This window comes from Phocoena sinus, chromosome 15, assembly GCF_008692025.1.
Source record: "Phocoena sinus isolate mPhoSin1 chromosome 15, mPhoSin1.pri, whole genome shotgun sequence".
NCBI classification, from domain to species: Eukaryota; Metazoa; Chordata; class Mammalia; order Artiodactyla; family Phocoenidae; genus Phocoena; species Phocoena sinus.
Window position 1 is genome coordinate 28,951,802 of NC_045777.1, and position 140,643 is coordinate 29,092,444.

Consider the following 140,643-nt stretch of genomic DNA (forward strand, 5'->3'; position numbering starts at 1 on the left):
ACAACCTAATCGAAAAATGAGAAGACCTAAATAGACATTTCTCTGAAGAAGAAGGCATTCAGATGGCCAACACACTCATGAAAAGATGCTCAACATCTCTAATTATTAGAGAAATGCAAATCAACACTAAAATGAGGTACCACCTTATACCGGTCAGAATGGCCATTATTAAAAAATCTACAAATAACAAATGCTGGAGAGGGTGAGGAGAAAAGGGAACCCTCCTACACTGTTGGTGGGAATGTAAATTGGTGCAGCCACAATGGAGAACAATATGGAGGTTCCTCAAAAAACTCAAAATAGAGTTGCCATATGATCCATCAATCCCACTCCTGGGCATATATCCAGACAAAACCATAATTCAAAAAGAGTCATGTACCAAAATGTTCATTGCAGCTCTATTTACAATAGCCAGGACATGGAAAAAACTTAAGTGTCCATCAACAGATGAATGGATAAAGAAGATGTGGCACAGGGCTTCCCTGGTGACGCAGTGGTTGTGAGTCCGCCTGCCGATGCAGGGGACGTGGGTTCGTGCCCCGGTCCGGGAGGATCCCACATGCCGCGGAGCAGCTGGGCCCGTGAGCCATGGCCGCTGAGCCTGTGCATCCGGAGCCTGTGCTCTGCAGCGGGAGAGGCCACAACAGTGAAAGGCCCACGTACTGCAGAAAAAAAAAAGAAGATATGGCACATATATACAATGGAATATTACTCAGCCATATAAAGGAACGAAACAGTTATTTGTAGTGAGGTGGATGGACCTAGAGTCTGTCATACAGAATGAAGTAAGTCAGAAAGAGAAAAACAAATACCATATGCTAACACATGTATATGGAATCTAAAAAAAAAAAAAAAAAACAGATGGTCAGAGGAGCCTGGGGGCAAGACGGGAATAAAGATGCAGACCTACTAGGGAATGGACTTGAGGATACGGGGAGGGGGAAGGGTAGGCTGGGACAAAGTGAGAGAGTGGCATGGACATACATACACTACCAAATGTAAAATAGATAGCTAGTGGGAAGCAGCCGCATAGCACAGGGAGATCAGCTCAGTGCTTTTTCACCACCTAGAGGGGTGGGATAGGGAGGGTGGGAGGGAGACGCAAGAGGAGGGGATATGGGGACATACGTATATGTATAACTGGCTCACTTTGTTATAAAGCAGAAACTAACACACCATTGTAAAACAATTATACTCTTAATAAAGATGTTTTTAAAAAACCCCAAATCCCCAAATGACACATGCACCCCTATGTTCATAACAGCACTGTTCACAATAGCCAAGACATGGAAACAACCTAAATGTCCATCAATAGATGAATGGATAAAGATGTGGTACATATATACAATGGAATACTACTCAGCCATAAAAAAGAATGAAATAATGCCATTTGCAGCCACATGGATGCAACTAGAGATTATCATACTAAGTGAAGTCAGAAAGACAAATACCATATGATATCACTTATATGTGGAATCTAAAATGTGACACAAATGAACCTATCTACAAAACAGAAACAGACTCACAGACATAGAGAACAGACTTGTGGTTGCCAAGAGGGAGGGAGGGGGAGGGGTGCATTGGGAGTTTGGGGTTAGCAGATGCAAACTATTATATATGGGATGGATAAGCAACAAGGTCCTGCTGTATAGCACAGGGAACTATATTCAATATCCTGTGATAAACAATAATGGAAAAGAATATAAAAAGAATGTATATATGTATATAACTGAATCACTTTGCTGTACAGTAGAAATTAACACAACATTGTGAATCCACTATACTTCAATAAAGTAAATTTTTTTAAAAAAAGAATTCAAGCCTTTCGCCCAGTTGCTCCTCTCCCTCAATCCCTTCAGAGCACCTTCCCAGCATTCTGCTCCCGCAGCATCAGCATGAGTATTGTTGCCTTCATCAGGCTCAGCGGGTGAAGGGACTTGCTACAATCCCACAAGAGAAGAAGACAGAAAATGCCTTGAGTTGTTCGGAGTAAAGCAAGATTATGTCTGGTCAAGAGATGGGGGGAGACTTTGTGAAAGCAGCACCTTAAATTTCATCAGTAAGAATCTGCCAATAAACATGTATGCATACCCACTCTGCCAGGCTCCATACCTCCCCTGAGATGCAAACAGGAAGGATGCAGACTTGGACCATTACCCTCCAGATCAGAGGAGGTGACAGACAAGAAACATTCAATAACAGTGTAGTGTGAGAGGCTCTGGAAGCCCAGAGGAGGGCTATTAAAGCTCAAGCCACGCATTCCAGGAAGGATTCCTGGAGGAGCTGGTGGTTGAGCTGACTTTTGAAGGGCAGGTTTGAATTAGCCAGGTAGAAAGGGGTGTGTGTGAGAGAGAGGGAGGTATTGATGCCATTACAGTGTTTTGTATGGTCCAAAGCTCTTATCCATCCATTATTTTATTCAGTGTTGATATGATACTGGTTGGGAAATTCACAGATGAGAGTTTTTTTGGACCTCCTGACCCCGAGGAACTAGAATGAGAGGCTACCCTCATCATTACAGTAGGAGAATCAGAGGCCCTTACTTGACAAATACACTGATTATGGAAGGAATCTTCTCTGGTGCTGGGACTCTATCCATGATCCCCCTCAGTCTCTCTAGTAACATGTGACATGGGTGGAATTTTCTCTACTTTATCAAGGAAGAAACCAAGGCTTAGAGAGCTTTTTCCATTGACACTTGTGTACTTAATGACTAAGCAAGGGCTCAGCATCTTTAAACACTTTCTGGATTAAGTTGAAGACTACATTAACAAATAGTCCTCCTGAAGCAGTGTTTTCATTTACCGCATCTGTCTGCTGTACACAGGAGGAATTATGATGATGCCAATGATGTACCTCACCCACTCCCTGTTTAATCCTGGTTGTTCAGCTACCATAACCCAGCAATATTAATGACAATGAGATTGTTTTAATTTGGCTATGAATAATTAAAATCATGCCATTTTTGTGAGCTTCTCCCATGATTACTTAACTCGTGTCACAGCAGAGCTGATGATGTCTAGAGCTTAAGCACAATGTCAGCTTGATCCTTCTAGTTGTACTTCAAACAATGATGCAGAGAGGTGGGCACAGAACTTTGCCAGAGCGCCCTAAGATTTCCAGGAAGTGCTAGTAGATTCCCAAACATACTGTAGCTCCCAGGTATAGGGGTCTATGTGTTCAGGATAATTTATTACCAGTGAATCACAGTAGAATGTGGAGATTGTGAAGGACATGTTGTAGTTCAGAATATTGTTTTGATAATCAGCTTTTAAAAAAATTAGATAGTTTTAAAAGTTCCCTTGTAACTAAAATAGAGGTTGCTCTTCTATGAGGAGAAAAACCATAGTCGCAAATTTTAGATGAATAGGAAAACTACCATTTAATTCTGGAGAGGGGAGGGAGACTTTATTTATTTATTTATTTATTAGAAATTAATGTGTAATTTACGTACAGTGCAATACACCTTTCTTAGTAAACATTTCCCCGAGCTTTGACAAGTGCCTATAGCCACATAACCACCACCACAATGCAGGTATAGAACAGTTCCGTCACCCCTCAGATTTTCTCCTGGCTCTTTATAGCCAAGCCCTCACACCACTCTTAGCCCCGACAACCACTGATCTGTTTTCTCTCCTTATAGTTTTTTTGTGTGTGTGTGTGGTTCTTTTTTTTTTTAACATCTTTATTGGATTATAATTGCTTTACCATGTTGTGTTAGTTTCTTCTGTTCAACAAAGTGAATCAGCTATATGTATACATTTATCCCTTCCCTCTTGAGCCTCCCTCCCACCCTCACCTTCCCACCCCTCTAGGTCATCACAAAGCACGGAGCTGATCTCCATGTGCTATGTAGCAGCTCCCTATAGTTTTGCCTTTTCTGTTATTCATCATAATGGGATTACACAGATGTAGCTTTTGAGGGACATTTCACTGCATACTTTTTCATATCTCGTTAATTTTTTACCATGTGTGTATATTACCTATTCAAAAAATAGATACTATTTTTGGAAGGTAAAAATCATATTTCTAAATAATTCATGTTAAAGAGGAAAGCCAAGGAAAATTATAAAATACTTAGGGCTGAATATATGAAAGTATTAATGAAAGCATTAATTAAATGGGTTTTTATATTATCACACACAATGGAAGTAATCAAAACACATGGATGCAACAAAAGTGATACCTGGAGAAAAATTCATAACCTTAAGTGCGCTCATTAGAAAACAAAAAAAAATTTTTTTTTAATATTTATTTTATTTATTTTGGCTGCATCGCATCTATGTGTGGCACATGGGACCTTCACTGTGGCATGCGGAATCTTTTCGTTGTGGTGCGGGGCTTCTCTCTAGCTGTGGTGCTCGGGCTCCAGAGCTCTAGAGCACGTGGTTTTAGTTGCTCCACAGCATGTGGGATCTTAGTTCCCCCACCAGGGATCGAACCTGCATCCCCTGCATTGGAAGGAAGATTTTTAACCACTGGACCACCAGGGAAGTCCCCCCAAAATTTTTTTAAAGAACCTAAACCTATTTTAAGAGCCAGAGGGAAAAAAAAGGTAAACCCAAAGAAACTAGAATATAAATAAGATAATTATTGAGTAATTAATGAGTAAAGACAAAAAAAATGGCAATAATAAAAACACATATGATTTGTATATTGATGCACAAACCAACTGAGGGTGGTGGAATGAACATTGGACTTAACACCTTTGAGCCTCAGTTTCCTCACTTCTCTGATGGAGATAGTAATACCAGCCTCTGCCCAGCAGTTGGTAGGACTTCCGTCAGTAAGGATTCATTTGGTCGTGATAGCACTTCCTTTTCCATGTGCATCGACATAAAAGACCATTGCAGTGATGATTGTCGCGTGCCATTAGGGAAGTTTCTCATCAAGATATTACATCTGTGTTCCCTTACCTGAATTTCTTTCTTCTCTCCTACCTCTTAAATCTTTCCTTTCCTCCTCTGTTATTGACCTATGCTAGCGAGGCACTCAGAAGAGGGACACTGGGGCCTCTGAACCCTCGGTCAGGCCAGTGGGAGCTCACACCCTGGATTCTGGACCCCCTGAGATACAAGCTAAAGCCCTGTATTCGGAGGCCAGGGTTTCCAACCACATCTACCTCCTTCTAGCTGTGTGGTCATAAGCTAACCTCTTAATCGCTTTGAGTTTTGTGTCTGTATCTATCAAACGGGATCATAGTAATGCCCATACTATAGAACTGTTATGAGAATCAAATGAGATGATACATGTGAAAGTATTCTATAAATTGCAAACTGCTATAAAAATGTCAGTTATTATGGCAATTATTGTTATTAAACTTGTTCACCAAGAGTATACCCCCAAAATACTTCCTCCATTCAAATATGACTTCTGTGCCTGTGACAGTTGGATTGGAATGGTAGTTCTTCAGAAGCCAGATTAGATGTCTGGCTTCCTGGGTTGGCTGGCCAGCCACCCAGCAATACTTCAGTGGATTTCCCAGCTTTTCAGGTATGTGGTTAAAGAGACTGCAATGGAAACTTTAGGGAAAGGGTTAAGGTAGAGAAAAGAAGGAGGAATTTTGTTGCTGTTGTCGTGAAGAAAGTTAATTACTCTCACCTTTATTTCCTAGGTTCTCAGATAGCCTGAACAAAGGAGCTTTTACTGAAAGGTTAACAACTCATATATAATTCTTTTTTGTTAATTTTTAAAGCTTTTTTCTTTTTTTACACAACATAGTGATTTGATATTTTTATACATTACAAAATAATCGCCATGATAAATCTAGTAGTTACCATCTCTCACCATGCAAGGTTACTATGATATTATTGACTAGATTCCCTGTGCTGTATGTTACATCCCTGTGGCATATTTATTTTATAGCTGGAAGGTTGTATCTCATAAGTTCTCTCACCTATTTTATTCATCTCCCCCAACCCTCCAATATATAATTCTTTTTCTAAAGCTTCTATAGACTAGATTGCAGTGCTGTTCAATAGAATTGTAATGCAAGCCACAAAGGAAAGCCATACATGGAATTTAAAGTTTTCCAGTAGCCATATTAAAAAAGAAACAAATGTGATTGATTTTAATAATATTTTATTTAACCCAGTGTATCCACACTATTATTGGTTGAACATTATTGGTTGAACAATATAAAAAAATTAGTAGTGAGATATTTTACAGTCTTCTTTCACACTAGTCCTTCAAAATTTGAGATTCATGTATAGCCCATCTATTTGGACCTGCCACATTTCAAGTGCTCAGTAATCACATGTGACTTGTGGCTGTCATATTGGACAGTGAAGACTAGAGCTTAGTTAGGCTTGAGGAAAGTAGCCTCACTTCTGAAGAGTAGAAAATATGGTAGGAATCTAAAAAGTTTCTTGTAGAGCACAGTCAGCGGAGAAAAACGCATAACAGATTTGGGTTCAATCAGTAATTCATTTATCGAGTATTTATTTATCTAGCACTTACTTTGTACCAAGCACTGTGGTCTTGGCTCTGCAGCCGATTCACTCAATGACTGTGGGCAAGTCATTTCTCTTCTCAGGGCCTTAGACTCCCTGTTCCACCTTTGAGAAAATTAAGATACCCATATAGGAAGGAGAGAAATGTTTGTACCAGCTGGAGGAAAATGCATCTGGAACTCATTACCTTACTTGAGCTAATGGTGGAGTTTTGAAAGGCCATCAGTACCAGTCACTTTCATTGCTTGTTTGATGAACCTCTCACAATCCCTTTATTATTAATGTCAAAACTTAATCGACCCCATAGGAATTTATGGGAGGACTTAATCATATAACTCTTATCCATGGAAATGGTGATTTGTCATGTTGATGGTGTCACCCAGGGCCCTGAATTCTTCACCAGTGTCTTATGGACCACACTTTTAAGGAGGTTCTAAGGAAGAACTAATAAAAACAAATCATAAACTCCTTTGTGACACGAAGTGCTTTAGAAATGCTAAGTAGAACGTGTCTGGGGGATGTTGCAAGTAGAACGTCTGTCTCAGAACCGTCATCAAGGCTTGGAAATAAAATCACATTCATTAGCTCGTAGGTGGCTATGACTTAGAATGACTGTAGCTTAAATAGAAAAAGGAAATAGAGCTACACTTTGTGGTAACAGGGTGGCATCAGCCAAACAGCTGGACTAGCAGGTGAAATCAGCTTTCAAATTCCGTGTTGGGAGAATGATCCTTGCACGTATTTAGAAGAAGAGAGAATGACTCAGAAAATACAAGTGTTGGAAAATTATTGAGGTAATGATCAGAAAATTAGGTTTTATCACTTGTGGTTGCAGCCCAAACCAGGATTGGTAGTCAGGAAGCATGGAGACAAGCAGGCATCACAAGGGCTACCACAAGTTCAGGTGGTAAGCATGGAAAAATAATACCTGACACATTGGTACCTGGCCTTTTAACTTTACAAAGTGCTTTCACAACATTGTCTCATTGGAGCATCACAACAGCTCTTCCTGGTAAGTTGAGGAGGCAGAGGCCCATGGTGAATGGCAAAGATGTCTCTAAGTGATGGGTTTTTGTTGTGTTTTTATGATCGCTACATCTTCCTAAGCTTCCCCAGAACAGAAAAGTGGCCTTGAATTCTTATACAACTTGGGGCATGTGAGGAGCTTCTTAGAAGACTGTGTGTCTAGAGAGATCCCAGCAGTTAAGCAGACTTTCAGCTAACTGAAGAGAACTGAAGCATAGAAGGCTGTCATCCTCTATTCTCTCATAAATGTGTTGACTTTTCACTTTGGATGGGATGGAAGGAAGGACAATAGCTGTTCTCATCTACTCTATTTCCAGTGGTGTCAGCCACAAAAGATGTAGGATCATTGCTAAGAAACACTTCCCTAGAACTGAACATAATGGACTTCATTAGAAAGGAAAAAATATTCTAGATCCCATCTTATATATAACAACCCCTTCTCTTTCCAACGTACTTTATAATTTATAAAACTTTTTCAGACATATCTCAACTCATACATGTAGCAATTCCACAAGTAGAGAAAGTTATTACTTCTTGCATACAGTGCTCTGTTGAGTTAATGAATAAATGAATCTCCAACTTACAGATGAGAAAGTTGAGGTCCAAAGAGTGGGGGACCCAAGACTGAATCCTTCTGAATTTTCTGAGTTCAAGTATGATCATGTTCCTCTGTGAGTTCTCCCTTGATATCTGGTTTCAGAACCTGCACTATGGCAAATCACTGGGGGAAACCGTCAGACTTTCCATGTTGTAAGGATGTGGGGCTATCTCAGGCCTCTCCAGTCATTCCTAACCATTATTCACTCTCTCTGGAAGAGCAGTAAAAACGTCAAATTGGCATTCTGCTTCCCAAACAGCCCAAGGTAGAGTGAAGATGGCAGTGAACAGAAGCCAAATTTCTAATCATTTCATCAGAAACCAAAACAGAGGAATCAATCCATGAGCCATCAATCACAAGTGTAAAATGATGCGAGCTTGGCAAAGAAAGTGGGGAAAATACACACACACACACACACACACACACACACACACATTTAACCCCACCCCCCCAGCCCAAGCAGCACCTGGCACCGAAATCCCAGTTTACGGGACAGACGTCTCAACAAGGAAGACTGTGCTTATTTATTCTCCAGGAATTTCAAAAGTGAAGAGAGAAATCTTAAAAGAAGTTGAGAGCTCCATGTGTTTATTAGTAGGCCTTAAACGAGGAATGATGGTCGGTGGTGAGGGAAAGGATGTGATTTCTATAAATCCAGAGGTTTTTGGAGAAATTATTTCTTTCAGGAAGGATTCAGGCACTACTGGACAACCTCTGCCCCAAAGGGCAAGCATCTTCTTCTCAGGAATTTTCTAGAATTCAAGTCTACACACTGAAAGGGCCCTTAAATTGACCATCTAGTGTAACCCCCTTGACCCCAGCTGGTCTGCCAACTGTCTCCAAAACATTTCTGTCGCGGTCATTGAGCCTCCACTTGTCCTGCAGTGGTGGACAAATCCAGCATCCTTTGAAGTACTATTTCTCTTGATCTGAGTTCTGGAAAGTGTGGCCCTTATGTTGAGCTAAACCTGCCACTCAGGTGCCTCTACTTTAGAGCTCATTCCACACAAAGCGAATCCCTCTTCAACGTGACAGCCTATCAGCTACTGAATACCTTAATCGTGATGCTTCTGTCTCATGCAGCTAAACATCTCTACACCAAGTAACTCCAGTCAGAGGGTAGTCCCTGAAAACATTCCAAGAAGAATTCGGTTTACAGACCCATTATCATCATGGCCATCCTCCTGGCCAAATTTCAGAATTGAGCTGGGCTCCAGAGATAGTCTGAACTGCAGAGGGCACTTCCTCTCGGACGGTTACCCAACACCTACCTTTGACCTCAGAAAAATGCCCACTGAGAGGGGAGGGAGTGCAGGATGGAAGGGTGGTCTCTGAGCTCAGGGAGCTTTAGAGCTTTAGAACTGGTAGGGTCCACGTCCTAGGACTGTTCTGGGTAATCATGGCAACAGGCAACATTGTGTCAATACCTCAGCGCTCTAGCCATCAGGGCCTGGCCCTGGCCTGTGCCTGTGGCTGTGGGCCCAGCACAGGGCAAGGGGCTGAGCTCTTGAGAGGGTCCCTCAGGGCAAGCTGGCTCTCCCTCCTGCAGCTCAGGCTGCAGCCCCATCAGGCCCATTCTTGCCCAGGCAAAGTAGTTGTAATTTAATTTATACTCTGCCAGGAGCACGGCCTGCCCATCCTGGACCTTGAGTCTCTCGAACATGGGTTCTATAACCTCAAGAGAGAAAACATGCCCAGTAAATGGCCAGGGATTAAATGGGTGAGGCCATAGAGCAGGGGAAGTGAGAGGTAGTAGGATGTCAGCTATGCTTTGCCCTTTGACTTGAAGCTCACTTCCATTGAACATCCACAGAGAAACATCACAAACTCAACCTCCTCCTTCTTGGATATGAGGAAACGGGCTCAGAGAGAGGGGAGGTGACCCCCCCACATCCCCACCCACCCAACAAGAAGGGCACGCAGAGCCAGAGAGGGAGAGTCTGAGAAAGGCCCAGTACCTGCTCCCTGGAGTCTGGAGCAGCTAGTCCTGTCTTTCTAAGGACCTACCTTGAAGGCTCCATAGCAGGAGGCACTGGATACAGTGCTCCCTTTTCTCCACCCAGTCCCCACAGATGGTGTGCAGGCTCACAAGCACTGCGTTTTGATTTCCCACCATGATAGCTTCAGTCTCACACTGCACATGAACTGTGGGCGGGGGCCCAGTGCTGGATCCCAGAGACGCGAGACCTCAGCCCCCTGGCCTCACTTTCTGCATGTAGCCTGGCCTGGATTAGTTAGTCACCAAGCTCTCTTTTCCAGCTCTAACTTTCTGTGATGGTTCTGTGGTCAGGCCAGGAATGTTTAGCTTACATTGCAGAGGGATTTCAACCACTGTTAGCAGAGTTAATAAGGAATCTCTATCTCTGCTTCTTTTACTGCCATGAGAGAAGGAAGGGTTTTACGGATGTGACTGGAGGTTCTAAGGCAGCCCCGCTGTTCCCGGTGGGTGTGGACCAGGAGCAGAGGCTCCAGCTTCCCGTGGGTGGTAGTGGCACCTCCCAGGAGCCCAGTCCCCTGAGCTGTTCAGCCTCCCAGGAAGGCTTCTCCAGGCCCCTGAGACTGGTTCAAGGGCAGTCCACGTGCTGCCACAGAGTAGCCAACACCACCACCACACTGCCGTGTGGCTGCCTCTCCACAGTGTCATGTTGACCCCAGCACCTGGCACCTGCTGGGTATTTGCCTCATTCCTAATGACTGATGAAACGGGCAGAGCCTCTCCATGGAGACAGGAAGGCAGGACAAGAGTGAGGTTGTGGGAGTACTGGGAATTACCCTGCCTCAGCCTGTTGTATTACCTGGGCAAGTCTCCTGCTTCCCTTTTTACAGTTAAAGGAGTCTGATTAGGTGAATATTTTCCAAAATGCTCCAAAAACACAGGTTTCTTTGTATTTTGCATGAAAATAAACAGTAATTTGGATGATGAGGCACACTACAGCTCCCTCTCAGAGGCTCATGTACACGTTAGAATATTAAAGGCTCTGAGACGTCCCAGAGTAAAGACATCAATTTGATTTTATTTAAACCAACTTTCTCCAAAATCTTCTGACCTCCTTCTCCTCCCTGAGGAACTGCTGTTGTGAGGCGCACAGCCTGGGAGATCCTGAACTAGATGATCTCCAAGGCCTCTTGTAATATATCCCATCCAGAGATGAGGTAGCCTGATGTAGGGAAAAGACCAGGGATTTTGGAGTCAGACAGACCTGGGTTTGAATCTCGGCCCTGTCTTTTCATAGCTGTGTGGCCTTAACCAAGTTACTTAACTTTCCAGACTTGGATTTCCTCATCTGTAAGATGAGCATGATAGCACCTACTTGTTAAGGTTGTAGGTTACTGAGAGAATTCAGTAAGATAACAGATATGGAGTATCTAGTACAGTGTGTTTCACATATAGGAGGCCCATAATAAATATCAGTTCCTTTGCCCCATTACTCCTGACACTCTTCTTCAATCTCTCAACCCCACATCCTTCAAACCCAGAGCCAACCACTGACAGGGCTGAGAATGTAGCAGGAGGTACGCCGAGTCTAAGTCCCCACATGACTCTGGCCATGTTCTCTCAGTTTCATAGAAGGACACACCCCAGCAGAGCCAAGGCGAAGGGACCCAGGGGGAGGTAGCAGAGAATCCTGACCTTCTTCACCAAGCACGTGTGTCCTCTCTGCCTTAGGCAACCAGATGCTGTTGGTGAAAAGAGAAGATTGAAGAATGCTGTCAAACTGTTCCAGAAGAAATGCCTACTGTCATAAATCCACTACCTAAAATACCACGCCCTGCTCAAGTCCCAACTTGAGGGCAAAGACTTGGCCTGTCTGCCTGGGCAAGAAGCTGAAACAAAAGCAGTGCTGAGTGATGGCAACAAAAAGGGCAGGATTCAGGATGGCTCCTAGGAGCCTTGACACCAGGACAGCCACAGCAGAATCTGCCCTTGGAGCAGAGCCACCGCTTGACAAACAAGTCAAGCACCGGGTTTGTGCCAGACACAGGGCTTGATCATGGCGGAGGAAGCCAGGAGTTTGCAGGGGAGGCAAGAATGGCCATGGTGCTTGGCTCTTCATAGGAACTGAACAGGATGGCTGGACCAAATGCGCTGACTCTGCAGAGGATCCTGTTTTTGTAGAGCTCCTTTCTTCCTCCCTTCCCACTGCAGGGCAGTGTTAGGAGAAATAGTGTAGGCCTTAGAAACAGAAGTGGCCTCAAGTCTTACTCTGCCTTTGCTAGTTTCGTGACCTTGAACAAGTTGCTTAACCCCTCTGAACCTTAATTTCCTCATGTGTAGGATGAGGACCATTAACCTTACCGCTGAGAGTAGCGGCAAAGACTGAATGAGCTAATCTAGATGTACCCTGAAGTGCGGCATGAGTAACTATGACATGGGGACAAATATTTTTTTAATTCTAATAGTTATATGTTTATTTAAATACGCATTAGAAAAATAACTAACATACCAAACCATTCTATAGATATTGATTGGTAGACTGCTAAAGTAGGTATATAAGTTAAAGAAAACAAGAGAGTTGATTTAAAGAAAACGAGAGAGAGGCATGGACATATATACACTACCAAACATAAAATAGATAGCTAGTGGGAAGCAGCCGCATAGCACAGGGAGATCAGCTCGGTGCTTTGTGACCACCTGGAGGGGTGGGATAGAGAGGGTGGGAGGGAGGGAGATGCAAGAGGGAGGAAATATGGGAACATATGTATATGTATAACTGATTCACTTTGTTATAAAGCAGAAACTAACACACCATTGTAAAGCAATTATACTCTAATAAAGATGTAAAAAAAAAAAAAGAAAACTACTAAGTAGATAATGGTACAGCTGGTGTGTAGACATGGTAAAACCCATGAACGTGCTATATGAGTGACTGAGGAGTGGGAAGCTGTACAGAACCCAACACAGTGGCTGGTACATGGCAGGCTTTGGAGGTCTTTTCTCCTTCTTTCTCTTCTACTCCCAAGAGATGAAGGAGAGTAGGGAAAGTAGGAGGAAAGAGGGAGGAAGCAAACCTACTTACTTATGTACCTACTTGACTTGTAAGTCTATTTCAGCCCCACCCTTCTTGTTCCCATGTTTCCCTTTATGTAGGAATTACCTCCTTACCTCTGTTTCCTCCCAGATGCAGCTCTTAGCTGTTCCACTAGAACATGATTTTTGCCTTAAGTCTTCTGATATGATCAGGTATTGGAAGCTCTAACCACCTATACTAAATCCTCACAGTTCAGTACGTCTTCCGGCGCTTTGCAGGAGATAAACGTTTTAATGGATGTGAGAGAGAAAGACAGAGAGATCATGAGAGAAGATGGGAGGAGAGGGAGCAGAATTCAGGAGGGGTTGGCTGTGGGGCTGCAGAGTCAGATCATGGCTCTTGAGTCTTTGGGACTCTCCGGAGTTGTCTTCCTGTTTCCTAAATGTTTTTGGTTTTGTTTTTTCTCTTGAGGAAGTGGAAATTCAGAGAGGGGAAGTGATTTGCTCAAGAAAGCAGCAACTTAAACCTGGATATCTCAATTCTTGGTCCTATTTCTTGCTTTCTGTCATAATGGGGGCTCTGGGCTTTACAATCCTAGGAGAACAAAAGCAGTTCTTAAAAATAAGCTCTGCTGTTCAAAACAAAACAAAAGCCAAAACACTGGGACGAAATATCTCTAAAACCCATACTCTCTCAGGTCAAGGCCCGGCTTTTACATAGCACAGATGAATGGGCGCTGGAGAAAGAATCCCTGCCTGGATGAAGCTTTCACCACATGGAGCTGGAGGGAGGGGCACATGATCCAAATATCACAGGCTCTCGCTCTTCCTACTGAGATTTAGTAGGTTTTCTTAAGTAAATGCATTTGCTGTACGGCTTTAGAATAATTTCCAGACTTTATATGATTTTTTAATGATTTTCACCAGTTAGATGTTTGTGTTGCTTGGGGGGAGTCCATTAAGTTCCCCACGCCACCAGTCACACAGTCTCTTCTCTCATGGTGACTGTTTTCTCCCCTGTTTCAAGCATTTTTGGTATGTATATGTATAAAGTACATATACATAAAATATATATGTATATATACATATATATACACATGTATATATGTATATATACATGTATATATACATTACATAAAATATATAATAAATATATATATATATATATTAAGACAATGCACATCTATCAGAATGACCCAGATCTAGAAAACTGACAACACCAAAGGCTGGAGAGATTGTGGAGCAATGGCAACTCTTATTCTTTGCTGATGGGAATGCAAGATGTCACAGCCACTTTGGAAGACAGTTTTGCCATTTCTTACAAAACTAAACATGCTCTTACACTGAGGAACTGAAAATTTATGTCCACACAAAAACCTGCACACAGTTGTTTATATCAGCTTTCTTCATAATTGCATCTTGGAACCAACCAAATGTCCTTCAGTAGGTAAATGGATAAATAAACCGTACCTGAAGAAAATGGGATATCATTGGCATTAAAAAGAAATGAGCTATTAAGTCATGAAAAGACATGGAGGAAATTTAAATGCATATCACTAATTTAATTTAATTACTAATCTAATTACTAATGCAACCTGAAAAGGCTAAACACTGTATGATTCCAACTACATGACACTCTGAAAATGACAAAACTATGGAGACAATAAAAAGATCAGTGGTTACCAGGGACTGGGGAGGGATGGGATGAATAGGCAGAGCACAGCGGATTTTTAGGGCAGTGAAGCTATTCCGTGTGATACTATAATGATGGCTACATGTCATTATACATTTGTCCAAACCCACAGAGTATATAACACCAGGAGTGAACCCCCATGTAAACTATGGACTTTCACTAATTGTGATGTGTCAATGTAAGTTCATCAGTTGTAACAATTGTACCCTCTGCTGGGGGATATTAATAGTGGGGGAGACTATACATGTGTGGTGGCTGAGGGTATATGAAAAATCTCTGTACCTTTCCCTCAATTTTGCTGTGAACCCAAAACTTCTCTAAAAAGACAAAGTCTTAATTTTAAAAAGACAACACATATATGACAGACACTACTAATTACAAAGCTCGTATCCTTTCTCTCCATTCTTACTAACAGAACCCCAGTTTTACATGAGGTGGCAATATGTCCCAGCCTCCCTTGCAGTCAGAAATGACAGAGCCACACAAGTTCTGAGCAATGAAATGTAAGCAGAAGTAAGCTGAGGAGGGTTACCAGACAGCTCTTTTAAGTGGTCATAATCAGCAGGAAATGCCCTTTGCCCTTTCACCTTCTTGCCTGAAACACAGGGGTCGTGCCCAGAGGTATAGCAGCCGTCTGTGAGCTTGCCGCCTGATGCAGGCCAGAATCTCAGGAAGGGGAACAGAGAGCTGGAAGGAGCCTGCGTCCTTAATAACATGGTACCAGCTCTGGACAGCCTGCCCCAGACTTCTTATTTAGTAAGAATAATAAAATCCCTTGTTTGCTTAAGTCACCGTTTCTCAGGTCTCTTTTACATGCAGTCAGTTGGCATTCCTAACTTAATATGTATCTGGTAAACGAATTCAATGAGGATACAGTGAAAAGTCAGTCTCTGTTTCTTTAGCCACCAGACTCTAGGTCTCTTCCTTAGAGAAAAACCACCATTAGCACCTTCTTTTAAATCTTTTCAGTTATTGTCTAAGCACACACAAGTATATGCAGGCATCATTGTGTGTGTGTCTATTTTTTTCAGTGCTCTTTTGATAATAATTTAAATCTAGAATCCTAAACCTTAAGACTTGGGGGTGTGAAACATACAAAGGTCATTTTGTTGAGATTCTCAGAGAAGGTCAGAGAATGGGCCACACTTGTTGACCATCACTGTGTCCAAAGAGGTGTTTTGGATGAGAGTGTGTAGAACGTGTGATGGTGTAGGGGCTGAAGAGAAGGTCTGACCTACTGACTGACACCAAACCCCGCATTTCCAAGGTCTCCAAGTAAATTAGTGAAGAGCCAGGACTAGCACTAAGTTTCCAGTTATCTAATTAACTGCTCAAATGTCACCCAAATATAATCATTAAGGACAGAGACTCTGAGCCGGAGGAAGTCCTCCTGGCTGTTTTGCTGCGGGGCAAAGCTGAAGAGAGGCCAAGTGTGTGGGGCCTGTTGGAAGCAGATAGTGGCTAGTAAATTCTTTAATTGGTCCTGTGTCTCGATTGACTTGAAATTCCATTTCCTCTCATGTTCCCTGTGCACAAGTCCTGTGAATATTGCCACCTCTCTGAGAGTCAGCCTACTTGGACTTTCCAGGACTTCATGCTCCAGAGCGGTGAACAGAGCCGTTTCCAGAACTTCTAGTGTCCTGACTCTCTTCCAGCAGATAGGGTTCTAGCATTGTTTGCCAGTCACTCTTCCGGTTTAAAGTCAGTAACTTCCTTGCTGTGAAGGGCCATGTTATGCCAGCACAAGCTTGAGCCCTCTGTAGTTTATAGCTTTCTTTATAGATGCATGAAACTAAGAGCTAAATCTGATGCGTGGGAAATCCCCACTTGTCCTTGAGAATTGAAGAACCTTTAGTATCAGATACATTCGGTGAAGACGAAAATTGCCAATCAAACCCAGCCAAGAACCAATAATTCAAACTGTAAAATAATTCACTCATAAGTCACCTAGCGCCAAATCTATGTTTCTTTCCCTCATCCAGTATATAACAAGATCAAAACAGGATGGAAAGTGCACCCTTTGCACTCATTCAGAGCAGGCTGTTTGAAAAGGTGTGGACAAACTTGATAACTAAGCATGATGGTTGGCTGGGAAAGGCGGGCAGCTTACAGAGAAGAGTTGATCATGTGTGATCAAGCCTCTTCTCTGCCTTTTCCCTGCTAAGAATGCCCATTCCTCCCATTTTTGTTTGTTCATATCTACCTTTTAAGGAGTGGCTCAAATGTCTTCCATGAATCTCTCCTTGAGTCCTCTTCACTGTGATTGTTCCCTTCTCATAGCAGGTAAGCCTGCAGAACGCTGCTGCAGTGTTGTCAGGTTTTCTCTTCTCATCTCCTTTGTTAAGACTGTTAGACTTAACTCTTTAGAGGCAGGGATTCTATTTTATTAATACTTTTTTTAGAAAAATAAAAAATTTCCTGTTACATAATTTTACTTTCCTGTTAATAATTTATGCATATTCATTCTAGACAGCAGACAATACAGCAAAGCAAAATCAGGGAATACAAATCATTTGCATTTTGTTGTACAACATTCTAAGCTTTTAAAATTCCTACATTTAATAACAAAACAGCAGACTCAGAGATATAGAGAGTAAACTAGTGGATACCAGTGGGGAGAGAGAAGGGGGAGGGGCAATATAGAGACGGGATTAAGAGTACAAATTATTAGGTATGAAATAAACTAAAAGAATATACTGTACAACACAGGGAATATAGCCAATATTTTATAATAACTATAAATGGAGTATAACCTGTAAAACTTGTGAATCACTATATTGTACACCTGTAACTTATATAATATTGTAAATCAGCTACACTTGAATTTTAAAAATTCCTACCTGGGCTTCCCTGGTGGCACAGTGGTTGAGAGTCCGCCTGCCAGTGCAGGGGACACGGGTTCATGCCCCGGTCTGGGAAGATCCCACATGCCACGGAGCCGCTAGACCCGTGAGCCATGGCCGCTGAGCCTGTGCGTCCGGAGCCTGTGCTCTGCAACAGGAGAGGCCACAACAGTGAGAGGCTCGCATACCACAAAAAAAAAAAAAAAGAAAAAAGAAAAAATTCCTACATTTAAAATTCTTACCTTTATAGGTGTATCAAAATTGGATTACCCTATAAAGTTTTTAAATCTTTTTTATGTTACTCTATATCATTAACATCAGTGAATATGACGTTATTTTTTTAATGGAAATGTGTTGTTTTTCTGATTTTTTAAAAATGAGAATATGTTGTTTTTCTGATTATAATAATATGTGATACGATTTATAAAAATTGAAAGAATACAGAATTGCATACGATATCAAGATTATCTTCTTTTTTAACATCTTTACTGGAGTATAATTGCTTTACATTGTTGTGTTAGTTGCTGCTGTATAACAAAGTGAATCAGCTATACGTATACATATGTCCCCATATCCCCTCCTCTTGCGTCTCCCTCCCACCCTCCCTATCCCACCCCTCTAGGTGGTCACAAAGCACCGAGCTCATCTCCCTGTGCTATGCGGCTGCTTCCCACTAGCTATCTACTTTACACTTGATACTATATATATGTCAACGCCACTCTCACTTTGTCCCAGCTTACCCTTACCCCTCCCCATGTCCTCAAGTTCATTCTCTACGTCTCCGTCTTTATTCCTGTCCTGACCCTAGGTTCATCAGAACCATTTTTTTTTTATTCCATATATGTGTGTTAGCATATGGTACTTGTTTTTCTCTTTCTGACTTCACTCTGTATGACAGACTCTAGGTCCATCCACCTCACTACAAATAACTCAATTTCATTTCTTTTTATGGCTGAGTAATATTCCATTGTATATATGTGCCACACAAGATTGTCTTTTAATCACACCACATAGACCACTATTTACACTCTCATATGTAGCCTTCTATATATTTGACATACTAGATTTTCTTCTGAGAGCAAGTGTATGTATATGTATCACACTCATATATATTAATACTTATTTAAATATGTTCATTCATACATACTTTTTTTTGGGTACGCAGGTCTCTCACATTGCCTCCGCTGTTGTGGAGCACAGGTTCTGGACATGCAGGCCCAGCGGCCATGGCTCATGGGCCCAGCCGCTCCGCGGCATGTGGGATCCCCCTGGACCGGGGCACGAACCTGTGTCCCCTGCATCGGTAGGCAGACTCTCAACCACTGCGCCACCAGGGAAGCCCCTACATACTTTTTTTTTAAACATGAACATCTTTCAGTGTCAAAGTCTTATGTATCTACATCATCCCTTTTAATACCTGCATAATGTAAGGATCTGCCACAATTTAATAAACTTCCTATTAGTGAACATTTACATTTTTTCCAAAGTATTTCCTTTTATTAACAAATTTATGGATCATTTTGTTATATGCACTGGTATATGTATACTTTTAAAGGTTTTGGTACAAATCGCCCTTCATGAAATGTGTTTATTTTTGACTTTTCCAAAATGTCTAAAGAGAGTCTTGCACATGGTGGACATAATAAATGTGAGGTGGATGAATGCATGGAATATAGAAAAATATTTGCCCCTCCCTTTAATCTTTCTTCTTGTCTTTTGAGACCTCTGTGGGAGATCTGTTGATTCTTCAGGCACCATGGGAAGGGCCCAGGTTAGAGGCAGTTCCTGTGTAAACTAACCACCTCAATTCTCTTAGCACTTTGGAGGCTGGGGAGATGGGCCCTGAGAGGGGATGTCTGGCTCTGAGCCCGCCTGTGGGTGAGCAGCAGGGCTGGGGCCAGACAGAGCCGCCTGAAGCTATGGACTCCCAGCCCAGCCCATGCCTTCCCCACTTCACTCCCCTGGACAGCCCTTCACCTCTTCCCAAACCTTTAGATTCTGCATAAATCACATTTATAGTCAAGTAACTTACGTTATGTCAGGTGGTAAAAATAAAGTGAAACGCTGTACATACAAGTTACTCTAAGCATCCAGCACGTGAGTGAGCTTAAACATCTTTTTTTCCATTTACTGTTGTTATTGTTTTTTTTAACATCTTTACTGGAGTATAATTGCTTTACATTGTTGTGTTAGTTGCTGCTGTATAACAAAGTGAATCAGCTATACGTATACATATGTCCCCATATCCCCTCCCTCTTGAGCCTCCCTCCGACCCTCCCTATCCCACCCCTCTAGGTGGTCACAAAGCACCGAGCTCATCTCCCTGTGCTATGCAGCTGCTTCCCACTAGCTATCTATTTTACATTTGATACTGTATATATGTCAATGCCACTCTCTCACTTTGTCCCAGCTTACCCTTCCCCGTCCCCATGTCCTCAAGTCCATTCTTCCGTTTTTTTTTTTTTTTTTTTTTTTTTGCGGTACGCGGGCCTCTCACTGTTGTGGCCTCTCCCGTTGCGGAGCACAGGCTCCAGACGCGCAGGCTCAGCGGCCATGGCTCACGGGCCCAGCCGCTCCGCAGCATGTGGGATCCTCCCGGACCGGGGCACGAACTCGTGTCCCCTGCATCGTCAGGCGGACTCTCAACCACTGCGCCACCAGGGAAGCCCAAGTCCATTCTTTATGTCTGCATCTTTATTCCTGTCCTGCCTCTAGGTTCTTCAGAACCTTTTTTTTAGATTCCATATATGTGTGTTAGCATACGGCATTTGTTTTTCTCTTTCTGACTTACTTCACTCTGTAGGACAGACTCTAGGTCCATCCACCTCACTACAAATAACTCAATTTCGTTTCTTTTTATGGATGAGTAATACTCCATTGTATATATGTGCCACATCTTCTTTGTCCATTCATCTGTCGATGGACACTTAGGTTGCTTCCATCTCCTGGCTATTGTAAATAGTGCTGCAGTGAACACTGTGGTACATGACTCTTTCTGAATTACGGTTATTTTCAGGGTATATGCCCAGTAGTGGGATTGCTGACTCATATGGTAATTCTATTTTTAGTTTTTTAAGGAACCTCCATACTGTTCTCCATAGTGGCTGTATCAATTTACATTCCCACCAACAGTGCAAGAGGGTTCCCTTTTCTCCACACCCTCTCCAGCATTTATTGTTTCTATATTTTTTGATGATGGCCATTCTGACTGGTGTGAGGTGATACCTCACTGTAGTTTTGAGTTGCATTTCTCTAATGATTAGTGATGTTGAGCATCCTTTCATGTGTTTGTTGGCAATCTGTATGTCTTCTTTGGAGAAATGTCTATTTAGGTCTTCTGCCCATTTTTGGATTGGGTTGTTTGGATTTTTAATATTAAGTTGCATGAGCTGCTTGTAAATTTTGGAGATTACTCCTTTGTCAGTTGCTTCATTTGCAAATATTTTCTCCCATTCTGAGGGTTGTCTTTTCGTCTTGTTTATGGTTTCCTTTGCTGTGCAAAAGCTTATAAGTTTCACTAGGTCCCATTTGTTTATTTTTGTTTTTATTGCCTTTTCTCTAGGAGGTAGGTCCAAAAGGATCTTGCTGTGATTTATGTCATAGAGTGTTCTGCCTATGTTTTCCTCTAAGAGTATTATAGTGTCTGGCCTTACATTTAGGTCTTTAAGCCATTTTGAGTTTATTTTTATGTATGGTGTTAGGGAGTATTCTAATTTCATACTTTTACATGTAGCTGTCCAGTTTTCCCAGCACCACTTATTGAAGAGGCTGTCTTTTCTCCATTGTATATTCTTGCCTCCTTTATCAAAGATAAGGTGACCATATGTGCGTGGGCTTATCTCTGGGCTCTCTATGCTGTTCCATTGATCTCTATTTCCTTTTTTGTGACAGTACCATACTGTCTTGATTACTGTAGCTTTGTAGTATACTCTGAAGTCAGGGAGTCTAGTTCCTACAGCTCTGTTTTTCTTTCCCAAGATTGCTTTGGCTATTCGGGGTCTTTTGTGTTTCCATACAAATTGTGAAATTTTTTCTTCTATTCTGTGAAAAATGCCAGTGGTAATTTGATAGGGATTGCATTGAATCTGTAGATTGCTTTGGGTAGTAGAGTCATTTTCACAATGTTGATTCTTCCAATTCAGGAACATGGTATATCTCTCCCTCTGTTGGCATCATCTTTAATTTCTTTCATCAGTGTCTTATAGTTTTCTGCATACAGGTCTTTTGTCTCCTTAGGTAGGTTTATTCCTAGGTATTATATTCTTTTTGTTGCAGTGGTAAATGGGAGTGTTTCCTTAATTCCTCCTTCAGAGTTTTCATCATTAGTGTATAGGAATGCAAGAGATATCTGTGCATTAATTTTGTATCCTGCTACTTTACCAAATTCATTAATTAGCTCTAATAGTTTTCTGGTAGCATCTTTAGGATTCTTTATGTATAGTGTCATGTCATCTGCAAACAGTGACAGGTTTACTTCTTCTTTTCCAATTTGGATTCCTTTTATTTCTTTTTTGTCTCTTATTGGTGTGGCTAAAACTTCCAAAACTATGTTGAATAATAGTGGTGAAAGTGGGCAACCTTGTCTTGCTCATGATCTTAGTGGAAATGGTTTCAGTTTTTCAACATTGAGAACAATGTTGGCTGTGGGTTTGTCATATATAGCCTTTATTATGTTGAGGTAAGTTCCCTCTATGGCTACTTTCTGGAGAGTTTTTATCATAAATGGGTTTTGGATTTTGTCAAAAGCTTTTTCTGCATCTACTGAGATTATCGTATGGTTTTTATCCTTCAGTTTGTTAATGTGGTGTATCACATTGATTGATTTGCGTATACTGAAGGATCCTTGCATTTCTGGGATAAACCCCACTTGATCATGGTGTATGATCCTTTTAATGTGCTGCTGGATTCTGTTTGCTCGTATTTTGCTGAGGATTTTTGCATCTATATTCATCAGTGATATTGGCCTGTAGCTTTCTTTTTTTATGACATCTCTGTCTTGTTTTGGTATCAGGGTGATGGTGACCTTGTAGAATGAGTTTGGGAGTGTTCCTCCCTCTGCTATATTTTGGAAGAGTTTGAGAAGGATAGGTGTTAGCTCTTCCCTAAGTGTTGGATAGAATTCGTCTGTGAATCCATCTGGTCCTGCGCTTTTGTTTGTTGGAAGATTTTTAATCACAGTTTCAATTTCAGTGCTTGTGATTGGTCTGTTTATATTTTCTATTTCTTCCTGGTTCAGTCTCAGAAGGTCGTGCCTTTCTAAGAATTTGTCCATATTAGCACTTGACATGAGGTGGAGAAGAAGGAGGATGAAATTAGGAGTCAAAGGTTTAGATTTGAGTCTGGCTTCTGCTAAGACACAGAATCTATCTGGGCCTCCATTCTCTTCCTTATAACATGGCAGTTGTACTAAAATCTGCTCCTAGGAGCCTGGTAAGGATCAGGGGAGATGGTGAATATAAAAGCAAATGTTGTGATAATTGTACAAATATTTAACAATGTTAATAATATTTGCTGCTATTGATAAGATTGAAAAATATTTCCTTAATCTTGCATACCCGACTCTTGAGGCCTTTCTAAGATGGGTTTCTTAACTGAAAAAAAGGAAGGGACCAAAATGGCAGCAGATAGAGCAGAGTGTGGCAAGCAGGGAAGCCCGCATCCTAGTTCCAGGTGTTGGGGCTCACTGTTCTCTTTGGTGGAAGGAAGAAGTGGGACAAATGACCTTCAATGCTCTTCCAGTTCTGAGCCCAGGCCAGTTTATCCTGTGACCTTAGGCAAATCATTTCTCCAAAGGCCTCAGTTCTCCCATATGTAAAAGGCAGGTTTGGGCTGAATAACCTTTCTGGGCCACTTCCTTTATGAGGACTTATGCAACTCCCCGGGGACCTGCCCTCTGTCCTTCTTGTTTCCTGGTGAGCAACCCCAGGGACCTACCCTCTGTGCTTCTTGTTTCCTGGCAGGCAAACCCCGGGACCTGCCCTCTGTGCTCTTGTTTCCTGGCAGGCAAACCCCGGGACCTGCCCTCTGTGCTCTTGTTCCCTGGCATGCTCTTGGTGCCTGTGCTCTTGTGCACACCGCCAGCCTTCTGGCGGTGGCTTCTTCTCTTCCTTGTTTGGTTTTCCAGCCACACACTCACAGGTGGCTGAGTGACAGCTTGACAGAGTGAACCAACCCTTCCGTCAAGAGGCGTCACAGATGCACTGAGCGGGGCTGCGTTCTGATGTCCCTTCCTCATGCCCCAGGATCGCGTCCTCAGCCTGTTTCGGGGCAGAGCTGGCCTCCCCCACCCTCTCCCACTGTCTTCGCGCTGGTGCTTCCCATAAACTCACGTGCAGTCTTTTCCTGAGAAGGCTACCTTCTCTCCTCTGCCTGGAATGGCTCTCTCTGGTCTTTTCCTGCCTCCCCCTCAATAAATAACTCTTTTTAATCTCCGCAATCGGTGGCCATCTCTTGTTCTGCAGCTCTTTCCAGCTCTTACGAGTTTCTGTTTTTAAAACAAGTTCAGCTTCTCCCTAAGCTGCTTCCTCTCTTCCTGAAGGCTTGGAGTCTCCAGTCCTGACCAGTTCCCACCCTCAGACAGACATTGCGTGAAATGAGCACTGACATGAACTGTGAGGAAATTTTACAAGTCTACTCTCCCTCCAAGGTTTTGCTTTATTGGTTTGTTTGGGTGGGAGTGGAAAATTTGGACATAAACACATTAAAGTCGAGGCTTTGATATTAGTTCCGAAGGGGCCCTTCCTTCTGTCCAGCCCTGAGTTAACATCATTGTCACCAGTATCAGTAACAACAATCTCCTGAAGGCAAGACCCAGAGACACCCTGGTGTCACTGAAATGGAGGATTCATCAGAGACAGGGTAACATAGATAGGCCTCTGCTGTCCAGCAGACCTGGGTTCAGATCCTGCTTTGCTACTTGTTAGCTGTGTACCCTTGTCAAGTTCCTTAGCTTCTCTAACTAAGCCTCTGGTTTCTTATTTATACAATGGAATTGTAATATCTCCCTGGGAGGATTGTTGCGAGGTTTAAAAGTCAACTGATGTGAAACTCTCGGCACAAGGCCTGGTGTCAGGAAACGGTGGCCAGCCATGCAGACTCACACACTCCCCTCCTGAAGAAACGTCACTAACAGAGTCAGATCGTGTATCGTTAGGTGCCTGATGTACGACACAGGACAAGTTCCAGAGGCTCACACGGAGAGAAGTCAATGCACCTTGTCATTTACAAAGAGCTTTTACGTGTATCATCACACGATTCTTCAGAACGCTCTGGAGGGTGAGCAGTGCTGGCATCATCATACCCATTTTTCAGAGGAGAAACCTTAGGCTCAGAGATGTTGAGTGATCTGCCCAAGGTCCATGTGATTATAAAGATATGTGCTCATGAAGTGTGTCTGGGGCTTAAACCTAGGTTTGCTTGTTTCATCACAAACCCTCTTTCCACAACATACTGGAATGACCAGGAGGAGAGGAGACACTTGCTTTGGGCCTTGGAAGTGATGAGACCTTGATACAGTAGGAATAGGGAAGGTGTTCCAGGCAGGGGCATTTTATAAACAGGTATAGAGGCAGGGACAATCATGTGGGGTTCCAGGAAAAATGATTAGACATGCTTTGCTGAATAAGAGAGTTCGTGTAAGAGTGGTAGAAAAAAACAGAACTAAGCTGGACATTCGCTGAAGTGAATGCCAGACTAAGGAACTTGAGCTGTGATAGGCAATGGGGAGCCACTGGGAGCCATCAAAGCTTTCAGAAGAGGGGTGTACATGATCTCATCAAGATGAGAGGCCTCTAAATCATGACTCACCAAGAATGGTTGGAGAGACGGATGTTTAACCTAGAGAAGAATAGACATTGGGAGAGATGGGGGTGTTTGCCAGACTTGGGGGAGAACACGATGGTTGTTGGGTGAAGAGGGGGATGGGGGACTCAGGTGGGATCAGTGAGGGGTGCGGAGAAGCAGCGAGGATCAATGGGCAGAAGCTCTAAGGAGACAGATTCTCAGTTCAAAGGAGAGGAACTTTCTGGTCCTTTCAATGCACTTTAAACCCCAGTTACTGAGAGCCCACAGTATGCTCTGGGCACAGTGATGCACTGGGGATGGCACAGTGATGGATCTGGAAAAAAGCTCCTGCCTTCACAGAACTCCTGTGAAATGGGGGAAGATATGCCTTAAACAGAATCATCCCAGAAATGGATGTTATAGCCAGAGCTGTCTGGTTCGTGTATGGGCTGCTTTGAGACTGTGAGTTCCCTGTCACCGGAGTTTTCAAGAGAAATGTGTCAGGAAAGGGGATTCTTACACTGGGAAAAAGGCTGAGTAGATGACTTCTCATAAGGTTTTGTACCTTTACACGTGTAGTGAAATCTTCAGCAACTCTAAATCCCTTAATTAGAGGGAGAAAAAAAGGCAAATGATCAAATAGCGTCTCCTTTTTTTTTAAAGCCCATATTTGCATGTTCCATCCTAATGGAGTCTGAGGTGCAGAAAGGGTGGCCAAGCAGGAATTTCATCATGCGTGTGGCTGGATGACTCCACCTGTGAATTGAAAATCATTAGCTGAAATTGTGACACAGCGTGCAAATTACAGCATTACCCCCGCCTGCAGGCTGGGGCTGTGGCTGCATCTGTGGCCGTGGTACAATCCTCCAGCAGCTAATGTGAAGTCAGCTCAGGGCAAGGAGGCAAAGCCCCACTGCTGGGCAGTTAGCAGGCTGCAGGGAGCCGGGCCAGAGCGGCAGGCAGGGTGGAGGGACGCCGGCACCACCCTTCTACAGGGGAGTGTCATATCTACGATTTCAGAGTTCTGAACCTCACAACAGCGCTGGGAGGTGTGTGCGTAGGCTGACGAGGAAACTGAGGCTCAGAGAAGGAAAAGGATTCTGCCAAAGTCACACAGTGGGCAAGCCCCAGAGCCCGGTGTTTAGTTGGGTTCCTCTGAATCCAACTTGGGCATCTTTCTACCACACCACCCTGGGGTCAAGACTGATCAGCTACAGATCTTTCCAAGGGGAAACCAAGGGGCCGGTGGGCAGGCACCACTGTCCACACTGTGGGTCCCATCGCGAAATCTATGACACTCGTTACTGCGGGGTGCTGTACGGGCAATGAGAATACCAATAGCATCAATGCTAACGTGTTATGCTGAGTGGTGCCAGACGTGATGGCGAGCACTTATATTCATGCTCTCCTTCGATCCTCGTGGGGCTTGTATCTCAGCTTTACTGATGAGGGAACGGAGGCCCCAAGAGTTGAGGTGATGGCACGGCCGAGTTTGGACCCAGGTCTGCGTGACTTCAGGATTCTTCAAGGGCAGCACTGCCTCCCTGTCCCCTTGTCAGTTTTTCCTGCCAGGTCACTGAAAGGGATGCCCAGGGTCCAATTCTTGGCTGCCAGGCCAACAACAACAGTAGTAATAATAAGCATTTCTTCATCCCTCGCTTGAGGGCTTGTGCCGCCCTTCACATCCGCTCATCCCCTTGGAATCACGCAGCTCTCAGGGTTTCTGGCAGTACTGACTCAGCATAGTGAGGGCCTTGCCCAGAGTCCCAGCCAGTGCCACGGCAGGGGCCTGGATGCATGCCACACACCCAGCTGCTGATGGGGCCAGCTCTCCCTGCCATTACCTCTCTACACTCTGCTCTCTTCTGAGTCATCTGCCGGGACCAACAGTGGCCACAGTCCATGGGGCCATGGGTGCAGAGCAGCCAGAGGCCTGGGAAAGGCTGAGGTCCCACGTCACTTAGGCGGCCAACCTCCAGGTTAAGCAGATGGGCTCTGGAGTCGCTCACATATGGGTGTGAATCTCCTGGTCACACAGACTTGTGTTAACCCATTTCTCCCTCCCGTAAGATAGCAAAAGTAATGGTACCCATGCCATAAGACTGATCTGAAGACAAGAAAAGGTAATACATGTGAAGCGTTTAGACAGTGCCTGCCCAGGGTGGGCTCTACATTGATGGTAATTATTTCCACCTTTACACTGATTGTTTGATCCACTCATTCAAAAATATGTGTGCTCCTGCCGTGTGACAAGCTTATGCTCTGTTCTGAGAAGATGTGGATAACACACAGCCTGGACCTTCAGAGAGTGAGTGATGGGGACAGACCTAACCAGATTTCCCCAGTGCAGGGAGATGCATTTGGTAAGAGAGGCCCTAAAATATACCAAGTGCTGTGGGAGCCCAGAGCACAGAGACACAATGCGGGTGCCTCTTTTCCCATTCGCCTGTCTATTCAGTCTCACTTTTCTCAAGATCCAGCATTCCCACCTTCTCCCTGACGACCTAACCATGTCATGGTGCTTCCCTCCCACTCCAAGTCTGGGGGAAGCCTTGAGAAGTCTCCACTCTGCCATGAACCCTTGGAGCATTATTGTTTTTTAACAGTCCCTTGTCTATCACAGGAAACCTTGGAACTTGTAAACAGCCACAATAGGATCTTTTGAAAAATATATCCCCTTAAAACAACAAACAAGCAAATAAAATACGTAGAATGAGAGTCTCCCTCTCCTTTATTTAACCAGTATAGAAGCTAGGCTCAGAGATGGTCCGTGACTTACCCTCCAGTGTTACAGAGAGTACATGGCAGAGCCAGAATGAAAGCATGCCACAGCTACAGGTTCAGGGGCTGTCCCCACTGCCTCATTAAAAAGAACAGTCCCGGGCTTCCCTGGTGGTGCAGTGGTTGAGAGTCCGCCTGCCGATGCAGGGGACACGGGTTCGTGCCCCGGTCCGGGAAGATCCCACATGCCGCGGAGCGGCTGGGCCCGTGAGCCATGGCCGCTGAGCCTGCGCGTCCGGAGCCTGTGCTCCGCAACGGGAGAGGCCACAACAGTGAGAGGCCCGCGTACCGCAAAAAAAAAAAAAAAAAAAAAAAAAAAAGAACAGTCCCCCCCCCCCCCCGCCCCTCCCCACATCTGAATCAAACTGACATTCGATTCCAGGTGACAACTGGATTTAATCCATTATGGTGCACATCCATGCACTTTCCACTCACATCACCTATTTGATTATTCCCCCACTTATCGAGTTGAGAAGGGTGGGCATGCCTCCACTCTAGTCAGACGAGGCTTCCAAGGTTTCAAGGTTTAGTGATAGCCCAGGACCCAGCCAGTATCGGAACTGAGTGCTTCTAACCCCAAATCAAATGCACTTTCTGGCACACTGCAACCTGAACAGTGAACCGTGATGAGCATCTCACGCCCCTCATGCAAGTGGAGACCATCAGCATGTGCAGATGGTGAGAAAGGACTAGGCAATTTTCTGCTCTGGATTCTGGGGAGACATTTCTTTGACCTCCCCAAGGGACTTCTCAGCATCAGCTCTGGACAAACTACTTCAAGAAAAGCATGACATCGGGCTTCCCTGGTGACGCAGTGGTTGAGAGTCTGCCTGCTGATGCAGGGGACACGGGTTCGTGCCCCAGTCCGGGAGGATCCCACATGCCACGGAGCGGCTGGGTCCATGAGCCATGGCCGCTGAGCCTGCACATCTGGAGCCTGTGCTCCGCAACGGGAGAGGCCACAACAGTGAGAGGCCCGCGTACCGTAAAAAAAAAAAAAAAGAAAAGCATGACATTATTTCCTAAACCCTACGATCCAGGAAGTTGTTCATCTTGAAAAAAAAATCATAAACTCAAACTCTACATGTTTTTTCTTATCTCCCCTCTTCTCCCCAAGCTGGTTTTGCACAAACAGCATGACCTTCCACTGGGTGACAAGTATGTGATTAGTGAAACGCTTACAGGTACTACAGGAAGGACCTGTAATGAGGTGGGTGCCTCACCCACCTTATTAGAACTCTCACTGGGGTGTGTAGGAGAAGCTTCTATAAATGGCAAGATGATCCCAGCAGCCAGTCTCCCCACACCATCTGTGCCATTCCCAGACGAACCCAGAGAGGAAGCAGAGGAAGGGGAAACATGTCTGGTGAGTACATGGAATCTTCTCTGCCAGCCCTCGCTGGACGCCCATGCTTCTGGGCCGACTGAGAGGCACGAGTGTCCAGCTCGGGACAGCTGCCTTGGGAACTCTGAAGGCTAGACCTTGATATTTTAGGGTTCTCTTTCTCAGTGGCTGCCTATTCCCTCTAGCATGGTCCCGGAGATAGAGCGTGTTTGGGATGGAGTCCTGAATAATGAACAGGATCTTCAGCGCAGCTGGAGGTCACGTCCCCTTAGACAGACAGACAAGCTTTGCCTTTTCAAGCCAGCTGGTACCTGCTTTCTGTGTTTCTCAGTGCGGTTTTACCAGCTGTCAGTCACTCTGGCAAAGAAAAGTGCGTCTCAGGGCTACAAGGGAGGGAGGGAGTGACAGCATGTGAGTTGATTTAAAAGAAACCATCGGCAGTGCCGGAATTCTCCTAAGTAAACTACACATCCGGAAGCACCAGCAAGCTCTTTAAAAGTGACTTGGTGAGCTGGAACTGCCAGGAGCAGAAGGGAGCAGGTGTGCCGAGGACAGTTCCTACCGCCGGCCCCTGGGAAGGGGGTGAAAAATCACTGCTGGGGAGCTCAGGTTCTCTGGCTCTGCGGTCACTTTGAGGACCGGGCTCGGCTTTGACGGCGCCCCTGCTAAGCAGCAGGCTAATTATTGCCTGTCATGGGTGCTCTGCCCAGTGGTTTGGCAGCTACACCAAATCCAAACAAGGCAAGAGTCAAACCGGTAAAATACTGTGAATGGTGGTTAGGTCTGCAGGAAGGTTTGCCCAAGAAACCGCTGAGCATGATGCAAACGGGCAATGCTGGTTCCTTCAGAAGTCACAAAGACCAGGACAGGGTGAGAGCAAAAAGGACCATTCGCTTATCCCCAGCTTCCTCCCGTGAGCATGCAGCAGTGCTGGGTTGCTAAGAAGGGGAGCTTTGGATCCTGTAGACTTTAGCAAGAGGGGATGCCAGCTGTCAGCCAGGCCATCTCCCTCCCTCTGGAGGAGATGGTGGCCCAGGAAGGTACAGACACTTACCGGGGTCCCACAGAAAGCTGATAGCAGGGCCCAGACTCGGTTCTAGTAGCGCCCTTTCCACTGTGTCCTACTATCAGAGCCGAGCTTATCCATGAGTGCGGGTGACATCTGCGACACAGGAAAGCAGTACTGAACCTGGTTCCTCATCTGAGCCTGAGCCTCTGCTGCCGCTGAGCCTCAGGCTCTCGATTCAAGACAAAGGGCTTAAAATGGATAGACTTCCAGGCTCCTTCCAGTACTGACAGCTCTCTCACCATGAAAGGGCACCCGGGACAGAGAGCAATGGGCCCCAGCAGAGGCTCACCCTCTGGGGGCGTGTGCACCCGCAGCAGCCTGCCCGCCGGGAGACCTGCATGACATCCTGAGGGGCCCAGCGTGTCAGCGCCTGTGACTCGTGGAATTGAGCTCTTAAGGCTCAACTTCTGGATCCACCAGATGTTCTAAGGTCACAGTGAAATGTGGACGATGGTCAGTTCAGAGAAAATCAAATTTTTAAAAAGATAGACAGGGAAACACCTTCACTCCTTTGAAGCTCTCACACCTGAGTTCCTGGCCCGTCCTGGTCAGTCAGCCAAGCAGGTTTCAGAAAATGGTTCCTGAATGAACGTGTTCGCTTACTGGACACCCAGGGAAAGAGCCACGAGGTGCAGTGGAGCACAGAGATCATGAGCTGCGGTCTCTGCCCTCGTGGAGCTTGAAGTGGATTGTCATTAGGCTGTGTTACAAATCCAAGCAAGAGCCAGGGGGCCCAGAGGAGGAGGGGATTAATCTTGGCCATGGTTTGGGATAAGAAAGACCCTGGGACCCAGGTGGCACTTGGTATGGACGATGAGTTGGACTCAGTCAGAAGTAGTTTTGTGGGGGCTTCCCTGGTGGTGCAGTGCTTAAGAATCCGCCTGCCAATGCAGGGGACACGGCTTCAATCCCTGGTCTGGGAAGATCCCACATGCCGCGGAGCAACTAAGCCTGTGTGACAAAACTACTGAGCCTGTGCTCTAGAGCCCACGAGCCACAACTACTGGGCCCACGTGACACAACTACTGAAGCCCGCGTACTTAGAGCCTGTGCTCCGCAACAAGAGAAGCCACCTCAATGAGAAGCCCACACACCGCAACGAAGAGTAGCCCGCGCTCGCCACAACGAGAGAAAGCCCGCGCGCAGCAATGAAGACCAAACGCAGCCAAAAAAACAAATCAATTAATTATTTTTTAAAAAGTAGTTTTGTGGAATGAGGAGTGTTCTGGGGAGAGGGAACAGGAAAAGAAACGTGGGTGGTTGGGCACGTGTGACCCAGGGGACTATCGGGGTCGCAGCGTGCTGGTCTGAGAGGGCTGCGTCTAGCTCCCAAGTTAAGGTTCGTGTTGGAATCCGGGGTGTGCGGTTACTCCGCCTCCCGGAGTGGGGGATGATGTGGTGGAGGAAGGCCTGGCAGCCTTCTGCACAGAGTGGTTGGGCACCATCTGCCTGCCAGGCACCGAGGCCAGAGCCCCACGCCAGACAGGAATGCAGGCTGTGGACACAGACGCTGGGCCCGGTGTGGAGGGGAAGCATTGTTCCCCATCCTTGAAGCCACTCGGAGGCCCTGGGTCAGAGGCAGGATCCCCAAGGTTCAAACCTGGATGCAGACCTCTGCCTGCAGGAGGCCAGAACCTCTGTGTTGGGGACTGACGCCCTGTCCCGCTGGGATGGTGCGCTTTCCCGCCAGCCGCTTTGCTGGGCAGAGCACTGGGTTCAGGACTTACACTCTCTGGCCTCAAGCCCCAGTCTGCAGAGGACCCGTGCCGTTCTGGGCTGTGGGTCTACACAGAAACCCTTTCCTGGGAGCTGGGATGCCAGAGGCTCTTTCCCCATTTCCAAGCCTCTGCGCTGTGTCCGTGCTGCTCTGTTCACCTCAGATAACTTCTCGGCTTAGCCTCCATCCTGCTGGGCTGCGCTCCACAGATGGAGCAATGGTTCCTTCCCCAGGGCCCACATGTTGGCCTGGGGTGTGAGCTGAAGTGAGGAAATGCTTTCCCCTATTGCTGAAGTAAGGAACAGGGCCTCAGGTCTCTGGTAGGGGCTGAGGGGGATTCCGAAGGAGTCTGCACTCATCTCTCTCAGCCTGTTTTCCTCCTTTGTAAACAGGAGATGGTGACTGCCCCATCTGCCTCCCTCCCAGAGCAGCTGTGTGGCTCAGGGGAAAGAATTCACTGAAAGGAGCTTTGATTAGTGTAAACGCTATGTAGGCCTAAGGCAGTGATTCTCAGTCCTGGCTCTGGCTCCGAATTAGAATCACCAGGAGAGTTTAAGGAAAAAAATCAACGCTGTCCCTAACGCAGAGATCGACATCCTGATTTCATGGGTCAGTGGTGGAGCTTAGGCTAATATGAATTCTCCAAATGATCCTTGTACTCAGTGAGGGTCTAAGAGATCCTAAACTCTCTCTGGAAGTGAAGGGGGCCCAGAATCCTTCTTCCTTCCTCTCCTCTCATGCTGACCATATAATATCGAGGCGGGGAGGAAGCTGTGGGTGGCCCTTTCTCTCTGACAGCTTCCTGGAACTGTGCCCAGGTCATGCCACCACCACGACCTCAGCTGGCTGCAGGGTGGCAGCGTGGAAATTGCGTGTGGTCAGGCCGCACCAGCTCCCAGTCTGGGCTCAGGCCAGGCTCTGCCTGAGCAAGTGATATTTGGCAAGTGACATCACCTGACTGGACTTCCAAATCACTCAGCTGTGAAATGAGAATGACAACATAGAAGGGTTTGTAACTATGAAAGGACACATGCTCACACATGCTTAGCGGTGTCTGCACATCTGAGGCCCTCAATGGCAGCCCATGAGAAAGCTCAAACCCTCCTCTATCCTGTGTTGCTGGTGCCATTATGTGTGGGATCCTAAGGCATTTGTATCCCCCTGCCAGAGGGCCAGGCCCTAGTGATGGGCACACGTGGGATCCCAACAAAAACCGTACAAGGGAGGAGGTTTGGTTTCACTGTCCCCTTCTACAGAGATGCTGAGACCTTACTCAAGGCTGCTCAGACCATCCGTTCAGGGCTCAGTCATCCCGGGATCCTCAGCAGCCCCTCATTCAGCCACCCAGGGAACCCCCATTTCCCCACGACCTGGGTGCCAAGAAATTGTACCACCCATGCTGCACAGGAATTGAAAATGTCTGAATGTGGGGGAAAGATGAAGGGAAGCAGCACAGGCTAGAGAGAGAGAAAGAAGAGAGTGGCAAGGGCTGGAGCAAGTGGGGGTCCTGCCAGGAGCTGGAAACATCCCGGTGCCTGGAGCTGAGGGGGGCATTGGGAATGACTCACAGCCCACCAGTGACCAAGATCTAAGACCTGGTTTCTGAGCCAAGCTCTGCCTCTAAACTACCCTGTGACCTCAGCAGATGGCTTCCCCTTCCAATGCCTCAGCTTTCTTACCTGTCATATGGGAATATTGGATCACATCACTGTTTTTCAAGCTGCCAGTTGTCACCCATTAGCAAGTTGTGAAATCAGTTTAGTGGATTGTGATCAGCAAATTAAAAAAGAAAAAGAGAAACTATCAGTGCATTGTACACAGTAAGGGTTAGTATTTTTTTGTGAAACTTTACGTCAATCATAGACCCATGTGTGTGAGCAGTGTACAAAATGTATTTCTGTATTAATGAAGTCTCTAACAAAAAGCTTGAAGACACTTGGCTAGATGACTTTTAATATATCTCTCAGCCCTAATTAACTCTAGAAATCTGTAAGATTAAAAAAAATCTTAGTCTAGAGAAGAGACCTAGGGAATAGGGTCTGGGCAGGTGGGGAAGATGCAGCCCCTAGAGTATCATTATGTGATGGGCACCTGCCAGCAGCTCTCTGTGGTCCTCCCGGAAACAGCAAGTGAAAACCCCAGTCCCACACCTGCAACCAAGTCATCCTCCCCACCTGCTGCAGGTGACTCGATTACAGAGCCCAGCTGATAAGGATGGAGACGGTTGCCTAGTGAGCCTGCTTTCACAATCTGGAATCTGTTCTGTGCTTCTCGTGTTACCCCTGCCAAAGGTGGACCACAGAAGAAGGGGAGGTTACATTATCAGGTATATGTAATTAGGTTTAGCTGAGAATGACAGTGAACCCCAAATAACAATGGCTTAGAGAAATAAACAAGACAGAAGTTTACTTCTTCCTTACACAATAGGCCTGGATGTAGGCCGTTCTGGTGGAGAGGACAGCTGCACAATCCCCAGGGGCCTGGGCTCTGTGCAGTTCCCCACTCTGATGTCCTGAGGGCATGCGTGGTCTAGAGTTGAGTCTACATCACACCCACACCCCGGGCAGTAGGTGGAAGAAGATGGAAGTGAGCAGGCTAAGGGCACTTGCCAACTTTTGAAAAAGAGGTTTCCTCAGAAGGATTGAAAACAGGTATTCAAACAAATACTTGCAAATGAATGTTCATAGCAGCACTATTTACAAGAGCCCAAAGGTAGAAACAACCCAAATATCCCTCAACTGATGAATGGATGAACAAAATACAGTATATAAACATAGTGGAATATTATTCAGCCATAAAGAAGGAATGAGCTACTGATAAATGTTACCACATGGATGAACCTTGAAAACCTTATGCTAAGTGAAAAACCAGACTCAAAGACTACATACATGTGTGACTCGATTGATATGAAATGACCAAAACAGGCAAATCCAGGGGAACAGAAAGTAGATTAATGGTTGCCAGGGGCTGCAGTTAGCGGGGAATGGGGCGTGACTGCAGATGAGTGGGGGATATATTTGGGGTTGATGAAAAAGTTCTGAAACTAGATAGTGGTGATGGTTGTACAACATTGTGAATGTACTAAATGCCACCAAATTGTATGCTTTAAATGGTTAAAACAGTGAATTTCACCTCAATCTAAGAAAAAGAGGTTTCCTAGAAGTTAATACACATCACTATACCTACAAGTCATTGCCCAGAACTCATTCACATGACCCCAGCTGCAGGGGAGCCTGGCCATTAACATGGAAGATTTTATTACCAAGAAAGAAGGAGCAAGTGAATACTGGGATAGACTTTTTTTTTTTTTTGCGGTACGCGGGCCTCTCACTGTTGTGGCCTCTCCCGTTGCGGAGCACAGGCTCCGTACGCGCAGGCTCAGCGGCCATGGCTCACGGGCGCAGCTGCTCCGCGGCACATGGGATCTTCCTGGACCTGGACACAAACCCGTGTCCCCTGCATCAGCAGGCGGACTCTCAACCACTGCAACACCAGGGAAGCCCTGAGATAGACATTTGTCCGTTGCTACCACATTAGTGTTGCTGGTGGCACTGATATTCTCAGGATAAAAAAATTGGGGAAATTGCCCCCAGCCTGACGGTAGAGTTAAGCAGTGACTCAAGGAGGCGGTGTGGGATTGTGAGACGGGCCCTGGATGAGAGTTCAGAAACATCCCACTGTGGGCAAACCACCTCCTGGGCCTCCACGTCCTCACAGCCAGAGTAAGGGTGTGGGGAGATGCTCGGTCTCCAAGGCTTCTCCCTCTGATGTTTTTGAGAGTCTGTGTTGATGAGTCAATTGTAAGGGCGAAGCCACTCTCCTTTCATCCCTGCCCTTCATCCAGGCAGGTGTAAAAAACAGCTCTGAGGCTCACAAACATCCATGAAGTTGTAAACTCAAGAAGAAACGTGGATGGTTGCGCACCTCCCCTACCCCCTGCCCTATCCTTTCTAGAACACTCTGGCTGTGATTAGTGCTATGCCAAGGGGTGGTGGGTGGGAGAACAAAGGCCCTGGATAATCCACAGACAGGATCATCAGATCCTTGATGTGGGGCTGGCAGAAACAATCCTAGGGCTCACACGTGGGGCGGTGACCGAGGGAGGCAGGAACCACCTGGGGGCTTTGGGTGCACTCAGCATGCTGTCCCCCTTGGGATTCAGGGATGCTCCTCTTCTACTCACCTCCCATGAAGAATGCCCTTTGGAACACATTTCCCCTTCCAGGTGCTCACTCTCTCCTCCGTGTCAGGATGCAAATGCCAGAAGGGAGGACAATGCACAGTGAGGGCTTCTCACCATCTGGGTCCCCCTCCCAGGTGGAGAACAGGGGACCATGGCAACAGGGAGGGTCAGTAAGACCTGGGTTCAGAATCCTGTCTCTGCCAATCATTAGGTATATGACCTCGAATAAGGTATCAGTTTCTTTCTTTTTTTTTTTTAGTTGAAGTATACTTGATCTACGATGTTCTGTTAGTTTCAGGCATACAGCAAAGTGATTCGGTTATACATATATATATATTCTTTTCCATTATAGGTTATTACAAGATATTGAATATAGTTCCCTGTGCTATACCGTAGGACCTTGTTGTTTATCTATTTTATATATAGTAGTGTGTATCTGCTAATCCCCCCCTCAGTTTGCAATTTCTGTAAGATTTCATCGATGACAGGTGTAAGGTGCTCTGTGTACTGTTCTGGGGTTTTTTTTTTAGCAATACAAAAGGTAAATATTTATTCAGAACAAAACTTTAAACAATCGATTTTACATTCTAAGCCACGAGGAAATCACAAAACATAAAGGAAAGACAAAAACTAAAAGAAAAGCAGTGTACTGTCTTTTCTACTTGAACTTGATAACACTTAGTAGACCCAATGCCCTCTAGCTTGGCCTATTTCCCAAGTACTTTTCAGAGTTAACAGCTCCCTTGGAATTCCGTCTTTCTCCGGAGAGTCCGGAGGTTGCAGATGAGCTCCAGTCGGCTGCTTCTCTGGGGACGCTAGCTATTGAGGCTAAGATGCAAACGCAAACCTTTACTCAGGAGCACCTCTATTTCTCACTGACGGCAATGAACGGGGAAGGGGAAGGCCACAAAGGAGCAGGGCCACTTTAATCCAGATATGGTACCCCAGGGGGCAATGAGTACACCCTGGATTATGTTCCTTTGTCCCTTCCGTATCTCCCAAGTATTCTGAAGCTCCTGCCAAATCTTCTCCTTCCTTCCCCAGATGATTTCTTAGCATTCCCCTGGGCTCATTATTCTGGAAAGAGCAGACTTTCTGGGCCCTCAAGTGTTGAGGAAAATGTTGTGAGGTGTGAGAGGTAGTGGAATGAGCACCGGGCTTGGGGTCAGGGAACTCTACTCTAGGCTAGCTCTGGCAACGGACAGCTATGTGATTTTTGACCCAGTCATTTAACCTCTCTGGTCCTGTTTCATCTGTTGGAAAACCAGTGGATTGGTCTAGACCAATTTTTAGGTCCTTTCCAGCAGGAAAATTCCAGATTCGATTCCATGATTCTGTGAAGAATGGCTTCTGAGCCACTGAAAGTGCTGTCACAAAGTCCATGCATTTTAATGCCATAAGGGAGGCCCTTGACCACCATTCAGATCCTATTGACTCAGGTTACATACACTTCTAACAACACTGGTTTCACAAATTCTCAGACCACGGAGATTAGAAGCAGCAAATTAAAAGGGGACGGGATGAGCTTCAAAAGATAGACACCCTGACAGAAGCCAGGGTCAACAATGTTCTCAATTCAACAAACATTGATCTTCAAAAATGATAAAAAATGGTTAAAAAAAAAAGGTTTGGCACTTAAGAGGGGTAAGCTGGCTGTGTGTTCACCCTGGCAGGCAGGCGGGTGTTCAGTGCCTGGCCACGCCGGTTAGCTGAGCTGCCACGGAATTGTGAACCACTTTGGGACGCGGGGCAAAAGCGTGTCCTCGTTTGCCACAAAGGTTACACACGATGCCCTTCCGGCAGTAAGGGCTCAGGTGCCCCTCCTCCCCGCACCCGAAGGGGTGCTCTGTGTACTGTTAAGAGCAGTTGACACATAGGAGACTGATGACAACTGTGTCATGCTCTTCCTCACCCTCCAGCTCAGAGAAGCTCTGCATGTCCCACGAGCACCCCATGAAGGAGCAAGACTCCTTCATGCCGGGGCTTATGCTGGGAAAGGCAGAGATGACCATCTCAGTCACCCCAGGGCTTCACCTAGTCCGCACAAAGTGCCCTTCGTCTCCTTTCGGTGTTTCTGCAGCCAAGGCACCCTGGAGCTCAGTCTTCTTCATCATTTTCCCTGCAGACAAGCCACTGCGTTCTGGCATGAAAGGGAGACATTGCTACTATTTTTCTGATAGTTAGAATTGTTTTATTTTTCAGGACTTAAGCAAGCCTTTGTAAACTGGCTGTGTGTACTTTTGCATGTTGATTCATCTTTTTGTCATATAGCAAACAGTGCATAACCCTTGGCACAGCAAAGAAGGAGGTGGGCCTGTTGGAGGGAAGGCAGAAGCTGGCTATAGATGGGAGTCGCTGCCACCCCTCTTTCCTCACCCCTGTGCTTGACTGAGGGCTGTCTGGGGACATAATTGCTGCTCTCAAAGAGTCCATGGTCAAGAATAATAAGCTTCTCCTGGGGAGAAGGCACATATCCTTTAGGGTTTGGGAGCGGGGAAGAATCTCCAGGGAGGCTTGTGTGACCTCAGACCACACATTTCTAAGAGCTCTTCTTTTTTTCTAAAATGAGACAATGAGTGAAGCTCTACCGAATCCCACGCACAGAAGGCAGTGAGCACAGCTCGTAAGAGGCAGGGGTTTAAAAGGTGGGGACGTTGCCCTAAAGAGTCCTAGCTTTTAGCAAACCAGCTCTCTGCAAGTCATGTAGAGCTTGATGTTTGCCAGAGGGTGCCTGAGATCTGAGCTGTTGGCATCTTCTGTCCCACCTTCTCTCCTTTTGCCTTGCCCTTCATTCAATAGATATTTTTGATTGCATGAATGTTTTAGTTTCCCTGAGTAAAAAAAACTTAATTTATTTTTTCTATAACCATTTGTTCAATGAATGAATGAACAAGTGGGCATTTGAATGAATGAATCTTTAGTACTCCAAGTGGAGGTGAGATCACCTCCTGAGCCCTGCTTCAGCAGCAGCCTTTGGCTCATCACCCGAGTTTGCGTCCCACTAAAGAGAGTGTCTCTTACGAGCCTCTGCCCATCTCCGGAGTTGCTTGGATGGGAGCCCCCAGCCCCAGGCCCGCCCTGGAGCTACGCCCTCCCTGCCTCCCCTTTCTCCTCTGTGCAAAGCCTCTGCTCTAGCCAAATGAGACACCTGCTCTCCTGGGCCTTGGGCCTCTCTGCCTGTTGTCTGGAACGCACCTGACAAAATTCTCTCTTCCTTCAAGGCCCAGCATTTTCAATGAATTTTTTCTGATCCCTATAACTGAAAGTGATTCTTACCTACATCTCCTAGACACCTTTTTGGGGGGAGATTGGATTTACCTCATTCCACCATTCATTCTGACATGTTGTCTTATGCACTCCTGAAGCTCTTTGAGGATTCAAACTACTTTTCATACATTTTCACACCCCCAACATTGTGCTTTACATAGTGTTCTATAAATAATATGTATTCTCTATATGTTTATTGAACAAACACCCCATATACACCTTTCCTTATAGACTAAATTTAGAGCTCTAGTCATGAGGGTCATTGCATGACATTAGTTTTATGTTTGTTTGCTCATTTATTCCCTCGGTTGTTTGTCTAACTGTCCTAATACAGTCAAGCAATGTGCTAGGCATCAGAATATAAAGTTCCAGAAGGCACATTCTGATGAACACAGACAGACACCTATAAACAAGAGCTGTGCCTGGTGCTGGGATGGGCTACTCCACTCCCATCATAGCCATGGCCACATCATAAAGACAGAGACCACTTTCATTTGCAGAAGAATGGGTGGTGAACGTCTCAAATGTAACTCAAAGGAATTAAATATCTCAAAAGGTTTAAATTGGCTAAACTCCTTATATCTCCTGGAATCTTTCTTCTCTGAAACCCTTCTCAGCTTAGCTCCCTCACCTCCACAATCACCTGAGAAGTTTGGGGGTGGATTTTGAGGTGTTAGTCCTCAGGGTCTTATCCAGGGATCTCACGGCCATAGACCACTCTTGCCAGTGAGCATTTGAAAGACCTTCCAGGCCAGTGATTGCCCAATCTCCAGCCTCGAAATGCTTGTCAGGGTTACACAGTCCTCCTCAGCATCAGATGCTCAGGCCAACACCGAGGTGTTGCACATATAAAGTACAGATGACACAGCTAAATGTTTGCTGGGTGTTGGAGTGATAGAAGACACCTGGTATCTGGGAAGACACAAAGGAAAAAGCAAGGAAGCCAAACCAGGGTGGTGGATTCGAGAGAAGTAGCCTCCTCCCAGTTCTACGTGAGCCCCCATCCACAAAGGAAGGAGGATAAAGTGGACAGAATTGGTTACTCATTTCTCCTGGCCAGTTGGGTGAAGCTACTTCTTTGAGAGCTGAGTGACAGTTGGCCAGGTGGAGGGGGAAGTGGGACTAGTGTGTGCAGAGCTTCAGCAGCCTGAAAAGGCAGATGGGAATAGGTTGTAAAGTGCTTGCTATGCTTGCATTTTCATGTGATTCTTCCTAGAATATTCTTCCCCAGCGAGCCCTGTCCAAAAGCAGTCTCTTTGGTAACTTACACTTTTCCCCCCACACCACCATCCCTTGCCTCTGAGGATCTCAAGTCTTCTTTTCTGTCTCACGGCTTTAGGACTCCAGAGTGTCGACTGGCAGATGAGCCTCAATGAGCAGGCACATCACACAGACAAGTTCTCCAGCCAGGAGCTTATCGTGCGGAGAGGCCAACTCTTCTACATGTCATTGACCGTACACCGATGTCTCGACTATAACAGAAGTGCGACATTCACAGCTTCCACAGGTACCTGCTCCCTGCTCTCCCAGCCAACACACATCTGAGTAGACCTTGGGGCTGTGCATCCAAGGGATGGTGGTGGTGGTGGCCCCGGGCTTTAGCCCAGCTCTACCATTGACTTAGTGTGACCTTGAGCAAGTTTCTGCCTGTCTCTGAGTCTGAGGGTCACAGTCTTCACATCAAGAGGGATTTGGCCCACGTGGTCTCTCCAGCTGCTTCCAGCGCCATAACACAATGCTTCATTGTATGATGTCTCCCAAAGGGTCCCGGCAGTTATATTGGAATCTGTTTTCTCCTCACAGTCTGGCCAACACTACTTGGTTTCCATTGTCCTATGCCTTCTTTTACAGGGCCTTACCCCTCAGAGTCGGCCAAGACAAAGGCTGTGTTTCCACTCTCCAACAGGATAAGTGGCACTGGCTGGGGTGCACAACTTCTGTGCGACGACAACAATGTTCTGAGCATCTCCATCCTCAGTCCTGCCAATGCACCCATAGGAAGATACACGCTGAGCATTGAGATCTCCTCTGAGGGCAATGACTCCACTACGAAACTTGGAACATTCATACTGCTCTTTAACCCCTGGTTGCAAGGTAGGCACCTAGCCACCCACACTCCCAGCCATCAGCTAAGTGATGCCCATGGAAAGGAGACGGGAGGGATGATTTTCATGGGCTCAGGTTTGATTAGGGAAAGTTTCTGGAATATGGAAACAGCACAGAAGCTAGAAGTCAGAAACCAGGGGTTTGAGTCCAGCTCTGCCACTTAACCAGCTTTGTGTGTCTGGCAGTCACTCTACCCTTCTAAGCATCAAATTCCTCACCATTAAGTGGACATCCTGCTATTTCTGGAGCTATTGCAGGGATCTCATGGGCTTTTGAAAACTGTATAGTACGGTGTAATGACCACAGCACAATTCTGCAGTGTGGAGATAGCTTGTGCCTGAAGAAGCAAGTGTTTCATTCCCAAGGGTCTCATTTTCAGATTCTCAGGTCATCCCAGCTTCTTTTTCAAGTTCATAGTTCCCATAATATGAGGTGGAAGCATTATAGCCCAAGGCTTCACTCCTCAGTGGTGGTTGGGTGAAGGGTTGCAGGTGGGGCTTGCTCCAGCCCCCAGGAGGATACTCAAGACTGAGAGGACGACTGGTCTCTATAGTCCTCTCTATAACCCCTAATATCTGCTTTTTGTGTCAAACAGCCGATAGTGTCTTTATGAGTAACCATGATGAGAGAGAGGAGTATGTTCAGGAAGATGCTGGCGTCATCTTCATGGGAAGAACAAATTACATTAGCGCGATTGGCTGGAACTATGGACAGGTAAAAAGATCATAAAGCCTGGTGGTAATGTCCCTATTATACCCAAGAAGCTCAGCCGCTGGCCCCACAAATAGGTGGAAGTTCCCAAATCTGTCCATTCCCCTGCCTTCTCTTCATTCATCCATTCAGAAGGCATTTACTGATGACCTAAGATGTGCCAGGCCCCAAGCTGCACACTACGGATACAGGAGATGGATAAGACAGATTTCCTGTCTTTGAGGAGGTCACAATCTAGTGGGCAAAACAGACACATAACTAAATTGATGCAATGAAGTGTTATTGGTACCATGATGCACAAATGAGGATAAGGCCCAGTAGAGACACTTGGGACAATAATGTAGTTTCTGTTCTTCATTCTAGGTAAGAATGTGAGGAATCTTCCTTGGTGTGTGCATTCGACCTTTCAAAGGTCCTTCATTAGTATGACATCTGAGTCCACAGAGTTCCCAGGTTTGCTCAGCCTAAAAAACATCCAGGGATTCCCTCCACCTTTTCTTTTCTCCAGTAGACAAATGAAGACATTACAATGAAGTGCCTTGGGTGGGGTACCTTGCATGTCCAGCAGGGGGTGGACAGGTGCATTCTCTGCCATGTCCAGACCCCATTCTGTAGTCAACCAGAACACATCTGCCGTATATTTTATATGTTGAGTTTTATATGTTGGGTTCTGTGTTAAATTTCATTCAAAAAGAAAGTGGGATGGGGTGGGTAAGGGCATAAGGTGCACCCGGGGATGGAAGGGAAGATATTTTTGAAGGGCGAGATCTGGGTAAGCCTCTCTTAGAAAAGAACTTTTGATCAGAAACCTGAAGGAGGCAAAGGGGCCAGATAGATCTCTCGGGGAAGAGCACTGGAGGTAGAAGGAACTGCACATGCAAAGACCCTAAGGCAAGAAAGAGCTTGGCCTTCTCCATTTGAGAAGCAATGACAAAAATAAGTCTTATTTTGTGAAAATGGCTTCAAATTCCAATTTAATGAGACATTTTATCTTTTTAATCAGTTCCCCCAAAGTCTGAGTAATATGCTCAAGATCAATGTCAGATCTAGATGGAAACTTTGAGATGAGCTCAGTCTGATCCCCTGTTATAAAGATGGACAAATTGAGGCCCAGACAGGCCAAGTGATTGCTCTCAAGTTCGTAACAGTGAGGGAGTGCCATTAACTTTAGGGGCCTCAGTTCAAGGCCTCGTGTATAGCGAGAGCTCTGGATGAGTTTGCAGGGTTAAAGCCCAAGTTGGGTGGTTGTTCCTCAGATTCTCTCAGCTCTGGAGGCTGTGGAGTAGAAGGATCTGGGCAGAGCCCATGGTTCTTACCAGTGTAGCCCCCGTGCCTTCAATAAGCTGATACTATTTGTCATTTCTTTCATCATAACATATGGTCCCATTTTGAACAGTTTGAAGAAGGCATTCTGAACATTTGCCTCTCTCTGCTGGATAATAGTCTGAATTTTCACCGTGACCCTGCTACTGATGTGGCCCGCAGAGACGATCCCCAGTATATTGGCCGGGTGCTGAGTGCAATGGTGAGTGATGAGAAAGCCATAATAACTAGTTATTCCTGTATATCAAACCCAGCTATGGGTTAGGCACAACCACTTATAGCGTTGGTTGACATCTCACAAAATATAGTTGTGGCTGTTACCATCCCCATTTCGCACGCGTGGAGCCTCTACCTTAAAGAACATTCCTGAGACACACGGTGAGTGAGTGGCAAAGGCAGAACTGGACCCAGGCTGCCTGGCTCCAAAGCCCTTTCCACTGTATTGCGAGGCTTTCCTCCAGTGACGAAGGATTTGGTCTGCCAGGACCAGAAGGAGGCAAAGCTGAGAATTTGCTCCATCCTTGGGGCTCCTGGGAAAGGGGGTAAGCTCCTGAGTGAGCCTGAAGCGTTAACCTCCTTTGCTCTGACACATCCCATCCTCAGCACAGAGGGCTCGAGTGCCAGTGGGGAGGGCAGAGGCCAACACAGTCATTGTCTAGATGCGGAAACTGATGCCAGGGGGCTGAAGTGACTCATTCACAGCCTCAGCCTGTGAGTCTGGCCAGAACAAGGCCTCCAACTGCCCGCCCAGGGCCTCCTTCACTTGTCCAGTCCCTCCACGTGAGAAACCTGTCCCCACTTCCCCAGACACATGTGCACGTGCACTCAGAGGCACACATAAGCTGGATGCTGGAGGAATGCACTGCTCTGTAGTCAGTGTGCAGAGCACCTCCATCAGAAAGCATCCAAACAAGGGATAGCCTGCTCAAAAGTTACAAAGGAAAAAGCTAAAAGTCGGAGAGTTCTTGAACTTTAACCCTCTGAAACTAAATGATTACTCAGGAGGGTCTTTACCTTTTTTTTTTTTTTTTGATTAATGGACTAGGCATTTCAAGTCTCTTTTGAGTTGGGAGAATATCCAAGCTAACAAGCTAGTTACATGGTTAGAAATTTGAATGACCTTCTGACTGCATGATAGATATCGGGGGTCATCAGACAGCACTTCTTAACCCAAACTTCACAGGACAGCTGTGGGGAGGCCCAGGCAATGTGGAGGTGCTGAGGAAATGGTGGGGACCAAGGCAGCCGGGAAGAGTGCAAAGGAGAGGGAGTGGGGCCTGGGCCCAACCTGGAAAACCAAGTGGCCAAGGAAGGGGTGGATTAAAGCCAACGCCAAGGTCAAGGGAAGCTGGATTCAGGCACTTTAGGAAGTTGAGCCTCCTCAGCTCAGGAGAGGGGAGGGGAGGCAGCTGGCTCCAGTAGCTGCTAACTCACCCCTGCCCTCCAGACAAACCACTTGATCTCAGAGCTGGGTGCCTCAGCGGTACCTCCCCACTCTCTCTCCAGCCCTCCTGGTTGGGCTGGGCCACGAGCGAATTATGGCCTGTGTGGGGCTTTGAAACCTCGGCTTTCAGTCAGAGATGACCCTGCTGATTACCACTTTGGAGGCTGATGCACCTGTGACTCAGGAGATGGGGATGGGCCATGCAATCTTCCATCTTGAAGGAGCCCCATCTGGCCCCATCCTGCTATTCCAGCCCAGAACATCCTGGAGGGGCTGTGGAGCTCACCCACCACACAGAGAGACCGCGGAGGGCTGGGTCAGCCTGTCCTGGGCAAGGATCCTTCCATTTCCAGACTGTTCGTCCTCATAGGCCTTGCCCTTGTGGCTCCCACAGAGAGAGGGAGCCGTTCTCACTGTAAGGTTGGGATAAATGCTAGTCAAAGTTTCATAAACTCTGAAAACTTGGCTGCTGGAAGACAGCTGAGGGAGTACTTGTTTCTAGAGTTCCCTGTGTTGGAAGGTGAAGAATGGAAGCCCAGAGAGGTGAATCGACTCCCGCACAAGCAGTCACCCAGCTGACAAGCAGCCAGGCTGGGCTTGCAACTCGGGTTTCTTCTTCTTCTTTTTTTTTTAATTTTTTATTGGAGTAGGGTTGCTTTACAATGTTATGTTAGTTTCTGCTGTACAGCAAAGTGAATCAGTTATGCGTATACATCTATCCTCTCTTTTTTAGATTTCCTTCCCATTTAGGTCACCACAGAGCATTGAGTAGATCTCCCTGTGCTATACAGTAGGTTCTCATTAGTTATCTATTATTTTACTTTATTTAAAATTTTTTTTTAAATTGGGGTATAGTTGTTTTACAGTGTTGTGTTAGTTTCTACTGTACAGCAAAGTGGAGTTCCCTGTGCTATACAGCAGGTTCTTATTAGTTATCTGTTTTATACATAGTAGTGTATATATGTGAATCCCAATCTCCCAATTCATCCCACCACCCCCTTTCCCCCTTGGTAACCATATATTCGTTCTGTACATCTGTGTGTCTAGTTCTGCTTTGCAAATACGTTCATCTGTACCATTTTTCTAGATTGCATATATAAGCAATAATATACGATATTTGTTTTTCTCTCAGGTTTCTCCTTTTATCATTCTCTTTTAACTTTTTATCATGGAAAAGTTCAGACTTTCACTAAAGTAGAGGAAAAAGTAAAATGAACTCTTACGTACCCATCACCGGCTTCAGCCATTACCCACTCAAGGCCATTCTTGTTTCATCTCTGTCCCTTCCTCCACAGATTGTTTGATAAATCCCAGACATTATATCATTTCATCCCTAAATATTTCAATATGAGCCTATAAAAGACTAGGACTAAGAAACTCAGATCTTTTTTTTTTTTTTTTTTTTTTTTTCGGTACGCGGGCCTCTCTCACTGTTGTGGCCTCTCCCGTTGCGGAGCACAGGCTCCGGTCGCGCAGGCTCAGCGGCCATGGCTCACAGGCCCAGCCGCTCTGTGGCATGTGGGATCCTCCCAGACCGGGGCACGAACCCGTGTCCCCTGCATCGGCAGGCAGACTTTCAACCACTGTGCCACCAGGGAAGCCCAGAAACTCAGATCTTTTGATCGCTAGCCCAGTGCTCTTTTCATACTGCATCGTGGTTGTGTTACTTATACAAGAATCATGCCTTAAGTTGAGGGAATGAATAAATGAATGAATGAATGAAAAGCAACAGTCCATCTTTATTCTTTCCAAGAAGAAGTTAGTTGCTAAAGTTCTCAGGTGATCTTTTTAGAAGACCAGGACACCAAAAGAGAGCTTCAAACCACGGACTCTCAAGTCAGGCAACAGCAGCTGCCCATGAGTTCTGGCCAGAAATTGCCTGCAGGCTGATTTTCTGCCCGTCCCTCACCACTGACAAGCCCCGGAGCCTCAGTTTTCCCTGTGAGCTGGGAATGATATGTGAATTAGGGGCAAACATGGCCTGTTAAGGAAAGCACTGTTAAATTCATATACCGCTTGATACCCCTAGGGGGATCATTATCACAATTATCATCCAAATCACCCAGAAAGACAGAAAATCCACTTGAAGGAGGCTCCCTTCCGTGTCTCCTTATCTTGTCCCCTGAACTCTGCATGTCATTCTCTGTGCTGAATTCTTTGGGGTTTTTTTCCTGCCCAGATCAATGCCAATGATGACTATGGTGTGGTTTCTGGGAACTGGAGTGGTAACTACGTAGGTGGCCAGGACCCAAGGAACTGGAATGGCAGCGTGGAGATCCTCAAGCAGTGGCAAATTTCTGGCTTCAGGCCAGTCCGATACGGCCAGTGCTGGGTCTTCGCTGGGACCCTCAACACAGGTACTCTGGGTGTGATGTGCCTTTCCTGGGTGGGCAGCAGTGGGGTACCCCAAGATACCATCTCCACTGCACCCCAAGTCCTCAGACTGCCCTTGACTTGCAGTGCTGCGGTCTTTGGGGATTCCCTCCCGAGTTATCACCAACTTCAACTCAGCTCATGACACAGACAAAAACCTCAGCGTGGATGTGTACTATGACCCCAGAGGATGGCCCATGGACAAAGGCAGTGACAGCGTATGGTGAGTGTCTGACCCTTTCTGAGCACCACATCTGAGCAGCTTCTCCCTAGCTCTCCCCAGCTCCTGGGACCCAGCTGCAAACAGGAGTTAGGAGGCAAGTACCATGTCAACATATGGTTTAGAGTGGAAATGCTATCACTTCTTGACCTTTTGGCTAAGATCAAGTGTAAAATGAAAATGCTGAATCTAGCAAGAATCTAGCAAGACCCGAAACAGCTCTTCTCAGAGTTCTGCAAATTCTGATGGTCTACTTTATCTGGCCGCCAGATGAAGGCTGTTATACCAGTGAAAGATATGATTCCTGGGCTCTTCCCTGAATTTGTAGCGCCCACTAGACCCTATGCTACTTTAGAAGATAAACACTGAAACTATTGATTTTCTAGTAATAAATATAGACTTATGTCACTTCAGGCAACCCATATGACTTTTGGGTTTTCTTAGAGACAAGCGACACATTTTCTCTTATGGATATATACTTGCTGTGTATCGTGGTTGATAGAATAACATGTTAGCTTATTCTGGATTCCAACTGAACAAAAAGAAGCTTTATATGTAACTGGGCATATATATTTCTAACCATAAATATGCTATGTGCACACGAATCTATCCACACACATATGTATGTAATATATAATAAATGCCAACTGGAAGTAAGTTATCTAAAACTTATAGACATATATTCATAACTTTGTATAGCTGCATATATACATAAAATAGATATTGTTACAGCTATTTAAGATTAAACCATATGCCAAGTTATTACCAGATGGCAACTGAAAATAACTATGTCTATATCTGTATATACACATAGATATCTATGTGTCTATGTATATAAAGTACTACATGCATATGTCAATAATCCATTGTTTGAATTCATTTTAAAGGCTATACACACACATAATCCCTCACATACATATACTTGTCTAGATAACCTGATAACAGATGCCATCTTATTTCCAGATGTTCAACTTTGAAATGGTCTATAAAAAAATTCTTTATTACTTATTATTCCCAGAATAAGTAGATCCAACTTTACTGAAATGTACTCAGGGTAACGAATAAAGTCAAAGCAATATTAACATTAACAGAAAAAGCTTTTAAAACAAATAAACAACACCCCACACCAATAATGGCACTGGGTAGTGTAAGCAGACCCTCCCCTCTGAAGGGAGGGAGGAGTATGAATTCACTCAAGGTCACATGGATTCTAGGGTTTAATGGGGCAGAGAAAGCTTATTTCAGAGGTTCTTTCTTAACCTGCCCGTACACAACGTTTCTCTCTAGTGGCACGGCTACTTACAGAGAGGTTTTTTTTCCAGCTTCTCATAAATGAAGGTCTTTTCTTCTCCCTGTTTTTTTCTTTTGTTACTGTGTCCAAAATCCCATTGTAACCTGTTCTGATCCTTGGGGCAATGACAGTCCTGACTTTGGCTTCCTTCACAAAAGGAGATGCTTGGTTCAACAAACGACTGATTTGGGGAAGGGGAGGCCCCCTTTGGCGTAACCCTTCTGTAATCACCCTGCACACTAGCAACTGCAGAGAGACCAGGATGCTTAAGGCTCAGTCCCTCCACTGAGAGCATATCTGGTGCTGCTAGGAGATAAGGAGTGGGGAGGCCATTAGTAGAAGCTATTTAGCAATGTGGGATGGTGTGGGGTATGCCAGGTGTGTGATTCAGAGAGTAAGCACTGTGGGAACTCAGGGAGGGAGCCATCAAGGAAGACTTCCTAGGAACAGGAAGGTGGGGCCTTTAAGCTGAATTTGTAATTAGTCCTGAGATCTCTTGGCTCCTGGTTCATGCTACCACTCCACATTAGCTTCATAATTCATTCCAAATATAATCACCTTGGGGCAAGTCTGGGCCTGTGGAGACATTCCAGGGTGTCTCCAATGTCATTTCTGTTGGCCTCATTGCAGGGTATGGGGCCCTAAAGCTGTGATTTCTCCTGGGAGTCTCATCCCCCCTCATCAGAACCGTCCTCAGAAAGCAGTGAGAGCTGTGAGACCCTCCCCACCCTCCTCCCTACCAGTTGTGGGTGGGGAACCTGCTCTGGGTGGTGTGCAGACAGGGAATCCTGAGCCCTAGTTCCAGCCCCACTACCATCTGGCTCCAGAACTTGTGAAAGCCACTTCATGTTTCTGGTCCCCAGTTTCCCCAGCAGTGAAATATAAAGGTTGGCCTGAAACTAGATGTTCACTTAAGTCTTTTTAATTATTTTATTCTCTGCAGCTTCAGTTTGCCCCACTTTTTATGTAAGAGCTACCCCTCCCAAGGGAGCTATTGCATCCCTTCAACATGGTTCCCACCAGGGGGTAGTGGGGGAGCTATCCCACGAGTCATTGTCTGCACAGAGTGGGATTACTAACCTATTATTAAAAGGACAGTTTGGGTTTGAACAGAAATCCTTCCAACTGAATCTTTGTATGTTGTAAATGTTAAAAATTTTTAGAACCTTGTCCAGATTTGCTTAAAGTAATAGAATGTAAGGATCAAGTGAGGTTACGCATCTGAAAGTGCTTAATAATAATAACAGCAGCAACTAATAATTTGCTGAGCAATTGTTGTATTCCAGGTAATGTTCTGAGTGCTTGCATGTACTCTTCAGAAACAATGAAGTAGGCACTATTATGAACACCGCATTTTACAGTTGAGGAACCGGACACACAGAGTCATTCACCCAAGGGCAGGTAACTAGAAAATGGTGGAGCTGGGATTTGAACCCAGGCGGCTTTGTAAACTATGAAGCACCAGAGAGATGCCAAAGAATGTTATCACTATTCCTGACTGATATTTGAGAATTCAGACCGCTTACTTTGAGATTTTCCAGAAAAGGAGTGGCTGGACACCAACCAGGTGGAAAAGCTGGGTTCTTAGGTTCACACTTAGGCAGCAAATGCAACTTTTCTATGATACTAGATGCTGTCTCAGCAGCTCAGTGGGGAGAAACAATTTGCACAAAGTCAAACTGAAATAGCATCCAAGTTGGAGGTGGACCTAGGTGTCTGTCAACATGACTCTCCCCAGTCAAAGAACATTAGAGCTGGAAGGGATCTTAGAGAGAGACCTACTCATTTCATAAATGAGAAAACAGAGGCCCAGGGGGAAGCACCAGTAAACAGCTGGAGACATTCGGACGCTCTAAGTAAATGCCTAACTTTACGTAAATTCCTTAACTTTTCTGTACCTTATTTTCCCATCTGTAAAATGAAGGGCTAGGTCGGGGACCTCAAAAATTTCTTCTAGATCTTTCTTTGAATCACATTACAGGATCCAGTGGGGTCCATTTTCTTCTAAACCATTCTGCTCATGACAGTGGTTGGGCTTAAAAGGCACAAGGCTCTGGAGTTTTCACTTCTTCGGAGTCAGGACACTCTGGGGGAAGCTTCTTTAATATGGTTCCCTTCTACACCACTATAAAGGAGGTTTCTGAGACCTGCAACCAAATGATTTGGAACAGTTCGGCCAAGGTTATCTTTATCTTGGCATTTCTGGCTCATTTTCTTATTTCATTCAACTTGATTCCCCAGTTTCTCGAGTCACAGACTTGACTCTATTTGTAGCCTTTTATAGAGCTCCGAGGTGGAAGGCAGATGGAGATTTCCCGGCCCTGTGGTCAGGGAGGTGGAGTCGGTCAGTTCTGGAGAAGAGCTGTCAGAACCCATACCCCCCACTCGAGCCCTGGCTCCTAATGCATCTCTCCATGGCCACCAGCCTCCACTAATACTTAGCTAGTCCCCAACGTACCTGGAGTGGCTTGCTCAGACCCACAGCAAGGAAACCAAGGCTGCAAGAGTGTCCAGGTTCCACAACAATTCAATTCAGTGAGCATGATGTAAGTACTGCACGCCAGACCCTGCACTGGGCACAGGGCACCAAGAGGAGTGAGATACAGGAATCTCGCTAGAGGAGTTCCTAGCTGCATGAGAAGCTGGGTGATTACTGAGCAGAAGTCAAATAACTGAATCATGCAAGATGCAGGGATAGCACAGAGGTAAGGTTGGCACCCTCTGAGTATGTTAGGAAAAGATTTTCTGAAGGAGGTGGTATCTGAACTGCATTTGGAAGGACAAATAGGCAGAATGGGTAGGGATTTGGGTCACTTTCTAGAGAGGGTCTCCTGACCCCGTGAATTCAAAGGTAAGCATAACTCAGTTGCTGTCTCTAGGGGCGGTGGTTTATAAACTTCAAAGGTCGCATTAGAACTGATATGAGTGGAGGGAGCTGGGAAGGCAGGGAATCTGCATCTTTTTAAATAAATGCCTCAGTCTCTCCTTTTCCTAAACTCCTACTCCTGAAACACTCAAGACAGGAGCAGAGCCCAAGGTTGGGAGGTGGGAAAGAATGTGGCACACAACCAGAAACAAACCCGATGGTGCATTTGAAAGGCACATACATCCCAAGTAGCTGTGAGCAAAGTGCTGGCTTTCAAATGATGGAGGGACCAGGATGAACTTGTTATCTGCTTTGTCTTAAATTCCTGCCTTGCAAATAAGTATTCAAACATAGCTACTTACCAATCTATCTTAACCAACCCGCCCTTCTCTGGGGCTCTCTGCCAGGAATGAGATGAATGTGAAACGTGGTGTTCTCCCTGTTTCCTCATCCTCTCTTTCTCTTTTCACCCTTCTAGGGTCATCTTCCCACACTCCTACCTTCCTGGGTGAATTCTAACTGATCTTAAGGACCCATTCAAAAAGGCATTTTGTGGGGCTGCCTGGAGATAATTTTTGTGATGACTTTTTTTTCACAATTATAGGAAATCTCAGAAATATGTAAAGTAGTTTTCTATCCAATCTTTTCTTTATTAGTTGTTGTTTTTATAGAATTGGGATCATACATTTTACAAAGGCACGGGTAAATACGGAGCATATGATAGACACATCCTACTTTTCTCCACACCTGGAAACCAACCACTTCATAGTTTTAAATCGTGTGCTTTTGACTAAACATGATATTATGAACATTTTCACAATGTCATTAAATAATCTTCAAAAAATAAGATTTTAAAAGTATCATATTCCATTGAATGGTTAAACCATTATCTCTTTTCCTGCTATAAACTATCTCCTATTCCCTATGTTACCTATCCCCATTTTTTCCTACTGTAAATAACACAGTAACGAGCATTGTTATATGTAAATCTTGAGCATGTCTGTGATTAGTCCCATAAGAAAGATTCCTAGTAATGGTATATCCTGGGTTAAAGGGAAAGGACATTTTAAAATCATCTAGTGCTGTAGCCTTCCAGAAATTTTGTAATGACCTATGTTTCTTTTTTTTTTTAATTTTATTTTATTTAACTTTTTATACAGCAGGTTCTTATTAGTTATCTATTTTATACATGTTAGTGTATATATGTCAATCCCAATCTCCCAGTTCATCCCCCCCACCCCACCCCCTGCTAAAGACACACTAAACATTCTTTGTTTTTCACACACACACACTGTATTTTATTTTTATAAGAGATAAATAAACTGACACTAAGCATTGTAAATGGATGACCATAACAAAAGCAACAATGATTGCAATTACCAAACACGAAACACACTCACACTATGTCATACTATTGACATTCAGTCCAGTAATCCTCCACTGTAACAGCTCCTTTACTTTGCAGTGAAAATTGATTTGTATATTTTTTGCCTCTGAGTCCTTGTGGGATTTTTTTTTTATTCAAACAGAAAGTCACAAAAATTATAATCATCCTCATCAGTTCACTCAGTCCCACGTAATTAATTTTTTTTCATCTTGATCTTTTGTTAGCACTTTTATGAATTCCTCAGTTTTCCATTAGGGTTCTGAAAATGCTTATTCATTCAGTTCAGCAGTATAGTCAGTTACCAGAAACCTGTACTTGTCAAAGTCTTTTCCATGAATGCCTTGAAGATGAAACCCTTTTATAGGAACATTTTTGCAAAAGCATCAGAGTACACCCAGAACTGTCTGCAAATGACAAAAGACTTAAAAATAACCACAGTTAAACATTTGATGAAAGTTAATAATAATGCAATTGACAAGGAAATTTAGTTATTTCTGAGATATACATTTTAAAGCAATAACTAGAATTATGACTTATAACATTATACCAGAACATATAAGATTTATAGAAATTTCATGTAATGTCTGAAACATTTACGTTAACACATTTCCATACAAATAACCCAAAGAAAGTTTAGTATTAGTTCGTTTCTTTTTCTTTCTTTCTTTGTTTTTTTATACTGCACGTTCTTATTAGTCATCAATTTTATACACATCAGTGTATACATGTCAATCCTAATCGCCCAATTCAGCACACCACCATCCCCGCCCCACTGCGATTTTCCCCCCTTGGTGTCCATACGTTTGTTCTCTACATCTATGTCTCAACTTCTGCCCTGCAAACCAGTTCATCTGTACCATTTTTCTAGATTCAACATACATGCATTAATATACGATATTTGTTTTTCTCTTTCTGACTTACTTCATTCTGTATGACAGTCTCTAGATCCATCCACGCCTCAACAAATGACTCAATTTCGTTCCTTTATATGGCTGAGAAATATTCCATTGTATATACGTACCACATCTTCTTTATCTATTCATCTGTCGATGGGCATTTAGCTTGCTTCCATGGCCTGGCTATTGTAAATAGTGCTGCAATGAACATTGGTGTGCATGTGTCTTTTGGAATTATGGTTTTCTCTGGGTATATGCCCAGTAGTGGGATTGCTGGATCACATGGTAATCCTATTTTTAGTTTTTTAAGGAACCTTCATACTGTTCTCCAAAGTGGCTGTATCAATTTATATTCCCACCAACAGTGCAAGAGGCTTCCCTTTTCTCCACACCCTCTCCAGCATTTGTTGTTTGTAGATTTTCTGATGATGCCCATTCTAACTGGTGTGAGGTGATACCTCATTGTAGTTTTGATTTGCATTTCTCTAATAATTAGTGATGGTGAGCAGCTTTTCATGTGCTTCTGGACCATCTGTATGTCTTCTTTGGAGAAATGTCTATTTAGGTCTTCTGCCCATTTTTGGATTGGGTTGTTTGTGTCTTTAATATTGAGCTGCCCGAGCTGTTTATATATTTTGGAGATTAATCCTTTGTCCGTTGATTCGTTTGCAAATATATTCTCCCATTCTGAGGGTTGTCTTTTCGTCATGTTTATGGTTTCCTTTGCTGTACAAAAGCTTTGAAGTTTCATTAGGTCCCATTTGTTTATTTTTGTTTTTATTTCCATTACCCTAGGAGGTGGATCAAAAAAGATCTTGCTGTGATTTATGTCAAAGAATGTTCTTCCTACGTTTTCCTCTAAGAGTTTTATAGCGTCCGGTCTTACATTTAGGTCTCGAATCCATTTTGAGTTTATTTTTGTGTATGGTGTTAGGGAGGGTTCTAATTTCAGTCTTTTACATGTAGCTGCCCAGTTTTCCCAGCACCACTTATTGAAGAGACTGTCTTTTCTCCATTTTATATCTTTGCCTCATTTGTCATAGATTAGTTGACCATAGGTGCATGGGTTTATCTGTGGGCTTTCTATCTTGTTCCATTGATCTGTGTTTCTGTTTTTGTGCCAGTACTATATTGTCTTGATTACTGTAGCTTTTTAGTATAGTCTGAAGTGAGGGAGTCTGATTCCTCCAGCTCCGTTTTTTTCCCTCAAGACTGCTTTGGCTACTTGGGGTCTTTTGTGTCTCCATATAAATTTTAAGATGATTTGTCCTAGTTCCGTAAAAAATGCCATTGGTAATTTGATAGGGATTGCATTAAATCTGTAGATTACTTTGGGTAGTATAGTCATTCTCACAGTATTGATTCTTCCAATCCAAGAACATGGTATATCTCTCCATCTGTTGGCATCATCTTTAATTTCTTTCATCAGGGTCTTATAGTTTTCTACATACAGGTCTTTTGTCTCCCTAGGAAGGTTTACTCCTAGGTATTTTATTCTTTTATTTGCAATGGTAAATGGGAGTGATTCCTTAATTTCTCTTTCAGATATTTCATCATTAGTGTATAGGAATGCAAGAGATTTCTGTGCATTAATTTTGTATCCTTCAACTTTACCAAATTCATTGATTAGCTCTAGTAGTTTTCTGGTGGCATTTTTAGGATTCTCTATGTATAGTATCATGTCATCTGCAAACAGGGACAATTTTACTTCTTCTTTTCCAAATTGTATTCCTTTTATTTCTTTTCCTTCTCTGATTGCCGTGGCTAGGATTTCCAAAACTGTGTTGAATAATAGTGGTGAGAGTGGACATCCTTGTCTTGTTCCTGATCTTAGAAGAAATGCTTTCAGTTTTTCACCATTGAGAATCATGTTTGCTGTGGGTTTGTCATATATGGCCTTTATTATGTTGAGGTAGGTTCCCTCTATGCCCACTTTCTGGAGAGTTTTTATCATAAATGGGTGTTGAATTTTGTCAAAAGCTTTTTCTGCATCTATTGAGATGATCATATGGTTTTTCCTCTTCAACTTATTAATATGGTGTATCACATTGATTGATTTGCATATATTGAAGAATCCTTGCATCCCTGAGATAAATACCACTTGATCGTGATGTATGATCCTTTTAATGGGCTGTTGGATTCTGTTTGCTAGTATTTTGTTGAGGATTTTTGCATCTATATTCATCACTGATATTGGTCTGTAATTTTCTTTTTTTGTAGTATCTTTGTGTGCTTTTGGTACCAGGTGAAGGTGGCCTCATAGAATGGGTTTGGGAGTGTTCCTTCCCCTGCAATTTTTTGGAAGACTTTGAGAAGGATGCATGTTAGCTCTTCTCTAAATGTTTGATAGAATTCACCTGTGAAGCCACCTGGTCCTGGACTTTTGTTTGTTGGAAGATTTTTAATCACAGTTTCAATTTCATTACTTGTGATTGGTCTGTTCATATTTTCTGTTTTTTCCTGGTTCAGTCTTGGAAAGTTATACCTTTCTAAGAATTTGTCCATTTCTTCCAGGTTGTCAATTTTATTGGCATAGAGTTGTTTGTAGTAGTCTCTTAGGATGTGTTGTATTTCTGCTGTGTGTTGTAACTTCTCCTTTTTCATTTCTAATTTTATTGATTTCAGTCCTCTCCCTCTTTTTCTTGATGAGTCTGGCTAATGGATTATCAGTTTTGTTTATCTTCTCAAAGAGCCAGCTTTTAGTTTTAAAGATCTTTGCTATTGTTTTCTTTGTGTCTATTTCATTTATTTCTGCTCTGATCTTTATGATTTCTTTCCTTCTGCTAATTTTGGGTTTTGTTTGTTCTTCTTTCTCTTGTTCCTTTAGGTGTAAGATTAGATTGTTTGAGATTTTTCTTGTTTCTTGAGGTAGGCTTGTATAGCTATAAACTTCCCTCTTAGAACTGCTTTTGCTGCATTCCATAGGTTTTGGATCGTCGTGTTCTCCTTGTTATTCGTCTCTAGGTATTTTTTTATTTCCTCTTTTATTTCTTCTGTGATATCTTGGTTATTTAGTAATGTATTGTTTAACCTCCATGTGTGTTTGTGTTTTTTACATTTTCTTCCCTGTAATTCATTTCTGATCTCATAGCGTTGTGGTCATAAATATGCTTGATATGACTTTAATTTTCTTAAATTTACTGAGACTTGATTTGTGACCCATGATGTGATCTATCCTGGAGAATATTTTGTGCGGACTTGAGAAGAAAGTGTAACCTGCTGTTTTTGGATGGAATGTCCCATAAATATCAATTAAATCTATCTGGTCTCTTGTGTCATTTAAAGATTCTGTTTCCTTATTTATTTTCATGTTGGTTGATCTGTCCATTGGTGTAAGTGAGGTGTTAAAGTCCCCCACTATTATTGTGTCACTGTCGATTTTCTCTTTTATAACTGTTAGTAGTTGCCTTATGTATTGAGGTGCTCCTATGTTGGGTGCATATACATTTATAATTGTTATATCTTCTTCTTGAATTGATCCCTTGATCATTATGTAGTGTCCTTCCTTGTCTCTTGTAACATTCTTTATTTTAAAATCTGTTTTATCTGATATGAGTATAGCTACTCCAGCTTTCTTTTGATTTCCATTTGCATGGAATATCTTTTTCCATCCCCTCACTTTCAGTCTATATGTGTCCCTAGGTCTGAAGTGGGTCTCTTGTAGACAGCATATATATGGGTCTTGTTTTTGTATCCATTCAGCAAGCCTGTGTCTTTTGGTTGGAGCATTTAATCCATTCACATTTAAGGTAATTATCGATATGTATGTTCCTGTGACCATTTTCTTAATTGTTATGGGTTTGTTTTTGTAGGTCTTTTTCTTCTCTTGTGTTTCCCACTTAGAGAAGTTCCTTTAGCATTTGTTGTAGAGCTGGTTTGGTGATGCTGAATTCTCTTAGCTTTTGCTTGTCTGTAAAGCTTTTGATTTCTCCATCGAATCTGAATGAGATCCTTGTTGGGGACAGTAATCTTTGTTGTAGGTTCTTCCCTTTCATCACTTTAAGTATATCATGCCACTCCCTTCTGGCTTGTAGAGTTCCTGCTGAGAAATCAGTTGTTAACCTTATGGGAGTTCCCTTGTATGTTTTATGTCATTTTTCCCTTGTTGCTTTCAATAATTTTTCTTTGTCTTTAATTTTTGCCAATTTGATTACTATGTGTCTCAGTGTGTTTCTCCTTGGGTTTATACTGTATGGGACTCGCTGAGCATCCTTGACTTGGGTGGCTATTTCCTTTCCCATGTTAGGGAAGTTTTCCATTATAATCTCTTCAAATATTTTCTCTGGTCCTTTCTCTCTCTCTTCTCCTTCTGGGACCCCTATAATGCGAATGTTGTTGCTTTTAATATTGGCCCAGAGGTCTTTTAGGCTGTCTTCATTTCTTTTCATTCTTTTTTCTTTATTCTGTTCCACAGCAGTGAATTCCACCATTGTCTTCCAGGTCACCTATCCGTTCTTCTGCCTCAGTTATTCTGCTATTGATTCCTTCTAGTGTAGTTTTCATTTCAGTTATTGTATTGTTCATCTCTGTTTGTTTGTTCTTTAATTCTTCTAGGTCTTTGCTAACATTTATTGCATCTTCTCCATCTGTGCCTCCATTGTTTTTCCAAGGTCCTGTTTCATCTTCACTATCATTATTCTGAATTCTTTTTCTGGAAGTTTGCCTATCTCTACCTCATTGAGTTGTTTTTCTGGGGTTTTATCTTGTTCCTTCATCTGGTATATAGTCCTCTGCTTTTTCATCTTGTCTATCTCTCTGTGAATGTGGTTTTTGTTCCACAGGCTGCAGGACTGTGGTTCTTCTTGCTTCTGCTATCTGCCCTGTGGTGGATGAGGCTATCTAAGAGGCTTGATGGGAGGGACTGGTGGTGGGTAGAGCTGACTGTTTCTCTGGTGGGCACAGCTCAGTAAAACTTTAATCCACTTGACTGTTGATGGGTGGGGCTGGGTTGCCTCCCTGTTGGTTGTTTGGTCTGAGGCCACCCAACACTGGAGCTTACCTGGGCTCTTTGATGGGGCTAATGACAGACTCTGAGAGGGCTCACGCCAAGGAGTACTTCCCAGAACTTCTGCTGCCAGTGTCCTGCATTGTGGTTTCACTTGTCCCCATGGTGAAACAGAGCTACCCCCTGCCTCTGCAGGGGACCCTCCAACACTAGCAGGTAGGTCTGGTTCAGTCTCCCCTGGGGTCACTGCTCCTTCCCCTGGGTCCCGATATGCACACTACTTTGTGTGTGCCCTCCAAGAGTGGAGTCTCTGTTTCCCCCAGTCCTGTTGAAGTCCTGCAATCAATTCCCACTCGTCTTCAAAGTCTGATGCTCTAGGAATTCCTCCTCCCGTTGCCGGACCCCCAGGTTAGGAAGCCTGACGTGGGGCTCAGAACCTTCACTTCAGTGGGTGGACTTCTGTGCTATAAGTGTTCACCAGTCTGTGAGTCACCCACCCACCAGTTATGGGATTTGATTTTACTGTGATTGTGCCCCTCCTACCATTTCATTGTGGCTTCTCCTTTGTCTTTGGATGTGGGGTGTCTTTTTTGGTGAGTTCCAGTGTCTTCCTGTCAATGATTGTCCAGCAGCTAGTTGTGATTCTGGTGTTCTGGCAAGAGGGAGTTTGACCTGTGTTTCTTTACAGTACTGAGAGTATGTGCTCTTCCTACTCATATCATTGGTTGGTATTATTTATCATTGTCTGTTTTTTTACCTCTTATGGCCTTATTCCTTCTGTCTTGTTTTGGAGCTGACTTTGTAACTCTCCCCTTGTTCTCTGAAGGATGTAGCAGGGTCACAGTGCACCTGATCAGTACTTAGGGAGCACTTCTAATCCTTCTGACAACTGTATAGTGTAGAACTCCCAATCTGGTCCCCATAGGAAGCCTTGCAGGTTTCATTTTACAACATGCAAAACAAAAACAATATTTTCCTGATTATAAGACACTAAAAAAATAATTAGTGAGAGTAATAGTAATATAGCTACCCAAAGAAAACCACTAACAACATTTTGAGATAGAGCCTTCCAGACATTTCATTCTGTTTTTGTGCATTGAGTGTTAATTACCCAAATGAGACCAAGTTAAATAGTCTATTTCATAATTTTTATTATCTTTCTTGTCAATAAATTAAAATTTAGAGGGACAGTATAGTTTAGTAGTTAAAAGCATGGACCCTGCAGCCCTCTGCCTGGGTTAAAATCCCACTCTGCCTATTTACTCACTTTGAGACCTTGAAAAAGTCACTTAACTTCTTCTCTGTGCCTCAGTTTCTAGAACTGTCAAAAGGAGATAATAATTATTCCTATCTTATATGAGCATTGTGAAGATTAAATGAGCTACTATATAAGACAGAAAACTTAATAATATTCTGTGTTGACACAACTGTATTAGCTATTAGTGTTTATATAATATACATATTTTTAAATATCTATTTATTTTGTAAATATAGAATTACAGAAGTAATAAGTAATTTTCATTATAGATTATGAAAACACTACAGAAATAAATAACGTGCAACTTAGTTCATATGCACCAAAATCTGTCCATGTGCACAATATATACACCAAACCATTATTTAAACTGTGGTTATCTAAGATAATAGAATTATGGGTGACTAACTTTCACTGCTTTTTTTAATGTATAATTTTCTAAATCGGAATAGTTTCATCATATTAATATGTTTTTTATAAGCTTATACATATACACACTATTTTGTAATTTTTTTTCTTACTTGGTCATATAAGTTAGGCATCTTCCATGTCAGTGCTAGATTAATTTTCCTCATTCTTTTGGACAACTGCACGATATTCTCCTGCATGGCTGTGCCACAATTTATCTGACCAATTCCTTACTGATAAATTTTTCCTCCGTTATTTTTGCTATTACAAACAATGCTTCAGTGAACATCTTTCCATGTACATCTATGTGCACTAATGTGAGGGTTTTTATAGGAGAAATTCCTAGAAGTGGAACTACTGGCTCAGTGAGTATATAGTTTTTAAAGGTATTTCAAACTCATTGCCAAATTGCCCTTCACAAATGTCATACCAATTTAAACTCCCACCAGCAGTGTATAACACTGCTTGTTTTCCCACACAATGATGAGTATCATACAACAATGTGTATCATCCTATGCTTTCATCTTTGTCAGACTAATAAGTGTAATGGTATTTCTTTGTCATTTTAATTTTCTTTCTTTTTTTTTTAAACATCTTTATTGGGGTATAATTGCTTTACAATGGTGTGTTAGTTTCTGCTTTATAACAAAGTGAATCAGCTATACATATACATATGTTCCCATATGTCTTCCCTCTTGCGTCTCCCTCCCTCCCACTCTCCCCATCCCACCTTTCCAGGCTGTCACAAAGCACCGAGCTAATATCCCTGTGCCTTGCGGCTGCTTCCCCCCAGCTATCTACCTTACTACGTTTGTTAGTGTGTATATGTCCATGACTCTCTCTCGCCCTGTCAAAACTCACCCCTCCCCCTCCCCATACCCTCAAGTCCGTTCTCCAGTAGGTCTGCGCCTTTATTCCTATCTTACCCCTAGGTTCTTCATGACATTTTTTTCCCCTTAAATTCCATATATATGTGTTAGCATACGGTATTTGTCTTTTTCTTTCTGACTTACTTCACTCTGTATGACAGACTCTAGGTCTATCCATCTCATTACAAATAGCTCAATTTCATTTCTTTTTAAGGCTGAGTAATATTCCATTGTGTATATGTGCCACATCTTCTTTATCCATTCATCCGATGATGGGCGCTTAGGTTGTTTCCATGTCCTGGCTATTGTAAATAGAGCTGCAATGAACATTTTGGTACATGACTCTTTTTGAATTTTGGTTTTCTCAGGGTATATGCCAAGTAGTGGGATTCCTGGGTCATATGGTAATTCTATTTGTAGTTTTTTAAGGAACCTCCATACTGTTCTCCACAGTGGCTGAACCAATTCACATTCCCACCAGCAGTGCAAGAGTGTCCCCTTTTCTCCACACCCTCTCCAGCATTTATTGTTTCTAGATTTTTTGATGATGGCCATTCTGACTGGTGTGAGATGATATCTCATTGTAGTTTTGATTTGCATTTCTCTAATGATTAATGATGTTGAGCATTCTTTCATGTGTTTGTTGGCATTCTGTATATCTTCTTTGGAGAAATGTCTATTTAGGTCTTCTGCCCATTTTTGGATTGGGTTGTTTGTTTTTTTGTTGTTGAGCTGCATGAGCTGCTTGTAAATTTTGGAGATTAATCCTTTGTCAGTTGCTTCATTTGCAAATGTTTTCTCCCATTCTTAGGGTTGTCTTTTGGTCTTGGTTATGGTTTCCTTTGCTGTGCAAAAGCTTCGAAGTTTCATTAGGTCCCATTTGTTTATTTTTGTTTTTATTTCCATTACTCTAGGAGGTGGGTCAGAAAGGATCTTGCTGTGATTTATGTCATAGAGTGTTCTTCCTATGTTTTCTTCTAAGAGTTTGATAGTTTCTGGCCTTACATTTAGGTCTTTAATCCATTTTGAGCTTATTTTTGTGTATGGTGTTAGGGAGTGATCTAATCTCATACTTTTACATGTACCTGTCCAGTTTTCCCAGCACCATTTATTGAAGAGGCTGTCCTTTCTCCACTGTACATTCCTGCCTCCTTTATCAAAGATAAGGTGTCCATATGTGCGTGGGTTTATCTCTGGGCTTTCTATCCTGTTCCACTGATCTATCTTTCTGTTTTTGTGCCAGTACCATACTGTCTTGATTACTGTTGCTTTGTAATATAGTCTAAAGTCAGGGAGCCTTATTCCTCCAGCTCCTTTTTTCGTTCTCAAGATTGCTTTGGCTATTCGGGGTCTTTTGTGTTTCCATACAAATTGCAAAATTTTTTGTTCTAGTTCTGTGAAAAATGCCAGTGGTAGTTTGATAGGGATTGCATTGAATCTGTAGATTGCTTTGGGTAGTAGAGTCATTTTCACAATGTTGATTCTTCCCATCCAAGAACATGGTATATCTCTCCATCTATTTGTATCATCTTTAATTTCTTTCATCAGTGTCTTATAATTTTCTGCATACAGGTCTTTCGTATCCTTAGGTAGGTTTATTCCTAGATATTTTATTCTTTTTGTTGCAATGGTAAATGGGAGTGTTTTCTTGATTTCACTTTCAGATTTTTCATCATTAGTATATAGGAATGCCAGAGATTTCTGTGCATTAATTTTGTATCCTGCTACTTTACCAAATTCATTGATTAGCTCTAGTAGTTTTCTGGTAGCATCTTTAGGATTCTCTATGTATAGTATCATGTCATCTGCAAACAGTGACAGCTTTACTTCTTCTTTTCTGATTTGGATTCCTTTTATTTCCTTTTCTTCTCTGATTGCTGTGGCTAAAACTTCCAAAACTATGTTGAATAAGAGTGGTGAGAGTGGGCAACCTTGTCTTGTTCCTGATCTTAGTGGAAATGCTTTCAGTTTTTCACCATTGAGGATGATGTTTGCTGTGGGCTTGTCATATATGGCTTTTATTATGTTTAGGAAAGTTCCCTCTATGCCTACTTTCTGGAGGGTTTTTATCATAAATGGGTGTTGAATTTTGTCGAAAGCTTTCTCTGCATCTATTGAGATGATCATATGGTTTTTCTCCTTCAATTTGTTAATATGGTTTATCACATTGATAGATTTGCGTATATTGAAGAATCCTTGCATTCCTGGAATAAACCCCACTTGATCATGGTGTATGATCCTTTTAATGTGCTGTTGGATTCTGTTTGCTAGTATTTTGTTGAGGATTTTTGCATCTATGTTCATCAGTGATATTGGCCTGTAGTTTTCTTTCTTTGTGACATCCTTGTCTGGTTTTGGTATCAAGGTGATGGTGGCTTCGTAGAAGGAATTTGGGAGTGTTCCTCCCTCTGCTATATTTTGGAAGAGTTTGAGAAGGATAGGTGTTAGCTCTTCTCTAAACGTTTGATAGAATTCACCTGTGAAGCCATCTGGTCCTGGGCTTTTGTTTGTTGGAAGGTTTTTAATCACAGTTTCAATTTCAGTGCTTGTGATTGGTCTGTTCATATTTTCTATTTCTTCCTGATTCAGTCTTGGCAGGTTGTGCATTTCTAAGAATTTGTCCATTTCTTCCAGATTGTCCATTTTATTGGCATAGAGTTGCTTGTAGTAATCTCTCATGATTTTTTTTATTTCTGCAGTGTCAGTTGTTACTTCTCCTTTTTCATTTCTAATTCTATTGATTTGAGTCTTCTCCCTTTTTTTCTTGATGAGTCTGGCTAGTGGTTTATCTATTTTGTTTATCTTCTCAAAGAACCAGCTTTTAGTTTTATTGATCTTTGCTATTGTTTCCTTCATTTCTTTTTCATTTATTTCTGATCTGATTTTTATGATTTCTTTCCTTCTGCTAGCTTTGGGGTTTTTTTGTTCTTCTTTCTCTAATTGCTTGAGGTGCAAGGTTAGGTTGTTTATTCGAGATGTTTCCTGCTTCTTAAGGTGGGCTTGTATTGCTATAAACTTCCCCCTTAGAACTGCTTTTGCTGCATCCCATAGGTTTTGGGTCGTTGTGTCTCCATTGTCATTTGTTTCTAGGTATTTTTTTATTTCCTCTTTGATTTCTTCAGTGATCACTTCATTATTAAGTAGTGTATTGTTTAGCCTCCATGTGTTTGTATTTTTTAAAGATCTTTTCCTGTAATTGATATCTAGTCTCATGGCGTTGTGGTCGGAAAAGATACTTGATACAATTTCAGTTTTCTTAAATTTACCAAGGCTTGATTTGTGACCCAAGATATGATCTATCCTGGAGAATGTTCCATGAGCACTTGAGAAAAATGTGTATTCTGTTGTTTTTGGATGGAGTGTCCTATAAATATCAATTAAGTCCATCTTGTTTAATGTATCATTTAAAGCTTGTGTTTCCTTATTTATTTTCATTTTGGATGATCTGTCCATGGGTGAAAGTGGGGTGTTAAAGTCCCCTACTATGAATGTGTTACTGTTGATCTCCCCTTTTATGGTTGTTAGTATTTGCCTTATGTATTGAGGTGCTCCTATGTTGGGTGCATAAATATTTACAATTGTTATATCTTCTTCTTGGATCGATCCCTTGATCATTATGTAGTGTCCTTCTTTGTCCCTTTTAATAGTCCTTATTTTAAAGTCTATTTTGTCTGATATGAGAATTGCTACTCCAGCTTTCTTTTGGTTTCCATTTGCATGGAATATCTTTTTCCATCCCCTTACTTTCAGTCTGTATGGGTCTCTAGTTCTGAAGTGGGTCTCTTGTAGACAGCATATATAAGGGTCTTGTTTTTGTATCCATTCAGCCAATCTGTGTCTTTTGGTGGGAGCATTTAGTCCATTTACATTTAAGGTAATTATCGATATGTATGTTCCTATTTCCATTTTATATATTGTTTTGGGTTCGCTACTATAGGTCATTTCCTTCTCTTGTGTTTCGTGTCTAGAGAAGTTCCTTTAGCATTTGTTGTAAAGTTGGTTTGGTGGTGCTGAACTCTCTCAGCTTTTGCTTGTCTGTAAAGGTTTTAATTTCTCCATCAAATGTGAATGAGATCCTTGCTGGGTAGAGTAGTCTTGGTTGCAGGCTATTCTCCTTCAGCACTTTCAGTATGTCCTGCCACTCCCTTCTGGCTTGTAGGGTTTCTGCTGAGAGATCAGCTGTTAACCTTATGGGGATTCCCTTGTGTGTTATTTGTTGTTTTTCCCTTGCTGCTTTTAATATGCTTTCTTTGTATTTAATTTTTGACAGTTTGATTAGTATGTGTCTTGGCGTGTTTCTCCTTGTATTTATCCTGTATGGGACCCTCTGTGCTTCCTGGACTTGATTAACTATTTCCTTTCCCATATTAGGGAAGTTTTCAACTATAATCTCTTCAAATATTTTCTCAGTCCCTTTCTTTCTTTCTTCTTCTTCTGGAACCCCTATAATTCGAATGTTGGTGCGTTTCATGTTGTCCCAGAGGTCTCTGAGACTGTCCTCAGTTCTTTTCATTCTTTTTTCTTTATTCTGCTCTGCAGTAGTTATTTCCACTACTTTATCTTCCAGGTCACTTATCCGTTCTTCTGCCTCAGTTATTCTGCTATTGATCCTATCTAGAGTGATTTTAATTTCATTTATTGCATTGTTCATTGTTGCTTGTTTCATCTTTAGTTCTTGTAGGTCCTTGTTAACTGTTTCTTGCATTTTGTCCATTCTACTTCCAAGATTTCGGATCATCCTTACTATCATTATTCTGAATTCTTTTTCAGGTAGATTGCCTATTTCCTCTTCATTTGTTAGGTCTGGTGGGTTTTTATCTTGCTCCTTTATCTGCTGTGTGTTTTTCTGTCTTCTCATTTTGCTTATCTTACTGTGTTTGGGGTCTCCTTTTTGCAGGCTGCACTTTCGTAGTTCCCGTTGTTTTTGATGTCTGTCTCCAGTGGCTAAGGTTGTTTCAGTGGGTTGTGTAGGCTTCCTGGTGGAGGGGACTAGTGCCTGTGTTGTGCTGGATGAGGCTGGATCTTGTCTCTCTAGTGGGCAGGTTCACGTCTGGTGGTGTGTTTTGGGGTGTCTGTGGCCTTATTATGATTTTAGGCAGCCTCTCTGCTAATGGGTGGGGTTGTGTTCCTGTTTTGCTAGTTGTTTGGCATAGGTTGTCCAGCACTGTGGCTTGCTGGTCGTTGAGTGAAGCTGGGTGCTGGTGTTAAGATGGAGGTCTCTGGGTTATTTCCACCGTTTAATATTATGTGGAGCTGGGAGGTCTCTTGTTGACCAGTGTCCTGAAGTTGGCTCTCCTACCTCAGAGGCAGAGCCCTGACTCCTGGCTGGAGCACCAAGAGCCTTTCATCCACACAGCTCAGAATAAAAGGGAGAAAAAGTAGGGAGAATTAGTAGAAGTATGAGTAAAGAAAGAAGGAAAGGAGGAAAGGAAGGAAGGAAGAAAGAAGCAAAGAAGGAAAGAAAGGAGGGAGGGAGGGAGGGAGGGAGGAAGGAAGGAAGGAGGGAAAGAAGGAAAAAAGACAGAAAGAAAGATGATACAGTAAAAATAAAATAAAGTATAATATAGTTATTGAATTAAAAAATATTTAGAAAAAAAAAAAAAAGGGACGGATAGAACCTTAGGACAAATGTTGGAAGCAAAGCTATACAGAGAAAATCTTACACAGAAGCATACACATACACCTTCACAAAAAGAGGTAAAGGGGGAAAAATCATAAATCCTGCTCCCTGAGACCACCTCCTCAATTTGGGGTGATTCGTTGTCTAAAGGAGGGAAGGAAGGAAGGAAAGAAAGAAAGAACGAAGGTAAAGTATAATAAAGTTATTACAATTAAACTTAATTATTAAGAAAAAGAATTTTTAAAAAAAAAGTCATGGACGGATAGAGCCCTAGGACAAATGGTGGAAGCAAGAGTATACAGACAGGATCTCACACAGAAGCATACACGTACACATTCACAAAAAGAGGAAAAGGGAAAAAAATCATAGATCTCGCTCCTAAATTCCACCTCTTCAATTTGGGATCATTCCTTGTCTATTCAGGTATTCCACAGATGCAGGGTATATCAAGTTGATTGTGGAGCTTTAATCCGCTGCTTCTGTGGCTGCTGGGAGAGATTTCCCTTTCTCTTCTTTGTTCTCACAGCTCACAGGAGCTCAGCTTTGGATTTGGCCCTGCCTCTGCGTGTAGGTCGCTGGAGGGCGTCTGTTTTTTCGCTCAGACAGGACGGGGTTAAAGGAGCAGCTGATTCGGGGCCTCCGGCTCACTCAGGCCGGGGGTTGGGGGATGGGGGAAGGAGGGGCCCTGCGTGCGGGGCGGGCCTGCGGCGGCAGAGGCGGTGTGACGTTGCGGCAGAGGCCGGCGTGATGTTGCACCAGCCTGAGACCCGCCGTGCGTACTCCCGGGGAAGTTGTCCCTGGATCCCGGGAACCTGGCAGTGGCGGGCTGCACAGGCTCCGCGGAAGAGGGGTGTGGAGAGTGACCTGTGCTCGCACACAGGCCCCTCGGTGGCGGCAGCAGCAGCCTTAGCGTCTCCCGCCCGTCTCTGGGGTCCGCGGTTTTAGCCGCGGCTCGCGCCCGTCTCTGGGGTTTGCGCTTTCAGCCGCGGCTCGCGCCCGTCTCGGGGGCTCGCGCCCTCAGCCGCGGCTCGCGCCCGTCTCTGGGGTTCGCGCTTTTAGCCGCGGCTCGCGCCCGTCTCTGGAGTTCCTTTAAGCAGCGCTCTTAAACCCCTCTCCTCGCGCACCAGGAAACAAAGAGGGAAGAAAAAGTCTCTTGCCTCTTCGGCCGGTGCAGGCTTTTCCCCGAACTCCCTCCCGGCTAGTCGTGGTGCACTAACCCCTTCAGGCTATGTTCAAGCCGCCAACCCCAGTCCTCTCCCTGAGCTCCGTCCAAAACCAAAACCCGAGCCTCAGCTCGCAGCCCCGCCCGCCCCGGTGGGTGAGCAGCAAGCCTCTCGGGTTGGTGAGTGCCGGTTGGCACCGATCGTCTGTGCAGGAATCTCCCCGCTTTGCCCTCCGCACCCGTCGCTGTGCACTACTCCGCGGTCCCGAAACTCCCCCCTCTGCCTCCCGCAGTCTCCGCCAGCGGAGGGGCTTCCTAGTGTGTGGAAACTTTTCCTCCTTCACAGCTCCCTCCCACTGGTGCAGGTGCCGTCCTTATTCTTTTGTCTCTGTTTTTTCTTTTGCCCTACCCAGTTACGTGGGGAGTTTCTTGCCTTTTGGGAGGTCTGAGGTCTTCTGCCAGCCTTCAGTAGGAGTTCTGTAGGAGTTGTTCCACGTGTGGATGTATTTCTGGTGTATCCGTGGGGAGGAAGGCGATCTCCGCGTCTTACTCTTCCGCCATCTTCAAGGTCCCCCCTCCTAATTTTCTTTTAATGGTGGTGAAGTTAAAACTATTTTCATATGTTCAGTGATCATTTGTGTTGCTTATGAAAATTGCCTGTTCATTGTCGATTATTGACATGTTTGACCTCCTTTTTTTTTGTCTTTTTCTTTAACCTCTTTATTGGGGTATAACTGCTTTACAATGGTGTCTTAGTTTCTGCTTTACAACAAAGTGAATCAACTATACATGGACATATATCCCCATATCTCCTCCCTCTTGCATCTCCCTCCCACCTTCCCTATCCCACCCCTCTAGGTGATCTTTTGTGTCTTATTGATTTGTAAGTACTTTATAATATTCATTATAGTAAATCTCTGTCTAGTATACATGTTGCATATATTTTCCCTGCTTAATGGATTTTTTTTCAACCTTTTTTCTCTCTTCTACAAATTGGATAATTTCTACTGATCTGTCTTCAAGTTTGCTGACTCTTCCCTCTGTTTTCTCTATTCTGCTAGTAAGCCATCCATTGAATTATTTAATTTCAGATATTGGTCTTTTTCCCAGTTAAAATTTTCCATTTGGTTCATTTTTTCATATTTTCTATTTTGCTGCTAAGAGGCCCCCTCTTTTCATTTGTTATGATCATATTTTCCGTTATTACACTGAGAATAGTTATCATAACAGCTTTAAAGTCTTTATCCAATAATTCCAACACCTGGATTATCTAAGGGTTAGTCCCTGTTGATTGTCTTTTACCTTGAGGACAAGCTATATTTTTCTGGTTCTTTGTATGTTGAGTAAATTTGGATTGTATCCTGGACATTGGATTCTTCTTGATTCTACATTTTGTCTTAGCAGTCTACCTGAGGTAGACTCAAACTGCAAATTCTATCTCACCTATGGTGGGCAGCAGCCCAAGTTTCAGTTCATTTTTTAAATTTTTAGCTGGACTACTTGTAGTTTGCCTCATATATGCCTAGCTAAGGTCACCCAGAAGCTTAGGCAGAGTTTATATACAAATCTGGGTCACCCTTTCTGATTCTTTCCTTTCTAAGACTTCCCCTTCACTCTCTAGCAACCCTGGTTAACCCAGGCTCAGTTTCTTATCTCCCCAGGTCAGAAAGATGTAGGCTGTCTGTTGGAGTTTTTAGGGCCCTGCACTTTACCTCAACTGCAACCTGTCCTTAGGGGCAAGGGCACCAAAGTACAACTTGCCCCATGCTGGCCCCTTCCTAAAAGTTTTGGCACCCTCCCAAAATCCTCCTGCTTTGTTTACTCTCAGCTGTCTTTTGTATTTTTTCCCCAGTTTATTGTTTTCTACAGAAAGGACTGTCTATTATGAGCTTATTCCCATGCTGGAAACAGAACTATAGTTTGTTTCTTTGTTTATTTGGTATATGCGAGTTTAATATTTTTACCTAGTCACATTTATCATTCAGAAGTTGGTTCTCTGCTTAAAACTATCTTCTCCAACTCATGAGTATAACAAAATTTTTTTTCAAGTTGGATAGAACTTGAACTTATGTCAGACTTACTTACTTTTTCTTCTAAGTTGGACTCAAAACTGCCAAACCAATGTTTATGTAGTTGCTGTGGGATTGGAGAAGGGGAGGGTAGAAGGCAGAATCAAGAATGCATAAAGCTTTGGCTAACTGGTTATACCTGCTGAGGGACGGGACAAATGACTGAGACATATAGATTGGGAGACAAGGGGCTGCCATTGATGAAGAACATTTTAAGACTGGTATATGTCATTCTTCAATCCGGACCTCAGCCCAAGGGCTTTGTGGCTCTTAGCCAGACCTGGCACTCTTGCTGCAGCCCCATTCATTTTCATCCCACACGAAATACAGTAGTGTACCCCAACAGGTTGCATAGGAGAAAGCTGTGTGGGTTTGCTTGCTGGATTCTGGCTCTAACCTAGACCTGTTCTGCTCCTCAGAAAGGCAGTAGAACATGGTGGTCAAGGACCTAGGTTTTGGAGTTAGGCATACCTGGGTCCAAACTTTGACTCTGCCATTGTTAGCTGCTTAACTTCTCTGAGCCTCAGTTTCCTCTCTTAAGAAATGTGCATAAAAATAGTACCCATTTAACAGTGCTGTGAGAATTTAAGTGCGATAATTCTTGCCAAGGTCTAGCACAATATCTGGCACAGAGTGAACTCGCTTGATGAGTATCAGGGTGCTGCACTGTCAGATCAGAGGTGTGGTGTTTTGCCACTCCTCTGTTGTGTGGCCTTGGCCAAACTCTGTGGTCTGTGGTTCTGTCTGCAGGAATTTCCACGTCTGGAATGAAGGCTGGTTTGCACGGACTGACCTAAGCCCATCATACAGTGGATGGCAGGTTCTGGACGCCACCCCCCAGGAAAGGAGCCATGGTAACCAACCCTCTGACGGCCCCCTTCTCTGGGTTTGGCTCTAAGTCATGACCTCTCGATTCTTTATAGTGGTGAACAGCGGCACAGCAAGGTCACCCAAATCCTCTCTACCTCCAGAGGGAAAGGAGGGATTAAAACAAAAATATTTTGAAAGTAGATTTCCCTCCTAACTTTCTTGGTTCAGGCTGCTATTAAAATGACTGCCATACCTGCACTTACATGGCTGCTGCAGAGGCCCTGGCACATGCCCTGCAGCAAGGGAAAGGAGCCGTCCCCTGCCAACCATGATTCTCCTGCACCACCTCTGGTAGCCCATCCCTCCCAGCACAGAAAGCTTCCAGTTCCCCATTGCCTTGGGACTTAACCCAAATTCCCTGGCTCAGTTCCAGACCTCCATGATCACGGCCCCCATCACCTCTCTCACCTTCACATGTGTCCCCTGCCAGACCGAGCTCTCCTTCACGCAGGCTGGCCCGGCCCCATCCTTGTGCTCCCACCTCTGGCCACTCTCCCATCAGAGCTTGGGTCTCAGGCTCTCCAGGAACCTTTCCCCTTCCCTCTCCTGACCTCCAGAGCATTCTTGTCCGTTACCCTCATTTTCGGTTGATCCTTTCAAACTTAAAAAAAAAATCATAAAGGTCATATAGGCACATGGTTTAAAAAAAATTCAAATCATTCTAGAAGGACTTACAATGAAAATGAAGTCTTACTCCCTTCCCCAACTGCAGCGTCTCTACCAGAAGCAAGGAACGTTAGATTTGGGGAACTTGGGTGTGAGGAGGGTAACCTTCCAGATATTTTCTAGGCCACTATTCAACCTTTTCACTGCAACCCATTAGCAGCTATAAAATCAAGTTAATGGGTTGTGACCATCATTTTAAGAAATGAAATAGAATATCATGGAAAGGGGTGGGGAAAAGGAAAAGAAAAGAAAATATCAGGGTGCATTGGACATTAAGAATAAGAATTGTCCTGTGGAATTTTTGTTTCAGGGTCATATACGTGCCATGATGAATGATTTGCAGAGTAGAAAAGAGGCAGCCCTGAGCACAAGACAGCAAGACTTTCCCCTTTAGTAAACAGACTGAGGGCAGTGGGTCAGCACAAATTATGCACCCACAGAATATAGGATTGGGCCGTCTTCTGTGGAGGTGGAGTCTCACCAGAGCACTATTGCAGAAGATAACAATAGCCCCGGAGTGTCTTGCTGAGTGCCCCAAGAAGGGGGCAGACTGTTGGGGTTGAAGGAGTTTGGCGGGGTAGAGGCAGGGGAGTTGGGTGGTCATGGGTGGCCCCCAGAGGAGCAGGCCATGGGGTGTACTGTTGCAGATGGGCCTGGGTTTGGCATGTATCCAACCTCTGCACCCTGGCCCCCAGGGGTGTTCCAGTGCGGCCCTGCTTCAGTCGTCGCTCTCCGAGAGGGTAATGTGGACTGGGACTACGACATGCCCTTCATCTTTGCTGAGGTTAATGCCGACCGCACCACATGGATCTACGATGCCTGGACCGGCGGCCTGAAGAAGAGTTCCTCAAACACTCACACCATCGGCAAAGATATCAGTACCAAGGCGGTGGGCAGCAACTCTCGCATGGATGTCACCGAAAAGTACAAGTACCCAGAAGGTAGGAGGGGGTGTGGATGGGCTGTGCCACCCAGGGCTTAGTGGTGGGAAGACAGCTCTGAGGTGGAGAAGGAAGAATTGCTCATACTCCTTCCGCATTGTCAGCCAATTCTGCCTGAATGGTAGGACTGCTCCCCGGCATCTAATGCCCAGCTCCCCAGACTGTTTCCCGTGGGAACAGAACCGTCATGAAAAGACGCTGTACCACTGGGAATTTGCCATAGGACTCAGGCAGCTGCCACCCCTTATAACCGTGCAACCTCAAGCAGGATGCTTAGCCTCTCTGATCCCTCGTTTTCTCACCTGTAAAATGAGAAGAGCAAGGCCTATCTTCCGTGGGATTTAAATGAGCTAGTGTACAGAAAGTGCCGAGGACAGTGCCCGGCACATAGTGAGGACTTAATAAATAGTGATGATTTTTGTCAACTTGAACATCTGCAACCTCATTGGAATGACCTCCCAGAGGGACTTCTGAAGTGCACTGCTTACACGGTTGTGTGATTCTGTGGGGTTCCTTACCTGACTGTCACACCTTCATTCTGCTTCTTGGGGGCTCTGGCTGTCCCAGCCAAACCTCCTGAGAAATGGGAAGGGGCCACGGCCAGGTTGTGGGATCCCTGCAGGACCCCTGGTGATGACCTAGCCCCTATGTGACAGCAGGGCTGATCACACCGCCTGCTGTTGACCAGTCCTCCTTACCTAATGATTCCAGCTTGTGTCTGATGGCCCCAGGGAGGAAAAGCTCATAAAATGGGCTGCTAAGCATTGGCGCAACAGCAACACCAAGGGAGAAAACAGTAGCAGGAAGCTTGGTCTTGGGTAAGCCTGGCAGGTGACCTATGTAGCTATGTAGGCTCTGAGCCTCATTGTGCATAACACACCTGCTTCGAGGTTCTGGGCACAGAGGCTCAGCTCCCTGCACAGCCATCAGACCTGGGTGTGGACTTACAGCTCAGCTAGAGAATGGGAATGCACCAAAAGGAACCCAGCCCACCAGGAGCCATCAGCCTGGGTAACTGGGCTGCCTGTCTCCTTTTCAGTAAGGTGTGCGGGAAGAACTACTAGACGCAGGTCTAGATTTCTGGGGACTGGCCTTCTTTCTGCCCCTAATTCCCAGATTACCAGTCCCTTGGACTAGTCGCTCCTCCTCTTAGGGCCTTAACTCTAATGGTTGGCCTCTGGGGTCTCTGCCAGTTGTTACATGTAACTTATGGGAAAGACCTCACTAAATTGTAAAGTGCTTCTAATAAGTCATCTGATGCCTTAAAATTTCACAGGTTGGTTGGGGAAGTTAGGGGGCGGAGGCAAAAGTATGATCATTCTTTGTGTATCTTTGTCTGTGTTTCTGGAAGGACAATACCTTCTCCTTGATAGTGGGTCTATCTTCAGGTCAGGCAGGGAGCCTTATGTGCACTGTGTGGTCTACCCTGGCTCAGAGGCTTGGAGTTGGCCCTTAGCACCCCAAGAGCCGTGATTTTTAGGCCATGATCTTGGCCATTCTCCAGGGACTGTTTATAGCATCACATTCAGCAGCATCCATGACCCAAGTCAGAATCAGAAACCCAACCTGTGGTTCAAACTTTGTGTTTATGAAACCTGAACTCTCTCGACAATTTAAACTAGTCATAACCTGGAACCACAACAACTGTGGGAAGTTCTCGTCAACTGACATGGACAAAAGTTCCACTCTTCAATTCTCAAAGCATCTTTAGAAACAAAGCAGAATAACATGGTAAACTGGTTGGAAATTTTTTTCAATGAAGTTAATTCTAAATCATAACCATTTTTTCACTTATGAACTTATTGTAATCTTTTATAGCTCAGTTTTTGTTATTTTTAAATTATCTGTTTTTTCTTTGTCTCACAAAGGACCATTTATCAAAAGAAAGAAAGAAGGAAGAGAGGAAGAGAGGAAGGAAGGAAGGGAGAGATCTAGCCTAATTAGCCTAAGCAAAATATCAAGCCATAAAGTAATTTTATGCACCTTTCCCTACATCTCCATGGAAATTTAGAGCTGATTGGAACAGGTGGGATGTGAGCCTCGTATTAAGGAGGATGAAATGGAGACCTGCAGAAGTCAGCCGCTTGCTTGAATCAGAATCGTTGGGCAAGCAGCAGAACCAGTGTTAGTTCCAGGCCACCCTTCCAAGCAGGACGCTGTCCTTTGTCCAGGTTGCCACCGCATCCCTGAGGTGCTTCTCTCTTTTCCCACCACACAGGTTCCAGCCAGGAAAGGCAAGTGTTTGAAAAGGCTTTGAGGAAACTTCAACCCTCCATGTCATTTCGCGCAACATCTACAAGAACCTTTAGGGAGGAACGGGAGCCCAGCATCTCCGGGAAGTTCAAGATCACTGACATACTGACAGTGGGCAAAGAAGTCAACATGGCCCTGATGCTCAAAAACCTAACGGGTGATCCGAAGACAGTGATGGTGAACATGACAGCCTGGACCATCGTCTACAATGGCACACTTGTACACGAGGTGTGGAAGGAGTCCGTCAGCCTATCCCTGAGTCCCAATGAAGGTAACTCATCCTGTAGGTTGCTGGAGTACCATGCACCCAAGGTAGCTGGTATTCTCTTGGGATTGGAGAGTTCCTGTCGGAACCGAGTCAATTGATTAAGGAAGGAACAGCACGTGGCCTCTGTGGTCAAGCCTGGGGTTTTGAAGTTTTGGAGGCTGCTATTACGGTATAGTGCAATTCAGTGTGGTGCTAACCAAAATCCTTTTATGCCCTGGGGGAAGAAGGCGGGAGGCTTTGGCAGTTAAGAGACACACTGCAAATACCCCTTACAGGTACATACCACATTGCCCAGTGGGCAGAGTATTTCCTTATATATTCGTATGTACTATCACATTTGACCTTCTAAAAGGACAGATTTCAGTATTCCCTTTTACAGAGGTAGAAACTGAGGCTTGGAGAGATTGTGACTTGCTTAAGAGATTGTGTCATAGCTAGCAGGTGGCAATGCCAAGTCTTGGTCCTAGATTTCCTAATGCTAAATCCAGTGCCACCACCCATTTTCTAGGTTTTATTGCTGCCACCCCTCTCCCATACCAGCTGCCACCCTACCCCACCCCTCCCCACCACACAATGAATCACTATCTGAGTTTGACCCTAGAAGGGTTGCAATATACCACAAGGTCTTGAACCCTCTCCAATGTTCCCCCACAGCTGCTAATGCGTAGGTGGAATTTCTTGATTCCCAGCGACAGTGATAGGTTTTCTCGGAGGTCTGAGCCTCTGGGAGGAACCATGACTTTGTACTCCTGGGTAGCATAGACAGGAGGGGACCAAAGTAGAGGAGAGAGAGTCTGGGGCTGTGGAAGGATTAGAATGCAGGTGTGCCCACAGTGGCAAAATCCTTCAAGCTGTTATGAAAAGTCTGGACTTATACAAAGCAGATTGACACGGGTGGGGTGGCTATTTGCTTCACATAAGGAACTAATAAAAACTGATTAATTACACAGCCCATCTTGAAAGAATTCTGTCTGCAGAGAAACTGCAATACCTCTGTATTACACCCGTCAGAAGGCAGCATCCCTAGAAACCTCTCTTCTGGCAGAATTTAGCAGAAATCTTCCCCATACCAAGAGCAACTGCCTGGCTCTTATTTACCTTCAAAGCTCAAGGGAAGAGCTATTTCTGTAGAGCAAAAATAATTTACGTGAGGTAAATGGTTTCTAAAAATCCATACTTCTGCCAGAGGCAGCAGAGTGAAATGGGAAGGAGAGGAAGGAAGCAAGTGAAGTGGTTCTGGAGGCCTGACATCATCACCTACTTTCTGGGTTAAGTCCCCCTCTTTTGCTGAGCCTCAGCGTTCACTGTCCAAGAAGGCAGGACCAGCTGATGCAAGGGCCTGTGTCTCCACATTTGGGGCAGGCTAGGTAAGTCCCTCCAGTGCTAAAAGCAGAGACAGCTCCTTCCTCACAGACTTTCCTCAAGGGGTGTATGATGCTGTGGATGCAGGGCCCCCCCAGACCACCCAACATGACTGCCTAAGGGAGGGGGGAGTGCCCTGCACCCATTGGAAGGGGAGGACCCTCGCTGCCTGCCCTGTGAGTCAGAGAGGGGCCTTGAAGCTTAGGGAGGAGCCAGATAAAGGGAGGAAAGCTGGGGAAGGCCTTTCCATCTGAGGGGACCTTGTGAGTCAAAGCTTGGAGGTGATAAGGTACCTATTTTGTCAAAAGGACAATGAGAAGCATGGGAGGGAACGTTCTTTTGAGGGGGAGAGTCATGAAGGGCCATACTGAGGGGTCTGAACTTTACTCCTGAGGCAGCGAGGGGCCATGGAAGATTTTTGAAGTGACATGGAAGAAGAGTGACATGATTTGGGGGTGGGGGGGAAGTGCTTCTAAAGCCTATCTTCTGGTATGTGTGAGTGTCTTGGAAGCAGCGGAGACTAGAAGTGGGGAGGTGGTCCAGATGCTGTTGCCATAGAATCCCAGGCTACTGGATGACCAGGGAGGACCCAAGCACTTATTTAGCCCTGGCTTCCCTTGCTAGTTATTATTGTGTTGTCATCATTACTGTTTTCGTCATTGGGCAATGAGTTAGTACTCGTATTCTTCCCCTGCCCCTTAGAAGGAAACTTGCCCTCCGATATTTTCCAGGACAGGGAGGAGTCTTCAGCCCCTATGAGCCCATCCAGCCAGAGTCCTGGGCTACCCCTGGCCCCTGCTCTGCAACCTGCACAGAGCAGACAGATGCTTCCCACGGGGCCTGGCAGGGAGGGCTCAGGCAAGCCTGGGCTGCAGATGATCCCAGCCAACTCACATCGACCTGGCTTGGCATCGGCTTTTAAGGTTTCGACCCCACTCCCTCTCACTCTGCTCCCTGGTTTCTCCTTCCAGAAATACAGCATCCTGTAAAGATCGCCTATGCACTGTACGAGAAGCACCTGAAGGCAGACAACATGATCCGGGCCACAGCCGTGTGTGAGATCAGTGACGAGACCGAGGTGGTGGTGGAGAGGGACGTCATCCTGGACAACCCCACCCTGACCCTGGAGGTAAAGGGGTGCTGAAGGGGTGCCTCTCCAGCCAGCCCAGCCCTCCCAGACTACAGAGAAGGCCCTCCCCTGCTGACGGGCCCAGCTCAGCTCGAGCCTCTGCCAAATGGATCAGTCAAGAGTTCCAATCAGAGTAGCGCCCTTGGGACCTCCCTAGCGGTCCAGTGGTTAGGACTCAGAGCTTTTACTGCAGGGGGCACGGGTTCAATCCCTGGTCAGGGAACTAAGATCCTGCAAGCTGTGGGACGGGGCAAAAAAAAAAAAAAGTAGCCTCCTTGCTCCCTGTCTGACAATATCCACAGGCACGTTGCCCTATGGCTTCTTTGGTTGCAGCTCTAGACCCGCTGGGGATGCCATTTGAGGATGGCCAGAGGGGCTCTTCAGCTCACTTGCTCTGGACATCTGCTGTGTCCTGGGCTGTGCCAGGCTTAGGAATCACAGGGGGCCACAAGGGGTGGGTCCTGACTGCAAGAAACCCACAGCCCAGCCCCTGGACACATTTGTAGAGCAAATCAGCAATGGTCATAACTCGTGCATCTCCCAACTCTAGACCCCAGAGTTACAGAATTGTGGACTCTTGGAGACCTAGTCTCAAGCTCCCATGTCCTGCCATTTCACATATCAGTAAACTGAGGCCCAGAGAGGAGAAGGGAATTTCCAATTACTGCCAGAGCCAGGGCTAGACCTCAGGCCCTTTCCAGGGCATCCATCACACCCACAGCCAGCAACAGCATCTTCCCAGTGGTTGAGAATGAGGATGTCTCATTTTTTGGCTGCAGGCTCTGCTCCCAGGCTCCCTCTCAGGAGCCCAGGCATCTGGGGGCTTGCAGGTTGGCGTGAGGCACTTGAGGCCATTCTGCTCCTTCCTCAGCACTGGGGCTGGAAGTATTTGGCTGACTCCAAACCTGTCCCTGACCACGCCAACCCCAGCCCAGTGTGGAGGCTGCCAGAATATGGCACCGTTTATGTACCCTTGTGTCCCAAAGGCATAAAATTATGCTTCACTCTTCAAATCATGTCATACACTTAAATGAGTTCCATGGGAGAAATTATGGTATAGATCATGGTCTCTAAAATGTTTCAGTTATGCACAAATTATTAGCAGGCATTGCAGGGTCTAGCAAGAAGAGCAAATGGCTCTGGAACCAGAAAGGCCTCGGTTATTGAATCAACCTGAACTGCAGATTTGTTACTGTAAAATGATTGCAGTGAGAATTGGTGGCAAGAAAAAAAAAAACAAAAAAAAAAACGAATGAACAAAAAGCAGCGGCCTCTAACAGAGAAAAGAAATCCACCGGTCACCCAGTTTTGGTTTCTGTTTCCCAAAACGCTTTCTTCTGCATCCATGATCTCATTTGGTCCCTTGTAGCCCAGGGAGGGAGGAGGGGAGGGATCAGCCCTATTTACCAGGGTGAGAGTCAAGGCCCAGGGAGATGACGTATCTGCCCAGGCTTGGCAGCTTTTCAGCAGGAGCATAAGGTTTCATCTTTGGGAGCAAATAGTCCAGGGTGCTCCTCTGACCAGAAACCTAGGTTTCTCCAGCCCCTGATCAAGGACCCTGCACAGACCACATGTGGCACGTCCTCGGAAGTGGTGGCTGCCCTTCCTGAGATGAACTAAGAAAGGGCCTGTGAACCTGGCTGGGAATTCAAGCCCTCTCAGCTGCTGCGATGTGCTGCTTCTCTCCTCCACGCCTGGGTGTCCTGTCTGTATCCTGGGGATGACAGCAATTTCCTAGGAACCCCCTGCATGGATATCACTGGAACTTAGGAGGAATAAACCTCCTAAGGATCGTTATCCTCCCTACCTTTGTCCTCAGCAACATCCTCCCCATCACCAAGCCTCCGGCGCAGCCCCGTCGGCTCTCATCAAGGGCAGATGAAATGAACAGCCCAGCACTGACTCTGTCAACCCCTCTCCCCACAGGTGCTGGACCAGGCCCACGTGCAAAAGCCTGTGACTGTGCAGATTCTCTTCTCCAACCCGCTGGATGAGCTGGTGAAGGACTGCAAGCTGATAGCAGAGGGGAGCGGCCTGATGCTGGGCACCCTCGAGATCGAGTGAGTCCCAGGCTGAGGGTCCAGAGTGTGGGATGGTGGGAGCGGGGGCAGAGGGGCTCTCCCCAGAGCCCGGGACAGGGCAGACAGAACTCCTCTAGCCTCTGAACCTGGGAATCTGCACATAGGGATACACGTTTGCATTTGGTTTGGGGGTTCACCAAACTTGAACTCAAGGGAAGTCCACGTCACCAGAGCTTGGAGCTGGTCCTCATATTTGGGAGATCATGGGATCCACCCACTGCCCCTTCCCCTGCTGAGGGGTCCCAGAGCTGAAGGGGTTTGATGACCCAGGGTAGCAGCTAGAGGGAGTTGAAGCAGCAGTGACCCTGACCAGAGCAGAACTTGAGGCCTCACGCTGACTCCTGCCTTTCCCCATCAGCATGCCAAACCTGCGCCCCAGGGAGCAGTCCCAAGTGGATTTTGAGATCCTGCCCACCCGGAGTGGCACCAAGCAGCTCCTCATCAACTTCTCCTGCGACAAGTTCTCCGCGATCAAGGGCATGCTGCCCATCAAAGTGGTCGAGTGAAGGGCCCAGGTGGCTCCATAAAAACTTGGGAACACGGAGCAGGCAGGGATCACCTGTGGAGTGAGCCCCCTGCCCACACACACTGTCCAGCCTGGGAAACTCACTCCATCCCCCAAGGTGGCCTGGACTCGGACCTCCAGGCTCCAGCACACACCCCTCCCTTGCTCCCAAGATGGACTGGTTTCACCCTGACCCGCAGCTTGATCACTTTTGCACGTTCCCCAAGCTTCTCCTCAACACTGCCCACTCTGTGAGCTCCATGACCCTGCTTAGCCCTTATACCCTCAATGCTGTGGGCATGGAGTGGCACCTGACCCGGCGGCTCTCCAAATGGATACAGGGGGAGAAGATGGTCTGGACTGTTTGCTGATCCCCAGCCTGCAGTTGGCACATTCCTGCTCCTCTCTTAGGCCACTATGGAGGTGGGGGGATGATGGTTAGCCATGTGTTGTAACACTCACAACCGCACCCTCAAAATAAATATTAAAAAGAGCGCGATCACACAGCACTGACTTTACAGGACTGCTTCTTCAACTCAGGTGGTGGAGAAGGAGCGAGGGGGGCTGGGGCCATGTCCTTCTGGAGAACAGATGGCCTTGGGGAGGCCGTGCTCTCTATGTTCCAGTGTCCAAGAAGAGTGGGCTTGTTCTGTGTGGCTCCAAGTGCAAAACTGGGGAGACGTTTCAAATCAGTTTAGGAAACCTCTCTAAGATGATGTCCAAAAAGAGATTGGCTGCCTTGGAGCAGGCAGGGAGCGCCTTGGAGGGAGCGCCTTGTCCAGGCAGGCTTCGGGCACTCTCTGTGTAGCCAGGCAAACTCTTCCAGGGTCTCTACAGGCGTCAGAGTGAGAAGGGACCTCAAAATCTTCACTGGAACCCTTTCACAGAGCAGGTGTGGGTGGTGGCCCAACCTCTGCTCACACTGCACTCGCCCCAACTTGTGCCACACTCCTCCTCTTGCAGCCAGAGCCCTGCTAACTCCACCAGAACCTTCTCTGCCTTCACACATGCTCTCAGCGTTCCTCAGTCTTTGCCCCTTGAAATAACCCCAAGCAGATCCCAGAGCTTTCCGTCACTGGTGCTGACTAACCCCATTTTGGCAATTATGCCTCCCTGTTTGGATATAAGGGACCAGTCCAACCTACACAGAAGCTTCAGCCTCACATCCAGTTCAAAGCTTCTGCCCTATGCTCAGCTCAGGCCTGACCTGGGCTTGCAGAAGGAGGCACTGTGCATGCCCCCTCTTCCTTCCTCCTTCCCTTCTTGTTGCCTGATCCATCAGAGTTGGAGAAGGGAGAGAGGAAATTAGGAGAAAAATGACAAAGTTCTATTTCACTGGTGTTGATGCAGCCTGGCCACAGGAGCCCGCCACGTGGCTGGCATGTAAGTGCAGGCTTTCTGCATTGCATGTCTCCAATGTGGTCAACATGCCCCTCAGACTCAGCCTCTGGAGGTTCTCCCCTACCGCTAACTGCTCTGGAAGTAGTGGTCCTATTGTGATGGTTTGAGCCCAGTTCCCTTTCATGGGCTCCACTGCCCTGCTGCAGCCACCTCCTCTCCCGCTTCTGCATCTCAAGCTGGTCCAGCGTCAGCTTCCCACCTCCAAGTGCCCCAGGTGGGCAGTCAGCACCAGAACGTGTGTCCATACTTGCTCCTGGTGTCAAGGAGCTCTCACCAGGGTCCAGTTCTGGTGTCTGAACACAGCTGGGCCTCCCAGTCTCTGCAGGACACCAGGCTCCCAGCTGCGGAGGGGGAAGCTCGTCTCTCCTCTTGGAGCCTTGCCACTCTTTCAAATGCCCCTCGATTTGGCCTGGAGATAGACACCAGTCCCCAGTGAGCGGGGGCAGGGTGAAATAGTCAGACTTCTGCCCTGGTTTCTATTAGAAAAAAGGAAATCCAGAGGTTTCCATTTCCTCCCATCCATATGAGGCCTGCCCCAGACTTTAAATCCCTCAAGCATCAGCCCTGTCAGCAAGCGTCCCCTGAGTGCCTGCTTTCTGCCAGGCTCTGTCCAGAGAGATTAAAAACCAACAAGAGCATGATCCCTGCCTTTGGGTTTCCATCCTCAAGGGAGTCTCCTAAGGTGTGTCATTAAAAATCCATGGGGAGTTTGTAACCAACCCCAAGTACATGTGTCTTAGGGCTATGTCTATACACCCCTCCCCCCCACTTGGGTTCCGAAGGATTTTAGCAATAAGACAAAGAAATAGCAGGCAGAAGCCACAGCGCCATATTTATTTCTGGTAGAAGAGAAGTTAGAGGTTGTAGCAAAGTGTGAGATGCAGTCGGCCTGCTGGCTGAACCCCAGAATTAGGTGACCTTACTCTATTGGTTAGGATATATGCTCAGCAGCCATAGCAGGGAAACCCAAACTGCCAGGGTCCTAAACAGAATGGGCATTAATTTCTCTCATATAAGAGCCAAGGGAAGTATCTCAGGGACACAGGCTTCCTTGTCCTACAATGCTGTCATCCTCCACACATAGCTTCCACCTATCGATTCCAGGTGGTTCTTCCAGCTCAAGGCAAAAGCCCACAGGCCATCCAGCAGGAAGAAAGAAAAGGGGAATAGATGGGCACCCTCCTTCCCAATCTGAAAGTCAAAAGTTGAAATTATGCATTTCACTTCTGCAAACATCCCATTGGCCAATGACTCTAAAAGTGGGTTGTTTGAAATGAATAACACTGATATATCTCTAGCCAAACCGATTGGGAAAAAATAAAAAATACACAAATTACAAATATCAGGAATGAATGCACCTGCAGCTATTTAAAGGGAGTAAAGGAGTATTATGAACAATGTTATGCCAATAAATCAGACAACTTAGATCAAATGAATTCCTTGAAAGACACAGACTATCAAAATTCATTCAAGAAAAGTAGATATTCCCCATATCTGTTAAAGAAATTGAATTTGGAGTGAAAACCAGCAGAAACTGTCCAGGAGCCTAACAAGCCACAGAGCGGCTGGTTGTTTTGTCACTGTGTTTTCCTGTGGTTTGTTATACAGCAAAGGAACCATTTTTCTCCATTTCCATGCATACATCCTTGCCCTTTCCAGTGAAATGTCCCCTCTTCTGAGAAACCTTCTCCGCATCCCTCCTCCCCTTGCTGCACCCATACACAGTTGGTCCCTCCTTCATCTAAAATTCCCTTCACTGTGCACATGTCTTTTTAGACCACTTTGGCTTAAAGTCATCTGGGCCTTTGTACATCCCTCTCCCCATCTTAGACTATGTACTTGTCATGGGCAAGAACCAGGTTTCCCTTAGCCCTCCACACTTAGCAGTGTCTGGTGTAGATTAAGTACCCATAGATATTCATTAAAGACCAAAGAGGTGAATGAGATTGTAGTTGAACAAACAAATGAATGAATGAAGTGACTAATTGGAAGTACTAAAAAATTATAATATCTAACATTCGTTGAGAGTGTAAAATCTGTAAGTCACTGTTCTAAGGATTTTTAAAAATTTATTGAGTGCCTACTATGTGCCAGATATTGTGCTCAATGTTTCATGTCCATTATCTTACTGAATCCTATATAGCATTCTTGAGTGGCAATCATTGTTATTCTTATTTTTGTCCTTTTAACTTTCTTTATAAATGGACTTTATTTTTTAGAGTAGTTTTAGATTCACGGCAAAATTGAACAGAAGGCACAGATATTTCTCATATATCCCCTGCCGCCACATACGCATAGCCTCCCCCATTATCAATATCCCTACTAGAATAGTATACTTGTTACAATTGATGAGCCTATATTGACACATCATTATCACCCAAAGTTCATAGTTTTACATTAGGGTTCACTCTTGGTGTTGTACATTCTATGGGTTTGGATAACTTTATAATAACATGTATCCACCATTATAGTACCCTCCTTCTCCTCTAACACCTGGCAACCACTGATCCTCTTCCTGTCTCCATAGTTTTGCCTTTTCCAGAATACCACATAGTTGAAATCATACAGTAAGTAGTTTTGTCAGCCAGACTTCTTTCACATAGTAATATGCATTTAAGTTTCCTCTAAGTCTTTTCATGACTTGATAGTTTATTTCTGGATAATATTCCTTTGTCTAGATGTGCCACAGTTTGTTTATCCATTCATCCACTGAAGGACACCTTGGATGCTTCCAAATTATGGCAATTATCAGTAGAGTTTCTATAAACATCCATGGGCAGAGTTTTGTGTGGACATAAGTTTTCAACTCCTTTGAGCAAATATCAAGGAGCCCAACTGCTGGATCATGCAATAACAGTATACTTCGTTTTATAAGAGACTGCCAAATTCTCTTCCAAAGTAGCATTATGCATTTCCGCCAGCAATGAACAAGAGTTCCTATTGCTCCACACCCACATCAGCATTTGGTATTGGTAGTGTTCTGGATTTTGGCCTTTCTGATAGATATGTAATGGTATCTCATTGTTTTAATTTGCATTTCCCTGATGACATATGAAGTCCAGCATCTTTTCATACGCATATTTGTCATCTATATATCTTCTCTAGTGAGGTGTCTGCTAAATGTATTTAGCCTTTATTTTAATCAGGTTATTTGTTTTCTTATTGTTGAGCTTCAAGAGTTCTTTGTATATTTTGGATAACAGTCCTTTATTAGATATGTCATTTGCAAATATTTTCTACTAGTTTGTAGCTGTCTTCTCATTCTCTTGACAGTGTCTTTTGTAGGTGAGAAATTATTAATTTTGATCAAGTCCAGCTTATTAATTCTTTCATGAATCATGCCTTTGGTGTTGTATTTAAAAAGTCATTGCCAGGGACTTCCCTGGCGGTCCGTGCTTCCACTGCAGCACTGCAGGGGCCCTAGGTTCAATTCCTGGTGGGGAAACTAAGATCCTGCATCTTGCTCAGTGCAGCCAAAAAAAAATTTTTTTAAGTAAAAATAAATAAAGTCATTGCCAAACCCAGGGTCATCTAGATTTTCCCTTATGTTATCTTCTAGGAGTTTTAGAGTTTTGCATCTTACATTTAGGTCTGTGATTCATTTTGAGTTAATTTTTGTGAATGGTATAAAGTCTGTGTCTAGATTCATTTTTTTTGCATGTAGATGTCCAGTTGTTTCAGAATCCTTTGTTGAAAAGATGATCTTTTCTCCATTGTATTGTCTTTGCTCCTTCATCAAAGATCAGTTGACTATATTTATGTGGCTCTATTTCTGGGCTCTCTATTCCATTCCACTGATCTATTTGTCTATTCTTTCACCAATACCGCATTGTGTTGATAACTGTAGCTTTATAGCAAATCTTGAAGTTGAGTAGTGTCAGTCCTTTGATGTTGCTCTTCTCCTTCAATGCTGTGCTGGCTATTCTGGGTCTTTTGCCTCTCCATATAAACTTTAGAATCATTTTGCTGATATCCACAAAATAACTCAATGAGATTTTAATTGGGATTGCTTTGAATCTACAGATCGAGTTAGGAAGAACTGACATCTTGTCAATATTAAATCTTCTTATCCATAAACATGGAATATCTGTCCTATATTTAGTACTTTGATTTCTTCATTAGAGTTTTGTAGTTTTCCTTGTATAGATCTTGTATGTATTTTCTTAGCATTTTATCTATTTTATTTTGGAGGGTGTTAAATTAAATAATATTATGGTTTTTTAATTTTCAAATTCCACTTTTCATTGTTGGTATATAGGAAAATGATTGGTTTTTTTTATATTAGCCTTAAATCCTGCAATCTTGCTATAATAGCTTCTTAGTCCCAGGAGTTTGCTGCTGTTGTGGCTGATTCTTTCAGATTTTCTGCATAAATAATAATGTCATTTATGAACAAAGATAGCTTTATTTCTTCCTTCACAATCTGTACACCTTTCATTTCCTTTTCTTATTGCATTAGATAGAACATCCAATATTGAAAAAAAGTGGTGAGAGGAAACATCCTTGCCTTGTTCCTGCTCTTAGTGAGAAACCTTCTAGTATGATGCTAGCTATTTTGTAGATGTTCTTTATCAAATTGAAAAGATCCCCCCTATTCCTGGTTTACTGAAGGTTTGAAATGAGTGTTGCATTTTGGCAAATGTCTTTTCTGCATCTATTGATGTGACATGTGATTTTCTTCTTTAGCCTATTGATGTAATGGGTTACAGTAATTGATTACTATTTTTTTTTTTTTTGAGTTGCACAGATTTTTTTTTAACATCTTTTTTAGAGTACAATTGCTCCATAATGGTGTGACAGTTTCTGCTCTACAACAAAGTGATTCAACCATACACACACATAAATACCCACATCTCCCCACTCTGCATCTCTCCCCCCACCCTCCCCATCCCATCCCTCTAGGTGGTCACAAAGCAACGAGCTAATCTCCCTGTGCTATGCGGCTGCTTCCCACTAGCTATCTATTTTACATTTGGTAGAATTTATAAGTCCATGCCACTCTCTCACTTCATCCCAGTTACACTTACCCTTCCCTTTGTCCTTGAGGGCATTCTCTACGTCTGTGTCTTTATTCCTGTCCTGCCCCTAGGTTCTTCAGAAATTTTGTTGTTGTTGTTGTTTTCAGATTCCATATATATGTGTTAGCATACGCTATTTGTTTTTCTCTTTCTGACTTACTTCACTCTGTATGACAGACTCTATGTCCATCCATCTCACTACAAATAACTCAATTTCATTTCTTTTTATGGCTGAGTAATATTCCATTGTATATATGTGCCACATCTTCTTTATCCATTCATCTGTCAATGGACACTTAAGTTGCTTCCATGTCCTGGCTATTGTAAATAGAGCTGCAATGAACATTGTGGTACATGACTCTTTTTGAATTATGGTTTTCTCAGGGTATATGCTCAGTAGTGGGATTGCTGGGTCATATAGTAGTTCTATTTTTAGTTTTTTAAGGAACCTCCATACTGTTCTCCATAGTGGCTCTGTCAATTTACATTTCCACCAACAGTGCAAAAGGCTTCCCTTTTCTCCACACCCTCTCCAGCATTTATTGTTTTGTAGATTTTTTGATGATGGCCATTCTTACTAGTGTGAGGTGATACCTCATTGTAGTTTTGATTTGCATTTCTCTAATGATTAGTGATGTTGAGCATTCTTTCATGTGTTTGCTGGCAATCTGTATATCTTCTTTGGAGAAATGTCTATTTAGGTCTTCTGCCCATTTCTGGATTGGATTATTTGTTTTTTTGATACTGAGTTGCATGAACTGCTTGTAAATATTGGAGGTTAATCCTTTGTCAGTTACTTCATTTGCAAGTATTTTCTCCCACTGTGAGGGTTGTCTTTTGTCTTGTTTATGGTTTCCTTAGGTGTGCAAAAGCTTTTAAGTTTCATTATGTCCCTTTGGCTTATTTTTTTAATTTCCTTTTCTCTAGGAGGTGGTTCAAAAAGGATCTTGCTGTGATTTATGTCATAGAGTGTCCTGCCTGTTTTCCTCTAAGAGTTTTATAGTGTCTGGCCTTACCTTTAGGTTTTTAATCCATTTTGAGTTTATTTCTGTGTATGGTGTTAGGGAGTGTTCTAACTTCATTCTTTTACATGTAGCTGTCCAGTTTTCCCAGCACCACTTATTAAAGAGGCTGTCTTTTCTCCATTGTATATTCTTGCCTCCTTTATCAAAAATAAGGTGACCATATGTGCATGGGTTTAACTCTGGCCATTCTATCCTGTTCCGTTGATCTATAATTCAGTTTTTGTGCCAGTACCATACTGTCTTAATTATTATAGCTTTGTAGTATAGTCTGAGGTCTGGGAACCTGATCCCTCCAGCTCCTTTTTTCTTTCTCAAGATTGCTTTGGCTATTTGGGGTCTTTTGTGTTTCCATACAAATTGTAAAATTTTTTGTTCTAGTTCTGTGAAAAATGCCAGTGGTAGTTTTATAGGGATTGCATTGAATCTGTAGATTGCTTTGGGTAGTAGAGTCATTTTCACAATGTTGATTCTTCCAATCCAAGAACATGGTATATCTCTCCATCTGTTGGTATCATCTTTAATTTCTTTCAGCAGTGTCTTATAGTTTTCGGCATATAGGTCTTTTGTCTCCCTCAGTAGGTTTATTCCTAGGTATTTTATTCTTTTTGTTGCAATGGTAAATGGGAGTGTTTCCTTAATTTCTCTTTCAGAGTTTTCATCATTAGTGTATAGGAATGCAAGAGATTTCTGTGCATTAATTTTGTAACCTGCTACTTTACCAAATTCATTGATTAGCTCTAGTAGCTTTCTGGTGGCATCTTTAGGATTCTCTATGTATAGTGTCATGTCATCTGCAAACAGTGACCGTTTTACTTCTTTTCCGATTTGCATTCCTTTTATTTCTTTTTCATCTCTGATTGCTGTGACTAAAACTTCCAAAACAATGTTGAATAACAGACGTGAGAGTGGACAACCTTGTCTTGTTCCTGATCTTAGTGGAAAAGGTTTCAGTTTTCCACCTTTGAGAATGATGTTGGCTGTAGGTTTGTCATATATGGCCTTTATCATGTTGAGGTAAGTTCCCTCTATGCCTACTTTCTGGAGGATTTTTATCATAGATGGGTGTTGAATTTTGTCAAAAGCTTTTTCTGCCTCTATTGAGAAGATCACATGGTTTTTCTTCTTCAATCTGTTAATATGGTTTGTCACATTGATTGATTTGCATATATTGAAGAATCCTTGCATTCTTGGGATAAACCCCACTTGATCATGGTGTATGATCCTTTCAGTGTACTGTTGGATTCCGTTTGCAATATTTTGTTGAGGATTTTTGCATCTATGTTCATCAGTGATATTGGCCTGTAGTTTTCTTTCTTTGTGCCATCTTTGTCTGCTTTTGGTATCAGGGTGATGGTGGTCTCGTAGAATGAGTTTGGGAGTGTTCCTCCCTCTGCTATATTTTGGAAGAGTTTGAGAAGGATAGGTGTTAGCTCTTCTCTAAATGTTTGATAGAATTCACCTGTGAAGCCATCTGGTCCTGGACTTTTGTTTGTTGGAAGATTTTTAATCACAGTTTCAATTTCATTACTTTTGATTGGTCTGTTTATATTTTCTATTTCTTTCTGGTTCAATCTTGGAATGTTGTGCTTTTCTAAGAATTTGTCCATTTCTTTCAGGTTGCCCATTTTATTGGCATACAGTTGCTTGTAGCAATCTCTCATCTTCCTTTGTATTTCTGCAGTGTCAGTTGTTACTTCTCCTTTTTCATTTCTAGTTCTATTGATTTGAGTCTTCTCACTTTTTTTCTTGATGAGTCTGGCTAATGGTTTATCAATTTTGTTTATCTTCTCAAAGAATCAGCTTTTAGTTTTATTTATCTTTGCTATTGTTTCCTTATTTCTTTTTCATTTATTTCTGATCTATCTTTATGATTTCTTTCCTCCTGCTTACTTTGGGGTTTTGTTGTTTGTTTGCTCTTCTTTCTGTAATTGCTTTAGGTGTAAGTTTAGGTTGTTTACTTGAGATGTTTCTTGTTTCTTGAGGTAGGATTGTATTGCTATAAACTTCCCCCTTAGAACTGCTTTTGCTGCATCCCATAGGTTTTGGGTTGTTTTGTTTTCATTGTCATTTGTTTCTAGGTACTTTTTGATTTCCTCTTTGATTTCTTCAGTGATCTCTTGGTTATTAAGTAGTGTACTGTTTAGCCTCCATGTGTTTGTGGGTTTTACAGATGTTTTCCTGTAATTGATATCTAGTCTCATAGCATTGTGGTTGGAAAAGATACTTGATACAATTTCAATTTTCTTAAATTTACCAAGACTTGATTTGTGACCCAAGATATGATCTATCCTGGAGAATGTTCCATGAGCACTTGAGAAGAAAGTGTATTTTGTTGTTTTTGGATGGAATGTCCTATCAATATCAATTAAGTCCATCTTGTTTAGTGTATCATTTAAAGCTTGTGTTTCCTTATTTAGTTTCATTTTGGATGATCCGTCCATGAGTGAAAGTGGGGTGTTAAAGTCCCCTACTATGAATGTGTTACTGTCAATTTCCCCTTTTATGGCTGTTAGTATTTGCCTTATGTATTGAGGTGCTCCTATGTTGGGTGCATATATATTTATAATTGTTTTTTCTTCTCCTTGGAATGATCCCTTGATCATTATGTAGTGTCTATTTAAAGTCTATTTTGTCTGATATGAGAATTGCTACTCCAGCTTTCTTTTGATTTCCCTTTGCATAGAATATCTTCTTCCATCCCCTTACTTTCAGTCTGTATGTGTCCCTAGGTCTGAAGTGGGTGTCTTGTAGACAGCATATATACGTGTTTTGTTTTTGTATCCATTCAGCCAGTCTATGTCTTTTGGCTGGAGCATTTAATCTAGTTACATTTAAGGTAATTATCAATACGTGTGTTCCTATTGCCATTTTCTTAATAGTTTTGGGTTTTTTTTTTAGGTCTTTTCCTTCTCTTGTGTTTCCTGCCTAGAGAAGTTCCTTTAGCATTTGTTGTAAAGCTGGTTTGGTGGTGCTGAATTCTCTTAGCTTTTGCTTGTCTGTTAAGGTTTTAATTTCTCTGTCAAGGATCTCTGAATGAGATCCTTGCTGGGTAGAGTAATCTTGGTTGTAGGTTTTTCCCTTTCATCACTTTAAATATGTCCTGTCACTCTCTTCTGGCTTGCAGAGTTTCTGCTAAAAGATCAGCTGTTACCCTTATGGGGATTCCCTCGTATGTTATTTGTTGTTTTTCCCTTGCTGCTTTTAATATTTTTTCTTTGTGTTTAATTTTTGATAGTTTAATTGATATGTGTCTTGGCATGCTTCTCCTTGGATTTATCCTGTATGGGACTCTCTGCATTTCCTGGACTTGATTGACTATTTCCTTTCCCATATTAGGGAAGTTTTCAACTATAATCTCTTCAAATATTTTCTCAGTCCCTTTCTTTTTGTCTTCTTCTTCCAGGACCCCTGTAATTTGAATGTTGGTGCATTTTATGTTGTCCCAGAGGTCTTTGAGAATTTCTTCCCTTCTTTCATTCTTTTGTCTTTATTCTTCTCTGTGATAATTATTTCTACTATTTCATCTTCCAGGTCACTTATCTGTTCTTCTGCCTCAGTTATTCTGCTATTGATTCCTTCCAGAGAATTTTTAATTTCATTTATTGTGTTGCTCATCATTGTTTGTTTGCTGTTTAGTTCTTCTAGGTCCTTGTTAAACGTTTCTTGTATTTTCTCCATTCTGTTTACAAGATTCTGGATCATCTTTCCTATCATTATTCTGAATTATTTTTCCAGTGGACTGCCTATTTTCTCTTCATTTGTTTGGTCTGGTGGGTTTTTACCTTGCTCATTCATCTGCTGTGTGTTTCCCTGTCTTCTCATTTTGCTTCACTTACTGTGTTTGGGGTCTCCTTTTCACAGGATGCAGGTTCATAGTTCCCGTTGTTTCTGGTGTCTGCCCCCAGTGGCTAAAGTTGGTTCAGTGTTTATGTAGGCTTCCTGGTGGAGGGTACTAGTACCTGTGTTCTGGTGGATGAGGCTGGATCTTGTCTTTCTGGTGGGATAGGACCGTGTCCAGTGGTGTGTTTTTGGGTGTTTGTGACCTTATTATGATTTTAAGCAGCCTTTCTGCTAATAGGTGGGGTTGTGTTCCTGTCTTGCTTGTTGTTTGGCATAGGGAGTACAGCACTGTAGCTTGCTGGTCGTTGAGTGGAGCTGTGTCTTAACGTTGAGATGGAGATATCTGGGAGAGCCTTTCACCGTTTGATGTTACATGGAGCTGGGAGGTCTCTGGTGGACCAGTGTCCTGAGCTCAGCTCTCCCACTTCAGAGGCACAGGCCTGGCACCTGGCTGAAGCACCAAGACCCTGTCAGGCCACACAGCTCAGAAGAAAAGGGAGAAAAGAAAGAAAGAAAGAAAGAAAGAAAGAAAGAAAGAAAGAAAGAAAGAAAGAAAGAAAGAAAGGAAGGAAGGAAGGAAGGAAGGAAGGAAGGAAGGAAAGAAGGAAGGAAGGAAGAAAGAAAGAAAGAAAGAAAGAGAGGGGGCTTTCTTGGTGGTGCAGTGGTTAAGAGTCTGCCTGCCAATACGGGGGACACAGGTTCATGCCCCAGTCCGGGAAGATGCCACGTGCCGTCGAGCGGCTAGGCCCACGAGCCACAGCTGCTGAGCCTGCGCGTCCGGAGCCTGTGCTCCACAGCGGGAGAGGCCACAGCAGTGAGAGGCCCGCATACTGCAAAAAAAAAAAAAAAAGAGAGAGAGAAAGTTATTAAAGTGAAAAATAATTATTAAAAATAAAAAACATTAAAAAGTAATTTTTAAAAAAGTAAAAAACAAAAAGAAGAGAGCAACCAAACCAAAAAACAAATCCACCAATGATAACAAGTGCTAAAAACTATACCCAAAAAATGGACAGACAAAACCCTAGGACAAATGGTAAAAGCAAAGCTATATAGACAAAATCACACAAAGAAGCATACACGTACACACTCACAAAAGGAAAAAAAAATATTTTTTTTTAAAAAAGGAAGAGAGCAACCAAATCAATAAACAAATCTAGCAATGATAATAAACTAAATACTAAACTAAGATAAACATAAAGCCAGGAACAAATTAGATGCAGAAAGCAAACCCCAAGTCTGTAGTTGCTCCCAAAGTCCACCACCTGAATTTTAGGATGATTCGTTGTCTATTCAGGTATTCCACAGATGCAGGGTACATCAAGTTGATTGTGGAGATTTAATCCATTGCTCCTGAGGCTGCTGGGAGAAATTTCTCTTTCTCTTCTTTCTTCGCACAGCTCCTGGGGTTCAGCTTTGGATTTGGCCCCGCCTCTGTGTGTAGGTCACCTGAGGACGTCTGTTCTTCACTCAGACAGGATAGGGTTAAAGGAGCTGATTCGGGGGCTCTGGCTCACTCAGGCCGGGGGGAGGGAGGGGTACGTATGCAGGGCGAGCCTGCGGTGGCAGAGGCCAACGTGACATTGCAACAGCCTGAGGTGCGCTGTGTGTTCTCCCGGGGAAGTTGTCCCTGGATCACACTGGCGGGCTGCACAGGCTCCCGGGAGGGGAGGTGTGGGTAGTGACCTGTGCTTGCACACAGGCTTCTTGGTGGCTGCAGCAGCAGCCTTAGTGTTTCATGCCTGTCTCTGGAGTCTGCACTGATAGCTGTGGCTCGCACGGTTCTCTGGAGCTCGTTTAGGCGGTGCTCTGAATCCCCTCTCCTCGTGCACCCCAAAACAGTGGTTTCTTGCCTCTTAGGCAGTTCCAGACTTTTTCCCAGACTCCCTCCCGGCTAGTTGTGGCGTACTAGCCCCATTCAGTCTGTGTTCACACAGCCAACCCCAGTCCACTCCCTGGGATCTGACCTCTGAAGCCTGAGCCTCAGCTCCCAGCCCACACCCGCCCCGGCAGGTGAGCAGACAAGCCTCTCAGGCTGGTGAGTGCTGGTTGACACCAATCCTCTGTGTGGGAATCTCTCTGCTTTGCTCTCTGCACCCCTTTTGCTGCACTCTTCTCCATGGCTCTGAAGCTTCCCTCCCGCCCAGCCCCCATCTCCGCCAGTAAAGGGGCTTCCTAGTGTGTGGAAAGTTTTCCTCCTTCACAGCTCCCTCCCACTGGTGCACGTCCCATTCCTATTCTTTTGTCTCTGTTTATTCTGTTTTCTTTTGCCCTACCCAGGTACATGGGGAGTTTCTTGCCTTTGGGGAAGTCTGAGGTCTTCTACCAGCATTCAGTTGGTGTTCTGTAGGAGTTGTTCCACATGTAGATTTATTTCCGATGTATTTGTGGGGAGGAAGGTGATCTCCATGTCTTACTCCTCAACCGCCTTGAAGGTCTCCTCCAGTAATTGATTTTTGAATGCAGAACCAGCCTTGCAAATCTGGGATAAATCCCACTTGATTCTGGTACATAAGTCTTTTTACACAATGTTTTACACAGTATTTTGTTGAGGATTTTTGCATTATGTTCATGAGAGATAGTGGTCTGTCATATCCTTTTCCTATAATGTCTTTGTCTGGTTTTGGTATTTGGCCTTATTGAATGGGTTAAGAAGTATTCTCTCTGCTTCCAGTCTCCAAAAGAGATCGTAGAGAATTGGTGTAATTTCTTCCTTAAACTTTTGGTAAAATTCACCATTGAACCCATCTGGGCTGGTTCTTCTTGTTTTGTACTGATTCAATTTCTTTGATAGAAATTAAATACATATAGGTCTTTTCAGATTCTTCTGTGAGTTTTGTCAGATTGTGTCTTCAAGGAATTTGTACATTTCATCTAGGTTACAAAATTTGTGGGCATAGAATTATTCATACCATTTCTCTATTATCCTTTTAATGCTCATGGATCTGCAGTGATGTCCCCTCTTTCATTTTTGATATTAATAATTTGTGTCTTCTCTATATTTTCTTATTTAGCTTGCCTAGATGCTTATTGATTTTATTGATCTTTTCAAAGAATTAGTTTTTGGTTTCGTTGATTTTCTCTTTTGATTTCTTGTTTTTCATTGATTCTGCTTTATTTTTAAGTTTTATTTTCCTTATTTTGCTTACTTTGGATTTAATTTGCTTTTCTTTTGCTAGTTTCCTAAAGTGGAAACTGATTATTGATTTTAGATCTTCTTTTCTAATATATGCATTCAGTGCTATAAACTTCCACCTAAGCACTGGTTTGGTGCATCCTAAACATTTTTTTTTTTTGCGGTACGCGGGCCTCTCACTGTTGTGGCCTCTGACATTGCAGAGCACAGGCTCCGGACGCGCAGGCTCAGCGGCCATGGCTCACGGGCTGAGCCGTTCCGCGGCATGTGGGATCTTCCCGGACCGGGGCACGAACCCGTGTCCCCTGCATCGGCAGGCAGACTCCCAACCACTGCGCCACCAGAGAAGCCCCATCCTAAACATTTTAAGTTATATTTTCATTTAGCTCAAAATATTTTAAAATTTCCCTTGAAATTTCTTCTTTGACCCCTGTGTTATTTAGAATTGTGTTGTTTAATCTCCATTTATCTCGGGATTTTCCAGCTATCCTTTTGCTGTTAATTTCTAGTTTAATTCTAGTGTGGTCTAAGCGCACACATTTCACAATTTCTATTCCTTTAATTTGTTAGGGTGTGTTTTGTGGCCTAGAATGTGGTCAATCTTGGTGAATATTCCATGTGAGCTTGAGAAAATATGTATTCTGTTTTGGGGTGTATTAGTTTATAGATGTCTATTATATCCAGTTGACTGATGGCATTGTTGAATTCAACTATGTCCTTACTGATTTTCTGCTTGCTGGATCTACACATTTGTGATAATGATATGTTGGAATCTCCAACTGTAATAGTGGATTTATCTATTTCTCCTTTCAGTTCTATCAATCTTTATCCTACATATTTTGATGCTTTGTTGTCAGGCACACACGTTAAGGATTGTTATGTTTCCTTGGAGAACTGACCCCTTTATCATTATGTAACACCCTCCTTATCTCTGATAACTTTCCTTGTTCTGAAATCTGTTGTCAGAAAATAATATAGGCTACTCCCACGTTTTTTTGATTAGTGTTAACATGGTGCAACTCTCTCCATTCATTTACTTTTAATCTATATATGCCTTTATATTTAAAGTGGATTTCTTCTAGACAAAATATATTTAGGTCTTGTTTTTTGATCCACTCTTTCAATCTCTGTCTTTTAATTGGTGTATTTAGATCATTGACATTCAAAGTAACTGGATATAGTTGGGTTAATATCTACATTTATTACTGTTTTCTATTTGTTGCTTTGTTCCTAGTTTTGTCTCTCACTATTTTTCTGCCTTTGTGCTTTTAATTGATCATTTTATATTATTCCATTTTTTCTCCTTGCTTAGCATATCTTTTGCTCTTTTTTTTAGTGCAAGTACCTTATAATAATAATCCAAATTCTTTTCTCCTGTCCCTTATATCACTGCTTTCCTTCATTTTACTTCTTATTATGTAAGCATACATATATACACCATATATATGAAATATATAAATACACAATCAAATATATTACTATTTGAACAAACTATTATTATTTGAACAAAATAATATCTTTTAGATCAATTATTATTTTGAACAAACTATTATCTTTTAGATCAATTAACAATAAGAAAAACAAAGAAAACATGAGGGGAATTTTCTCCGATCTTCACCAAGAAAACCTGGTAAGGTTTCTGGAGGGAAAACCCACAGAGATGTTGGGGACCCTCTATGACTGGGTCCCCTTGGAGTTTTTAACTCTCAGACTTGTCCACAATGAGCCTCCATCAATCACCAATTTCTTTAGAGTAATCCTGTAAAAACTGACCTTGTTTAAGATGAGTTATTTTAAAAATCTTAATAAAGTATAAAACAGAACAAAAAAGTCACTTCAGTTCAGGTTTTCCTGCCCCAACACTGGTTCCCACAGAGGTTGCTGCTCAAGGGTTTCTCTGTATTCACAAATCTCTCCAGTTTGGGGGACAGCAGTTTGCCTTGGGACCTCACTTCTCTTATGGATCTAAGAAGAGTTGTTGATTTTTCAGTTTGTTCAGATTTTTACTTGTTGTTAGTACAGAGTGGTGACTTCCAAGCTTCTTACATGTCAGACTGGGAAGCCAGAAGTCTGTTCTAAGCATTTTATAGGTACTTGTTTATTTAAGCTTTCCAACAAAACTTTGAGGAAAGGACTAACATTATCTTCACCTCACAGACAAGGGAACTGAGACTTCAAGACTTAATTGGGTCACAGGAGAGTTAGTAAGTGGCAGTGGTGGTACCTGGGTAGACTGGCTATAGTGCCTAACCTCTATGTTATGTTGTACTACCTACACAAATTCTGAAAAGGTATCCAGTGATAAATGCCATCACAGATTTACAAAGAAACAAGAAGGTAAATGATGCAGAAAGTCAAGGAAGTGTGTCTCTGCCATGGCACCCAGCCCTGGAGAGGCATTCTTGGATGCCTCCTCCCAGACTACTTTCCTGCAACTACTTGGTTATTGGCTCTCTCCTTCCCACACTAAGTACCATCAATAGGAGAGCTATGAGTCCCTCTTCCCAGAAACAGCCTCCTTACCCGTCCTACCTTTGGCTCTAGGCCACTCCTCCCAACCTTGATCACACCTGCCTTAGAAGCCAGCCTCAAACAGCTGAATTCAACCAGCATCTCCTGGAGCCTGCCGCATAGTCGGGGGTCTTCCTGCCATGTGTCATTTCCCCTCCCTGCAACCTTCAAAGGCAGACATTATTTACTTCCCTTGTACCAGTGGGGAAGCAGAGGTTTAGAGCAAGTTCTCTCCATTCTTTGCTCTCATACTAACCTTCACATACCTTTATGATCATCTTTATTGCAATCATTTGTTTATCTGTCAATAGTTGCCAATATACAAGGTAGAAACATAGGCAAATGTGCATAAAATGAGTTATTGATATCACCTTATTAATGGCCAACCCGTAGTAAATTAGCTTTCTCTTTTGTAAAATAAAAATGTTTAACATATACAGATACATTTATTAAAATATTTTATACAAATATAGTTACAGTATAAAAATCCCTTAAATACATGAGCAAAATAGAGACTGAAAAACAGACAGTTCTCTTTCCCACCCCTCTTCTACTCTTTTTTCCAGAGAACACACAAGTTGTCAATTTGGAGTGTGCCCTTTCCAACTTCTGGGCCTTTGAGGGAGGAGAGAGGGGGGTCTCCTACTGTTCCATGGTGAGAATTACAGGCTTTTGTAAAATCATCTGATGGTCAGTGCTTCAGACTGAAGGTCCAGCCTTCTGTTTAAACTTGATATCCCTGTGGAGACTGGAGGCATAACTCTACAGGAAGATTTTGGTGTTTTTGTATATGACATTGACAATCCAACTCACCTGATGTGAGCGACCTCCTAGGGTCACCAAGCCATTAAATTCCAAGATTTCTTGAATCACAGATGATTCATGAACCCCTACCGTGACCAGATTCTAGGGATTCAGCACAGATGATCTTTGTTTTCTAGAAGTTTTCTGGCATGGGGAAACAGATGTATAGAAGTGGATGTGGGAAGATAGATAATAAAATGAGTAATCAAATAAATACAAAATATATCTTCAAATAATTATTGTACACTGATGAATAAAAGTCAGGATGGGGATATGTGTTGAGGAGGGACTGGGCAGGGCAGCCCTCTGACAGGTGATATTTACTAGAAACAGAAAATGAACTATGAAGGAAAGCCATGTGAAGATCTAAAGGAGTGAGTTCCAGGAACAACAGAGCAAAGCCCTGAGGTGGGAGTATCCCTGGTGTGTAATCAGAACATAAGGAAGCAATGTTCTTGTAGAGGAGAAGTGAGGGTGAGAGTAATCGGAATGAAAGCAGAGTGGTGGGGTGGGGGGCACAGATCCCATCGGGCCTTGGAGACCACTGTAAGGACTTTGGCTTCTATCCTGGATGAGATGGGGCGTCCAGGAGGGTTTTGAGCAGAGAAGTGACAGGATCTCACTTGTGTTTTAAAAGAAGCCCTCTGGCTGATGCAGGGGGTCCAGTGAGGAGGCTACTGTAACCATCCAGGTAAGAGGTGATGGTAGCTCAAACCAGCGTGGGTAGCAAAGGCTGGATGAAGAAGTGGTGGAGAAGGCAGAACCCACTAGACATCCCAAGAGATTAGATGTGGAATGTGAAGAAAGGAGGCTTGTAACTGACACCAACATCTACTAGCGTGAGCAATACAGTGATTCCAGGGCCCACCGAGCACTGCACTTTTGCTTTTCCTCCACTAGGTGAGCCCTGGGGGACTGCAAAATGGAAGCTCTTTACCTCTCCCTCCAGACTTACTCTGGCCCCCCATTGGCCACCTCTCTGTGTCTAACCCTCTAACCCCTGTGCTGGGACCCTGGCCTAGGCCCAGGAAACATCTTCTTTGGTCAATGTCCCAGGTGTTCAGAGCTCCACACCAGTCTTGGAAGGAGGAGCAGGTTTCAGAGGGAAAAGAAGACTTGAGGTCCAGCTGGGAGGCTAGGGCAATCAAGGAGAACGTCTCAGATGAGTTGACCTTGAAAGATGTTAGGACATTCTTATATTCAGGCAGGGGACATTGGATCCGGGTGAGGGGGGTGCATGAGAAAGGAAGATCTGTTGCTAAACATGAGGAATGTGAGGCTGGATAGGTAAGTGGATGAGGACTGGGAAAAGCCTGACCCTGACTGGCCAGAGTTCATTTCAATTTGGTGGGGCAGAGTGGGGGAGGGGCTGTACGGCAGATTATATTTTCCAAACATGGCCACAATCCTATTTCCAAATGCTCTTCCAGACTCAATCAAAAGGTAAAGTCTAATCTCCCCACTTCTCAAAGGTTTCCCTTTGAAACTGCCTTGATGAACAATGCAGCCGAAGTGATGCTATGGGACTTCTGATAAATCATAAAAGACAACATGGCTTCTTCCTGGCTCGCTCTCGTTCTTGCTCTCTCTCTCTCTCTCTCTCAGCACTCACATTTGGAACCCAGCCTCTATGTTGTGAGGAAGCCCACAGCACATGGAGAGGCTTCATGTAAGTATGCCAGCTGAAAATCCAGCTAAGGTTCCCACCACCAGCCAGAATCAACTGCCAACCGTGTGAGTAAACGAAACTTCAGTAGCTTCAGCCCCAGGTATTGAGTTACACTCAGCCCTCAAGTCTTCAAGCCAAGGCTCTGAACTTCATGGAACACAGGCAAGCCATCCCCACCATGCCATGTCTGAAATCCTCACTCATGAGAACAATAAATAAATGTTTTACACCACGAAGTTTGGGGGTAGTTTGTTATGCATCAGTTAATTGACACAAGCTTCAGTGCATGTCAGCCTCTTGAATAATTTCCCAGTGTCATTAATGAGTCCCTATTATTTCCAGGGTTATCAGTGTCTAAGTAGGCATTATGCACAGACATTAAAGCATTTAATCTAAATATTATCTTATTATTGTTCCCCTTTGTGCTTGGCTGGTGCCTGTTTGTTGAGGAGGCAGGAACACTCCCCATCCAGGACAGGAGCAACCCTTGTGGTTCTGTTTAAGAATAGGGTTCTCTCTTCATGATGCTGTCTTGTAAAAATGATGTGCCTGCTCGTCATGGATGAAGAGAACCGGGAGACTCTGGAGTAAGGAATGTGACCTAAGGTAAAGGGCTTATCTGCTCATCTGATGCTTCCCAGGTCAGCCCTGTCTCAAAACAAGCCTCTTTAACCATCCATGCATCCATCAGTCATCTATGCATCTACTCAATCACAGCCATCTTAAATATTTACTCTGTGTCAGGCACTGCACACATGAGAATAGAGTGGTCCATGAACTCATGATTTTTTTTTCATTTATTTTATTATTTATTTATTTTTGGCTGTGTTGGTCTTTGTTGCTGTGCACGGGCTTTCTCTAGTTGCGGTGAACGGGGGCTACTCTTCATTACGGTGTACGGGCTTCTCATCGTGGTGGCTTCACTTGTTACAGAGCACGGACTCTAGGCACGGGCTTCAGTACTTGTGGCACACGGGCTCAATAGTTGTGGCTCACAGGCTCTAGAGTGCAGGCTCAGTAGTTGTGGCACATGGATTTAGTTGCTCCGTGGCATGTGGGATCCTCCTGGACCAGGGCTCGAACCCGTGTCCCCTGCATTGGCAGGTGGATTCTTAACCACTGTGCCACCAGGGAAGGCCCCAACTCATGAAGTTTACATCCTAATGGAGAATCAGACAGAAGCAGGTAAACCAGCAAATAAAATACTGACAGTTTGTTATAAGTGTAATGAAGGAAAAACACAGGTGTTGTCCTGGGGAATAACAGGCTACCTCCCCTGTGGCTGGAGGAGGCCTCTCTGAGGAGTTGTTTTGGCTGAGACCTGAAAAAACCAAGCACGATAGACCTGTCTGCAAGCAAAGGAAACTGACTCTGGCCGGATCAAGGAGAGGAGAAAATATTGAAAGGACACAAGGTACTCACACTAAGGAGAGAAGATGGAGAACAAGGTTTAGAAAATGAGCAGGAGCAAAGGATGGCCACACGATTGGCATCACAGTCAAAACTGAACCACAGGAAAAGCGTTCAAGATGGTGACATAAGAAGATCCTGTGGTCACCTCCTCCCATGGACACACCAAATTTACAACTACATATAGAACAGTTCTCTCAAAAAAGACCAGAAGACTGGCAGAACAGCTCTTCCACAACAAAAGACAAAGGACGGGGGGAAGGCACATCAAGATGGGTAAGAGAGGTGACTAATGAGCAGGAGGGAGCTCCTCCCTCAGGAGCAAGGGGTTCAGCCCCACATTTGACACTCCAGCCTGTGAAACCTGAACCAGAAATGTGAACCCCTGGAATGACTGGCTTTGAAATCCAGCAGAGCTTATTCTGAGAGAGCTGAAGGGCTGTATAAAACAGAAACTCCACTCTTGCAGGGCCTACACACTGGCTCCAAGTTCCAACTTAGAAGCCACAGCTTGAGAAGCACTTGAGGAGGGAGATTTGCTGACTAGTCTTAGGATGTATATGGAGAGTAAGGGTCTTTTGGAGACCTCTCCAGGGATAGAGATGCTGGCAGGGGCCATTTTTCTTACTCTCCTTCTGCCTCATTAGCCTGGGGCTAGCAGGCATCATTTTTGGCACTCTCAATCTCACTCACTAGCACAGCTCACACAGCCTGCTGATCACCCACAACAGCCCTCACCTCACCAGACCCAGAGTGTGACCTCACCTCAGTCCAGCACTCATCCAGCACAGTCCCTGCACTGCCAGATCCAGCAGATGGGCTTGCCCCATCCTAGCTCTCATCCACAGCTGTCCCGCCCCACTAGATATAGAAGGTGCATGCACCCCACATAGGGGATGACACTTGAACACCTGGTGCTGGTGGCCAGGAGGGCTTGTGTTTCTGGGCCCCATGGGACTGAAACAAGCAGAGAGACAGATCTTGGCAGGCTAGCACCTCCAGAGTACTGCACAGACAACAGAACAAAACACACCTCCAGTCTTCCAGTGACCACTCCTTCAAGAACCAGGAGAGAGAGCTGATTTGCCTAATACATAGAAATAAACGCAAAGAGTCAGGCAAAATGAGGAGACAGAGGAATATATTCCAAAGAAAAGAGCAAGACAAAACCTCAGAAAGAAAGACAGTAATGAAACAGAGATAAGCAACCTACCTGATACAGAGTTCAAAGTAATGATAATAAAGATGCTCACCAGACTCAGGAGAAGAATAGCTGAACACAGTGGGATCTTCAACAAAGAGTGAGAAAATATAAGAAAGTTCCAAACAAGCTACAGAGCTGAAGAATTCAATAACCAAACTGAAAAATACACTAGATAAATGAACTAAAAAATACAACAGCAGACTGGATGAAGCAGAAGAATGAATCAGTGAGATGAAAAACAATGGAAATCACCCAGATAGAGCAGCAAAAAAAAAAAAAAAAAAAAAAAAGAATAAAAAAAAATGAAGATTTCTTAAGGGACCTCTGGGACAACACCAAGCAGAATAACATTTACATTAAAGGGTCCCAGAAAAAGAAGAGAGAGAGAAGGGACCAGAAAATGTATTTGAAGAAATAATGGCTGAAAACTTACCTAATCTGGGGAAGGAAAGAGAGTTCCAAATAAAATGAACCCAAAGAGATCCACACCAATACGTGTTATAGTAAAGTGGTAAAAGTTAAAGAGAGGATTTTAAAAGCAGCAAGAGAAAAACAACTTCTTACATATAAGAGAAACCCCATAAGGCTAGCAGCAGATTTTTCAACAGAAAATTTGCAAGCCAGAAGAGGGTGGCAAAACACATTCAAAGTGCTGAAAAGAAAAAACTTTCAACCAAGAATTCTGTACCCACAAGTTTATCATTCAGAGTTAAAGGAGAGCTCAAGAGTTTTCCAGGTAAGAAAAGTTGAAGTTCATCACCAGTAAATCAACCTTACAAGAAATGTTAAAGGGACTTCTCTGAGCTTAAAAGCAATGGCACTCATTAATAACAAGAAAACATATGAAAGTAAAAATCTCACTGGAAAAGGTAAGTATATAGTAAAGGTAGTGAATCAATTAGTTATAAAGCAAGTGTGAAGGTTGAAAGATGAAAATAGTAAAAATTAACTAAAATTACAATAATTAGTTCAGGGACGCACAAAATAAAAAGATGTAAAATGAGACATCAAAGATACAAAAAATAGGAGAGGGAGTAAAAATGTGTTTTGGAATGTGTTCAAATTGAAGTTGCTATCAACTTAAAACAAACTATTATATACATATAGGGTTTTATATATGAATCTCACAACAACTACAAAGTGAACACTCATAGTAAATACACAAAAGAAAAAGTAAATACACAAAAGAAAAGAATCCAAACTTAACACTAAAGAAAGTCACCAAACCACAAAGGAAGAGAACAAGAACAAGAAAGGAACAGAGAAGAACTATGAAAAAGACACAGAAAACAATTAGCAAAATGGCAATAAGTCCATACCTATCAATAATTATTTCAAATGTAAATGGACTAAACTCTTCAATCAAAAGACATAGAGTGGGTGAGTGGATTAAAAAACAAGACACAATTATGTTTCCCACAAGAGACTAACTTCAGAAGTAAGGACACACACAGACTATAAGTGAAGGTATGGAGAAAGAAATTACATGCAAACAGAAATGAAAGGAAAACTGGTGTAGCTATACTCATATCAGACAAAATAGACTTTAAAACAAAGGCTGTAATAAAATACAAAATGGGCATCACATAATGATAAAGGATCAATCCAGCAAGAATATATAACGTTTATAAATATACATGCACCCAACATAGGAGCAACAAATATATAAAGCAAATATTAACCAGACCTAAAGGGAGAAATTGACAGCAATAAAATAATAGTAAGAGACTTTAACACTTCACTTACAACAACAGGTTGATCAGGCAGAAAATAAATAAGGAAACACAGAGATTGGTTCAAGATGACAGAGTAGAAGGACGTGCTCTCACTCCCTCTTGCAAGAACACCAGAATCACAACTAACTGCTGGACAATCATCGACAGGAAGACAGTGGAACTCACCAAAACAGATACCCCAGACCTAAAGACAAAGGAGAAACCACAATGAGTTGGTAGGAGGGGTGCAATCACAATAAAATCAAATCCCATAACTGCTGGGTGGGTGACTCACAAACTGCAGAACACTTGTACCACAGAAGTCCACCCACTGGAGTGAACGTTCTGAGCCTCACATAAGGCTTTTCAACCTAGGGGTCCAGCAACGGGAGGAGGAATTCCTAGAGAATCAGACTTTGAAGGCTAGTGGGATTTGATTGTAGGACTTTGACAGGACTGGACGAGACAGAGACTCCACTCTTGGAGGGTACACACAAAGTAGTGTGCGCATCAGGACCCAGGGGGAAGAAGCAGTGACCCCATAGGAGACTGAACCAGGCCTACCTGCTAGTGTTGGAGGGTCTCCTACAGAGGCGGGGGGGGGGCTATGGCTCACCGCAGGGACAAGGAAACTGACAGCAGAAGTTCTGGGAAGTACTCCTTGGCATGAGCCCACCCAGAGTCTGCCATTAGCCCCACCAAAGAGCCAAGTAGGCACCAGTATTGGGTTGCCTCAGGCCAAATAACCAATAGGGAGGGAACCCAGCTCTACCCATTAGCAGACAAGCGGATTAAAGTTTTACTGAGCTCTGCCCACCAGAGCAACTCCCAGCTCTACCACCACCAGGCACGCCCATCAGGAAACTTCCAGAAGCCTCTTACATAGCTTCATCCACCAGAGGGCAGACATCAGAAGCAAGAAAAACTACAATCCTGCAGCCTGTGAAACAAAAACCACATTCACTGAAAGATAAACAAGATGAAAAGGCAGAGAGCTATATATCAGATGATGGAACAAGATAAAACCCCAGAAAAACAACTAAATGAAACGGAGATGGCCAACCTTCCAGAAAAAGAATTCAGAATAATGATAGTGAAGATGATCCAGGACCTCAGAAAAAGAATGAAGGCAAAGATCGAGAAGATGCAAGAGGTGCCTTAAAAAGTCTAGAAGGGGCCTCCCTGGTAGGGCAGTGGTTGAGAGTCCACCTACCGATGCAGGAAGTCCAGGAAGATCCCACATGCCGCAGAGTGGCTAGGCCCATGAGCCATGGCCGCTGAGCCTGCGCGCCCAGACGGGAGAGGTCACAATACTGAGAGACCTGCATACCACACAAAAAAAAAAGTCCTAGAAGAATTAAATAACAAACAAACAGTGAGGAACAATACAATACCTGAAATGAAAAATACATGAGAAGGAATCAATAGCAGAATAACTGAGACAGAAGAACGGATAAGTGACCTGGAAGACAGAATGGTGGAGTACACTGCCGGGGAAAAGAATAAAGAAAAAAGAATGAAAAGAAATGAAGACAGCCTAAGAGAACTCTGGGACAACATTAAACACAACAACATTCCCATTATAGAGGTCCCAGAAGGAGAAGAGAAAGAGAAACGACCCGAAAAAATATTTGAAGAGATTATAGTCGAAAACGTCCCTAACATGGGAAAAGAAATAGCCACTCAAGACCAGGAATCACAGAGAGACCCAGGCAGGATAAACGAAAAGAGAAACACGCCGAGACACATAGTAATCAAATTGACAAAAATTAAAGACAAAGAAAACTTAATGAAAGCAGCAAGGGAAAAACGACAAACAACAACAAGGGAACTCCCATAAGGTTAACAGCTGATTTCTCAGCAGAAACTCTACAAACCAGAAGGGAGTGGCACGATATACTTAAAGTGAGGAAATGAAGAACCCACAACCAAGATTACTCTACCCGACAAAGATCTCATTCAGATTCGACAGAGAAATCAAAAGCTTTACAGACATGCAAAAGCTAAGAGAAGTCAGCACCACCAAACCAGCTCTACAACAAATGCTAAAGGAACTTCTCTAAGTGGGAAACACAAGAGAAGAAAAGGACCTCCAAAAACAAACACAAAACAATTAAGAAAATGGTCATAGGAACATACATATCGATAATTACCATAAATGTGAATAGATTAAATGTCCAACCAAAAGACACAGGCTCGCTGAATGGATACAAAAACAAGACCCATATATATGCTGTCTACAAGAGACCCACGTCAGACTTACGGACACATATAGACTGAAAATGAGGGGATAGTAAAAGATATTCCATGTAAATGAAACTCAAAAGAAAGCTGGAGTACCTATACACATATCAGATAAAATAGAGTTTAAAACAAAAAATGACAAAAGACAAAAGGAAGGACACTATGTAATGATCAAGGGATCAACCCAGGAAGAAGATAAAACAATTATAAATATATATGCACCCAACATAGGAGCACTTCAGTACATAAGGCAACTGTTAACAGCTATAAAAGGGGAAACTGACAGTAACACAATAATAGTGGGGAACTTTAACACCTCACTTACACCAATGGACAGATCATCCAAAATGAAAATAAATAAGGAAACACAAGCTTTAAATGACACAATAGACCAGATAGATTTAATTGATATTCATAGGAAATTCCATCCAAAAACAGCAGATTACACTTTCTTCTCAAGTGCACATGGAAAATTCTCCAGGATAGATCACATTTTCGGTCACAAATCACGCCTCAGTAAATTTAAGAAAATTGAAATCATATCAAGCATCTTTTCTGACCACAACGCTATGAGATTAGAAATCAATTACAGGGGAAAAAAACATAAAAAACACAAACACATGGAGGCTAAACAATATGTTACTAAATAGCAAAGAGATCACTGAAGAAATGAAAGAGGAAATCAAAAAATACTTAGAGAAGAATGACAATGAAAACACGATGATCGAAAACCTATGGGATGCAGCAAAAGCAGTTCTAAGAAGGAAGTTTATAGGAATACAAGCCTACCTCAAGAAACAAGAAAAATCTAAATATCAATCTAACCTTACAGCTACAGGGACTAGAGAAAAAAGAACAAACAAAACCCAAAGTTACTAGAAGGATAGAAATCATAAAGATCAGAGCAGAAATAAATGACATAGATACATAGAAAACAATAACAAAGATCAATAAAACTAAAAGCTGATTCTTTCCGAAGATAAAAAAAATTGATAAACCATTAGCCAGACTCATCAAGCAAAAGAGGCAGAGGACTGAAATAAATAAAATTAGAAGTGAAAAAGGAGAAGTTACAACAGACACTGCAGAAATAAAAAGCATCCTAAGAGACTAATACAAGCAACTCTATGCCAATAAAATGGACAACCTGGAAGAAATGGACAAATTCTTAGAAATGTATAACCTTCCAGGACTGAATCAGGAACAAATAGAAAATATGAACATACAAATCACAAATGATGAAATTGAAACTGTGATTAAAAATCTTCCAACAAGCAAAGTCCAGAACCAGATGGCTTCACAGGTGAATTCTATCAAACATTTAGAGATGATCTAACACCCATCTTTCTCAAACTCTTCCAAAATATTGCAGAGGAAGGAACACTCCCAAACTCATTCTATGAGGCTACCATCACCCTGATACCCAAACCAGACGAAGAAACTACAAAAAAAGAAAATTACAGGGGGGACTTCCCTGGTGGTGCAGTGGTTGAGAGTCCGCCTGCCGATGCAGGGGACACGGGTTCATGCCCCTGTCTGGGAAGATCCCACATGCTGCGGAGCGGCTGGACCCATGAGCCATGGACGCTGAGCCTGCACTTCCAGAGCCTGTGCTCCGCAACGGGAGAGGACACAACAGTGAGAGGCCCCCATATCGCAAAAAAAAAAAAAAAAGAAAATTGCAGACCAATATCACTGATGAATATACATGGAAAAATCTGCGACAACATACTAGCAAATAGAATCCAACAATACATTAAAGGATCATACACCATGATCAAGTGGGATTTATCCCAGGGATGCAAGGATTTTCAATATATTCAAATCAATCAGTGTGATACACAATATTAACAAATTGAAGAATAAAAATCCATATGATCATTTCAATAGAGGCAGGAAAAGCTTTTGACAAAATTCAACACCAATTTATGATTAAAAAAATCTCCAGAAAGTGGGCACAAAGGGAACCTACCTCAACATAATAAAGGCCATATATGACAAACCCACAACAAACACCATTCTCAATGGTGAAAAACTGAAAGCATTTCCTCTAAGATCAGGAACAAGAAAAGGATGTCCACTCTTTCCACTATTATTGAACATAGTTTTGGAAGTCCTAGCCATGTCAAACAGAGAAGAAAAAGAAATAAAAGGAATACAAATTGGAAAAGAAGTAAAACTGTCATGGTTTGCAGATGACATGATAGTATACAGAGAATCCTAAAGCTGCCACCAGAAAACTACTACAGCTAATCAATGAATTTGGTAAAGTTGAAGGATACAAAATTAATGCACAGAAATCTCTTGCAATCCTATAATGACGAAAAATCTGAAAGAGAAATTAAGGAAACACTCCCATTTACCATTGCAACAAAAAGAATAAAATACCTAGGAATAAACTTACCTAGGGAGACAAAAGACCTGTATGCAGAAAACTATAAGACACTGATGAAAGAAAGTAAAGATGATACAAACAGATGAAGAGATATACCATGTTCTTGGATTGGAAGAACCAATATTGTGGAAATGACTATACCACCCAAAGCAATCTACAGATTCAATGCAATCCTTATCAAATTACCAATGGCATTTTTCACAAAATTAGAACAAAAAATTTAAAAATTTGTATGGAGACACAAAAGACCCCGATTAGCCAAAGCAGTCTTGAGAAAGAAAAACGGAGCTGAAGGAATCAGGCTCCCTGACTTCAGACTATACTACAAAGCTACAGTAATCATGACAATATGATACTGGCACACACAAAAAAATATAGATCAATGGAATAGGATAGAAAGCCCAGAGATAAACACACGGACATATTGTCACCTAATCTATGACAAAGGAGGCAAGAACATACAATGGAGAAAAGACAGTCTTTTCAATAAGTGGTGCTGGGAAAACTGGACAGCTACGTGTAAAAGAATGAAATTAGAACATTCCCTAACACCGTACATAAAAATAAACTGAAAATGGATTAAAGACCTAAATGTAAGGCCAGACACTATAAAACTCAGAGGAAAGCATAGGAAGAACACTCCATGACATAAATCACAGCAAGATCCTTTTTGACCCACATCGTAGAGGAATGGGAATAAAAACAAAAATAAACAAAAGGGACCTAATGAAACATAAAAGCTTTTGCACAGCAAAGGAAAAAGGATTAATCTCCTAAATATACAAGCAGCTCATGCAGTTCAATGTCAAAAAAAACAAACAACCCAATTAAAAACTGGGTAGAAAACCTAAATAGACATTTCACCAAAGAAGACATACAGATGACCAAGAGGCACATGAAAAGATGCTCAACATCACTAACTATTTGAGAAATGCAATTCAAAACTACAATGAAGTATCACATCACACTGGTCAGAATGGCCATCACCAAAATATCTACAAACAATAAATGCTGGAGAGAGTGTGGAGAAAAGGGAACCCTCTTGCACTGCTGGTGGAAATATAAATTGATACAACCACTATGGAGAACAGTATGGAGGTTCCTTAAAAAACTAAAAATAGGGGCTTCCTTGGTGGCGCAGTGGTTGGGAGTCCACCTGCCAATGCAGGGGATGCAGGTTCGTGCCCCGGTCCTGGAGGATCCCGTGTGCCATGGATTGGCTGGGCCCGTGAGCCGTGGCCATTGGGCCTGTGTGTCCAGAGCCTGTGCTCTGCGACAGGAGTGGCTGCAGCAGTGAGAGGCCTGCATACCACAAAGAAACCTAAAAATCGAACTACCATATGACCCAGCAATCCCACTACTGGGCATATACCCTGAGAAAACCATAATTCAAAACAAGACATGTACCACAATATTCATTGCAGCACTGTTTACAATAGCCAGGATATGGAAGTCGCCTAAATGTCCATCTACAGATGAATGGATAAAGAAGACGTGGCACATATATACAATGGAATATTACTCAGCCATAAAAAGGAATGAAATTGGGTCATTTGTAGAGATGTGGATGGACCTAGAGTCTGTCATACCGAGTGAAGTAAGTCAGCAAGAGAAAAACAAGGACCGTATGCTAACGTATATATATGGAATCTAAAAATAAGAAAAAGAAAGAAAAAAATGGTACTGATGAACCTAATGGCAGGGTAAGAATAAAGACGTAGACATAGAGAATGGACTTGAAGACATAGATGGGGAGGGGAAGCTGGGGCAAAGTGAGAGTATCATCGACATACATACACTACCAAATGTAAAATATATAGCTAGTGGGAAGCAACAGTATAGCACAGGGAGATCAGCTCAGTGCTTTGTGATGACATAGAGAGGTGGAGTAGGGAGGGTGGGAGGGAGGCTCAGGAGGGAGAGGATATGAAGATATATGTATGCATATGGCTGGTTCACTTTCTTGTACAACAGAAACTAACACAGCACTGTGAAGCAATTATACCCCAATAAAGATGTATTTTTTAAAAAAAAAAGAACTACCATATGACTTAGCAGTCCAACTACTGGGCATATACCCTGAGAAAACCATAATTCAACAAGACACTTGTACCCCAATGTTCATTGCAGCACTTTTTACAATAGCCAGGACATGAAAACAACCTAAATATCTATTGACAGATGAATGGATAAAGAAGATGTGGCACATATATACAATGGAATATTACTCAGCCATAAAAAGAAACGAAATTGAGCTATTTGTAATGAGATGGATAGACCTAGAGTCTGTCATACAGAGTGAAGTAAGTCAGAAAGAGAGAGACAAATACTGTATGCTAACACATATATATGGAATTTAAGGGAAAAAAATTGTCATGAAGAACCTAGGGGTAAGACAGGAATAAAGACACAGACCTACTAGAGAATGGACTTGAGGATATGGGGAGGGGGAAGGGTGAGCTGTGACAAAGCGAGAGAGAGGCATGGACATATATACATTACCAAACGTAAGGTAGAGAGCTAGTGGGAAGCAACCGCATAGCACAGGGAGATCAGCTCGGTGCTTTGTGATCACCTGGAGGGGTGGGATAGGGAGGGTGGGAGGGAGGGAGATGCAAGAGGGAAGAGATATCGAACATGCATATATATATAACTGATTCATTCTGTTGTAAAGCAGAAGCTAACACACCATTGTAAAGCAATTATACTCCAATAAAGATGTTAAAAAAAAAAGAAGATGTGGTACATATATACAATGGAATATTACTCAGCCATAAAAACAAACGAAATTGGGTCATTTGTAGAGATGTGAGTGTACCTAGAATCTGTCATACAGAGTGAAGTAAGTCAGAAAGAAAAAAACAAATATTGTATATTAACACATATATGTGGAATTTATATGCATTAAAAATTGTACAGATGAACCTCTTTTCAGGTCAAGAATAGAGACACAGATGTAGAAAATAGATGTGTGCACACAGGGGGCAAAGGGGGGGTGGTGGGACAAATTGAGAGATTGGGATTGACATATACATACTACCATGCGTAAAATTGATAGCTAGTGGGAACCTGCTGTATAGCACAAGGAGCTCAGCTCAGTGCTCTGTGATGACCTAGATGGGTGGGATGGGGAGGGGGTGTGATGGAGGTCCAAGAGGGAGGAGATATATTTATACATATAGCTGATTCATTTCGTTGTACAGCAGAAATTAACACAACAATGTAAAGCAACTATACCCAAATAAATAAATAAAATTTTTTAATGGGAAAAATCCCAGAAACGTAGAGATTAAATAACATGCTACTAAACAACCAATGGGGCACCGAAGAAGTCAAAGAAGAAATAAAGAAATACATAGAGACAAAGGAAAACAAATATGACATACCAAAATGTATGGGGTAGAGCAAAAGCAGTTCTAAGAGAGAAGTTCATAGCAATACAGGCCTACCTCAAAAAATAAGAAGAATCTCAAATAAATAATCTAACTTTACACCTAAAGGAGTTAGAAAAAAGAAGAACAAATGAAGCTCAACTTTAGAGAGAAGTTGGAGAAGGAAGAAAATAATAAAGACAAGAGCAGAAGTAAATGAAATATATAATAAACAAAAAAACAACCAAAAAGATCAATGAAACTAAGAGCTGGTTCTTTCAAAAGATAAGCAAAATTAACAAATATTTACCTAGACTAACCAAGAAAAAATAGAGAGCTTAAATAAACAAAATAAATGAAAGAGGAGACCTTAGAAATATTTCAGTACAGCACAGAAATACAAACGGTTATAAAAGACTACCACAATTTTATGCTAACAAGTTGGACACCCTAAAAGAATGGATAAATTCATAGAAACATTTAATCTTCCAAGACTGAGTCATGAGGAAATAGAAAATCTGAATAGAGCAATTACTATCATGGACATTGAATCAGTAATCAAAAATCTCCCAAAAAACAAAAGTCCAGGACAAGATGGTTTCACTGGTGAATTCTACCAAACATACAAAACAAGATTTAATACCTATCCTTCTCAGGATAGGAAGCATATTCTCAAATTTGTCCAAAAGATTGAAGTGCAGGGAACACTTCCACACTCATTTTATGAAGCCAGCATTATCCTGATACTAAAACCAGACAAGGACATCACACACACACACACACACACACACACACACACAAATTACAGGTCAGTATCCTTATTGAAGATAGATGCAAGAGTCCTCAACAAAATATTAGCAAACCAAATTCAACAATACATTAAAAGCATCATACACCATAATCAAGTGGTATTTATTGCAGGGATACAAGGCTGGTTCAACAGCCACAAATCAATCAACATGATATACCACATTAACAAAATAAAGGATGAAAATCTTATGATGATCTCAACAGATGCAGAAAAAGCACTTAACAAAATTCAACATCCATTTATAATAAAAACTTTCAACAAAGTGGGTGTAGAGGAAGCATACTTCAATGTAATAAAGGCTATATATGACAAACCTACAGCTAACATTTACTTAATGGTGAAAAGATGAAACGTTTTCCTCCAAGATCAGTAACAAGACAGGAATGCCTACTCTCACCACTTTTATTCAGCATTGTATTGGAAGTCCTAACCACAGTGATTAGGCAAGAAAAATAAATAAAATGCAACCAAATTGGAGAGGAAGGAGTAAAATGTTTGCTATTTGCAGGTGTTATGATACTTTATATAGAAAACCCTAAAGATTCCATCAAAAAACTATTAGAAGTAATAAATGAATTCAGTAAAGTTATAGGATAGAAAATCAATCTATAGAAATCAGTGTTGTTTCTATACACTAATAATGAACTATCAGAAAAAGAAATTAAGGAAATCATCCCATTTACAACTGCATCAAAAAATAAGTAAGTAAAATACCTAGGAATAAATTTAACCAAGGAGCTTAAAGACCTGTATATTGAAAACTATAAGACACTGATGAAGGAAATTGAAGACACAAGTAAATGGAAATATATTCCATGCTCATAAATGGGAAGAACTAATATTGTTAAAATATCCATACTGCCGAAAGCAATCTACTCTCAAATTCAATTCAATGCAATCTATATCAAAATTTCAAAGGCATTTTTCACTCAACTAGAACAAATAATTCTAAACTTTGTATGGAACCACAAAAGACCCTGAATAGCCAAAGCGATCTTGAGAAGGAAGGACAAAGCTGGAGATATCATGCGCCCTGATTTCAAACCATACTACAAAGCTATAGTAATCAAAGCAGTATGGCATTGGCATAATAACAGATGCAACGTATCAATGGAACAGCATTGACAGCCCAGAAATAAAACCACAAATATACAGACAACTAATTTACAACAAAGGAGAAAAAAATATACAGTGGAGAAAGGACAGTCTCTTCAAAAAATGGTGTTGGAAAAACTGGACAGCCACATGCAAAAGAATAAAACTAGACCATTATCTTACACCATACACAAAAATTAACTCAAAATAGATTAAAGATTTGAACGTAAGACCTAAAACCATGAAATTCCTAGGAGAAAAAATAGGTGGTAACTTCCTTGACAACAATCTTAACTATGTTTTTGTGGATCTGACTCCAAAGGCAAGGAAAATAAAGCCAAAAATAAACAAATGGGACTTCATCAAGCTAAAAAACTTTTGCACAGTGAAGAAAACAATCATCAAATGAAAACGCTAACTACTGGATGAGAGAAGATATTTACACATCTGACAAGGGGTTAATATCCAAAAATGGTAAAGAATTCATACAACTTAACAACAACAACAAAACCCCACCAGATTAAAAAATGGACAGGGGATCTGAGTAGACATTTCTCCAAAGAAGACATACAGGTAGCCAACTGACACATGAAAATCACTAATTATTAGGGAAATGCAAATCACAGCCACAATAAGATACCACCTCATACTTAGAATGACTATCACCAAAAAGACAAGAAGTAACAAGTGTTGGAAAGGATGTGGAGAAAAGGGAACCTTTTTACACGGTTGGTAAGAATGTAAATTGATTCAGCCACTATGGAAAATAGTATGAAAGTTCTTCAAAAATTAAAGAATAGAACTACCATACAATTCAGCCATTCCACTTCTGTGTATTTATCCAAAGAATATGAAAACATTAATTTGAAAATATATATGTGCCCTGATTTTGTAGCAGCATTATTTGCAATAGCCAAGATATGGAAACAACCCTAAGTGTCCACTGGAGGATGAATGGGTAAAGATATCATATATATACACAGTGGAATACTAATCAGCCATAAAAAAAGAATGAAATATAGCCATTTGCAATATCTTGGATGGACCTTGAGGGAATTATGTTAGTCAGAATGTGAAAGACGAAAATCAAGTGATTTCACTCACATGTAAAATCTAAAACACAAAACAAAAATGAACAAATAAAATGAAAAAAACTCATAGACACAGAGAACAGGTTGGGGAATGGGCAAAATGGGTGAAGGGGGTCAAGTATATGGTGATGGATGGTTATAATGCTGTACACCTGAAACATATAATGTTATACACCAATTTTACCTCAATAAAAAAATTGCATCATAAACCCATCGAGTGAGGACATCATCGCTTGACCTAAGAATAACATGGCACTAGAATCCATTCTGGCCAACATAATTATCACCATTGTCCCCCAGAATGGAATCCCTATTGTCCCTGCTTCTTCTTGCCACCAGCTCCCAATTAAAAATTCCAGGTGATAATTTGTGCTTGGCTATGCCTAAGTCATGTGACTATGCTCTTGCTGAAACGAAGTCTGGCAAGTTTAGACAAGAGGACTGGATCTGTAGCAGCCATCTGTAACAATGAAGAAACAAGCATGAAGAAGATAGCCAAAGATAGCATAACAGAAAGTGAAAGAACTAGGTCCTTGATGGCACTGCTGAGATGCTATACCAGTCTTAAGACTGTTTAATTCTGGATATTTTATTAAATAAACAATAAAGTTCTTTAGAATTTCAGCCACTATTGTCAGAGATTTTATTGCTTGCAGTAAAAAAATTTTAACCATTATAGAGGGAAAGAGATACATACTCAAGTAATTTTTATCTAAGGTGGCTGGTAGGTGTGCTCTAATGAGGGGGCAGAGAGTAAAGTTTTTCAAACTTCTGTGTAAATCAGAATCAACTGGAGTGATTGCTAAAATGCAGATTTTCACAGCTCATCCTCCAAAATTACTGGCTCAGAATCGTGAGGCATATGCATTATTATGGCATCCAGATGCATCTGATGCAGGCAGTCCACTGAACATAGATGATGAATTCTGCCAACAGAGGCACCCTGATTTAGAAAAGCACCAGGACAGGCAAACCTAAGTCTATTTTCTTATTCCTCCTCTCTGAGTCCCAGGTTCTCATCTGCAAAACTAAATGTGATAGTGAATGTCAAGTAGTTAACTGTATCTGGACACAGAAAACAATACAAATAATATTATTTATAGTATCAGACTGCCTGGGGATCCTGGCTCAACTGACTGTATGACTTTGGGAAAATTATTTAAACTCTCTGTGCCTCAGTTTCTTCATTTATACAATGCAGATTATAATGGGACCCACCTTATATAGTTGTGATGATCAGTAAGTTAAATATGTTGAGCACTTAGAATAGCAGGTGGCAGAGAGTTAAGTTTCAGTAAAGGTCAGCTTTAATTATTATTGCCAGGGTCAGGCATTCATCTTAGTCAAAGAGGTTCCCCACCACTACTCCTACCCCACAGCACCAGGGTTTGGGAGTACCAGAAAGGACACAATCTTTCTGCCTGGAGGTCACTTGGGAGGACCTTTGAAGGAGGTGAGATTTGATTTCTCCTTTGGTCAGAAGTGGTCTAATCAGGGCTGAGTCTGTGACACCAGAGACCTACACTGAGGCTCAACTCAGAGCTCTGAGGGTTTGCCCAGAGTAGAGCAGAGACTTCCTTCTCTGGAGAATCACAGGGATAGACACTGAGCAGCAGCCTGTATATTAAGGAAAGATCTAAGGATGCAGACAGCTGAGGCAAACCCACTGCAATCTTAAAGATAACCAACAGAGGGAGACCTAGACCAGAACCAGCTTCTAGCATTTAGCAACTAGCAAATGCCAGACTCAAGAAATTAGATGACTTCAATGTGCAGTCAAGATTGAGAACTAGCACCCTAAAGAGGGGGGAACTTGCTGTAACTGTATGTATTAATCCAGCATGGGAGGGGGACGGGGAGTGGGGTAGAACAGATGTATATCAGACACTCCAAATTCTCTTGGCCTCACTTGTCCCAGTCACTACTGTAGGAACTGATTCTGGTGTCTGACAACTTTCCCTTGTACCTCCAGTTTAGACTCTCTTCCCTGCCCATGACTTTCCTTCTGATGCTAAGGACCCAGCTCAGTATCCACTGAACTGTACCCTTAAAAACAGTTTAAATGGTAACTTGTATGTATATTTTACCACAATTATTAAAAATAAATAATTTTTTAAAAACATCATAAAACAATAATTATAAAATGATGTCAATATGTTTATAATGTATAAAGACGTAATTTATATAATAATTACACAAGGATTAGGGAGGAAATGGAGCTATATTGGAGTAAATTTTCTATATGAAATTCACATTAAGTTAAAGTTAATTCAAATTAGATTTTTTAAATTAAGATGCTAATTGTAACCCCAAGGAAATCACTAAGAAAATAACTTCAAAATTATAGTGAAATAAACAAGAAGGAAATTTAAATGGTATACTAGAAAATATCTATTTAACAGAAAAGAAGTCAGTAATAGAGGAACAAAGACATAAGACAGAAAACAAACAGCAAAATTGCAGATATAAATCCTAACTTAATGGTAATTACAGCAAATGTCAATGGGTTAAACCCTCCAATTAAAAGGCAGAAGTTGGCAGAATGGAATTCTTTTTTTAATGACCAAACTATATGCTGTCTATTCGAAGACACAAACATGTTGAAAGTAAAAGGATGGAAAAATATATACCATGCAAGCAGTAACCAAAAGAAGAAGAGTGGCTATACTAATATTAGACAAAATATACTTTAAGGCAAAAATTCTTATTAGAGACAAAATAATCCATGTTCCTGGTACAAGATCTTTGTAGACCAAGCCAGGAAATATATATACTTACCTTCATTCCAGAAGGTTCTCCTGAACACTAATGTTTAAGAACAATTGGTGAATGTAGTAGGCCTATGGAGGATTTAAATTGGCCTATACTTTGTTTTTAAAGTGTTTGAATCTATTGCTGACATTTTAAAACCATGAGACTGACATAACATTCAAACTTGCTGCTTCTCTAAAAGCCTGGCCACACTGGGTCTGCTTTTCTACTTAATAAATGTTGGCTCCAGGGACTTCCCTGGCAGTCCAGTGGTTAAGACTTTGCCTTCCAATGCAGTGGGTGCAGGTTCAATCCCTGGTCAGGGAGCTAAGATCCCACATGCCTCCTGGCCAAAAAAAAAGAAAAAAACATATACAATAGAAGCAATATTGTAAAAAATTCAATTAAGACTTTAAAAAATGGTCCACATCAAAAAAAATCTTGAAAAAAAAATGTTAGCTCCAGCTGATACCAGCTTCCTTTTTCAGTAAGTCTGTTGTCCAATTCCCCATAGTTCCAACCTAGAAGAAACTTGGAGCTTGGCCAGGCCAACATTCCCCTCCACCCTTACCATCCACTCTCTTTTCATGGATGGGGAAACAGACATAGCAAGGCAGGAGCCTGGCCAAGAGTCACACAGGGAAGCTCATGCAGGAGCAGTTCTGCTGCTGCTAGCCACTATCCCCTCCATAGCACTAACATAGCACATAGCACTACCATAAAAAAGCAGAAATGCTGCTTTTGAACTCTTACCCTCCAGGGTAAGCTGATGTGGGCTCATCCTTCACCTGTTGCCTGGGTCAGCCAGTTCTTTCTCCCCCATCAAAACCATTTTAGAAGACTCCAGCTGTCACAGTACCACTGAGAGTTGAATGGATGACAGCAAATCAGGGAGGGTACGGTCAGGGGCACTTGCATCTTAACAGACATCCAGGGTGAGCCAAATGAGTGATTCAGATTCTAAACCAGGAATTTCAGACACTTGACAGAGAATTGAGGAGGGCACACCTAGTGAATCTTCCCACTAGTGTTGAAATTGAAATCAAACTATAAAGAGAAGTGTCTTTTAAGTGATTTCAGCTGCAAAACCCTTTCTTGAAACAAAATAACTAATGGAACATAAGTGTATATAAAGTAATCAGAGAATTTCCATGATTTGGTGGGAGTGGGAGCCAGGAGCTGAGTTCACTCCACTCCCCCCTTGTAGTAGACACTCATGATGGACCAAACCTTCCTCTCAGCACAGCTGGGGTAGAGTCCCGTGCACAATTGCCAGGGTCTCACAACAAGTGTGTTCCATGGGCAAGTCTCTGCTCTGCTTTTAGATAAGCTTCAGAAGGCTGCTCAGCCCTGTGCAGGCACATTCCAGAAGTGTGAGGAGTTGACACCTCTGGAGGTGACCCACTACCAGCGGAGACTGGACTTGGCTCTATAATCTTTTTGGAGGGACAGGCCTAAGATGTGTTCCATACAGTTCTTCAGAGGATGACCAGCAGGATTAAGCCCCAGTTGTTCATTGTAATTGTCTTAACTGTTCAGGCTGCTATAACAAAAAAACATAGACTGGATGGCTTATAAACAACAGAAATTCATTTCTCATGGGTCTGGAGGCTGAAGTCTGAGATCATGATGAGGTTCTGGTAAGGACCCTCTCTGGCTGCAGACTAATACTGTCTTCTCATTGTATCCTCACATGGCATAAAGAGTGAGGGAACTCTCTAGAGTCTTATAAAAAAGGGCACTAATCCCATTCATGACAGCAGAGCCTGCCCAAAGGCCCAGAGACCCCACCTCCTAATATCTTCACTGGGATTTCAACATATGAATTTGGGGTGGGACAAAAACATTCATAACAGTAATCCATTTATTAACACACTCTTTACTGACATTCCTTTGTTTCTGTCACTTTTAATGCTCCTTCATTTCTAGCTCCTTGGATCACCTCCCAAGTCAACTGTAGGCACACAAGCCTTTCCCTTAGGTTCTGCTTTCATGGGAATTCAAACTAAGACATCCCTCACCACTGCCCCCAACATGTCTCCCCAGACACTTGCCAGGGCTCCTCCATGTGGGTGATAACCACTGTCCTAAGCACCTCTAGACCCTGGGCTTCTCGACTACTGTGGCTAATGCCGAAAGCTCAGCCTCTGTACACTGGTGCTGAATTGAATCTTGGAGACAAAGTTTTGGGTGAAGTAAAAAAGAATAGCTTTATTGCTTTGCCAGGCAAAGTGGGTCACAGCGGGCTCCTGCCCCAAAGAACTATGTATCCCAACCTGGGAGGATTTGATGAGGAGTTTTATAGCAATAGTTCAAGGGTGGGGTTGCTGACAAGATTAGGGTGTGTGCAGGGTCTGTATTCCTTTAATCTCATCTCAGGTAGTCTTCTAATCTTGATGAGCTTCTCTGGTCCCTTAATCTTGCCTCAGGTGGTTTCTTGGCTGCTCCTCCCTTGATTATCAACTGTTTGAATCTTCCCTTTGGAACTCAGGGAAGATCATGGAAGCTGGAGTCTTGCCTACAAACAATAAATGGAGGACAGAAAGGCTTCCATGGCCAGGAGCCCCCTTCACATCCAAGAAACCATCTCGACTCAGAAAAAAGTAGCCCAAAGGAAAAGATCAATGCTATTGACTTCATACACATGTACAATTCTTTAAATAAAGTTAGGAGCACGATTCAAAGGCCATGGTGACTAGAAGTGGGAATTGAGAGATAGAAGAAGTAGAGGAGAGAAAGCCTCAGCTTCTGGCTGGAGTTAGAGGATGGGAAGGGATGCCATAGGAGCAGACTGGGGGGAGATAAAAAGACTGATCTTGGACATGTGCTTTTGGTGCCTGAGAGATAGCCTGGTGGAGCTTCCAGGAGACTTTGGTTACCAGTTTCTGGAATTCAGGAGATAGAGATTTGAAAGACAGCAAACTAGAGATGATATTAAAAGTCATGAGCATGGATGAGATCCCTCAAGGTAAATGTCTAGAACAGAAAAGAAGCCTAAAATCTCTGTATTAAAACTTAACCATGGTTTCTGAAAGGTAGATTTTTAGTGGTAGTGAAATAAAGGAACTTCAATTTTATACACTTTTTTCAGCTTTATTATTGCAAGTATTATTTGTATTTATTTCTTAGATTTTGTATTTGTATTTATTTGTACTTTAACATTATAAATAATTTAGCTTATCATTACAAATAGTAGTGTAAGATTTTTAAAATGTACATCATGGTGATTTGATAAACATGTACATTGTAAAAGGATCCACCCGGCAATCTGGTTAACACATCCATCACCTCACAAGTTTATCCTCTTTCTCTCTCTCTCTCTCTCTCTCTTTTTTTTTTTTTTCTGGTGAGAACATTTAAGTTCTACTTTCTTAGCAAATTTCAATTATATTGATACAATTCAGTGTTATCAACTATAGCCACCATGTTTTATGTTAGATCCTCAGACCTTATTCATCTTGTAGCTGAAACTTTGTACCTTTTGCCGGCCTCTTCCTATTACCCCCAGCCCCAGCCCCTGGCAACCACTTTTCTACTTTCTGTTTCTATGAGCATGACTTTTGCTGTTGCTGTTGCTGTTGTAGTTGTTGAAGACTTCCCTTTATTCTTTGGAGTACTGAATACTTACTTTGTTCAGGTACTGTTCATACATTTAAACTCATTTAGTCTTCCTTGGGTCAACAAGGTCGGATCAAATCGGGGGGAAAAACCGCCTTCTTAGAGAGCAGGTGTTATCATCTTCACAGAGTATCAGTGGCTTTATAAGACTCACTTTAAGAATGCTGTGTCCAGTTCCTGGTGTCACAATTTTTGGTTTTTTTTACATCTTTATTGGAGTATATTGCTTTGCGATGCTGTGTTAATTTCTGCTACGTAACAAAGTGAATCAGCTATATGTATAAATATATCCCCATATCTCCTCCCTCTGTGCCTCCCTCCCACCCTCCCTATCCCACCCATCTAGGTGGTCAAAAAGCACCGAGCTGCTCTCCCTGTGCTGTGTAGCTGCTTCCCACTAGCTATCTATTTTACATTTTGTAGTGTACATATGTCAATGCCACTCTCTCACTTCATCCCAGCTTACCCTTCCCCTCACCGTGTCCTCAAGTCCATTCTCTACGTCTGCATCTTTATTCCCGTCCTGCCCCTAGGTTCTTCAGAACATTTTTTTTTTAGATTCCATATATATGTGTTAGCATATGGTATTTGTTTTTGACTTTCTGACTTACCTCAGAGTATGACAGAGTATGACAGACTCTAGGTCCATCCACCTCACTACAAATAACCAAATTGCATTTCTTCTTATGGCTGAGTAATATTCTGTTGTATATATGTGCCACATCTTCTTTATCCATTCGTCTGTCGATGGGTATTTAGGTTGCTTCTGTATCCTGGCTACTGTAAATAGTGCTGCAATGAACATTGTGGTACATGACTCTTTGAATTATGGTTTTCTCAGGGTGTATGCCCAGTAGTGGGATTGCTCGGTCATATGGTAGTTCTATTTTTAGATTTTTAAGGAACCTCCATACTGTTCTCCATAGTGGCTGTATCAATTTACATTCCCACCAACAGTGCAAGAGGCTCCCCTTTTCTCCACGCCCTCTCCACATTTATTGTTTGTAGATTTTTTGATGATGACCACTCTGACTGGTGTGAGGTGATACCTCATTGTAGTTTTGATTTGCATTTCTCTAATAGTTAGTGATGTTGAGCATCTTTTCATGTGCCTCTTGACTATCTGTATGTCTTCTTTGGTGAAATGTTGATTTAGGTCTTCTGCCCACTTTTTAATTGGGTTTTTTTTTTTTTTTGACATTGAGCTGCATGAGCTGCCTGTATATTTTGGAGATTAATCCTGTGTCCATTGCTTCATTTACAAATATTTTCTCCCATTCTGAGGGTTGTCTTTTCATGTCGTTTATGGTTTCCTTTGCTATGCAAAAGCTTTTAAGTTTCATTATGTCCCTTTTGTTTATTTTTGTTTTTATTTCCATTTCTCTGGGAGGTGGGTCCAAAAGGATCTTGCTGTGATTTATGTCATAGAGTGTTCTGCCTATGTTTTCCTCTAAGAGCTTTATAGTGTCTGGCCTTACATTTAGGTCTTTAATCCATTTTGAGTTTATTTTTGTGTATGGTGTTAGGGAGTGTATTAATTTCATTCTTTTACATGTACCTGTCCAGTTTTCCCAGCACCACTTATTGAAGAGGCTGTCTTTTCTCCATTGTATGTTCTTACCTTCTTTGCCATAAATTAGGTGTCCATACATGGGTGTGTTTATCTCTGGGCTTTCTATCCTGTACCATTGATCTATATTTCTGTTTTTGTGCCAGTACCATACTGTCTTGAATACTGTAGATTTGTAGTATAGACTGAAGTCAGGGAGCCTGATTCCTCCAGCTCCTTTTTTCTTTCTCAAGATTGTTTTGGCTATTCAGGGTCTTTTGTGCTTCCATACAAATTGTAAAATTTTTTGTTCTGGTTCTGTGAAAAATGTCATTGGTAGTTTGATAGGGATTGCATTGAATCCATAGATTGCTTTGGATAGGACAGTCATTTTCACAATATTGATTATTCCAATCCAAGAACATGGTATATCTCTCCATGTGTTTGTATCGTCTTTGATTTCTTTCATCAGAGTCTTACAGTTTTCTGCATACAGGTCTTTTGTCTCCTTAGGTAGGTTTATTCCTAGGTATTTTATTCTTTCTGTTGCAATGGTAAATGGGAGTATTTCCTTAATTTCTCTTTCAGATTTTTCATTGTTAGTGCATAGGAATACAAGAGATTTCTGTGTATTAATTTTGTATCCTGCTACTTTACCAAATTCATTGATTAGCTCTAGTAGTTTTCTGATAGCATATTTAATATTCTCTATGTAGGGGCTTCCCTGGTGGTGCGGTGGTTGAGAATCTGCCTGCTAATGCTGGGGACATGGGTTCGAGCCCTGGTCTGGGAAGATCCCACATGCCGCGGAGCAACTAGGCCCGTGAGCCACAACTACTGAGCCTGCGCGTCTGAAGCCTGTGCTCCTCAACAAGAGAGGCCGCAATAGTGAGAGGCCCGCGCACCGCGATGAAGACTGGCCCCCGCTTGCCACAACTAGAGAAAGCCCTCACACAGAAACGAAGACCGACACAGCCAAAAATAAATAAATTTATTTTTTAAAAATAAAGGTTCTCTATGTATAGTATCATGTCATCTGCAAACAGTGACAGTTTTACTTCTTTTCCAATTTGGATTTCTTTTATTTCTTTTTCTTGTCTGATTGCCATGGCTAAAACTTCCAAAACCATGTTGAATAGTAATGGTGAGAGTGGACATCCTTGCCTTGTTCCTGATCTTAGAGGAAATGCTTTCAGTTTTTCACTATTGAGAATGACGTTGACTATGGATTTGTCATATATGGCCTTTATTATGTTCATTTAGGTTCATTCTATGCCCACTTTCTGGAGACTTTTTATCATAAATTGGTGTTGACAGTGTTCATTGCAGCTCTATTTACAATAGCCAGGACATGGAAGCAACATATGTGCCCATCGACAGGTGAATGGATAAGGAAGATGTGGCACATATATACAATGGAATATTACTCAGCCATAAAAAGAAATGAAATTGAGTTAATTGTAGTGAGGTGGATGGACCTAGAGTCTGTCATACAGAGTGAAGTAAGTCAGAAAGAGAAAAACAAATACCATATGCTAACACATATATATGGAATCTAAAAAGAAAAGAAAAGGTTCTGAAGAACTTAGGGGTAGGACAGGAATAAAGACGCAGCTATAGAGTGTTGACTTGAGGACATGGCTGGGGGGAGGGTAAGCTGAGATGAAGTAAGAGAGTGGCATGGACATATATACACTACCAAATGTAAAATAGATAACTAGTGGGAAGCAGCCACATAGCACAGGGAGATCAACTTGGTGTTTTGTGACCACCTAGAGGGATGGGATACGGAGGGTAGGAGGGAGAGGCAAGAGGGAGGAGATATGGGGATATATGTATATGTATAGTTGATTCACTTTGTTATAAAGCAGAAATTAACATACCATTATAAAGCAGTTATAATCCAATAAAGAAGTTAAAAAATAATAATGAAATAAAATAAATTGGTGTTGAATTTTGTCAAAAGCTTTTTCTGCATCTTTTGAGATTATCATATGGTTTTTGTCCTTCAATTTATTAATATGGTGTATCACATTGATTGATTTGCATATATTAAAGAATCGTTGCATTCCTGGGATAAACCCTACTTGATCATGGTGTATGATCCTTTTAATGTGCTGTTGGATTCTGTTTGCTTGTATTTTGTTGAGGATTTTTGCATCTATGTTCACCAGTGATTCTTTTTTTGTGACATTTTTGTCTGCTTTTGATATCAGGGTGATGGTGGCCTCGTAGAATGAGTTTCAGAGTGTTCTTTCCTCTGCTGGAAGAGTTTGAGAAGGATAGGTGTTAGCTTTTCTCTAAATGTTTAATAGAATTCATCTGTGAAGCCATCTGGTCCTGGGCTTCTGTTTGCTGGAAGATTTTTAATCACAGTTTCAATATCAGTGCTTGTGATTGGTCTGTTCATATTTTCTATTTCTTCCTGGTTCAGTATTGGAAGGTTGTGCTTTTCTAAAAATCTGTCCGTTTCTTCCAGGTTGTCCATTTTATTGGCATAGTTGTTTGTAGTAGTCTCTCATGATCCTTTGTATTTCTGCAGTGTCAGTTGTTACTTCTTTTTCATTTCTAATTCTGTTGATTTGAGTCTTCTCCCTTTTTTTCTTGATGAGTCTGGCTAATCGTTTATCAACTTTATCTTCTCAAAGAACCAGCTTTTAGTCTTTTTGATCTTTGCTACTGTTTTCTTCCTTTCTTTTTCATTTATTTCTTATCTGATCTTTATGATTTCTTTCCTTCTGCTAATTTTTTTGGGGGAGTTGGTGTTGTTGTTCTTCTTCTTCTTTCTCTAATTGTTTCAGGTGTAAGGTTAGGTTGTTTATTTAAGATTTTTCTTATTTCTTGAGGTAGGATTGTATTGCTATAAACTTTCCTCTTAGAACTGCTGTTGCTGCAACACATATGTTTTGGGTCATCAAGTTTTTATTGTCATTTGTTTCTAGGTATTTTCTGATTTCCCCTTTGATTCCTTCAGTGCTAACTCTTGATTACTTAGTAGCATATTGTTTACCCTCTATGTGTTTGTATTTTTTACAGTTTTTTTCCTGTAATTGATATCCAGTCTCATAGTGTTGTGGTAGGAATAGATACTTGATACAATTTCAATTTTCTTAAATTTACTGAGGCTTGATTGGTGACCTAAGATATGATCTATCCTGGAGAATGTTCCACGTACACTTCAGAAGAAAGTGTATTCTGTTGTTTTTGGATGGAATGTCACCTAAATATCAATTAAGTCCAAATTGCCTAATGTGTCCTTTAAAGCTTGTGTTTCCTTATTTATTTTCATTTTGGATGATCTGTCCATTGGTGAAAGTGGGGTGTTAAAGTCCCCTACTATTATTGTGTTACTGTTGATTTCACCTTTTATGGCTGTTAGCATTTGCCTTATGTATTGAGGTGCTCCTATGTTGGGTGCATAAATATTTACAATTGTTATGTCTTCTTCTTGGATTGATCCCTTCATCATTATGTAGTGTCCTTCTTTGTCTCTTGTAATAGTCTTTACTTTAAAGTCTATTTTGTGTGATATAAGAATTTCTACTCCAGCTTTCTTTTGATATCCGTTTGTATGGAATATCTTTTTCCATCCCCTCACTTTGTTTGTATGTGTCCCTAGCTCTGAAGTGGGTCTCTTGTAGACAGCACATATATATGGGTCTTGTTTTTGTAACCATTCAGCCTGCCTGTGTCTTTTGGTTGGAGCATTTAATCCATTTATATTTAAGGTAATTAATGATATGTATGTTCCTATTACCATTTTTTAATAGTTTTGAGTTTGTTTTGGTAGGTCTTTTTCTCCTTTTGTGTTTCCCGCCTAGAGAAGTTCCTTTAGCATTTGTTGTAAAGCTGGTTTAGTGGTGCTGAATTCTCTTAACTCCTGCTTGTCTGTAAAGGTTTTTATTTCTCCATAAAATCTGAATGAGATCCTGGCTGGGTACAATAATCTTGGTTGGAGGTTCTTCCCTTTCATCACTTTAAATATGTCCTGTCACTCCATTCTGGCCTGCAGAGTTTCTGCTGAAAGATCAGCTGTTAACCATATGGGGATTCCCTCGTATGTTATTTGGTGCTTTTCCCTTGCTGCTTTTAATATTTTTTCTTGGTATTTAATTTTTGATAGTTTGATTAATATGTGTCTTGGAGTGTTTCTTTCTGGATTTATCCTGTATGGAACTCTTTGTGCTTTCTGGCCTTGACTATTTCCTTTCCCAAGTTAGGGAAGTTTTTGACTATAATCTCTTCAAATATTTTCTCAGACGGTTTCTTTTTCTCTTCTTCTCCTGGGACCCCTATAATTCAAATGTCGGTGTGTTTACTGTTGTCGCAGAGGTCTCTGAGACTCTCCTCAATTCTTTTAATTCTTTTTCCTTTAGTCTGCTCTGTGGCAGTTGTATCCACTATTCTATCTTTTTTTTCTAAATTTAATTTTTATTTTATACTGGGGTATAGTTGATTTACAATTATGTAAATGTGTGAGTTTCAGGTGTACAGCAAAGTGAATCAGTTATATATACACATATATTCATTTTTTTCATGATTTTTATTTTTATTTTTTATCTTAAAATCAGAAAGATGATTTTAATCTTATTTCTCAATAAAATAATAACATACATTTGTAAAGCAAACAATTTTAAGAATATTTCTCTAAAGGCTTTCTGGAATTCCTAAAAGAAATTCATCTATTTTACAAAGAAAATTCCAAGGAATTAAGGAAAACAACATAAAGTTATCGAGTAGCCCACTCTCCCTGCAACACACAGTAATCATTCTGGTACAAACCACTTTTTTTTTTAATAGAGCAGGTTCTCATTAGTCATCAGTTTTATACACATCAGTGTATACATGTCAATCCCAATCTCCCAACTCATCACACCACCACCTCCACTCCCCCCACCGTGGCTTTCCCCCTTGGTGTCCACACGTTTGTTCTCTACATCTGTGTCTCACTTTCTGCCCTGCAACCAGTTCATCTATACCATTTTTCTAGGTTCCATATATAAGCGTTAATATATGATATTTGTTTTTCTCTTTCAGACTTACTTCACTCTGTATGACAGTCTTTAGATCCATCCACGTCTCAACAAAAGACCAAATTTCGTTCATTTTATGGCTGAGTAATATTCCATTGTAAATATTTACCACATCTTCTTTATCCATTCGTCTGTTGATGGGCATTTAGGTTGCTTCCATGACCTGGCTATTGTAAATAGTGCTGCAATGAACGTTGGGGTGCATGTGTCTCTTTGAATTGCGGTTTTCTTGGGTATATGCCCAGTACTGGGATTGCTGGATCATATGGTAATTCTATATTTAGTCTTTTAAGGAACCTCCATACTGCTCTCCATAGTGGCTACATCAGTTTACATTCCCACCAACAGTGCAAGAGGGTTCCCTTTTCTCCACACCCTCTTCAGCATTTATTGTTTGTAGATTTTCTGATTCAGCCCATTCTAACTGGTGTGAGGTGATAACCTCATTGTAGTTTTGATTTGCATTTCTGTAATAATTAGTGATGTTGACCAGCTTTTCATGTGCTTTTGGCCATCTGTATGTCTTCTTTGGAGAAAAGTCTATTTAGGTCTTCTGCCCATTTTTGGATTGGGGTGTTTGTTTTTTTAATATCAAGCTGCATGAGCTCTTTTTATATTTTGGAGATTAATCCTTTGTCCGTTGATTCATTTGCAAATATTTTCTCCCATTCTGAGGGTTGTCTTTTCATCTTGTTTATGGTTTCCTTTGCTGTTCAAAAGCTTTGAAGTTTCATTAGGTCCCATTTGTTTATTTTTATTTCCATTACCCTAGGAGATGGATCAAAAAATATCTTGCTGTGATTTATATAAAAGAGTGTTCTTCCTATGTTTTCCTCTAAGATTTTTATAGTGTCCGGTCTTACATTTAGGTCTCTAATCCATTTTGAGTTTATTTTTGAGTATGGTGTTAGGGAGTGTTCTAATTTCATTCTTTTACATGTAGTTGTCCAGTTTTCCCAGCACCACTTATTGAAGAGACTGTCTTTTCTCCATTGTATATCCTTGTCTCCTTTGTCATAGATTAGTTGATCATAGGTGCATGGGTTTACCTCTCGGCTTTCTATCTTGTTCCACTGATCGATGTTTCTGTTTTTGTGCCAGTACCATATTGTCTTGATTACTGTAGCTTTGTACCATAGTCTGAAGTCAGAGAGTCTGATTCCTCCAGCTCTGTTTTTTTTCCCTCAAGATTGCTTTGGCTATGTGGGGTCTTTTTTGTCTCTATACAAATTTTAAGGTTTTTTGTTCTAGTTCTGTAAAATGCCACTGGTAATTTGATAGGGATTGCATTGAATCTGTAGATTGGTTTGGGTAGTATAGTCCTTTTCACAATATTGATTCTTCCAATTCAAGAACATGGTATATCTCTCCATCTGTTGGTATCATCTTTAATTTCTTTCATCAGTGTCTTACAGTTTTCTTCATACAGGTCTTTTTTCTCCCTAGGAAGGTTTATGACTAGGTATTCTAGTCTTTTTGTTGCAATGGTAAATGGGAGTGTTTCCTTAATTTCTCTTTCAGATATTTCATTGGAGAGGCTGGGAAGATGGCGGAAGAGTAAGACGTGGAGATCAGCTTCCTCCCCACAGATACACCAGAAATACATCTACAAGTGGAACAACTCCTACAGAACACCTACTAAAGGCTGGCAGAAGACCTCAGACCTCCCAAAAGGCAAGAAACTCCCCCACGTACCTGGGTAGGGCAAAAGAAAAAGAAAAAACAGAGACAAAAGAATAGGGACGGCACCTGCACCAGTGGGAGGGAGCTGTGAAGGAGGAAAAGTTTCCACACACTACAAGCCCCTTCGCGGGCGGAGACTGCGGGAGGAGGAGTGGGGAGCTTTGGGGCTGCAGAGGAGAGCACAGCAACAGGGGTGCGGAGGGCAAAGCGGGGAGATTCCCGCACAGAGGATCGGTGCCGACCGGCACTCACCAGCCCAAGAGGCTTGTCTGCTCACCCGCCAGGGTGGGCGGGGCTGCGAGCTGAGGCTCGGGTTTCGGTCGGAGCGCAGGGAGAGGACTGGTGTTGGCAGCTTGAACATAGCCTGAAGGGGTTAGTGCACCACGGCTAGCCGGGAGGGAGTCCGGGAAAAAGTCTGCACCTGCCGAAGAGGCAAGAGACTTTTTCTTCCCTCTTTGTTTCCTGGTGCGCAAGGAGAGGGGTTTAAGAGCGCTGCTTAAAGGAACTACAGAGACGGGCACGAGCCGCGGCTAAAAGCGCGAACCCCAGAGACGGGCGCGAGCCGCGGCTAAAAGCGCGGACCCCAGAGATGGGCGCGAGCCACGGCTAAAAGCGCGGACCCCAGGGACGGGCGCGAGCCGCGGCTAAAAGCGCGGACCGCAGAGACGGGCGGAAGACACTAAGGCTGCTGCTGCCGCCACCAAGGGGCCTGTGTGCGAGCACAGGTCACTATCCACACCCCCCTTCCGGGGAGCCTGCGCAGCCCTCCACTGCCAGGTTCCCGGGATCCAGGGACAACTTCCCCAGGAGAACGCACGGCGGGCCGCAGGCTGTTGCAACGTCACGCCGGCCTCTGCCACTGCAGGCTCGTCCCGCACGCAGTGCCCCTCCCTCCCCCGCGGCCTGAGTGTGCCAGAGCCCCCGAATCAGCGGCTTCTTTAACCCCGTCCTGTCTGAGCAAAAAACAGACGCCCTCCAGCGACCTACACACAGAGGCAGGGCCAAATCCAAAGATGAGGCCCTGTGAGCTGTGAGAACAAAGAGAAAGGGAAATCTCTCCCAGCAGCCTCAAAAACAGCGGATTAAATCTTCACAATCAACTTGATGTACCCTGCATCTGTGGAATACCTGAATAGACAATGAGTCATCTCAAATTGAGGAGGTGGGCTTCGAGAGCAAGATCTATGATTTTTTTCCCCTTTTCCTCTTTTTGTGAATGTGTATGTGTATGCTTCTGTGTGAGATCTTGTCTGTATAGTTTTGCTTCCACCATTTGTCCTAGGGTTCTCTCCGTCCATGGTTTTATTTTTTAATTTTTTTCTTAATTTTTAATTTTAATAACTTTATTATACTTTACCTTCGTTCTTTCTTTCTTTCTTTCTTTCCTTCCTTCCTTCCCTCCTTTAGAAAACGAATCATCCCAAATTGAGGAGGTGGTCTCAGAGAGCAAGATTTATGATTTTTTCTCCTTTACCGCTTTTTGTGAGGGTGTATGTGTATGCTTCTGTGTAAGATTTTGTCTGTATAGCTTTGCTTCCAGCATTTGTCTTAAGGTTCTATCTGTCCCTTTTTTTTTTCCTAAATAATTATTTTTTAATTCAATAACTTTATTGTACTTTATTTTATTGTACTGTATCTTCTTTCTTTCTGTCTTTTTTCCTTCCTTCCCTCCTTCCCTCCTTCCTTCCTTCCTCCCTACCTCCCTCCCTCCTTTCTTTCCTTCTTGCCTTCTTTCCTTCTTTGCTTCTTTCTTTCTTTCTTTCTTCCTTCCTTCCTTCCTTCCTTCCTTCCCTCCTTTCTTTCTTTCTTTCTTCCTACTTCTACTAATTCTTTCTCTCTACTTTTTCTCCCTTTTATTCTGAGCCATGTGGCTGAAAGGCTCTTGGTGCTGCAGCCAGAAGTCAGTGCTGTGCCTCTGAGGTGGGAGAGCCAACTTCAGGACACTGGTCCACAAGAGACCTCCCAGCTCCACATAATATTAAACAGCGAAGATCTCCCAGGGACCTCCATCTTAACACCAGCACCCAGCTTCACTCAACGACCAGCAAGCTACAGTGCTGGACAACCTATGCCAAACAACTAGCAAAACAGGAACACAACCCCACCCATTAGCAGAGAGGCTGCTTAAAATCATAATAAGGCCACAGACACCCCAAAACACACCACAAGACATGAACCTGCCCACTAGAGAGACAAGATCCAGCCTCATCCACCACAACACAGGCACTAGTCCCCTCCACCAGGAACCCTACACAACCCACTGAACCAACCTTAGCCACTGGAGACAGACATCAAAAACAGTGGGAACTACGAACCTGCAGCCTGCAAAAAGGAGACCCCAAACACAGTAAGATAAGCAAAATGAGAAGACAGAAAAACACACAGCAGTTAAAGGAGCAAGATAAAAATGCACCAGACCTAACAAATGAAGAGGAAATAGGCAGTCTACCTGAAAAAGAATTCAGAATAATAATAGTAAGGATGATCCAAAATCTTGGAAATAGAATGGACAAAATGCAAGAAACAGGTAACAAGGACCTAGAAGAAATAAAGATGAAACAAGCAACGATGAACAACACAATAAATGAAATTAAAAGTACTCTATATGGGATCAATAGCAGAATAACTGAGGCAGAAGAACGGATAAGTGACCTGGAAGATAAAATAGTGCAAATAACTACTGCAGAGCAGAATAAAGAAAAAAGAATGAAAAGAACTGAGGACAGTCTCAGAGACCTCTGGGACAACATTAAACGAACCAACATTCGAATTATAGGGGTTCCAGAAAAAGAAGAGAAAAAGAAAGGGACTGAGAAAATATTTGAAGAGATTATAGTTGAAAACTTCCTGAATGTGGGAAAGGAAATGGTTAATCAAGTCCAGGATGCACAGAGAGTCCCATACAGGATAAATCCAAGGAGAAATACGCCAAGACACATATTAATCAAACTGTCAAAAATTACATACAAAGAAAGCATATTAAAAGCAGCAAGGGAAAAATAACACACAAGGGGATCCCCATAAGGTTAACAGCTGAACTCTCAGCAGAAACCCTACAAGCCAGAAAGGAGTGGCAGGACACACTGAAAGTGATGAAGGAGAAAAACCTGCAACCAAGATTACTCTACCCAGCAAGGATCTCATTCAGATTTGATGGAGAAATTAAAACCTTTACAGACAAGCAAAAGCTGAGAGTTCAGCACCACCAAACCCGCTTTACAACAAATTCTAAAGGAACTTCTCTAGACAAGAAACACAAGAGAGGGAAAGACCTATAATAACAAACCCAAAACAATTTAGAAAATGGGAATAGGAACATACATATCGATAATTACCTTAAATGTAAATGGACTAAAGGCTCCCACCAAAAGACACAGATTGGCTGAATGGATACAAAAACAAGACCCTTATATATGCTGTCTACAAGGGACCCACTTCAGACCTAGAGACACATACAGACTGAAAGTAAGGGGATGGAAAAAATATTCCATGAAAATGGAAACCAAAAGAAAGCTGGAATAGCAATTCTCATACCAGACAAAATAGAATTTAAAATAAGGATTATTAGAAGAGACAAAGAAGGACACTACATAATGACCAAGGGATCGATCCAAGAAGATATAACAATTGTAAATATTTATGCACCCAACATAGGAGCACCTCAATACATAAGGCAAATACTAACAGCCATAAAAGGGGAAATCGACAGTAACACATTCATAGTAGGGGACTTTAACACCCCACTTTCACCCATGGACAGATCATCCAAAATGAAAATAAATAAGGAAACACAAGCTTTAAATGATACATTAAACAAGATGGACTTAATTGATATTTATAGCACACTCCATCCAAAAACAACAGAATACACATTTTTCTAAAGTGCTCATGGAACATTGTCCAGGATACACCATATCTTGGTTCACAAATCAAGCCTTGGTAAATTTAAGAAAATCGAAATTGTATCAAGTATCTTTTCCGACCACAACGCCATGAGACTAGATATCAATTACAGGAAAAGATCTGTAAAAAATACAAACACATGGAGGCTAAACAATACACTACTTAATAACGAAGTGTTCACTGAAGAAATCAAAGAGGAAATAAAATAATACCTAGAAACAAATGACAATGGAGACACAATGACCCAAAACCTATGGGATGCAGCAAAAGTAGTTCTAAGGGGGAATTTATAGCAATACAAGCCCACCTTATGAAGCAGGAAGCATCTCGAATAAACAACTAACCTTGCACCTCAAGCAATTAGAGAAAGAAGAACAAAAAAACCCCAGGGCTAGCAGAAGGAAAGAAATCATAAAAATCAGATCAGAAATAAATGAAAAAGAAATGAAGGAAACAATAGCAAAGATCAATAAAACTAAAAGCTGGTTCTTTGAGAAGATAAACAAAATAGATAAACCGCTAGCCAGACTCACCAAGAAAAAAAGGGAGAAGACTCAAATCGATAGAATTAGAAATGAAAAAGGAGAAGTAACAACTGACACTGCAGAAATAAAAAAGATCATGAGAGATTACTACAAGCAACTCTATGCCAATAAAATGGACAATCTGGAAGAAATGGACAAATTCTTAGAAATGCACAACCTGCCAAGACTGATTCAGGAAGAAATAGAAAATATGAACAGACCAAACACAAGCACTGAAATTGAAACTGTGATTAAAAATCTTCCAACAAACAAAAGCCCAGGACCAGACGGCTTCACAGGTGACTTCTAACAAATATTTAGAGAAGAGCTAACACCTATCCTTCTCAAACTCTTCCAAAATATAGCAGAGGGAGGAACACTCCCAAATTCCTTCTACGAAGCCACCATCACCTTGATATCAAAACCAGACAAGGATGTCACAAAGAAAGAAAACTACAGGCCTATATCACTGATGAACATAGATGCAAAAATCCTCAACAAAATACTAGCAAACAGAATCCAACAGCACATTAAAAGGATCATACACCATGATCAACTGGGTTTTACTCCAGGAATGCAAGGATTCTTCAATATACGCAAATCTATCAATGTGATAAACCATATTAACAAATTGAAGGAGAAAAACCATATGATCATCTCAATAGATGCAGAGAAAGCTTTTGACAAAATTCAACACCCATTTATGATAAAAACCCTGCAGAAAGTAGGCATAGAGGGAACTTTCCTCAACGTAATAAAGGCCATATATGACAAGCCCACAGCCAACATCATCCTCAATGGTGAAAAACTGAAAACATTTCCACTAAGATCTGGAACAAGACAAGGTTGCCCACTCTCACCACTCTTATTCAACATAGTTTTGGAAGTTTTAGCCACAGCAATCAGAGAAGAAAAGGAAGTAAAAGGAATCCAAATCGGAAAAGAAGTAAAGCTGTCACTGTTTGCAGATGACATGATACCATACATAGAGAATCCTAAATATGCTACCAGAAAACTACTAGAGATAATCAATGAATTTGGTAAAGTAGCAGGATACAAAATTAATGCACAGAAATCTCTGGCATTCCTATATACTAATGATGAAAAATCTGAAAGTGAAATCAAGAAAACACTCCCATTTACCATTGCAACAAAAAGAATAAAATATCTAGGAATAAACCTACCTAAGGAGAAAAAAGACCTGTATGCAGAAAATTATAAGACACTGATGAAAGAAATTAAAGATGATACAAAAAGATGGAGAGATATACCATGTTCTTGGATTGGAAGAATCAACATTGTGAAAATGACTCTACTACCCAAAGCAATCTATTGATTCAGTGCAATCCCTATCAAACTACCACTGGCATTTTTCACAGAACTAGAACAAAAAATTTCGCAATTTGTATGGAAATACAAAAGACCCTGAATAGCCAAAGCAATCTTGAGAACGAAAAACGGAGCTGGAGGAATCAGGCTCCCTGACTTCAGACTATACTACAAAGCAACAGTAATCAAGACAGTATGGTACTGGCACAAAAACAGAATATAGATCAGTGGAACAGGATAGAAAGCCCAGAGATAAACCCACGCACATATGGACACCTTATCTTTGATAAAGGTGGCAGGAATGTACAGTGGAGAAAGGACAGCCTCTTCAGTAAGTGGTGCTGGGAAAACTGGACAGATACATGTAAAAGTATGAGATTAGATCACTCCCTAACACCATACACAAAAATAAGCTCAAAATGGATTAAAGACCTAAATGTAAGGCCAGAAACTCTCAAACTCTTAGAGGAAAACATAGGCAGAACACTCTATGACATAAATCACAGCAAGATCCTTTCTGACCTACCTCCTAGAGAAATGGAAATAAAAACAAACAAATGGGGCCTAATGAAACTGCAAAGCTTTTGCACAGCAAAGGGAACCATAAACAAGACCAAAAGACAACCCTCAGAATGGGAGAAAATATTTGCAAATGAAGCAACTGACAAAGGATTAATCTCCAAAATTTACAAGCAGCTCATGCGGCTCAATAACAGAAAAAACAAACAACCCAATCCAAAAATGGGCAGAAGACCTAAATAGACATTTCTCCAAAGAAGATATACAGACTGCCATCAAACACATGAAAGAATGCTCAACATCATTAATCATTAGAGAAATGCAAATCAAAACTACAATGAGATATCATCTCACACCAGTCAGAATGGCCATCATCAAAAAATCTATAAACAATAAATGCTGGAGAGGGTGTGGAGAAAAGGGAACACTCTTGCACTGCTGGTGGGAATGTGAATTGCTTCAGCCACTATGGAGAACAGTATGGAGGTTCCTTAAAAAACTACAAATAGGGCTTCCCTGGTGGCGCAGTGGTTGAGAGTCCGCCTGCCAATGCAGGGGACACGGGTTCGAGCCCTGGTCTGGGAAGATCCCACATGCCACAGAGCAACTGGGCCTGTGAGCCACAATTACTGAGCCTGTGCGTGCAATGAAGAGTGACCCCCGGTTGCCACAACTAGAGAAAGCCCTTGCACAGAAATGAAGATCCCGCACAGCCATAAATAAATTAATTAATTAATTTAAAAAAAAAAAAAAAAAACTACAAATAGAACTACCATATGACCCAGCAATCCCACTACTGGGCATATACCCTGAGAAAACCAAAATTCAAACAGAGTCATGTACCAAAATGTTCATTGCAGCTCTATTTACAATAGCCCAGAGATGGAAACAACCTAAGTGCCCATCATCGGATGAATGGATAAAGAAGATGTGGCACATATATACAATGGAATATTACTCAGCCATAAAAAGAAACGAAATTGAGCTATTTGTAATGAGGTGGATAGACCTAGAGTTTGTCATACAGAGTGAAGTAAGTCAGAAAGAAAAAGACAAATACCATATGCTAACACATATATATGGAATTTAAGGGGAAAAAATGTCATGAAGAACCTAGGGGTAAGACAGGAATAAAGACACAGACCTAATGGAGAACAGACTTGAGGATATGGGGAGGGGGAAGAGTGAGCTGTGACAGGGCGAGAGAGAGGCATGGACATATATACACTAAAAAACGTAAGGTAGATAGCTATTTGGAAGCAGCCGCATAGCACAGGGATATCGGCTCAGTGCTTTGTGACCGCCTGGAGGGGTGGGATAGGGAGGGTGGGGAGGAGGGAGACGCAAGAGGGAAGAGATATGGGAATATATGTATATGTATAACTGATTCACTTTGTTATAAAGCAGAAACTAACACACCATTGTAAAGAAATTATACCCCAATAAAGATGTTTAAATATGTATATATTTCATCATTAGTGTATAGGAATGCAAGAGATTTCTGTGCATTAATTTTGTACCCTGAAACTTTACCAAATTCAGTGATTAGCTGTACTAGTTTTCTGTTGGGATCTTTAGGATTGTCTATGTATAGTATCATGTCATCTGCAAAGAGTGACAGTTTTACTTCTTTTCCAATTTTTATTCCTTTTATTTCTTTTTCTTCTCTGATTGCTGTGGCTAGGACTTCCAAAGCTTGTTGAAAAATAGTGGTGAGAGTGGACATCCTTGCCTTTTTCCTGATCTTAGAGGAAATGCTTTCAGTTTTTCACCATTGAGAACGATGTTTGCTGTGGGTTTGTCATATATGCCCTTTATTATGTTGAGGTAGGTTCCCTCTATGCCCACTTTCTGGAGAGTTTTTATCATAAATGGGTGTTGAAATTTGTCAAAAGCTTTTTCTGCTTCTATTGAGATGATCATATGGTTTTTTTTCTTTAATTTGTTAATATGGTGTATCACATTGATTCATTTGCCTATATTGAAGAATCCTTGCCTCCGTGGGATACATCCCACTTGATCATGCTGTATGATCCTTTTAATGGGTTGTTGGATTCTGTTTGCTAGCATTTTGTTGAGGGTTTTTACATCTATATACATCAGTGATTTTGATCTGTAATTTTCTTTTTGTTGTAGTATCTTTTTCTGGTTTTGGTATCAGGGTGATGCTGGCCTCATAGAATGAGTTTGGGAATGTTCCTTCCTCTGCAGTTTTTTGGAAGAGTTTGAGAAGGTTGGGTGTTAGCTCTTCTCGAAATGTTTGATAGAATTCACCTGTGAAGCCATCTGGTCCTGGACTTTTGTTTGTTGGAAGTTTTTTAATCACAGTTTCAATTTTCTTACTTGTGATTTGTCTGTTCATATTTTCTATTTTTTCCTGGTTCAGTCTTGGAAGGTTATATCTTTCTAAGAATTTGTCCATTTCTTCCAGGTTGTCCATTTTATTGGCATACAGTTACTTGTAGTACTCTCTTAGGATGCTTTGTACTTCTGTGGTGTCTGTTGTAACTTCTCCTTTTTCATTTCTAATCTTATTGATTTGTGTCCTCTTTTTCTTGATGAGTCTGGCTAATGGTTTATCAATTTTCTTTATCTTCTCAAGAAACAGCTTTTAGTTTTATTGATCTTTGCTGTTGTTTTCTTTGTTTCTATTTCATTTATTTCTGCTCTGATCTTTATGATTTCTTTCCTTCTGCTAACTTTGGGTTTCGTTTGTTCTTCTTTCTCTAGTTCCTTTAGGTGTAAGGTTAGATTGTTTATTTGAGATATCTCTTGTTTCTTGAGGTAGGCTTGTATAGCTATAAAGTTCCCTCTTAGAACTGCTTTTGCTGCATCCCATAGGTTTTGGATCATCGTGTTTTCATTGTCATTTGTCCGTAGGTATTTTTTTATTTCCTTTTTGACTTCTTCAGTGATCTCTTGGTTATTTAGTAACATATTGTTTAGCTTCTGTGTGTTAGTGTTTTTTACAGTTTTTTTCCCCTGTAATTTATTTCTAATCTCATAGCGTTGTGGTCAGAAAAGATGCTTGATATGATTTCAATTTTCTTAAATTTACTGAGGCTTGATTTGTGACCCAAGATGTGATATATCCTGGGGAATGTTCCATGCACACTTGAGAAGAAAGTGTAATCTGCTGTTTTTGGATGGAATGTCCTATAAATATCAATCAAATCCATCTGGTCTGTTGTGTCATTTAAAGCTTCTGTTTCCTTTCTTATTTTCAATAATCTGTCCATTGGTGTAAGTGAGGTGTTAATGTCCCCCCCTATTATTGGGTTACTGTCAATTTCCTCTTTTATATCTGTTAGAAGTTGCCTTATGTATTGATGTGCTCTTATGTTGGGTGCATATATATTTATAATTGTCATAGCTTCTTCTTCGATTGATCCCTTGATCATTATGTAGTGTCCTTCCTTGCTTCTTGTAACATTTTTAATTTTAACGTCTATTTTATCTGATATGAGTATTGCTACTCCAGCTTTCTTTTGATTTCCATTTGCATGGAATATCTTCTTCCATCCCCTCTCTTTCAATCTGTATGTGTCCCTAGATCTGAAGTGGGTCTCTTGTAGACAGCATATATATGGGTCTTGTTTTTGTGTCCATTCAGCAAGACTGTGTTTTGGCTGGAGCATTTAATCCATCGATATGTATGTTCCTATGACAATTTTCTTAATTGTTTTGGGTTTGTTTCTGTAGGTCCTTTTCTTCTCGTGTGTTTCCCACTTAGAGAAAATCCTTTAGCATTTGTTGTAGAGCTGGTTTGGTGGTGCTGAATTCTATTAGCTTTTGCTTGTCTGTAAAGCTTTGGATTTCTCCATCAAATCTGAATGAGATCCTTACCGGGTAGAGTAATCTTGGTTGTAGGTTCTTCCCTTTCATCACTTTAGGTAAATCTGCCACTCCCTTCTGGCTTGTAGAGTTTCTGCTGAGAAATCAGCTGTTAACCTTATGGGAGTTCCCTTGTATGTTGTCATTTTTCCCTTGCTGCTTTCAATAATTTTTCTTTGTCTTTAATTTTTGCCAATTTGATTACTATGTGTCTCCGCGTGTTTCTCCTTGGGTTTATCCTGTTGGGACTTGCTGCACTTCCTGGACTTGAGTAGCTATTTCCTTTCCCATGTTAGTGAAATTTTCGACTATAATCTCTTCAAATATTTTCTCGCCTCCTTTCTCTCTCTCTTCTCCTTCTTGGACCCCTATAATGCGAACGTTGTTGCATTTAATGCTTTTCAAGAGGTCTCTTAGG

At 42.5% G+C, this 140,643-nt stretch overlaps 1 protein-coding gene and 1 long non-coding RNA gene across 2 annotated transcripts in view; one reads left to right on the forward strand and one right to left on the reverse strand.

Moving 5' to 3' along the window:
- LOC116739692 overlaps positions 1-17,521 on the reverse strand; it is a 20,039-nt gene extending 2,518 nt beyond the window's left edge. The window contains exons 1-2 of the long non-coding RNA XR_004345681.1: positions 17,386-17,521; positions 12,323-12,326 (exon numbers count right to left, since the gene is read on the reverse strand). This is a non-coding gene — a long non-coding RNA (uncharacterized LOC116739692). The remainder of the gene's footprint in view (positions 1-12,322; positions 12,327-17,385) is intronic.
- Positions 17,522-29,451: 11,930 nt separating this feature from the next.
- Positions 29,452-81,251, forward strand: TGM3 (transglutaminase 3). The gene is made up of 13 exons (XM_032605813.1): positions 29,452-29,510; positions 41,065-41,232; positions 41,577-41,819; positions 42,427-42,545; positions 43,939-44,067; positions 47,489-47,666; positions 47,770-47,905; positions 71,421-71,524; positions 72,902-73,147; positions 75,366-75,671; positions 78,002-78,159; positions 80,086-80,219; positions 80,599-81,251. Exons 1-13 carry the CDS (start codon positions 29,504-29,506, stop codon positions 80,744-80,746), a joined length of 2,076 nt encoding a protein of 691 aa, XP_032461704.1. The 5' UTR covers positions 29,452-29,503; the 3' UTR covers positions 80,747-81,251.
- The last annotated feature ends 59,392 nt before the right edge of the window (positions 81,252-140,643 follow it).

Bases quoted from the DNA above. Each gene is read 5' to 3' on its own strand.
- TGM3 (XM_032605813.1), top strand. The intron at 42,546-43,938 runs GTAAAAAGATCA...CATTTTGAACAG, and splicing joins TTGGCTGGAACTATGGACAG to TTTGAAGAAGGCATTCTGAA. The intron at 80,220-80,598 runs GTGAGTCCCAGG...TTTCCCCATCAG, and splicing joins CTGGGCACCCTCGAGATCGA to CATGCCAAACCTGCGCCCCA.